This window comes from Rhamphochromis sp. 'chilingali' (assembly GCF_963969265.1).
Source record: "Rhamphochromis sp. 'chilingali' genome assembly, chromosome: 5".
Taxonomy (NCBI): Eukaryota; Metazoa; Chordata; class Actinopteri; order Cichliformes; family Cichlidae; genus Rhamphochromis; species Rhamphochromis sp. 'chilingali'.
The window spans coordinates 3,549,865-3,660,370 of NC_137932.1; the positions used below are offsets into that span (position 1 = coordinate 3,549,865).

A 110,506-nucleotide genomic window follows, 5' to 3' on the forward strand; every position below is an offset into this window, starting at 1 on the left:
CTAAAAGAAAAACAACATCAAGCAGGGATTGTTACAAATCAAAATTACACACCGATCAACGGCGGCACTCAATTTACTAACGAGGTGGCTCGTAGGAGGCTCCAGCAGCTACAACCTATGAATAGCATTAGTTTACCACCGAGCAACATAGTATACACATGCGCCAAATAAACACCTACCAGCCACAATGGAGGCTTCAAAAAGGCGATATCTGTAACATGAGAAACACCACTCAACACACGCACCACCAAGTCAGGCTGAGACAGCAGCGACGCGCACGCAGCTCCTACCTGCAACACCGGGGGAAGTCAGGTGATCGAAAGGAGACGACAACAGGTACGCGGATTCGGGGATGTTCAGATGGCCGCTACTATTTATACTAGCGCCCCTGATGCGCCTGACTCAAAGTGGGATCAACAAGAACATCTTTTTTCCCTACTTCAGTAAAGGCTCAGTCACACTAGATGAGTAAAAACCGTTTGGAAAATTAGAGGAAAACAAATGGTGGTTACCTGTTGATTGTACTAAATTTTGTTTTTTGCATTTGGCAACCAATTGCAAGTACAGGTTGAGCAGGCAATGCCCACTAGGAGACTAGTTCATCCATCCATCCATCCATTCGCTTCCGCTTATCCTTTTCAGGGTCGCAGGGGGTGCTGGAGCCTATCCCAGCTGTTGGAGACTAGTTCAGTCACTAGGAAATTGCACAGGTTTCCTGGTGGGAGGCAATGTGTCTCTAAACAACCACAGTCCAACTCTGAATGACTTCAATCACTGTCAGACAGACAGGCGATGGTTTACAAGTACTTGCTGTCCAATTTATGGAGGCAAACAGATCGCCAACAGGTTGCAATCAATCTGAGTAAGTCTCACAAACAGACTGGACATGATGGACAACTTTACACTATTCAAATGCAAACTGATTTAGTGACTCTTTTTCTATTTTCTTCAAAACCTTCTTGTGGTAACTTTTCTTTTAGGCCTTTGAAAGCAAAGGATACATTTTCAAGTTACAACCATGCAGGCTTTCATCCCTCCAATTTAATAATGGTCTTAAGTTGGTCACATCTATAAAAATAACCAGTTTCAGCCACTAAGGAGTCTTCTGAGGTCTTGCTGTGAAGTCTTCCTTTTAGCGACTACAGAGGAATGAACATCTATATAACAGGAGATTTTTAGTCAAAAATAGTAAAGGAAATCATTTTAAAGGCAGACACGTAGGCTCTTTAAAGCATGAATTGACGGTGAAATGACGCACAGCTTCCAATTTAGTGTCTCAGGGTTTAATTATTTTTTCTACACGACCTCTGTTTGAATGTTTCTCATTTAGTATCCTTTCTTTAAAGCCACACGTGCTGAGGCCCAGAGAAGAAGAAGACAGCATTAATCAAAAGCCCCATTCACCTGTTTGAGGGTTTAGGGTTTCAGTGTTTAAAATAACCTAAAACAGAAAGATGAAGGAAGGCCACCGATGTGCGTATGTGCAAAGAGGCTTTGAGGTTAAGGGAAATTCTCACCATTTTACAGCAAGTGCCAAAAATCTGCATCCTGCCTGATGAATAGAGCTGGAGAATCGCACAAAAACGTCCACACACAGACACCGGTACCCCCTGTCTGGCAGCCTCTTTGTAGCCATGTTGTGATTGTATCAGATGTGGAGCGATAGAGGTTTGAAGTATGGGGGTGTTGGTAGGGGCATGTGTGAATTTGTAATGTGCTTATACTGGAACCGCAAAGACAGGAGATAGGGGCTCCAAAGCGGTGCTATACTCCCACACGCTCACTCAAATACACACACACTAACACACTGTGGGGAGTGGAACTCTAGCTCCCTGAACTCCTTTCATCTGAAGGTGGAAGTGAGTGCCAGGTTTCCTGGAGTCACACCGAGATACAGCACTCTATATCCTCTGCAAATCTACTGCCTGCTGCCTGTGTGTGTGTTTTTGTGCGTTTTGGTTCAAAGACTTAAAGTGTACATTGCTGAGGTGAGCTGCGTCTGATCTCTCGAGCTACAGCATATATATAGCACCTCACAGTTTGAATTGTTGGACTAAACCGTATAGCACCTTTTGTAAGGGGGCTCTGCAGATGTCGGAGTTAACAGAGAGGATGTTTTAAAACTTTGCTTTACTGTACCTGTGTTGCTGTGATGTACAAGGCTCAACATGCATAAGAGATCAGATAGCCTCCATGTGTGGTGGTGACTGAGGTCCTTGAAGGTCACCAGAAGCTAAAGGACAAGTAGCAAATGGTGTCACTTAGCTTAACGGCAGGTTAGGGGTCAAAGGAGAAATGCACGGGACTGTTGAACTGGACAGCAACAAAACACCTACAGCACGCTGCACTGTGACATAAAAGAAAACATCCAGTGTGGTCCATAAGCGACCACAAGGGATCTTAAATCAAACAATCAATGTTTAAGTGCAGACTTTTAACTTTAATTCAAATTACTGCAAAAGGTTTTTTGTTGTTTTTTTTTTTGTTCTCCATTTCCAGAGGCTCAAAAGTAATTGGACAAGAAAAACTATTTTAAATGTAAGGATTGTTTTAATATTTGGATGATATTCTTTGAAGTTAGTGACTGCATATACATATAAATATGAGTGTGATGGGTCCTAACAAAGGGTCGATATCTAACAAGTAAGGTGTGAGAATGTGTTTCAAAAATCTAACTGTGCACAGAGTGTAACATACTGAATTCTTCAGGCAGATACAGACAAGAACAACAAGCTCTCAGTCCCAGGATGTCGAATACTGACGTTTTCTGAATCCTTATGGCCTGAGTTGACTTATGCTACTCAAAGCTGTCAGCAATTATCTTACCTCTGTGCAACTGATCATTTCCTGTCTGCTACCCTTAAAAAATCCCTGAGAAAATCAAGAGGTTGTTATATTAACTGTGGTAGTGTGGTTAGGCTCTTGTTGCTGTGTGTTTTTGCCTTGTCGTTTGGATCAGTGTTAGTAATTGGACTCACCTCCTTCTATGTGCAGGTGCTTCCAGTCTCAGAAGACTCTGAGACAGAGAGAAAGCTGTCTCCCTGTGCCGCATTCCCAAACACTCCAAAACAGCTTCATCAACCTGTTTTCCTTCAGTTTCCACAATAAACATGTTGAACTTTTAATCTGTGGCCAGTGTTTGAGTCCAGCCCTCAGTCTCAGCTCGAACCGGACCACTATGATGTGGCTGCTGTGCACAGGGCTAAAGTCTCAACTCATGTTCAGCCCAATGCTGAAGAAACTGATCACAGTGCAAATGGATGACGCCCCATATTACATCCTTTTTTCAGTTTTTTGATTGGTTCAACAAAACGTTTTAATCACAATTTCATTATCGTCATACTACAGCCAGCCTGTCCTGGGAGAAGGATGGCTGAATGTTCTTATGTTTCAGGTACATGGGCCAGACGTGGCCGTCAAAAAGGCCAGGTGGGTCTGGTACCAGGTAGTTTCTTGTAAATACGAGATGCTGAAAGGCACAAACGCATGCATGCACATAAACGCACAAAAGACTTCCTCTTGCTCACTGTGGTCGTGGTATTGTGAGGGTAGCTGGTCTAGCTCCTGTTTCTGTTTCTTCATATAATATTATCAAAGCATCTCTCTGTGTCTGTGGATCTCGGAAAATCCGCCCTCACTTCCTGAGCTGACGTTCTCTCTTTATCTCTCTCTCAGGCTCTCGCTATCTCACCTTCTCTTTCACTATTACACATATGCACACACCATGCATGGTGATGAAGGATGGTAACCCTCCTTTCCCCGGTCTCCTGCTGATTTACACACACCCTCTTTGACAAAGCACCTGGAATAACACCTCAACACACACTGGCACACATACCAGAAAGACAGAGCCGCTCTACTGTTGCTGTGCCAAGATAACCATGAAGCAAAAATCACACAACAGGACTGTTGCATTAGACATGACTGTGGGATCATTATGCAAACAAAAGGGGGAAAAAACAGTTTCCTTGTTTCTCTGTTAATGACATTTCAACCGAGGTTCTCCTCATTAAGCCATTACCACATAAACTCTCAACATACTGCAGCTGCGGGATTAAACTGCATATCTTTGACCAATACACCACATCAGCAACATTACTGTCATGGAACATTTCATGAGCTTACATGATTCATTTGACCTTTGTTTCACTTGCTCCTTAACATGACTTCTTCCTCTGCCAAATGGCAGACGCAAGGCCCCACTGGGCAAGTCTGAGCTGGAGGACACAGTGGAACAAATGGAGCAAAGAGAGAACGAGAGAGAAGGCGAGAAACGGCGAGAAACGGCGAGATAGTGAGAGTGTTTTATCTTATGTGGAAGAAGGACATTGGCATGATGGAGAAAAGTACTAAATGTGCACTCTCTGGGTGTTTTTGCTATGTGGGCAGGAGAGTGAGTAAAGACACCAATCTATGAAGATAAAGCCCATCCTGGTCAGGAGGAGGAGGAGGAGGAGGAAGGGGAATAAAAAGATAAGAGAAAAAAAAACAGTGAAGCCATTCATAGAGCTTCAGGGAAGTAGCTTTGTACTGGGAGGAACTGAGTGAAAGAGAAGGAATTAAAGTAAATTTTAGGAGCTACAAAAATAATAGGGTAGCTACAAAAATCAAAGATATTAGCAAAGCAACGGGGCTGTTTGATCTATATGGAGATACATATACAGTGTACAGTGTGCCATGCGTGTGGTCTCATGCTCTCATCCTGTTTAGGAAAGAGAGACCCCTGCTTCCTTTGGCTCTGAACCCACTGTTGTGACTACATTACAGCTCCTCCACTGCCTCCCCCAACTCCATATGTCTACCATACTAAAACCCAACAGCAGCCCATGCACACACGGCTACACCCTTTTCAACAGCACCCTTTCTAGCTTTTAATTAAACACAATTAAGGTAACAGTTAAGGTTTAAGAGAACACATGAGAAACGCTTTGCTCTTTGTTGTCATTTTAAAAGCAGATTATACTATAGTGTGTGATAGTAAGTCCACAAATTTGCTAAACACTGCTCGGTAATTTTGATATTTCCCTGTTACCAGATTTAAATATGAATCCATTAAACTTTGGCAGCGTGTAATCAATTAGAGATACATAAGACTGCTTATGGTGTATGAAATAGCTTTGCAAATATTTGGGGGTTAACAGTGATATACCCTGTTTACAGCAGTGATATGCAACTATACTTCACAGTTTAAAGACTGTTTCGGTCATTCCTGGTGTTTCTTTTTGACAGTACAGCAACTCGAAACACAAACAAAGAGTCTATTATTTTCTTTCGCTTACTAGCTTGGATGAGAAGTACAATCTTCCTAAAAAGCGCATTGCTATATTATGAAAGTTGTGTTTCTAATGTTGTTTAGAGCCTAAATTATGGCCAATGGGGACACATGTCTTATAGCAGGTCACTGGAGGAACAAGTTCTGGATGCAGCGAGTCAGAAGAAGCTCTGTCCACAGAAGCAGGAGAAGTGAATGCAGGTAACAAATTTTACTCAATAAGTTCCACCTATCCTACCACCCAGTTAAAACAAAGCAACAAAAGGAGAGGAGGAACCATTGTGCCTTTTTTTGATTGATACTAGGCTTAAGAGCAACTTAACCATGCATCACTGAAAAATGGTGCTAAAGAGTACCCAAGGTTCTTTAGCCTGACATCAAGTGTTCCTCAACAATTGAAATATGTGACAAGTTGACGGTGAAACTCTTCTCACTAGTGTTATGTACAAACAGAAAGACAGCACATCACAGAAAATATGCCAAAAGCCATCTTAGTCATGTCTCTGGGATACTAGCTGCTTTGATTCCCAGGAATGTGAATGGATTGTTTTAGCTGCTACTTAGACATCTAGATGGAAAGAAAAATCCTCTGCTTTACCATGACACTGGCTTCTTTCTACAAATAAACTGTGTTTTTCCCTTTCATTTTATTTTAAACCCATCATTCAGTTTCCCAAAGTAGGTGGATGAATTGTACAAAGGCACCGTCCCAGCTGAAAATGAGCAAGAGATGGGGAAGAGCCATGAAAGAGACTTATAAACGATTCATGGTCACATCCACACCTTCAGCCAATCTGGGATCACTAATTAACCTAAAGACTTACTAATAAACCACTCCAACCATTGTTAAAATGTTGCACCAAACCAATTAACAGAAACTTACACATGTTTTTGTTTATAAAAGCGAAAAACAAGATGCACAGCTGATTAGTAAAATTCCAAAATCTTTGTGGATGCATGACCGAAGAGTAGATGAAGCCAGGGAAACAGTTTTCCTGTGGTTTCAGTCGTTATCCTAAGCTAACAGCATTAACAGAGTGGAGTCGCATTGATCTTTTCATTTTGTGCTCTCTTAGAAAGACAGTGAACTCGGGAATTCCCCCAAAATTTGGAAACATTTTTTTAAAGGGAAAAAAAAAGCTTTTAGATACACAGTAACATCTTTGTCTTAGCAGACTAATAGGAAATATACACTGGCAGTAAGGGAAAAAGAGGAAACCTGGAGCGAATTTCTTCATGTTTACCCAAAATATACAAAGCCCAATTCCCTCCTTCCCAGCTGAGCCCTCACAAATCCGCCAACCGCTTATCAAATTAAACCCCCATTAGCAGCATAAACATACAGGCTCACACACACTCGCACAAACAAGCCATTACCAATACAAACATGCTTGTGCCTCACACATGTTTAACTACCCTTCCTGCTCAGAGTGTGTTGCAGACTCTCCAAATAATCTTTCACAGCAAACTCGACTTGTCTTCACATACAGGTAAACGGCTCTGTGCGTCACACGCTGCCCCGAAACAGCACGGCTTCTTGACCTGCGTCTTAATTGTCAGCACTTGTCGCTCCGTGCGTCCTCAAGCATTTCAGATTTAGCCCCATATTGTCACACCTGATGAGACCCGGCACCCAGCATGGAGTCGGCAGTCTAATTCTTTCCATGTGCACTTGTTAACATGTAGGATTTTCTTTGCAGCCACCATAAAGCAGAGTGCAGGTAACACAATCTCATGAAACTTGGCTCTGTCTGCCAGCTGCTAAAGGGATTTACCTCGTGATGTGGTAATGTAAGCCCCCAAAGTAAGACACCGACGTAAAAAGGACAATTTCATTTGTCCTTCTTCTTCTTCCTGTGTGGCCCCGAGGGGATGGCTGGCTAGCAGTCGAGGGTGAGAGATTGGGGAAAGCAGAGAGTAAATGGAACGCTTATATGCACTCCATCAGCATAAACCAATCAACAGATGATTTTCAGGTGGACACCAGTGTTTGCATGCATTTATGGGGCACGTCCAGGGTACGGATATAGCGGGGGTATTGGAAAACCCGGGGGCAGAGCTTTTGGTAAAAGGTAGCCAAAAATTCAAACTCTGTAAAGATTGTTTATGGATTAACTCAAGCAGCAGAAGCTGAAGCTCCCTCGGTATGTTTCAAACTCTCTTATCTCGTCCATAAAGTTCGGCTCAATAACACCAACTTGAAATGAATCCCTCAAACGTAATAGAAAGTTCATCAGGAGTATCTTCCATTCTTCCCTCTTATTCAACTGATACGAGCAGGAAGGACCATGTCTCAAGGTCTTTGTAAATGTATTAACAGTTTGCCAGAACTTCTTTCACACATCATCAGTAGTATGAGTTATTCTGGAGGCCTGCGGAAACAGAGGGAAGTCATGCTTCGCTCTTTTACTCTGCATTTGGTTTTGTTTGCGAGACGTTTATGGTCATTTGCTGAAACGTGCTGAAGAGCCATTTTGCTGCTGGCAATTTTTTCTTTCTGAAAGCAGACCCACATTTGGATTGCTGTTTTAAGTGAAATTACATTACTGACATTGCTTTATAGTCTGGAAACTTTCCATGATCCTGTAAAAAGCATCCAATCACCTCTACTTAACTATGCACCCTCATAAAAGGTCGATTAGGAAGCCATTTTTGTTGTTTATTTGCATGCTCCATAGAGATACACTCTGTGGCTCTTAAATGTTTAGAAAAGGCTCTAAACAAAAACCCTGAAGTCCTGCCTGCTTTCTTCCTCCTCTTTCCTCTTCTTCGTCTTTCTTCCTCCTCCTCTCTGGAATTCTACTCTTTCTCTATTCTAATAAATCTGAAGGGGCCTCTTCCACTTTTACAGGAACAGCAACTCATTAAATGGTTGATTTCAGATGGCAGAGTGTGAATGTTTTGAGTTAACTTTATTGATCTGCGAGTGGGTCTGTGGGCCAGAGAGTAACGGACGTCCCCTCCAGCACATGGGCAGTAGATTTACACCTCTGCATTTAAAGACACCACTAAACCCAGATGGCTGCAGGCCTGCTCTCGCCTGTGCCGTGCTGGCAGGGACGCTGTGGTTGTCTCTGCTATACACATACATAAACACAGCAAAATGGGAAAAACCTATTTTACTCACTTACCTGTATGAATGCATCCTCCAAGGCCTGTGAGCCCACGCCTGGTTTACTTCTGCCACCTTGGAAGTGTCTGCGGCACACAAAGAGGTCGTGTGGCAGTCATGCAAAACAGATTTAAATTACAGAATAATTTATTTTAGCTGATTTTCATTCACAGTGGGAATGAAGGAGAAGCTGCAGAGCCCGGGGTAAGTGGAAGAAACAGAAAACAGATGACATGAAATCCAACTTACTCAGCCGAATGAATCAAGCCAAATTATTTTACTCTTCTGTGACATGTTTTTGAAATATGGCGGTTGCTCTTTGAGCGTGACCTAACAGTGACACTTAAGGGGGAAAAGGACCTGAAAGACAGTCCAGTTTAATTAAGGAGTGTTTTTTAGATCCTGCAACTTGTATTTGTCCTCCCTTCACTGTATCAGCCAGAGAGAATTTGGTCTGTCTCCTATATATATTACATCACTCGCTGAGCATGAGCCATTTCCCATAAACCTCTGTGGTCCCCAGGGTTTCCCACCCATGAGATCAGGGAAACGGGCAGGGTGATTAGGAAGAACCAAGACTGCCTTTTACCAGTAGTGAGTTCAGTTTTTATCTTGCCTGTTTCTGTTCAGCCATCCAACAGGTTCCTGTGAGAGCCAACCATGCAGCACATCATTTGTTTTGCAACCGTTTCATGCTCATTTAGTCATGGAGTCTCCATCTCTGTGTGCCGGATTAATCTGTTTAGACTGTCTCTTCCCTTTCTCTCTCCGTATCGCTGCCTCTCTCGCTTCCCCTCAGGGTGGAAAGCTGTGAGGCTGTAAGGTCCTTCTCTTCCCACAACTGCTCACAATCACCCCTGTGACTGTTCGCCTGTCAATCACTTCATCACATCAGACCCACACTGAGCAGATCGAGCCTGCTGGCATACAAACACATATAATACCCAAAAAAAAAGAGACGGGGTTTACGGGGGGAGTGGAGAGATGAAGGGGGTCCTGTCAGCACCTGCTGCGCCTCACCGGAAAATGTGCACAGATGCACACACATATACACACACCACAGAGCACAACTCTGTGAAGGTACCTCTTTAATATTGGTCGTATTTACTCAGCCTCCCTCTACGTTGCCTCCAACCATGCTGACCTACAGTGTCAGCAGGGGCTACTCTGCTGAGAACCACGCTGCAAAGCGCATACATGCAGAAATGACACAGAGGCGCACAGAAGCATGTATGTGCAACGAGAAACAGGAAGGTCAAACAGCTTGAAATACACACAAACATCTAAGGCACCCTAAAATCAGGTACTCTCTATGAGCTGCGCAGTCACACCGAAATATAGACTTTACTGTTTCTCAGATTGCTTCTTATGAATGCTCAACCTCCCAATTAATTTCATCTGTTTCTGTCCAAACCACACACACACACACACACACACACTCAGATGAAACGCACACACACAAACATACACACCGAGTCCATTAGGCTCATGTGTTGGGCCCAAACCACGGCCCAGAGTGCTCTTTCATGGCTCCATCATTACATCAATAAGTCTTCACATTAATCTCAGCACAGCACACAGGCTATTACCAGACCAGCCCTGCACCACAGAGGCTCGCTCCGAAGCAGACACAGGCAAAATAGTAGACAAATATATTCTGGATACTTGAAAAACACACTAAGGCGTGCTCGGTTAGTCTCGGTTTGCCGAGGGATGTGTCCACTTCTGAAGCTGCTTAAACAGCAGAGGGTGAATTACGTATGCCTTAAGCAGTTCAAATGCATGAAACCGTATCTAGATATATTCATCTCCGTCTGCTGTGAAAAGACCTCAAAAAGACTTAAAGAGTTGTGTTTTTTTAATGTAAATGCTGATTTAATACACAGCCCAAAATTATTTTTGAGGAGCTGGTTTCAATAGCGGCTAATAAGAAGCTTTCGCCAGAGCCTTTTCGAATCTGCGTAACATAAGATCATGCCCTTTTAATAAAGCTCTTGAGAGTAGTGTGGAAAAAAAAGCATGGTAACTCTTGAGAGATTACCTTACATTGCTTATTATTAAATCAGTCTTTGGTCTGCAGTAAAGAGCACCTGTAAGAAAAAGCGGTTGCTTAATAATCAGTGGGATGAGCTGCTGAGGCAGCTAAGGCGAGGCAGCCGTCACAAACACATCATCAATCGCATTTAAAATGAAAAGAAAATGACTCAAGACATTCAGAGAAAGACAGAATGAACGAAAGGGTAGAAGGAGAAAACATGGAAGAAAGAAGCCGAGTGGGCTTGAGAGGAGGCCACTTCTGTCTGGACAGGAAAGGGGGTTTTTTAACCCCTGACCCAGGTCCACTTTTCGTCTGTGTGTGTGTGTGTGTGTGTGTGTGTGTGTGTGTGTGTGTGTGTGTGTGTGTGTGTGTGTGTGTGTGTGTGTGTGTGTGTTTCTCCCCTTAGAACAGGTTCTTTCTGACACTGGTACAGGGACAGATGGTGCTTGTTGTCATGGCAGTCCACGCAGGTGCGTATGCGTGGGGTTTCCTGTCCCAAGGTTCAGGAAGGCAGTGTGGAGGGGTGTTTATTATTCGCAGTGCCAACGGGTAGCAGATTCCAGTCGTTCCCAAGAGTCAGGAGGAACGATAGAGGATAGAGGGAAAGGAAAAAAGTGTGTGTGTGTTGGGGGGGGGGGGGGGGGGGGGGGGGGGGGGGGATAAAGAAGAAAGTCAAGGAGAGAGTGGTAAGCTGTAAAACTCTGGAAGAGCGTTCACTTTTATCGCTCTGGATCTGTTCTTGGATGAGAAAAGCTGTGAAGTATGTTTTTCACTCGTCTCTCATTCTCTGCCATAATAAAAGAATAAAAGAATATTGCCTCAGAAACCTCCACTGTTCCAGGAATGGCGGCCTCAGCGCCGATGACCTCAGATATTGTTCCGCTGTATTCTTTTATTCTCTTTCAACGTTTTGGGCCGCAAATGCGAGACGGGAGAATGAAGGGGGGGGGGAGGCGTGGCGGGAGCGGAGAAGCTGGGGCCAAGGGTCACTGCTGCAGAGTCTCCCCTGAAGGCAAGTCCGCTACAAACGGGGTAATAATAAACGTTTGTCATTTTGAGTTTCCAAACCCCACCGCCCCATTACTCTGTCACGTTAGTCTGCAGGCTTCGACTCCTTTACCAAACACACTCGCCTAGACCCATCGAATTCACAAACTTACTGTGAACGCAATCTTAAACGCATGTTCTACAAACTGTAAATCAATAGTTAGGGTTCTGGTTAAGTCACTGGACAAATATGTTGTAATCGTTGTCCTCTGAAAAATCTAACATTACTAATGCCGCTTTTTGTTGTTGTTGCAAGGATCAATTCAAAAGTACTAAAAATCTGAAGTTACAAGAGCAAATTTTTTTTTTTAAATGACAATCATATCTACTAAAAACTCCCAAACCTACTAAAAAATAATAAGAAACCTATTTTCTTTTGTAAGAGTTAACCCCAAGCTCAATAAAAATTAAAAATGAAGCATGAAATTAAATAACCCTAACTGATTTGTCCCAACACACGTAGAAACACATCGGCATTTAAGAAATATGTCAGTGCTGTCCGTCTGATCCCAGGCTTTGCTGTTTGACTTGTTTGTTTTAGTGTTTACTCAGGAATGTCAGACATCCGAGGACACAGCAGAGAGGAAGGTCAAAACCGCAAACCTCCAAAGGCTCAACAAACATTATTAAATTCTAATTTGTTATAAAATGTTTGCGGAAAGTGGCGCAGTAAAACTATTAACGATTTCACTGGTTTATGCACTGTGGGAGCGTGTTCCCTTTAAATCCAAACTACACAAGCCTGATGATTAAATCGGGCAGGTTTGTATATCGTGCCAGATCTCGAGCATACAGTGCATCATGTAAAGAAACATCACCGCAAGAACTGAGTGCCATCAAAACATAAAACAAAGTCGTAACCGAGGAAGCAAAAATTTAAAGGTATAAAAGAACCTAGCAAGAAAAGTCACAGGGTGCAAAGTTTGAGCGGACAAAGGCTAAAAACCATCTCCTCAGAGCACATGACCTAAGATGATTTCACTGATCGTAACTTTTTTCTTTGGATTCATTTTTCTCAGTAGAAGCGTATGAGTCAATACCCTGTTTGAACGCAAACATTAATGACACATTCACTGAGCTTTAGAAACAAAAAGTTGATAATTAGAAAAAAGCTCCCGAGGAGCAGAGCTCTGGTTATTTGAGTGCATCATTTAGCAAGAATTCTGAGATCAGGCTTTCCACTTTTATCTGTAAAAAAACCCAAAAAAACCGAGCCTGATCTATAGTGTGGAAGAGAGGGGAGGAACAGGGGATCATAGTGCTGAAAGGGCTGTTAAGTCAGATAGATCTTTTGGAACCCTAACAGACATAATTACTCTAATAATGACGGACTATACAATAGCCAATATCGCTGCAGCCTGCATGAGGGGAACATGTGTTGCTGCTATGTGTCCATTTGTGTGTACGCTGTGTACTCATTAGCGAAAAGCCTCAGTGCAGACTAGCTCCAGTTACAGTAGTAAACGCTGCCTTTGAACTTTTAATGGAGCCCTGAAACCCAACTAGGCCTTAAAAACACACAGATCTGCAGCAGAAGACAAAATGCAGAGAAAAAGGGAGAAATGGTAACAATAAATAAATTCACATAAAATGCAAGCAATGTATGAACTAAGACAGCGAGCTAAAAACCTGCCGTAAGATTTAGATCCACAACACCGTAATAACATCCAGGCACAAATGCTATGGTTTGGTCAATGTTAACAAAGCAGCTGTTAATTAGCCAACTAATGAAGCACAACATGTTAAATAATCGCACAGCTGTTCACCTGCTGATGGACACATATTGTAGCTTCATACTGGTATATCAGGTATCTTAAAATTCTCATTTACGCACATCATTATCATCATTAGGGCCCCTGCTCTGTGCGGCACCTGTACCTGTGCCTGCATGCAGTAATTAAATCGCCAACCGGTGTGTGTGTGTGTGTGTGTGTGTGTGTGTGTGTGTGTGTGTGTGTGTGTGTGTGTGTGTGTGTGTGTGTGTGTGTGTGTGTGTGTGTGTGTGTGTGTGTGTGTGTGTGTAAGTCAGTGGGTATTTATCAGGGTGGGTGTTTGTGCTGCACAATCTCCTGGTATGCATTGCAATAAACAGATGTTGAGTCTTTATGAGGTCTTTACAACAGGTTCAGTGTGTGTGTGTGTGAGAGAGAGAGAAAGCCTACATGGGCCTAACATGGAAACCTCTCATCAGTGAGCCAAAAAAAGACAGACCACAAACGGAAATAAGCAGGAAATGTAAATGTTAAGAGAAATACTGCTCATTAAAACATGAGCAATTTAAACCATTGTGGGAAAACCGTCTACGTTAGCAAACAATAACGACAGCAATGCCACCTCTGCTAATTGTTGTGTAGTGACTGGATGTCACTACAAAATATGAATTTTAACTGCCTCAGTCTTCCCAGTGGGTAAGCATGCAGATTGCGTTATCAGCATTAAACAATAAATTACACGTGTGCTTTCCCTGCTATCGCGTCTCCAAATCTCTACTGAAGGCTCGCTCAGCGATGAGAGTGGGGAAGGCTTGTGAACAGAACTGTTTATTTGACTATGAGCTGTTTACAGAGATGGACGCTGTGGGGCTGAGTGACAGCATGAGAAAATACCTCTGATAATATACTGACATGCAGAGAACTCGGCAGTGAACCTGACTCCTTGCTCAGCTCTCAGGACCTATGGGCATCCCTCCATAGCTAATCGGAAAAAATTTTTTAATCACGTTCCTAATTCTATTAATTCTTAAAATACCACGATCTTGACTTATCCCAGCAGGAAAAGGCCAGGTGTTTAAATAATATTAGCCGAGGCTTTGCAAGTGTAATGGCTATGAATTTGTTTTCTAACACCTCTGCCGGGTCAAAAATATCTGCTGAGAATAGGCCTATCTAACATTATCTAATATTTGCTTTTATTATTAGATACTGCAAATACTGCAACACACAGGCCTAGAGATCGGTCAGTGAACATCTGGCAACCACTGGGGGAAAATGTATATTCCACAACTGGTGGGCAAGTGGTTGCAGGAGTTGCTGGATGTCTGTGAAATCAGCTGCTCAAGTCCAATTCACACAAGCCTAGAGACAAGTCAGTGACCCCCTGGCAACCACTGGTCGCTAGGGAAAAGTGCGTACTCCACATCCGCTTGGCGAGCAGCTGCTGGAGATTCCTGGCAGTCAGTAGCATAAAACCAGTCACAAAGAGCTGAACGGTGCTGCACTAAAAACCTCTTAGTTGACTTCTACAGTTGCCAGTAGTTTCTTCCTTGATCTCTCGGCCTGTGTGACTGAGGCCTTATGCAGATGTTTGGAAAGGTAAAGAACCACCTACTGCTTTTCAGGTTTGACTGAAGGATTTATAGAATATTGTCAGTACTAAATAGTTCCATAAAAGCAACTCGTTTGCATTTTACATTGTTAGATGAGTACTAGAGAAACAAATTCATCTTCTAGATCTTCGTGGTCGTATGTAAGTCTTATAGCATCGTACTAAAAATATCATATTACATGAGACCACTTTGTTTTCTGAGAATGAAAATGTTCCACATGGAAATGTTTACTTACTCACACTCTTGGACAAGCACGTGTAGCTAAGACTTCACCATCCTTTTTGCCGCTTGTTTTTCTCTCTGCCCTTCCTGTCGCACAACAACGTAGAGATGATGATTTAGAAATGTTTCAATCCCAGTTATAATGACAGTGAAACATTGAAACAAGTCCATCTCATTTTAACAGTTGGGCCTGCGGGTACAGAGTACCTCCTGCTGACAAAACAATGATCACCACCTGAACCTATTGTTAAACAGAGCTGAATACTGCTGCTTTTATAACCAATAAAAGTGTTCATCGGAAGAGTCTGGAAACGTAAACATTGAAAAATCTCCATTTATTGTGTTTTCTCATTCTATCAGCATCTGTTTTTAACAGGGAGAGAGATTTGTGCAGGGAAATAAAAAGTGAAACTTTACTTTTTTTTTCTCCCCACTTTCACAATAAAGTTCTAGACAGATGACAGCTGTGGACACACAGAGTGCAAGCTGCATGTTTTATCGCCTTCACCCATAAATAAAAAACGCAGAGTGGAAGAAATACAGTCAAAATATACGATTTATGGCAACGGGCACAGAAGGGAGTCTGGAGATTTCTTGGACAATATGAAAATAAAACTGCAATAAAACTGCACGGGCCTTGATTGTGGTCTATGGAGAGACATGGAGGGACTCCAGCACAGCTAACTTTATTACTTCATCTAAGAGAGAGCAAGAGAAAAGGAGGCACACATCAACAGATTCAGACACTATTACAGTCAAATCCTTTACCCAAAGTGGCCACAGTCTCCATCCAAGGACCCCAGCCCCTTTTTCACCCAGCAAAAAAGGGCACAGTAGAGGACAAAACCTTCCCAATTGAGTTTACCCAGCTCTGTATTTACATAAACCTTTTACAACTTAACTTCATGGCAGGCATCATCAAGTCTTAAACTGATGGTAGTTGTATAAACATTGTGGGGAAAGAAGAATTAATGTTTTAAATAGTAAAACGGACTGCTGTTGTTATGGTGATTGCCAACTTAACAAATAATTTACCACCATTTTCATTTCCCACAACATCACAGCACCCAGCTCTGCTGCTCTAAGCATTTAAATTCACTTTGAGGGAGCCATCTTTCTCATCTGGGAGGCGGAGAGGTGAAAGGGAGACGGGAAAGCGTGCATTTTTTAGGCGATTAGAGCAACAGATAACTGGGCGCTAGGCGAAAACAGCCTGATAGTCTGCAGGCCACTGAAAGAAAATGCTCCAGACTTCCATGGAGATTTAGCAGTAAGAATCTTCTCCTTTTCCCTCTTCTCTGAAAATAGGCTATTATATGGTGTTGCATCTTTCTTGGCTGGAGCTTCGCAAAAGATGTAGGGTTTCAGAGAGCATACTGGGGGACCGGTGAAACTGGAGACAATATCAACAAATATGGCCTTGTATTTTTAGGTTGTGATTATAAAGCTCATTTCACAGTTTAATACTCCGGGGAAGCCAAACAAACATGGTTGTATAAAGAAACCAGCATCCAGTATTGGATCAAATCTCTACTGCTCCCAAATGTCCTGGACATACAAAAAGATATGCACATGCAGTATATATACTTAGCACCGGGCCTATGAAGTTCAGTGACAGATTTAAATACCACACACTGACGTACAACAGGTTCTCTTTTAGCAGAGGAGTGATTCCTGTTATTTACCTAATGCATGCTATTCTGAGGAAAACGAAGACACATAATTAATTACAGATAAACTAGATCAACAGTGAATTTTTTAATGACTAATTTTCTTTTCATATTTATACTTTTATTTGGTTTATTAAAAAGTCCTTTCACATATCATGAAATACTCCTTTGAAAAAATATAAATAAATACGAGAAAAATAAGTGTTGTACATATCCAGTTCCTTATTTAATACTGCCAGAAAACAATTATTAATACTTTTTTTACTCTTTTTATTGGCCTCTTCATTCATCTAATAGAAGCAATTCAGTTTGAAATGATAGTTTTACATCAGCAAAAAAAAAAAAAAAAAAAAAACTAGGATGCTATTTCTTTAACCCTTGTATGGTGTTCGGGTCTGTGAGACCCGTGTTCAGTTTTTTTCAAAAGAAAAATTAAACAATTAATTATTTTTTCACGTGTAAATGTGCTGTGTCTTTCCACTCACTCCACTTGATTATAACTGATTTATTTATAACATTTTATATAAAAGAAAAACGAGAAGCACATTAATTCATAAATGTGATCTAACAAAGGTAAAGGGAAAAAATTAACCATGTTTGCTGTTCATATGTCTTGTAATTGGGATGAAGTAAACATCTGTTGAGTAATTTAACATAAAATTGTTTGATAGTGTTAATTTGGAAAGCCAAAACTCTAGCGGGTCCACCAGACCCATGAACACTGGCTGAGTAACAAAAATACGAACACCACACAAGGGTTCAAACAAAAATTATTTTTTTTTTTAGATCGGAAAACCGTGTATAGTGCGTTAAAAAAGCATGACCATTTGATGCATTTTTTTCTGTCTGATTATCGGTACTCTGCTGGCCCCTGCTGACCAAACAGAACAGAACATTTCCATTACTGATACCCTCAGTTAAAAAAACAAAAATGTGGAAGCGGCATAGCAGATATCATGTAAAATAGGCTGTCAAGTAATAAACTGTACTTTATTAGGCTATGATACACCTAAAGGAAAACTTCGCATGCCCTCTAATTTGTTTAAATTCATCTTGTTGTATATACTCCTCTTGTCTGGCACATCTGGTGTGGAGCATGCACAGTTTTGTTATATATGTACAAGATCAATAAAAGGCTATTTTATTTTATCCCAATCTATTTAACATTTGCACATTTACCTTAGTTGGTTAATATTTTATTGACTAATTATTTAATTTTGCTTTTCAAAACTGTTACAAATAGCTAAAACACACATAAGAACATGAATTTTGTGAGGAAAATGACTGTCAGCCTACCCGCTGCAGTTTTTGTAAAGTTTTTTTGTGCTTTGACCAATGGCAGCTAGTAGCTTAGAATTAAAGTAAAAAAAAAAAAATTAAGTATTAAGACATTGAAATTGATTAAATTAATATTTTTTAAAAAGCCTTAAATTACTTAAGATGTTGTATCCAGAATTGGAGAGCATTTGTTTCACTAATAGCAGTGCTCTTTTCAAACAAGCTAATTGGCTAACTTTTTGTCTTATCAGCTAGCAGTGCTAAACCAAGGTGTAAACACAATAATATTAGAGCAGTGCAATTCAAATGTTTTTATTTAAAAATAAAAATAAGACTGTGCCACAAAGCAAAATTGAGCTATTTATGGTTTGCAGTTTTTTTTTTCCTGCAGATATATCAAGAGGCCTGATTTATCCGCTAGCTTAATTAGAAGAACAAACAAAAGTGTGTTAACAAGAACTGAAAGCATATCATTGCAGGTTTAAATAAATTAGCACTTTATTGTTATTAAAGGAGATAGTGTTTCTTACCATGGCCTGGCCATCTACATATGGAGTGTAAATGTAGGTGTAATTGTAGTGTTGAGTTTGGCCAAAAGTTTCCGTTACCACTGTAAATTACTGCTGCCTTATACATACGGAGCTTGATTGTTGATTTTTATCCATTGTCGACATCAATGCATTCTCAAGCCTTTTATTTATAGGTTTAACAATCCCACCTAGATGCCAAACACCTGAAGCTAATACTAAGTTTAAAACAAAATCCAACTCTTCAGCCTCAAACAGCTCTTTGAAGGGCTAACAACAACAAAAACAATAATAATAATAATTTATTATTATTATTATTATTATTATTATTATTATTATAAAAGTGCAAATGATCGAATGCAATACAGGTAACTATACTTACCTTTAACCTGTGTAGTTTAAGCCACCTAATAACTAAATTAGGTGGCTTAATAACTACATCTGCCCCTGGTAGGGAAGCCTTTTATTTCCCTGACATGTGCATTTGACATCATCTTACATTCTTTTTAATCCGTTGACAACAACCTTCTCTCCACGTACAAATGGGCTGGATTAAGCTCTCGCCGCACTAGAACAGGTAGCCTACAAATCCCAAAGACCATTGCGGCTATTGCGGGAAGCACAACGGCTGTCGTTTGTGCTTAACCCTCCATCATGGAAAGTCAGAGTCGCGTCTTCGCGGCGATAGTACCGGCCGGGCGGGAGCTCTCCGGTAACGAAAAAGAGCAGGGGCTGGAAGTAAGAGCGGTTAGTCGGCAGAGTCCCGGTAAGTGTCTACGGGAGGTCCAGGTGACAGGGACAGCGGAGGTTCGCTGCCAGGCGGACCGAGCATCGGTGCGGGTCAGCGTGGGCAACAGCAAGGAGTCCGTCAGCGAAGCAACCCACAGCGTTTCACGGCGACTTGGATACATTTTACAGGCTCTCAGGTGAGAAAAGAAGTTGGAGCGAAGCAGGAGCAAACTGTAAAGTTAGCTAGCTACTGTTAGCATTATGCTATTACCGGTTAAAGAGGCAGCAGCGAGAGAAGTGCGTCCGCAGATACAGCCAACTCGTTTAGGATTACCAGCAATGGAAGAAGCGATGAAAAGTTTATTACTGGTATATTTAAAAACGAGAATACAACTAGAAGAGTTTCATTTCGAATTTTAAAATAACCCCTTAAGAGGATGAGAAATAACCGTACTTATTTGTGTATTTATTGGTCCTACTGCTGTTACAGCTGCATGCAGGGGCGGAACCTGAGGGTGGCCATCACAGACTAAACCCCTGCTACCCTCCATCCTTGTATATTTGAAGTCCGTGATTTTGGCAAACTAACTTGGATTTCAGTGCTTGTAAAAACGTAAACTGCACAATTACTTCAAATTTGCAGAAGTGGCACATTAAATATGCTTCCAAAGCAATTGGTGTCCAGTAAAGCAGTGTTTTAAGTTGATACAGTTTTGTTTTGTTTATATTTCTTTTAAGGGACAGTAGCTAATTTTTCAAAGTACACAGTAATTTTTGTGACCATGTGTTTATTTTTAATCCATTCTGCTTAGACAACATGACATCAGAGAAGAAGACACTTCAGTAAGGAGGTTTCTCCACCGAGATGCAGACATGTATCGGATGGATGCAGAGGTCGAGTATTTGGACAAACACCGATGAACGTGCAGCACAGACGTGTTGAGCAGCATGTGACCGTGCTGTAATATATCTTATAGGTCATAGTGACTTTCTCAGACTTTGAGAAGATGGAGCGAATATGTAGCATCCTGCTGGAAAAGCTAGACAAGAGCGTTTTTGTGGGGACACCAGAGTTCTACCACAGTGCTGAATGCCTGAGTCAAATGAGGTATGAAAAAAACAAAACAACACAATCGTACCTCTTTATTATTTTCATTAAATGGTGTGACCGTAACTAGCCCGTGTGTGCTGCAGGCTGCGTGCGTGTGTGTCTGCAGTCGAGAATGCTCAGCTGAAGGCCAGCAAAGTCAGTCAGCTCCTGGGACAAAGTCTGGGACCCCCTTTGCTGGTTAGAGAGGACGAAACCAAAGAGTGGAGGAACAACGAGGACAACGGTGGTGGGGGGCAGGGGTCTGCAGCCCCTTCTCACTTTCCCAGCTTACCTGCAGTCACTGCTTCCTCGCAGGTGTCCGTCTCCTTCAGCCTCAGAGACACGAGCAGGAAAATGAGATGAGAGATATAATGCTTAAAAAAAAAGTAGTTTTAATTCAGCCAACACTTTCTTGAAATAAAAAAATAATTTTATTTTGACTTTAAAAGCAATTTAAAGAATCTCAGTCTGTCAACGTTGTTTTTTTACATATTTGGTAGACACTTTAAATTATTTTGTATTTGTAAACTTCAGAGAAATAAATGTAGTAATTCAGAAGCGTAATTACATTTCTTCATCTTTGATCATTTATCTTCAGCTCCGTTAAAGAAAGGGTTCGATGGTCACTCTTAACTCCTATTTTTACTTGAGCGGGTCGATGACTCTTAAAGACGGCATTTTGTGTCCACTCGTTGGACTCCAGTAGACAAACAAAAAGAAGAACCAGGCTGAAGAAAACCACAGAAGCCAAAGGATGAAACTGTCTGTTGGCTAAGGCTTTCATACTCCAGAGTCAAAAGTCCTCGCCCTCATCATCCTCCTCGTCTTCGGGGAAGAGCTCTCTGAGCCAGGGCTGCATAACAAAGCGTTTCCCATTAAAGTGCGTGAAGTAGTTCTCCAGGGTGGGAATGTCCGGCTGGAAACATCCAACAGTAAGCCCAAGACCTATTTTAATATATATGATTGTATGCGCTGTGATTTTCAGGACTTACCCTCATCCCTGTGATGCGCTCCAGCTGTGTCTGGGGCAAGTATGCAACTATGACAGAGGAGGGTCCAGGTCCTCCAAAGATCACCTTGTAATGAGGTGTCTTTTCTGCTCTTGTGTCCTATATGAACACACGCTTCCGTTACTAACACTTAAATGATATATTACCAATAAATGATCAGAGGAAGTGAAGGAGGCTACTGACATCAGAGCCGGAGTACATTCTGTCAACCCATTCTGGAGGAGCTCGCAGTTCTGGGTCCCAGCTCACCACTACTCCAACCATGTGGCCTTTTGTCTCCAACACCACCTCTCCGACCCGCAGAAACACATACGGGGGACGAGGGCTGCGCGCCGTCTTGGATGCTGATGTGACAAAGACAGAAGAGATTACAGAACTGACATGACATGCATGAATAAGATCTGTTTTTAATGAAAAACCACGATCAGATTTCCTTCTGTGTCTTTCTAGAAAGCTCTGCTCTTGCCAGGCAATAAAACTAAAATCCCATGATAATTTCTAATATGACCTCGGTAGGTTTTCTGAGTGCACAGGCTGTGATCAGCTAAACTGCTGCTCTTTGTGGATTTACACAAGTGAATTCATCAAGATGTCAGCAGATGTTTCACAGCTATCCTGGCCGATATACATTCCCTACACTGTTTATAGTATCTTTGCATTAGACAGTTGGTATAAAGTTGGAATTCAGTGAATGAATCTAAGCATCATAGTCTTAAATGCAAATTCTCTGCTACACTTCATTCTTTTTTTCTCTCCTTGCAAATACAGAAGCTGGACCCATAGATAGCAACACATCGTGAGACAAACTGCACACAAACAGTTTGTGTGTTTGCTGATGTTTGTCGAGCTGATAGAAACGTTGAATTTGAAATTGCCTGCCACTTAAAAAAAACATCACTCCCATTCATGCTTCCTCCCATCTGTAGAGCTGTCTAGATGCTGAAGTACCGCAAACACAACATACGGATACAAGCACACTCCGACTTTAAATCCTGAGCATAAATGCTATAAACGATACTGTTGAACCAAATGTAAGGAATAAAAAGTACGGATTTTTGGAAGTAAAAGTTGTCAGAAAAACAAATACTAATAAGGTGATTGCCAAAGTGCTTAGCTAAAAACCTGTTATATCCCAACATGGTGTGGAGTGATTCTTAGGGCAAAAGAAACGACAGGCCTTAAAAAAATACCTACAGCAATCCAAAGTCAAGAAACGGAGGAAAATGCTGCAAAAACCTGACACTGGGCCTGAGAGCTGCATCTTCAGCTGATCCATCGAATTCCATGGTTTGGGGCTGCATTTCATACAGTGATGTTGGGGATCTTGTCTTACTAATGGACTTACAAACAGAGCAATGTACCATCATCATCATTATATTTTGATCCACCATAGAGTAGCATCTGGAAAATGTGTGACTGGCAACAGCTTTAATTCATCAGAATGACCCCAAACACACAGCCAATGCAGTAAAAGCACACCGGGATAGAAAAACCGTGGAACACCATCAGTCATGGATCGGCCTCCCCAGAGCCTGAACCTCAACATTACTGTGGGATCATCTTGACAGAGAATAGAACAAAAGGGCAGCCAACATCCAAAGAAGAGCTTTGAATGTCCTTCAAGAAGCCTGGAGAACTATTCCTGAAGACTACTTAAAGAAATAACAAGAAAGCTTGGCTAAAAGAGTTCAGGCTGTGTGTTGAAGAATAAAATATTGATTTTCAAGCTTTTTAGGATCATACAAACTCTTGTCCTCATATACTGTATTTCCATGTGTGTTTCACTGCATCTATTTCCTATTTTCCTTGCAAAATATAAAGATATCAGGGATGGTTCAAGACTTTTGCACATTACTATAAATGTAGTGCTTTTCAAAGTGCAATAGTTCAGGAGGACATGTAAAATTAGAATTAAACATCCATTAGTTTTTGGTAATTAATTGCACTCGATGGGGAAGGTGAAATTTCACATTAACCTATGAGAATGAGGATATGGACAGACTGTATCACATGTGGCTGGTTAAAAATGCTTCAGTATAGCAGAGCTATAGACACAAACCTCCAAAGAATCCCAGGTCATTGTCAAAAAGCATGGTCTCCACGGGAGGTGGCCCTTGTCCCACTTGATCTTCCTGTCCCAATCCAACCAGAGACCTTCAGGAAACAAACACATCACCAGTCTCTAAATACAACTCATGTGTTTCCATAAAAACACCAGAAATCACTTTTGAGGTGTGTGGGATTTGAATATGAAACAAGATTATGCAAATAACTGTAGCCTCAGATCCCGAGTGAGCGAGCGATGATTCAAGTTAAATTCAGTCCTCATTTGAATGCCATTCATCTCAAACACTCACATGGCTTTGGACATCTGCTGGCTTGTCCAGTCTGACCATGCAGTGACATTCATGTATGATTTTCTCCATTCTCTCCATATTCGAAGCAATCTGAAACCAAAAATGTTCTTTTTATTAGTAAAACAGAAAGAAAACGGCCACAACAGTCCTTAGTCTGGTAAGGCCCACTTTATCTAATAGTTCACATAAAAGGTTATCCTGGGTCATTCACATCCAGCCAACTTAAGGCGTTTTTCCCCTTTTTGCAAACTTCGATGCGGTAAATAAAAGCTGGTTTTTGGCGCACTGATCTCACCGCGTGGTCGCATGGTAGCGCTGCGCCGCCGAGGAGCCGCTCCACCTGGAGATGAAGTACTGCGCGGGCACGGCGGAGAGCAGCAGCGCGATCTGCAGCACCGCAGAGGCCCTGAGCACAGGCATGACCGCACAGCTGGCACCTGCCCGGAAACCAAAAGTACATGCACGAAAGTGAGCGCCAAAATTAACCTAGGCGATAGTTCTATATTTATTTTAGTTAACATATATATATGAGGTTTAAGTTTGTTGAGCGTAGGCAACTATCAGCTCAAACATATGTTTATGGCGGCTGTTAGATTTATATAAAGTTGTGGCAGGTAAAACTTTAAAGGACACGTGACCCCGCAGGTAGCTCAAACCAGGTAACCGCGAAAGCTCTTTACTAATTCTAATTGTGACACTTACCTCTTGTTAAGCTCTAAAGTCTTCCCTCTGATTGCGTGTCGAACATTGCGTTTGAGTGAGTCTGCTGCGCGTGGAAACCAGAACACAGCGGCGCGGTTTCACTTCTGTTTTATTTACATAAACCACACTCCGGCCCATGTCGCCTCCAGCCACCTGTGTATTTACATTTTTGGAAAAATTGCCAAACAGGTATTCTAACCAATAGCCGCAGCCCACGGAGTACCCAAGGACCTTTAGCGGCTCGCCACGTCAGGAAGAGCCGGAGGTGTGGGAAGTGATTTTTGTGCACTTACCGTTTCCAACGCTAGGTGGGAGTGTTGTTCATTCTTCTGCACCTCATTTCCCACCTGCAGCTCGAGCGTCAGTGTTTTTTCATTATCATTATTATTATTTTATCTTTATACAACAAAGAAGCAACAAGCATTAAAAGTGAATATGGAAACACAACTTTTTATTCACTTAAAATATTGGTATGAACTAACAGGACAGCAGTACTCCCCTACACATACATTCTAGCCTTATGCTTATTTTTTTTGCATTAATTCCTTTATATATATATTTATATTTAAAAAAAAAAAAGTATCCAAACTAACAAAGACGACCTCATCAATTCACATGAAAAATACCCCTTCTCCTCCTCTTCTGAAAACATACCCAAAATTCTTCCTGGTGGCTAACATGAAGTCCCTTCTCTCTCTCTCACACACACACACACACACACACACACACAGTGACCATTAACCAAAGACTGTGATGCCAAAACAGCACAGCTCTGCCACACATTAACACAGGCCAGTGTGAATGTTTACATGAGCTCTGAAATGTAGCGTCAAGGCAGAGGTGCTGCTCTGAACCAGTAACACCACCACCTTACATTAGAATCTGAAAACCTAACGGCATATATACCTCCACCGTATAAAGAGCTGGATACAGATGTGTGTGATGTCTGTTTGAATGGCTTAACACCCAAAGTCTTGCTTATACACCAGTGAGTTCTTTTTAAGGCCCCTTTAAAATGATTAGGTTGCACACATTGATCTGCCACGGTTAAGGTAATATGACCAGCTACGCTATATCAGCGCATCTACTTTGACCCGTGATGAGTACAGGTAGTGTGATGATCTGATGAATAGGGTGTCACAGCAGAAATAACCACATCTGATACCCACTGCATTCCCACTTTGACTGTATTTCAGTGAAGAAAAAAAAATAGATGGAAAAAATATACAGTATCCTTACCCATCACCTTATTGCATGGGGATTAAATGGCTATGTAGCACACCAGTAGTTCCTAATTTAATATGGCCGTGTAACCGATATCTCACAGTCCCATGTAGTTCTGGAGGACTGTTTATTTTTCAGCTGGCTCATGTAAACACATTAAAGGGGATCTATTAAACTTCTTATTTTCTGATATATTTATATATTGTTATAATGGTGCCGATTCAATTAATGACATCAGGATATGTTATGGTGGCCCATCTGAGCCAGAAGCTCAGGGTTCGTCTAAACACTTTGTTTCCAAACGTTTTTTTCATTTCTTGGCTCTGTATGATGTCAGCGAAAGCCGACACCTCCTTATACGGTCATTTGAGCACAGAAGCTCCGCCCACAGATTGTTTGTTTGCGGGAGCCACACAATAAAAGGAAAGCTGGCATAACAGCAGAGGGAGAGCTTGTTTAAGACACTGGATCAACTAGAACTACACCAAGGTCCAGTAGAGGGTAAAAAGGATAATTCTGAACTGTGAATTAGGCAGAACTATTGTAATGGAGTCCATTACAACAGAATACATGGACATGGACGTCGGAGTAAAAGGTCCCCTTTAAAAATAAAGTCATACCTCAAATTTGAAAATCCTGGGTCAAAGCAAGCCCATCTCTGCTTTCATCACATGATAAAAAAATCTTTAAATCTTTGTGTTTCTGAAGAGTTTTTAGAGTGTTTTTTTTTTAATTAAAGCCATGAATTATTACAATAAAGTTTCTCCACAACATAAATATTATCATAGGCAAATATAACCTTGAAACCTCAAGAATAAAATTCATTTTCATGTCATTTGTGGAGGATAGTGTCAGTGTTTTTAGGCAATTTTTGAATGAAACTCTTCACAAACACAGCATAAACAAAGCAATTATGAACCACCAGAACATCTGAAATAGGTGTGGCAGAGGATAAAAAACCCATCTTCACATATGCGGCCACTGGTATATCGTCCTTTATGGCAGGGACACAAACAGAAAACAGCCAACGCGTCATATGTAAAACAGCTCAACACACTCACCATGGAGACAATAAAATCTCTTTAGAAAATAAAACACATTCAAAAGCCATGTTCTACAACTTCAGTGCCCAAAGACAGAATTTGGCATTGACAAATCCATAACAACAACAAAAAGACATTGACAATAAAGATGAACAGATGAGATATACGTTTAGTAATATGTGACGAGACCTATGAAAAGAACCAGGTGTATATTGATGCTACCATCCAGTTCCGTCCAGTCAGTCCTGCAACACGAGTGGAAACTCATGGATTCTGGCATTCACTCACTCCGTGCTGTGGGGAAAAAACCCCAAACAAAACAGAAAAACCCCACAAAAAAAACAAAACCCATCTTTATAAACTCTCACCTGTGTGTACAAAGAGTGACATAATATGTTTGTCCCCTGTCAAAATGTTAATGTTTCGGTCTTTTCATTATTTTCCTCACGAGCCTGTCAGGTCTAGTCCGCTCCCCGAAGTCCAGTTTCTCTGAACCCAGTGACGAGCGGGACCGGGAGATCCGAAACGATAACAAACACTAAAAAAATAAAGGCCCCAAAGAGGAGAAACCAAGGATTCAATATGCCAGAGTAGCAAAGGCACACAATCAGAAAGATGAAGGTAAGACTTGTCTCTTTCTCCGGTTTGCTTTCAGTTCAAATTCAGTCCGATCCCAGTTTGATCCGTCTCCTTCCTGTTTGCAGCAGACGTGAGAAAGTGCTAGAACATGCGAGACAGATTTGCGTGTGTCTATGTGTGTGCGTACAAGTTTGGAGTCACCGTGGAAACATATCGACACTTTAAAACTTTATATGTTTAAAGATTTTAAAATACACATGGTTACTCCCTAAGACTGCATTGATAACCGGTCTCTGGTAAGTGCATCTCAAAGCTAGTCACCCGAAGCTCCACCCCTCTGTACCTTAGGTATAAACTGACAATAGGTTGGTTATAGGATAATATATCGACATGAGTAATGGTATGCTTACAACAACAGTAAATTTCTTTTCAGCTGCTATAAATACATTTCTTTGAGAGGTTTTCACAACGATCAAACTGTATGCCACTGTTTGCACGCTGAAATGACACGCTCAGTTGTGTTATTAAAAAAACAAACAAACGAAAAAACATACACACATTCCTTCAATTACCCGCATAGTCACAACTAAGTTCGTACACAAACAGGCACATGTACTTTGCAGGGCAGAAGCCAAGCACGCATACACCTACATGCACGCACGCACCCATACAAAAGACATAAAGGCACAAGGTATTGCTAATGTTGAGGACGCTTTGAAACATGAACTAGAGAGACATAAATGACCCTTTTCACCCATGCATCCTTTTTCTCCTCCTCGCCACAGTAAAAACAGCATCAGGAAAAGGAAAAAAAAGTTGCTTCCTCTTTCTAATAACATGCAAAGAGAAAAGAAAGGAAAAGAAAAAACACCCACACACATCAATAGTAAACAAAACCTACAGATCTACAGTACCTCCGAAAAGGTACACCATTTGGTATTTTAGCGCAGACAGATAGGTCAGCCAACGTGTAAGACTTCCAAAACAGAGAGCAGTGATCACGTACAAATCTTAGAAAAAGCAGAGAGCAGGTTGTATAAAAAAAGACTGGGAACAATGAGGAAGGGAGGGAGAGAGGGGGAAGCGGGAAAAGGACGTTGTTAGGCCAGCGGTCCCGTCGTCCATTACCGCGTTCAGCTCCGTGGGCATCTTCCATCTGTCCGGCGGAGACGCTTGAAAAGTCCTCAAAAATAGTAAAAGTTAGATAAGATACATCTGGCCTCCTCGTGATTTTTTTTTTCAAGTACTAAAAGTCTCCAACTACCAACAACTTTACCCAATCTGACACCAAACTGTGTACAAGGTCAGAAGGAGACAGAGTGGTTCACAAGAGAGGAGTCACAACACCGTCGACATGAGGCTCTGTGATTCGCGCTCCTGCGGGATCCAACATGGATCAATAATGTAGGAGGAGCTGGAACACGCGAACATGCCATCGGATGTCGTACAGATGTGCTTACTGGGCAAGAGAGGAAGGTGGAAGGGGAGGGGCAGCGACAAGGAGTGGGCTGGTAACTCTTTGCTCTCCTCAGCTTCAAATAGCAGCAGCTGAACCAGCGACTCCATGGATGTACGCACACATACGCACACAAATGCATACACCGCTAAGCGTGACTTCCTCCACTCCGCCCTCCCAGTCCTCCAACGCACGAGCGAACATGTCCCAGCCTGCGTGGCTCCTCCGTTACCAGCCAATCAGGTTGGCTTTGGCTTTCTCTGTCAGTTTGCGGACACGCCCTTTTGAGGAGGTGCCAAAGGTTATTGATGAGTCCTCAAACAGCAGCTGCCTTTGCTCCTCCTCGGAGTCCTCCTCCATGTACCAGGCTGACCGTCGACCTTGGTTACGTGTGCGCATGGACCCTCCTGCCTCGTCGCCTGCCTCCTCCTCCTCCTCCTTAGGAGGTTCTTTCCGGCTGGGTCGTTGGGTCTGGAGCGGAGGCGTGCCCTCTTCGTTGGCCCTTCTGCTGCTCCTCCTCAGTGGCGAGGGCTCCGGTGACTCAGGAGGAGGAGCAGGTTCCTCGATTCTCACCACTCGGGGCCGGCCACGCCGTCTCGGCGTCGACGCCATGCCAGAGTCCGACAACACTTCCTGTGCAGAAGACATGCCGCCTTCGTCGCCTGTAGACGGGTCGACCTCGTCGTCAGGGGTGAAGCTCCTGCGGCTGCCGCTCTGTCTTGTGTCCTCCGCCTCCTGCTTGCTCTTCCTGCCTCTCTTCTTGCCAGGTGGGCGACCTCGCGGTCTTGAAGGGCTGGCCGGGGTTGAGACCTCTGGTGGACTCACTGGCGGCTCTGTTCTCGACTTCCTCCCCCTTCTTCCCACACCTAGGGTCACATGACTACCGTGGCCATTCAGGTGGACTGTGCTATGAGATGAAGTGCTGCCAGGAGAGCCTGAGATGGAAAAGAACAGAAACGTAAATGTTTACGTCCTGATCGTAAACCTTTGCTTTACACGGTCACATGATTGTGACGTGATCTCTTACCTGGTGTGTGTCGAACAGGTGTCCTGAGTTTCCGTCGAGTGCTTCCGCTGCTACTCTCTGTGGGTTGGGAAGGTGTCACCTTCTCAGGAGCTGGTGATGACGAAGCTGGCACAGAGTTATGAGCCCGCAACGAGCGAGTCGACTCTGTTAATGAGAAGGAGATAGAAGAAGGAAATAAACAGCCAGGCTAGGCAGCAGGCGAGGAGATGTAGTGTGCTTTCTTGTCCAGCATCAGATAAGAAAATCAACATCACTTTGGTTAGCATAGCTTAGCATAAAGGCTGAAAAACAGGCAGCGTATAGTTAGCCTAGCTTTGTCCAAAGGTAACAAAAGGTGACTGTCAGCGACTCACAAACTTGTGTTGTGTGTGTATAAAAACCAAAATGTAACAGCAACATGCTGTGGCCGACTACTCCTTTGCCTGCTGCAGTGACTTCCTGGAGCGTTATCGTATTTATTGAACACGTCTGTGATGATACCTGTTGTGCTCGGCGTGCTGTTCGTGACGTTATGTGATGAGGATGAGGGTAGTGAGTGTGTAGTATGGCGCGCAGCGCTACGCGTGCGTCCTGGAGCTGGCATTTCTGCTTTGCCGTTGACCATCTGAGGCGGCTGCTGCTTGACGGGGATGCTCTGCCTCAGAGAGGAGGGTCGTGAAGGGACAGGCGAAGGCTCCTTCTTTGCGTTCACTCTGGACGATACGCGTCTCTTCCTCTCTGGGCTAGAAATGAAATCAAAAAGTAACCGAGTGTGACATCAGGTTAAAAAATATATATATTTAAAGCTGCAGAGAAAGTTAAATTTCATCTACCTGGACGCGGTGCTGCTTGCAGGAGATTCGCTTCTCCTCCTCCTCCTCTTCATTACGTGCCGTGTCTGTCTGTCTGTAGTGTGTCGTGTCTGTCTGTCGGTGCCTTGTTTGGTCAGTTTATCAGTCAGGCCGTGGATGGCTTTGTAGTCAGCCAGGATGGGGCTGATATGCTCCTCAAACAGGGCAGAAAGCCTTAGGCTCATACTATAAATCTGAAGAAGTTAAAAAAAATAATAATTTGAGGATTTAATTTTATGGACCCATAAAATCTATATTATAGGCATAATGAGCTGTAAATGTGTGTGTTTGTGACCCTCACCCGAGACTTCTTACTGGGCGTGTAAGCTTTGGAATTACTAAAAATGAGCCTGACATCCTTGCAGAGCTCGATGGGAGACTGGTACTTTCCTTCCGTCAGCGTGTTGAGAACAGTGCCAAAGTCCATCGGTGATTCGACTATTTGCAGGTAGTCCTTGAAGAAGCAGAGGGACAGTTGGGATTTTTCATCTTTCATTGAATTGTTTTCAAAAGATGACAGAAAGGAGAGAGAGAGAGAAATGGGAAAGAAGTGAGAGAATAGAGAGGTTTGAAGTTTTTACTGTCAATGAGCTGAAAAGGAAAAAAAACCAGAAGTGAAAGAACTGCACCCTTCTTCTTTTGAAGAGAACTCAAGGCCACTGAAGCTGTGAGTCTGTTCACATCATGAATGAAGAGGCCTTTGCCTCAAACAGCACTCATCATAATTGAACTGGAGCCACTTGTGCCCCCTGAAAACACAAATCAATGTGATTGTGATGGAAATTTACAAGGAGCTAAAAATTCAGATCAGCTCCAGAGAGTTGAGTTTGATTCTGAGCTCACAGGTATGCACCGCACATAACACAAAAAGCGAGAGGTTTGTTGCATAGTTACCGGGTACTCTTGTAGGTCTACGGGTTCTCTGAAGGGCTCAGAGTCTTCACATTGAAAGATGAGATCCAGCAGCTCTTTGCAGCGTCCCTTCCACGCGTGAGGGTCGTACGAATGAGGTCGAGCTCGCAGCTGGCGCTGCATGGGTCGACGGGCCTGTGGGAATTAGTAAAAAAACAGTAAACGGCCATTTCTGATACCGAACCTGCATCGACACTGACACTGTATCCGCTCGTGTGAATCTGTTACATATGTTACCTTGTGGTTCCGTGTGGATGTTCCAGGAGTATTAGTATCTTCGTCCTCTTCCTCGTCATCCTAAATAGGATAAAAGAAAAATAATCTAACATGTTTCTCTGTCAGCTTAATTAATTATATTTTTTAGCTCAATAATTCAAAAAAGAAGGGAAAAAAGCGAGATTAGTGTCTATTTTCAAAGCTTTACGCTTAACGTGCCCGGATCATCGTGTGAATGAATGCAGTGTAAGCATGCATACGGACAGTCACACACACCTCGTCTTCAGAGTCAGAGAAGGTCGCCTTCTTCATAGTTTTATAGAGGGGCATGATGTCTGTCAGACTTTGGTCCCTGTGGAAGAAATGAGGAGGAATCAGGAGTTATTCCTCTGTGATAGGACAGGGTCAATGATCTAAAAATTATTCATGTCAAATTATTAAACCCAAAAGTCGACTGTTGCAGCTGTTGGGAAAGCTACATGTGGGGAATGAAACATTCATTGATGAGTAAGGAGGACATTTCAGATGATTATTTTCACATCACGTAACTGTGATTTAGTAACGCTCGACATTAAATGTGCTCACTTAATGAACTGCAGCATGAGGTCAGAGACAAACTTGGCGGTGGTGACGATGAATGACCCCGGCTCGTTGAACGTCTGGGCGTTGTGTTCTATGTAGCGAACCTCCCACATCAGAGAGGAGAGCCGCCTGAAAGGAAAACGCAGCTGTTACGGTCGGTCTCTTTCACACGCGCTCTGTATGTGATAACCCGAGAGGACGCACCTGTAGAAGCGGTTCACCAGCCTTTGGCGTATAGTGCTGAGGTCAGTGACGTAGGCCACTACTGTGCAGTACGTGGGGTACGCCTGCAGGTCCACTGGGAAGGCAAACGGTGCTGCAACATCTGTGTTTGTTGAAGCAAGTACGTGATAAGAGAAATACACATGAGTTATATTAGTGGTGCACATGAGCCAATGGGATCCACATTTGGTATTATGAGGAATTAAATCAGTTTAAACATAACAGAAAAACACGAACTGATTTATTTTCTATGGCAGGATGGTGTGCATGTGTTTCTTTAATCCATTTGCTGAAATTGATTTTGATTCCTTTCCAACAAAAGAAGCCCTGCAACAGCAATGCAAACACTTTTATCCTGTTTTTCTTTCTGCAGCTATTCTGAACATCCCTGTCTTAATTTAGATGTTTCCAATGGAGAAAAATATTTGATAAAAATCTTGTTCTGCAAAAAACAGTCTGCTCTTCATTATGATTACTTATTTCTCTTCATTTCCTTTCACCTATCGGACCATCATGGAGGATGTTTCTGTCCCTCAAATGCACTTTGAAGATGGCTGGCTCCAGACCCACATATCATACCTGGAACCTTTTATCATTTATTACATATAAATACCACGTGATAGCTCCATTTAACACTGTTAGGGAACAAAATCTCTCTCTTTTGGCATCTTTGCTTCCTGCACCCTTTCATCTCATCCTCATATCTCTGTTTAACTTTGTCACTGAATGGAGCTTTAGCATAACTGGAAAACATTCCTGATAGTGAACCATGGGCTAGATTTAGGACAAAACCCTTCCTTTACCTTAAAAATAGGAAACTTTAAGGATTTGCTAAATAGGCAGAGTGTCAGTTTTGTGACTGAAAGGTGTGGACTTGGTTCTTTTTGCTTCTAACTTTATTATTCATATATTTGAAAAATTGTTTTCACTCAGAACACAAAATCAGAGTTGGAATTTTAATTTTTTATGTGTCTATGATAGTTTGCAGTAGGAGTGCTGATTTACTTGGAATGCCTGGGGAAGAGGTTATCAGCACAAACACATAATAGGTTTGGGTGTGACGGCTCAAAGCTCCGAGGGCAGTGCCAAAGCTCTTCACTGAATCCTAACACTGAATGCTGATACTGGTATTTTTGATGAAACAGAGCAGAACTTAGGATAACTTAGTGTGGAGCATTGTAGCTAGGAGCAAAGGCAAAATACAACAGACAAACCTTGGACATATCACAGTCAGCACAGTTAGTTTTTACAGTGACTAGAGTGATGTGCAGTGTTTCAGGTTTTTAGTAGGGGTGCAACGATACTCGTATTGATATTGAACCGTTCGATACAGTGCTTTCGGTTCGGTACGCATATGTATCGAACAATACAACATTTGTAATTTATTTTATCAACTTTCCTTCTGACGATGCTGTCTGTGTTGAGCGCTCAGTGAATCTGCGTTCGACTACTCCGCCTAGGCTGCACTGTCGAGCGCAGATCCACTGAGCGTTCAACACAGACAGCATCATCAGAAGGAAGAGCGCAGGGCAAGCTAGCGAGACAGAAGTTAAACTCTCCTTGCAACATGGCAAATTGAACCTCCCCCACCCTCATTCAGATCTGGCATTTGGAATTATTTTGGTTTTCATGTGACGTATGACCCTGACGGTAAGCGCGTCATGGACTAAAGTAAAACAGTATGTTGGATGTGCCACGCAATGCTCAATTACATGGGTGGGAACTAGTGTGTTAGCGCAGTTAGCTCGTCAACGTGTTGGCCGTCTAGCCCCACGCAGGGGTAGCTCGTTAACGGAGATTTGCCGTGTTGTGGCGTTAACGTCATTTCAACGAGATTAACGCTGACAGCACTAGTGGGAACACAACGAATATGACTGCACATTTACCCCGACATCATCCTGGTGCAAAGACAAGTGGAAGCAGACAAAAACAACAAGCATGCATGCTACAAACTTTACCCGAGTCATTTAGACAGCCGTTAGCACATGATTCTCCTTATGGGGACCTGATATGTTCCCGTGAGCTAGCCAGGGAGCACAGCCGTTTATTGACATCTGCAGAAGAACACTGCCGCTAGCTAACTGCTCAGCGCGGCAACCGCACAGCAACAACAACACACAGAGCGCCCTCTGACTCCGGAAGGACACACCGTCGCAGCGAGAAGGCGTCACCCGTCACTATGGCAACATAAACAAAACATAACTGTACAAACCGAACCCCGAACAGCCCTGACCCGCTACATAGCCCCCACCTAAGGGGTCAGTCGTCCCCGACGACCCCATTACCCCACACAAAGTCCTGCAAATGTCCAGGTGCCTTCTTTTGGCGCGCCGGCCGATCACGACCAGCGGGGGAAAAGTTACTCGGGTCAGAACATGGGGTGCCACCATCATCCCACTTCTGACACCAATGTGGCGAGCTCAGACAACGAGGAGACGGAGGTGTCGTTTGGTCTTGCTTCCCGTGAGCTAGCCAGGGAGCACAGCCGTTTATTGACATCTGCAGAAGAACACTGCCGCTAGCTAACTGCTCAGCGCGGCAACAGCACAGCAACAACAACAACAACACCACACAGGGCGCCCTCTGACCCCGGAAGGACACACCGTCGCAGCGAGAGGGCGTCACCCGTCACTATGGCAACATAAACAAAACATAACTGTACAAACAGAACCCCGAACAGCCCTGACCCGCTACATAGCCCCCACCTAAGGGGTCAGTCGTCCCCGACGACCCCATTACCCCACACAAAGTCATGCAAATGTCCAGGTGCCTTCTTTTGGCGCACCGGCCGGTCACGGTCACTCGGGTCAGAACATGGGGTGCCACCATCATCCCACTTCTGACACCAATGTGGCGAGCTCAGACAAGGAGGAGACGGAGGTATCGTTTGGTCTTGCTTCCCGTGAGCTAGCCAGGGAGCACAGCCGTTTATTGACATCTGCAGAAGAACACTGCCGCTAGCTAACTGCTCAGCGCGGCAACCGCACAGCAACAACAACACACAGGGCGCCCTCTGACCCCGGAAGGACACACCGTCGCAGCGAGAAGGCGTCACCCGTCACTATGGCAACATAAACAAAACATAACTGTACAAACCGAACCCCGAACAGCCCTGACCCGCTACAATATGCTGCCGAGAATATAGCCCAGAAGAAGCGTATAGTATAGCTTTTATTTTGGAAAGAGCCATTTCTCTGTAATAAACTCTCTTTTCCAAAGATGAGTGATTCCTCAATCAGATACAGGTGTTACCGCGCCAGATCCGCGGCCCCGAACCGTAGTAAGGAAACCTCTGGCAGTTACTTGAAGGTTCCGTAACTGACTCGTAGCCGGAAACAGCTTACTATACAGGTCAACTCCGCTAGCAAAAAGATCGAAGGAGGCGTAGGAAACTGCTTCACCGAACTTTATTTCTTCTCTAAGGCACGAACACCGCGTACAGTGGGCTGAAACAGTTTACTCACACCGAGCATCGCCGACACAACTCTGGCTGTCGAGGGAGTTATTATATTCCTTTTATTTATTTTCTTTTCGTCTCTTCTGTAGCTAACCGTTACTTTTTCCCCTTCTCCGCTCTCTCTCTTCACACACACCAGGCAGTCCCGCTACACACATCCCGAATACATTTCCCATCAGGCTTCATCCTTAAAGGGCCATGCCTGTAACACAGGGCTTGCAAAATCGCTAGCCCGACGCCCCGGGGCTCGCGAGCTATTGTCGGGCTATTGTAGGAAGGAAAAATATATGTCAATGCTTTTGCATTCTTTCAGAAATGTAGCTGGGTAATTAGGTCATTGGCATCGGTGAGCCACTGTCAATATGTGACATATTGAAATCGCGTTTGAATTTGCGCTTGTTTTTTGCTTTCACTTTGCAATCGCGCGAACTGTGTATAGAGAGCGACAGTACTGATTGGTGAGTGATGATAATTTGCGCACCAATTCCTCTGACATCGTCTTATCAATCGTTAGCTTACTACGCAAACATGACGAGTGAAATCTCCCGCAGCAAGCTTAAACATATGAGAGGTTGATCGCGCAGAGAATCGCTGACCGTTATGTGTGTGTGTGTGTGTGTGTGTGTGTGTGTGTGTGTGTGTGTGTGTGTGTGTGTGTGTGTGTGTGTGTAAAAGCAGCAGGATATATATTTTAGTTCTGCTGAGCCAAATAAGACAGGTCAGGGTGAAGAAGTTATGACAAATCAGACTATAAGGCAAAAAGAAAGTGCAGCTTTATGGTTTCATGGACAAAAGAATTTCTGTGGCTGCAATATGACGAGCTAAATAACCAGGGCTGCACATAAGTGGTCCGCAGGTGGGCATTCGCTGTGAAAAAAAAAAAAAACGCGCACAAGATATGAAGTTGCAACGCGTGTTTGCATGCATAAGATTTTCTGGAGGAGGACAGACATTTGTTTAAAACTCTTAAAGATGTCGAAGAAGCTCCTTTAAGCAATTACTTTGGTGTTCCTCCACCTCCAAAGAAATGTCAGAAGGAGTCCGAACCACAAAAGAAGCGCGTATTCTCGGAAAAGTGGTTGCAGGAGGTGAGCTGGCTTCAGACAAATGATGAACGCACAGAGATGTGGTGCGGAATGTGCCGTGAAAATCCCACTCTAGTGGACAAAAACAGCCTTTTATATGGACGCAAACGCGCGTTGCAACTTCTTATCTGGTGCGCGTCTTTTATTTTGACAGCGAATGCGCACATGCGGACCACTTATGTGCACCCGTGTAAATAACATAATGTTCTGCCGGGTGTATTGTTGGTTTTCTCTCGATTTCTGAGTCGACAAGCGTCTTTGTTACTGGGACCAGTCATTTTAAGAAAGGCCCCCATTAGAACCCATGAGAAATGCAAGAAATGCATTATTGCTCAGTCTGCAATATCTTTCCCAGAACAAACACCAATTGCAAATAACATACTAAAAATAAACCTGAAAAATCTGTTTAGAACAGCGTACTATGTTGCAAAGAGTGAACTAACACTGGCAAAATTTAGCAGTCTTTGCAAACTTCAAAAAGCAAATGGCCTCGATCTTGGTTCCACTTGTCTCTTACCTGTGACTTCAGTGGAAATTTCAAATTCAGGATCTGACACAGACTGATTCATGTCCTACACAGTTCTTACAAGTTCATAGAAATTTCTGTTCAATTAGAATCAAGTATTTGAGTTGATGATTGTAATTTTTATACAATGTTGTAATTTGTTTTTCAACAATTTTTTGATTAATGTTTTGTTTCCTTTACAATATTATACTTTAATGTATAATATTGTAAAGGAAACAAAACAGGAAACAAAACATCAATCAAAAAATTGCTCTTTTTTATTCGGGCTACTTACATTTATTTTGGGCTACCAAAAACTGAAGAGTCCCTGCCCGAAGGGCTACCAGGGATTTTGAAATTTTGAGAGCCCTGAGATATATTTATTTTTTTAATTACTTTTGTTTCAGCAACATTAAATTTAAAAACTGTACTTTTGAGTTAAAATATATATTTATAATTTTAATAAATGACAAATTAAAAAGGCATGAACATTTTTTTGTATCGAAAAAATATCGAACCGTGACACCAAAGTATCGAACCGAACCGTGAATTTTGTGTATCGTTGCACCCCTAGTTTTTAGGTACATTTCTACACAGAGATCGGTTCATAAGGAAAACTGCAGAGAGCACGAGAGCACCTGCATCTTTGCTCATTTTACTCAGCGCGCACATGGAGCTCTGCAACACGATACGTTATTTTTATGCATTTTACTTTTTTTATCGCTCTACAATAGGATCAGTTATAGAAAACTTTGAAATGTCTAGTAGTACAACGATGTTTAGTGTTAGTATGTGTGTAGTAGTGAGTACCGTAAATGTCGGGCTATAAGCCGCTACTTTTTGCACAAGCTTTGAACCCTGCGGCTTTTAGTCAGGTGCGGCTTTTCTATGGATTGTCCGTGATTTTTGTCATATCGTAAGACGATTTGTTTTGTGTGTTCCGCTGTTGTACGGCACTAAGTTGCCTGGCGGAAGGATCGGGGTTCAAGAGTGGTATGTTAGTCACATGTCCGTCCGCCAGGCAACGTAGTGCCGTACGAAGTAGCGCGAAAAACAAACTTCAAAGTAGCGCTACGCGTTCAGCGGGAGTCGTGGATGATGAGCGGCGATAAACTTGCAAGTTATGCCCAAAAAGCAAGTTATGCCCAACTCCACCGGTGGATTCTGACAGCGTGGAAAAGTGTGAAAACATCCACGATCACCAACGGATTTTGAAGGGCTGGACTGCTGCATGATGGAGAGGAGGACACCGCCACGGCCCTTCTGAGGGTGTTCGACTCTGACACTGACAATGAGGATTTCTTTGGTTTTGAAAGTGACAACGAAGGAGAGAAGAAGAGTGGATGACGAAGCCATCCTGAGCCTGTTTGTATCCGACACTGGAGAAGAGGACTTTGGTGGTTTTAGTGCGTAGGAAGAAGAGAAAGATGGTGGTGAATGACTGACTTTTCTTCTTGTTAAAGCTGTGTCACTGCACCTGAGCCTAAAAGGTAGGCCGAATCTATTGTTCTGGTGTGCTGTAGGTTATTGTTATGTACTACATGTGCAAATATGTACCCATAACTTGTTTTTCAAAATATTAATAAAAGTGATGTCTCCAAACAGCCATCTCTTTCCTGACAATTCCCTTTGTGCATATTCTCTTACATATGATAAGTCAACATTGAAACACCTGCGGCTTTTGGTCAGGTGCGGCTAATGTATGTACAAAACAGGATTTTCCCCTGATTTTAGCTTGTGCGGCTAATATTTAGGTGCGCTTTGTAGTCCGGGAAATACGGTAGTAATGTGTGTATTCTTACAGCAAAAAAGAGCAACGTGACCATTTATAGATGTGGTGCAGCTGCAGCAAGTTCATTAACATGATTGGAACCTGATCCCTGCTGATCCCCATGTTAATGATTTGACTGCACAGGTTTATATGGTGGAATCATTCTTTATAAAGCAGCCCTGCTCTGGATGAATCCTGAACACAACCCAAGCTCTTTGATTTACTCTGAGAACGACTCCCTCGACTTCCAAGACCCCTCGGAGCCCGCTCGTTTCTAACACAGTCCATTGCCCTCATATCAAAACCAGTTGACATGCAAATTTGCGCTGCTTTTGGTAGATTGCATTGGTCATTATTTAAAAGTACCAAGTCTTACATACGTACATACGTATATTGAATGTGACACGTGACACAAACACAAATGGAGAATGTAACATTGCATTTCAATAAATGTAATATGAATGAAAATCAAAAGAATTGGGACAGACTTAGATTTTTTTTTAAACATATAGATGTTAATAATCGTTGTTTGTGAAACGATGTTCGTGCAAAGTTTCGTTTAAATTTGCACACCGATTAACTCTTTAAAGCCGGTCGGAGCGGGCTTACCATCAGGGCTTTATGAGCCTATACTGGTGTTTTTAAAAGTTATGTTTGACTTTATGACTTTCTGTGTCGTTTCTGGGATGCTTAGGACTCATATTGCACTGCTGGAAATAGTTTATTTTGATGCACATGCTGTTTTTTTTGCAAATTTGCATTGTAAGATTTATTTTCGTTTTTTCCTGCAGTATATAAAAATTGGTGTATTTCAAAAATAAAACTATGAAGACACTTAAAATAAATTTCCTGTGGTGGTAAACTATTTTGTGCAACTTTTTTGTATTTACAGTTTTGAGGGATAAGCTTCTTAAATTTCTCTAACTAGAAATATATGTTAAAAAAACAAAAACAATTTTCAATTTTTTTGTAGTTTATTGCACGTTTTTGCAATTTATGTAATTACTATGCACTTAATGCAGACATATTATTAAAATTTGGGCTATAATGGTTGTATTGATGTATATCAACTTGAAATGCTCCCAAAAATGGCTCCACAGCATGTAAAAATATAATATAAGCTCTGGCGCACTTGGTTCTATGGTCGGTCTTAAAGGGTTAAGGAAGACATGAATACAGACTTATATAGATATGTTATAATCAATATAGCTGGCTGACTGTGTGTTCATAAATTAGCCATATAACCTGCCACTCCCACATACTTGCAGCTTCAGCATCACACCAATTTGCCCTGCTAAGTAAATCTGAGGCCAAGCGTGCTGTGCAGTGAGAGCTTGTGTGTGAATCTGTGTCTAATCCCCAAACTGTCACTAGAGGGAGCCATCACACCATCTTTCTTCCACTAGCAGGCCTTCAGTCTGTTCCTAATGTGTCATTACATCACTTAACGGGAATTCATGAAAGCACCTTAACATTTAGTTCACTGTGTTAGCAGCTTACTCTTTCGACCATATGATCCTGGCCCCTGGCTGGTTCATCTGACTCATGGGCTAAGAGTGGTGACTCACACTGGGAAGAGTCATCCAGCTGCTACCTTACAAGAAATGCGCCCTCATGGCGGAACTTCATATCACCGCTTACGTGGCTAATGTTAACGGGCGCTTCGTGACATCATACCGAGCGTGCAGAGCTGGTCGATGGCTTTGATGATGCGTTCGCACTCCTCGGCGCGTGTGCGGCAGCCCCATTCACCGTCCAGGGGAACGTACAGCAGCTCCTTCTGCTCCTCCTCGATGAGCGGAACACTCTGGCCCAGCTCATCCGGAAACGTGGCTGCAAAGACATAAGGACAAAACTGTCACAACTGTAAGCTGTTAAAACTGAAGGAATGAGTTCTTTGTTGTTTTTCAGATGAGCACCGCATTTCAGATTCCTACCATCATCGGGGATGGGTTCCATATCCCAAGGACTCATCTTCTCTGTGTCTCCATTATCCCAGCTGGATGGGAAACAGGGTTGGATTATAATCATCATCATCATCATCATCATCATCATCACATTGTAATCTTAGTATTTTGTTAGTTCTTTTGTATTTTACAAAGTCGGCATGTAGTATTGAGCATACCGCTTCATTCTTTAACAAGGTTTCAAATAATGAAGCGCTCAGTAAACATACAATATATGTATCAGTGGTTCAAACTGTAAAGTCACAGCAATGCAAAAGGTATTTTTTCCAAGCCACGAGGTGTTTCGTGCAATAGTGAGGGAGATGCAGCATAATCACAAGCAGCTATCTGTCCGAGTTTGTCCAAGCAAGTAAATTCCTGTTAAGTGTTAATGGGAATATTTTAATGACAAATATTCTGTTGGTGTTTCAGGATGTAAGAACCTGAAATCGTTAAATAATAGTATTCACTATTATCTTTTTGTACCAGGAGACCAACTGGACAGTAGACAAAGTGGGAACTGATTGGAGGGTTTCACACTTTTGTAACAGCCAACATCAAAGAAAACAAAGAAGACCAAAAAAAAAAAATCCTGGTTGAAATTTCTCTGACTCATAGCGTGCCATTTTTGGGGGAAGTTTCATGGTGTCACTAAGAGGTGGCACTAGCTCTATCAAGTATGCCTCGTCTACGTTATCGTATGCCATTGTTGTACATGACTGTAGTGGAGTCTAGTAGAAACTGTCTGGTGGTGATTACATCATCTATACTTTGGCTTTCTAACCTACTGTTTCAGCGTCTCAGAGATATTTCTGGCATTCAGAGGAAAAACACGTCAAGTATGTAGTGACTGTCATCATCACCTTTGAATCTGATGACAGTCAATGTGACACTTTGCTCCTCTTTACTTCCTTTTCCTCACCATCACCAGCGAGTTCTTCTGAATGTGATTCATGTTGGTCTTGTTTGCGTCATCCCTTTGATCTAATTTCTTTGTTTCTGTATGCATCTCTGCCTGTGCACATTTTTGTTCTTATATAGACCGTCTTGCAGTCTTGCCGATGCAAGACGGTCCTACCTAATGCGAATGCAACGGATTTGCTGTCATGCCAAAAAGAAGTGCAACCCTGCTGAGAATAGAGCAAATCCAAGCTGTGGTCATACCAGACATTGTAGCACTGGAACAAGCTGTCAGGATACTGGGACTGGTAGGGCTCCTGGCTCTCAATGGTTCCAAACCACCAGGCATCATCGATCACTGACCGAAACCTGTCACCTATGGAGACATCACATTACTACAGAGAACTCTGCAAAAAAGAAAATGAATGTCATATACGATATCATTTATATTTGAGTGAAGTCGCACTGCAAAGGTAAAACTGACCTATGCGCCACTGCCTTTTTCTGGCGTTGTCAAACTGCTGCCGCAACACCAAGAAGTCGATTACATCAGGCATGTCGTGGTACCTGCAAGTAGTCAAGAGATTTGTAGTAGCGGTTCACTTCTGTATGCATAAAGTATATGCTATCTGCTGTCAGGAAATATTACTGCAGTCAGTGTTTTTATCAATAACCTCTTGTCTTGTGTAAAGATATGAAACCTTGCTGAAATGTGAGTTTTATAACTGCCATGTTGCAAAGTTGAAGAGAGACCATATAACATGATATAAGACAAGAGTCCCGTAGTGTTTTAGAAAGAGTAATGACGTCGGCTCATCTTAAAAGCTGATAAATGTTTGGCATGTATTGCAGTCTGTTTAAACTCTTTTACAACAGCAGTTATTCCACAGATGATTTTAGCCAGAGCCAAAGAAAAACTATCAGTATTTATAAAACAGCACACACATTTTTGTTTCTCAACTCAGAAATGAACTTTTCTACTTCTTAAAAGTATCAACCAAATTAGTACTGCCGAGTACTGATTTGCATGCAATCAGCTGGTGCCAAATTCGGGTATTAGAACACATCTGGACGAAAGGAAGATGAAGAGCGAGTGAGACCATGTGCCGTTAATTCAGTTATGTGTCAACAATCACACAGGCCAATGGCAGCAGCGGTGTGCAAAAAGCAGCCTTGGGTGGGGCTACGCTTTTCAAAACGCAAAGCAGGCGACACAAAGCTGGCCGTGACAACACATCTAATCTGGGGAAGCACCTTGTCAGACTCAAGAATACATCTAAAAGCTGTGGAGTGTTTGACATCTTGAAAGCCAAATACACCAGAGGTCTGTTGCCAACATATGAGCCACTGAACCCACGGATGATGGTCGGGACCCTACATCTTCTTCAGATAATTAGGTAGCTGGATAAAAATGTTTTATGTATTATTTTACAAAAAGCTGTACTGGAAAAAGGTATAACTGGGAAACAGTCCCAAATTCCCCAAACACCGGCTCTGGTACCAGCATTGTTTCAAACGTGAAAGGTACCAAACCCTATTGTTAGGGTAACTAAGTAAGATAACAGAGTTGCATTCTGACTTGTAGTCAGAGGCCAGATATGAGTCAGGAAAAACCCTGTACTCTTATGTGGAGGCAGAGAGAGACACTTACTTCATAGAGAAAGATCCCCCGGTTAATTTTCCAGTGTCTGGGTCCAGAAACGCCAACTTCAGGCAGCACAGCGTGGGCAAACCCACCTCATACTTGATGCCAACTATCTTCATCAACTCCTGCTCCTAAATGCCACAAAAAAGACATAACGAGCATGTTTGAGTTCTCAAGACAAAAAAATTAAGCAAACCATCCTGAAAGTCTCGATTAATGATTCCTCTTTCAGTTATTTCTTGTTCTTTCCTACAGGAAAGCCCCAAGTCAAGGGTTTGGTGGTTTTTTTTGTTTGTGTGTAGGGTGCAGGTTTGTTTCCAGCTGAGAAAAAGTGAAACTTAAAGATAGAAGTCTGGCTGTACAAAATACTAAGAGAAAATAAAAAGACGTCGTAGAAGAAAACGCTGCATTTCATACACTACAAGCAGCACATTCACAAGGAAGCACACTGTGCCCGCAATGCATTATGTTCTGCTGTCTGCACAGGAATTGCTATTTCAGCTTCCTCACGCAGAAGGACAGAAAAAAAATGAAATGTATACCAAATATAAAATGCAATCCTATAAACTGTTGCTCTCAAGTGTTAAAGTGTCTGAAGTTGGTGGCTTTTTTTCATTCTTCCGTAGACAGCTCCATATGCAGTTTCATAACCTTTTTTTTATGCTCGGTAGACATTTGTCTTTCGGTAGAGAGACGTTTTTAGGAAAGAAAAAATAAGATTAAACTAGGAGTGTGAAACCAGACGTGTGGCGGAGATAAAGAAGCCACACCGGTGAAAGGTTTGCAGCAAAAATCCTGTCGAATTTTGCATTGCAACAAAACAGCAGTTAATGATTACACTAACATGTGCGTGAATCCCTGGGTCCTGCTATGTATTCCTAGGAGGACAGTGTCATTTTTTTTTTTTTTTTATTTGCCTTATTTTGTTTTAATCGTGTCCCGTCTGGCAGCTTTTGCAATCACAAATAGGAGCTGAGCGACTGTCGTGCCAAACACATTTTGCTTTTCCAAGATCAGCTCTATAAAGTCTCTATAGGATCTTCTTGTTCAGGGTTTAACTGTTTATTTCTTCATTTCTATTCATGTTATTCCAGTTATTACATTCAATGGGGTATACAGTATGACACGGGTAACAAATCAACACTCTTCTAGTGGTGTGTGTGTGAGAGTGTGAGAGAGAAAGAGAGAGAGTGTCAAGTGTGAGTGTGTTTGTGTGTTTTTGTCACCAAATGTACTTGAAAATGAGGGTGGAAAGCTGCAATGATGGCCCTCAAGAGCTCAGGCAGACAGAGATGGATCCGGGAAAACTGGGTAATCCCCATCCCTGCAGGACAAGAAGGGAGGGCCTAGATGGGGCGCCCAAAGCCAAGGGGCGCGAGTCCCAGATGACCAGAGGCAGCAGGCAGCCGACTCCACTAGAGGCCAGTCATACTAGCGTGAGCCGAGATCAGGGCTCCATGCGCCAAAGAACCACCCGGCAGATCGCGGACCACCAAGGAAGTGGGTCAACGACCACGCCAGAACATCCAGCCACGCGCACCAACAAATATCCACATCCCAGTGGGAGGGGGTAGCAGGGTGAACCCCTCCATACACGACCATGTCCCACACGGACCAAAGCTCAGCAAGCCCACAGCGTCTTTTTTAAAAATTTCTCATGGGCTCGCCTTTTTACCTTTGGATGTCTACATTCTTAAAAGAGAAATGTCACTGAAAATATGACACCTTCAAAATGTCAGTGAAGCCAGGATATAACTGCGGTTCACTGCATATTTAGGAGAGAGGCAGCGCTTTTCAGAGAAACGCTGCTTTGGTTCGGATTTTACTGTCAAACTGTTTCTTACCCGGAGCTCCATCTTGTGCCACGGCTGCTTCTTAGGATTGATGCTGTAAATTTTTTTCTGTTTGGCCATCTCCACGTAAGCTTCATGGCCCTGTCTGAAGTAGTACACCTGCACACACACACATATGCAAAAGAATTAACGGCTTTAACTGCACTTGTAAATTCCTTTGGTGCGCGTTTGCAATGTAATTACAACGACATGGCATAACTGCTCGAGATGTGCCCTTTTGTTTTCATGGGTGTAATGACCGTTAATGCCACATGAGGTCTCTGACTTGTGATGCAGACTTTAGTCCTTGTTGCCATGTAAAACATGACCCTGTGTTTTGGTGTGAGCAGACATGTGGTGAAGATGCGGTCGGCGTGTACCTCGTCGCCCATCTGGGGTATGTAAGGACATCTCCGGGGGACCGTGTCTGTGATCCAGGCAGAGGGAAGCCATTCCTCCAGAGTTAGCCCTTGCTCCTGAAACTGCGTCCTCTGCAAGACGCACAGCAGAATAAATATGACACGTACACTGCTTATAATCCGGCGTGAAGCAAAAGACCTGACTGAATTAAGTTAGTTCATTCGTCAGCTTCAAATAACTTCGGAGAAGGAAAATGCAGTTCATTACTGATAACAAACCTTCCTCTTCTCCTTTGGCTTCTTCTTCTTTGGTAATGCGCCATCTTTATCTGCTTTGTCTTTCTTCCTTTCCTTCTTCCCCTCCCTCTTCTTCTCCCCGTCCTCCTCTGAGCCGCTGCTTTTCTTCTTCACTTTAACGCTCTTCTTGGGCGGTTCAAGGTTGATCCCGGCATCGGCTGTCCAGTCCGAATAATCGCTGGAGTAATCGCTGCAAATACATCACGGGGCCGAGATTAAACACACAGATGTGCGGCGTCTGCTCGTGCCGCGTTCTGATTTGCATTTAGTGTGCGAACGCATCGTCGGGAGATGAGTGACGTGATAAATTGGAGATGCGCTCGGTGTTTCTTACCTCGAACTACTATGCTCATCTGGCCAGGGCTCCTTCTCCTCTTCATCCTTCTCCTCCTCTGAGGAGTGCCCGTTTATTTGCCGTACCTCCACCTCTCCCTGAAAACACATACAAAATTAAATTAGGACACAAAAGCAAATGGACAAAAAAAAGACAAAGAAAGACAAAAATCATTATAATAAAATGTAAAATCCTCAGAACATCAAAACTTAAAACTATTCACTAAATTCGTAACAATGCAGTATGAATATGTACCTCTGAGGTGCTATCATCCTCATCTGCAGCCTCAGCACTCTGCCGACTTGTCTCCTCCATAGCAGCGCGGGTTTGATAGCCATGGTTACCTTGGCTCCTCCTCGCTTCGTCTACCACACACTCTGATGTCGGATGAACCTGGAAAAGCAAAGAACGGAGCTGAGTGTAACTAAAGTCCTGCGTTTGAGACATTTCTGGTTAAGAAATTAAAAAATTAAAAGAAAAAATCATAATAAAACAGCCATAATCTAGTCGAACAGCTATGCTCATGAACTCACCCTGCTCTCCTTGGGGAGAGAGTGGAGAGTACGTCTTCTCCTTTCTGACTGATAAATATTGATCTCTTCCTCTCCTTTAGCTTCACGCCAGTTCACTTGTCTCCTGCACACACACAGATCACGAGGTTCGTCATATTTAGGAGATCCTGTGCCCCAGAGAATGTGAGAACGTGTTTGTGTACATATCTGTTTCAGGAGTTACCTGACAGAGGCTTCTTCGAGCTCAGGGACCAGCACCCTGCGGCTCCAGGCTACCAGATCTCCCTCTGTGGCCATTTGGCTGCGAGGGGCGTTGCTGTGCATCTGGCGGACCCCCTCGATCTGCCCGCTGCGCCGTAGACCCACGTTGGGCGGGGAGTGCACCTCAGTGGGAGATCCCACAGATCCTGAGGGGTGGGGGAGGAGAGATAGGGTTTCACTTAAACTGTTGGGGAACTGTTGCACAGCACTAAATAAATGATGAGCCCACTAGCAAAATCTCAGAATTATTTCCAGTAGACCTTCTGTTAAGGTGTGACATATGGGACACTTCAGTGCATCACAGTAGAAAACTTTGATATAAAATGAGAAAGTAATGAGAAATAAATTGGAAAAATCTGTAACTAGAAATTATTTGAATTATCAATAATAATAATTAAATCTGAGATTCTGAATTTTAAAAAATAAATGAAACTCATTGATTACATAAAACCCACAGAATTATCTGCAGTTTTCTTCCAAAACCAGAAGTTTAAAGCTCAAGTTCATGTTTTTCTTATTTAAATTATTTTTTAAAAAAAGAACAATTTTCCATTTATTTTATCTCCCGTGATTAATCGACTAATCACCAAGGACTCAAACACAATTGGTTTGCATAGGTAAGAAATAGGAGTTTAAAAAATACTTTTTTAAAATGTGACTTCAAATAGTAGAGAGTCGATTATTAAGTATTTTAGGAGCCCATCAGCTAATCTGCTGACTCTGGGGACATAACACAGGGGCTCAGGTGCAGCCAGTAGATATACAGGCTGAGACGACCAGTCACTGCTTAAGAATGCAAATAAATTTAATGCAGCTAGTAAAAAGCTTAATTGTCTTCAGCTGATGGTTTTGAGACTGAACATTTTTTTTGTCTCCACACTGGCCGTTTACCAGCATGTACCCATGATGTCTGATGTCACTGGTCAATAAAACCAACACCACAAATGGAAGCTGGGACAAGCTTTGTCTACAGATGTCTTCATCTTTACATGCAGATATCAGTTATTAAGCCACCGACTGATGGAATCTATAAAGGGAAAAAAAGTGTTCTTTCATAATGCAGTTGGCTCACACTCTATTTTCATGTGCTACCACGGAGCACCAGAGCTGAGGACACAAATAGTTCTGATCTTCTGTACTCATCACTCTGAGAATTAATTGACCAAATAAAAAATCATATCCCACAAACACACATTACCTACTCTCAGTGTGCTCTGTGAAAACAGGTTCCCTGCATTCACTAACTCTTTGAATCAGGGGGGGGTTTATTACATTTCCTGTTTAAAATTCCACTGAGACACTTATTTACATAATTGCAGTTGTTGCAAATTATGCATTATTTCATTGAATAGTAATAAAAAAAACTCTCTTCACGATCCACGAATCATGTTGTCAACCTAAAGGTCTGAGAAAACATAAATAGTGGCTGTAATACATGTGCTGTTAATTCTACGAATTAATCAATCACAGCAAACACGTCTGCTTCAAGTGTAAGATGATGCTCCAACATATTAGTGCTGCTATGGATAGATGTGAATAATGACTGGAATCCAGGAAAATGAGAACAAAAGAAATTTGGGTGGGGAATGAATCAGAATAAACAGTCAGCATCGCTTTAATGTCATGACTCCTACCTCTGCTGGACCTGGTGTTTGAGGCAGCAGCAGAGATGTCATTGGTTCCCAGTCTTTGGTCCTGTTCCTGCTGCAGCCTCTGAATCATGGTGTCCAGAGGACTGGGACCATCCACCGCCTGTTCACTCACCACTTGATTCAGGCCTGCCAGGAATAGCGCAAAAGTGAGAGAGAGAGAATTTTAAAAAATGAGCTTAAATCCAACCATTGTTACAGCCATGACGAATACAACTGCTGCCTAATAACTTAACTATCTCTGCTGTGCCTTACTAACACATTTCATTAACTGCTGATTGCTTCTGTTTATATCCCAGCCAACAGCCTTATGAACTCTAATCTTAATTGCCATTGCTACTGTAGTTTCAATAAAAGCCTCACATTGAGCTCATTTAAAGACAGATAAGATTATTGTCAGGCTATGACAGCACAGACAGATGGTCTCTGATAAGACAGAAGACAGCATCACCTCCAGGCAAATATCTAAAGCGCATAAGCAGAACTCCAAAGAAAGAGGTCTTATTTCAGCCTGAATACCTGAGGAAGTGACCCCCATCTGAGGAATCAGCTGCTCATCCCTGCAGTCCTCCCTTCCGGGCACCAGCCGCTGGTATCTTGGTGGATGTGGATTCCCATCCACATCCACCAGGAAGGGAGGGGGCATTAGGTGTGGAGCTTGCTGAGTTTGTTCGTCCAGCACGTAGTTATTGGCATCCCGGATCAGTGGCCGGTAGTCGGTATGGAAGAACATCTGATCTGCTATCTGAAACAGTTTTGAGGTTGAGAGGGTGCGGCGCTGTTGTTATTACTAATAACATGCGATGAGTTGTCGTGTATGTGCATAAATATTGCAGGTCAGTTTACCTTGTCGTACTTGCTGCTGGAGCCGAAGCCAAAGATGAGCAGGTGACCGTGGGAATCGGTGGCTGCAAAGTGCTGCCCATCTGGACTGCATTTGCAGTCGAACAGCGCTCCGTGCCCTTGGCCCTCAATCTATCAAGGGTGAGACAGAGTGGAGGGGAAATCTTAAAACTGCACTGTAGCTATTTGAACTGCATGGGCACAACCCACTATTAATGTCTTGTCAGCAAGCCAGCAGAATTGTCCAGAAAGAAATATGCACACAAAGAACAAACATCAAACAGTTTGTAGCACAACAGTAGCCTGTTTATGCAAACCGACAGGACACCTGCAGAAAGCAAAACTTCTTCAACAGGAAATCAGCAAGAAACCCCTGACTGCTCTGACCGTCAGCCAGCTGCTGCTTTTGGTTTGATCTGCGGGTTTTCCTTCATTCTCACAAAGGCTCCATTCAACTACAAGATGGAAATATGCCAAACTCAAACAGCACATAGACTACTCAGTTTTATACACCTTGCATGTGTTTTTGCCCAGCTGGATGACAGAGTTGTTGGAAATTAGCACCATAATTTTGCTACAATAGAAATACCGATTCAAAAGAATTCAAGCTTAAAAGTGAAACCAGGGCATCCTGTAAACAGCCTCTGCCGTCCTGCACTAGTGACATCGTTCAGAGAGTCTGTGCAGCAGGTATGGGCCTCAACAGCAACTTTGAAGCCGTGCGGTTTAGAGGGGACCTTGTTTCTGTGGGCTATGAGTGGGCTGTGTCCTCTGTTGGTGCTGGTAGTGGTCAGTGAAATTTGTTTTATCGAGTCCAAAGTCACCACAGATGTGTACCAGGAGATTTTAGACCATTTCATGCTTCCACCCACTCACAAGCTTTATGTAGAGGGAGCTCTCCCTACCCCACAGCGCCCAAACGACTACCAGATGATTCGCTGACCATGTTATCACAATGTTATTACTGTGTGAAGGCCCCTATAACAGCAACCTGGGATTCAACAACACCTCAGCAGTGCCCGATCTGATCACCTCCATCCCAGCCCGCAGTGATGCAGTGATATGCAGGCAGCGAGTTTAAAAATGAACATACTCTCCAGAGGCTGGACCGATCTTCAGGGTTCAGACAGCTTTAAAAGCTACGTTATTTACATCACTGTGTAAAGTCAATGAGAGCTGATCTCTCTAATAGGGTCATCTCAGGCACTCGGCTCTGACAGTAAGCCACACCCACCTGCTGTTCACATTTTCTGCTTAAGAGGGGCAGCCAATTAAGAGCAAGGCATCTTAAAAGCAGAGGGAGGAGGGAGTTAACAGGGCTTGTTGCAGGCAGAGGATGAAGTGAGGGGGTGCACTAAGGCCCGGTGTAAGATAATTAAGGATTATGCAGTTCCCTGCCTGTGTGTCCTTTCTGCTTGTGCTAATCTTACTCTACATTCACCTTTACTCTTCAACCCTCTTTTGTGTTTTTTTCTGTCCACAGGGAGGTTTTCAAAGTTTGATCGGACCCAATGAAAAAACTGCTTCCTCCTTACACTGCTGTAGTAAAATTATTTTTCAAGGCATTGTTTTTTATGTTACTGCTGGGCATTTTTGACTTACTACTTTACTTTCCATGTATCTATCGTCCCTATTGTTGTTCCTCCAACCAAAAGACCCATTCAAAGCTAGGAAAAACCCTGACAAGAGGACGCTTTTCAGGAGAAGTCTCACAGCAGGTTTCAGCCTGAAACTTGGGCCTTTTCACATGCACAAAGACTTTGTGTTGTTAAGCAACACTATTCACTGTCTATGACCAACACCAAGATTTGGCCAAAGGACCAGCTCACTATGTGAGTCACATGTTCTGGGAATGTGGTTAATGCCGTCCTTGGTTACCATAGAAGCAGGAAGCAGGAAATACTACAATAATTAAAGCACTGGATAAATTTGTGGAGTGGCATATGTGATTCATTTTGATGAGAGAGCCACGAAGGCACGAAGGGAAGTGAGAACAGTAAAGAAAGCAGAGCGAGAAAGTGAAAGTATAGAGTTGGGAGAAGGTCAACAGCGGGTGAAAGTGAAATAAAGGGTGAGACGAGGAGGGGAATGGGAAAAGAATGTGTGTAAGAGAAGCAGAAATATACCTGATAAAACCACATATATATGCAGATAAACAGAGAAAATACAGTTAAAAAAAGTGCAGGGAGAGGATTGAGATCTGGACACTTGTGAATGAAACAGAAGCGAGTGAAAGGCGATGACACGCGGGCGAGGAGACGTTCTGTGGACGAGACGCTCACCATGTTGAAATAGGAGCGGATCTTCACTCCTCTGGCTAGATCCCACACAATACAATTCCCATCATGCCCCGCTGAGAAAAGGATTCTCGGATCAAAGGGATGTGGCTCCAGAACAAACACTTCATCCTCGTGACCCTGTCGACCAACAACACGAACATCTAGGATTAGATTAAGAAATAAGAAAAGAGAAGCAACAGCCAAACCTGACTTTTTATGCTTAAGCCCACACACAGCTGAGCATATTTTGCAATCCTCTCACTGTCAGTGTGCAAACCCACATGCTTTTTAAGTTAACAAGTAAAAAATTCATATTCATCTGTTTTTTGTTTGCTTTTTATATACACTGTTTTCAGGCAGCTATCAAATGTTCCAGTTTTATCACTGCGTCACCAAGGAGACTCTGACAGCGTGTTAGCAACTAGATTTCTGATCAAAAGATAAAGTAAAAATGATGAAAACAAGGCCAAGAGCTAAGTAGTGAAACAGCAGCAGCCTAAGATGACCCTAACAGCAACACCGTAATACAGAAGAGTTACTTGAGTACAATGTTTAGTTTGTTAACTGACAGGAAGACAATAACTTAAAGCAGAAGGATGGCATCTCCATAAAACCACATGTCTGGGTGACATTAAAGCTTGGTTGGCTTTAAACATTTTAAATTTTAATGAAAAGAAAACAGAGGTGTTGGTGTTTGGTGCTAGTGGTCCCTGTGAGTCCTCGTCTGTTGATTTGGGATGCCTGGAAGTTTATTTTACATCTGTTATTACTGACCTTTGTCCAGCTGTTATCATTTAAGGCGACTGGCAAGAGTGAAATCTTTTCTGTCTAGGCAGCATTTGGAAACAGTGATCCATGCTTTTATTCCTTCCCGTCTGGACTACTCTAACTCACTTTACGTGGGTCAGTCAGTCGCTGCTCTCACTATGTCCTTTAGAGTTCATCTTAATATTCTTATGTTTGTTTTTAAACAATCACAATCTAGCCCCGCCTTACTTGGCTTTTGACCGTAGTGAGACTTAGTTTCTCTTGGAATTAAATTAGTTATTAACTAACTAATTAATTATTTTACTTTTTTCTTTTATTTGGCTTTTATTTATATCGTATGTAATTTTATTATTTAGTTCTAACGTACAGCATTTTCCATCAGCAAATCAAAAATTCACAACACAACATGGATGACTTATTCCGGAAACAGCCTACACAGCAGCTGCTGAGCCATATCACTCATGTGTAGGGATGGGTACCGGTATCCGGTGACATAAACGGTAGTAACCAGACCGAAAAGCAGCGCACATTTCGGTGCTTTTTTTTCCTGAGATGTCATACACTTTGGATTCTAGCCAATCATTTTACCTTTGCAAGCGGGCCCAGGTACGTACGTTCTTTTAGAGCAGAGCTACAGATTAAAAATGCCCAAGGCGAAGCGGTCAAAAGTCTGGCTGTACTTCACAGCAAAAGATGCAAACTCAGCAGCCTGCAACAAGTGCTTTAAGGTGGTACTGTGCAAAGGAGGTAACACCTCGAATCTGATGAAACACCTGGCGACGCATAGCGTTTCTTTAAAAGCCGAGAAATGCACCGTATTTGATAGCTTGCTGCAAGAGCTCACACCGAGCACATCTACTGCGCGTGTGGTGCCTATTATCGGACCCGGAGTTAGCAACATCCCCCAAGAACCAGAAGAGGAGAGTCCTGGCCCCTAGCCCTGCCAGTGTAGCAGAAATGATGAGGATGATGATGCAGCAGCAGCCGTTCTTCTCTGCGTGAGGAGCTTAATGTTGTTCGTGTGTAATTTACGTTGAGTAGGCTAACCACGTTATTACATTAATGCATGTAAGGTGAACTAGCAAACACCGTCGTAGTTACATGCGACTGTCTTCTTGTTTGATGGCAGATGTTCCCTTCACCCTGGCCAAAAAGGCTAAAATGACCAAAGAAAAAGTGGAAAACAGCTAAACATGAGAGGTTTTTGGATAAAGTTTGTGTTTTTTCCATTGTTTAAGCACTGCTTCCAGCTAAGAGTGATGCCATAAATCCCCTATAGCTGCAGAAAAGGCTAACATTGTTATCTTTTTACAAAAAAACAGCTGAACATGAGAGGTTTTTGGACAATGTGTGTGTTCTACATTCTTTGAGCACCGTTTAAGCACCGGCACCGTTTCAAAAGTACCGGTTTGGCACCGGTATCGGATAAAACCTAAACGATACCCATCCCTACTCATGTGCTAATAGGCTGTATGTCTGCAGGGCTTTTTAACTCACAGCATCCGAAAAAGTGAAAATTTGTAATAACATCAACATGTGGATAAGTGAATAAGAGGGTTTAACCTCTGAGGGCCATGCATGTGTATACAGTGTGAACTGGCAGTGTGTTGTGGTCCAGTCAACAGTGATCTGAGCTGTTACAGAATAACACACAACACTGAACTACGATATTATGATACACATCTTTGTTTGTGTCCGAGTGTCAAGTCACCACATACCATCAGGACATGGACCAGATTTCCAGTGATGGAGTTCCACACTTTCAACGTCAGATTGTTGGCCGCCGTTATCACTGTGCTGTCATGGCGATCCCATGCCACCATGGTAACCTTCAGCTTGGTCACCTTGTCTTCCAGCGGCGGAGGGTTGTACTTCCTGAGGGGGAGAGCAGTGATGCCGTTCAGGACTAACTGAGGTCTTTCTAGTTTAGTTTACACATAAAAATCAGACACAGAGTCGTTGCCAAAGGTATTAGCAGCAGCATCACTCCAAAATTCAAATTTTTATTCATTTCCAATAAAGGTTCATCTTCACCATATCACAGAAACATGGAAGAAATCATCTAAATAAAAACTGAGCAGCATACTGCATGAAAAACAAACTCTGTGCTACTGCCAAATGTTTTGGCCATGACTGTGTATCAAATATGAAAATACTGTAAAAACAAAACAAAAAAAGTAGACGCAACAAAAAATGAAACGCATCTTTTTCTAACTACATTAGTTTTAAGTTTAAAAAACTCCACTGTCCTTTCCTTTTGAGGAATGTATTCTATTTTCCTCAGTCCCTTTTTACACCGTTAATGAGGAGCCAGACCAATCTGACAGTTAAACCTTATCTTTCTGCAGCTTCAGATAATTATTCACAACCCCAGCTGTTCCTGTTTACATAAGAAAGATGTGAAAATCAACACATCCAAAACATCCCAATACTTTTTGCTGCAATTCCCTGACCCAGACTTTCTTTATTTTACAGACCGATTGTAGGAGCAATGGTTATAGATTTAACTCTATTAAATACTTCAAGTAACTTCTTGTATTATCCAAGTTGTGGGCATTTAGGACTTTTTTTAGGTTTTGTTTTAGTTGACCTCGTTGCTGCATTAGGTTTGTTGCGTTTGTTCAGGCAACAAAGACATAAACAGTCTGTCAGTGTACTCTACTCATGCACCGTCTGGGAATAAATCTATACTCTGTCTAGGAGCAGTCAGGTAATCAATCACCATGTCACACTTTATCCCACAGGTGTGAAAGAGATTTTTCTTTAACTTAACAATGCAGCTTCTCTATATTATGCAGTAGGTCATTGTACTTTAAATACATAAAAGCACGTGTAAAACACTTCAAAACTCTGCATTTTTCATGAGAAGAATTCATCACACACTGTAGCGTTCAATGCAGGTGATTGATTATTTTAAAATGTAAACTGACATCATCACCTCCAGGATGATCCCAGCTCACAAGGTCTTTATTCCAAGCACAAAAGCACTAATGGGAAGGCCAGGCCTTGACGGCAGTGCAGAGACACATACCCGGGTAATTTGGTCTGCATGTCCAGCAGAATGCTCTTCCAGCCCTGAGGGTGAAGCTGCCAGATCCGAGCTGTACCGTCCCTGCTGCCGCTCACAAACCTGCAACACAAGCGCGCGCACACATTTATGTGAATGAAAATATAACACTTACTTTGAGATCAGCTTCCTGCAGTAAAATGGTTCCCTCCGTCTCCACACATCAACAGTAAATACATGTACCCCCGGATCTCCACCTCTACCACCCTGGCTCTTTGCATACACCGTCTACACCTTCCTCCCTGCTTAGATTACAGCAACCCAGGGGAATTACAGCTGAGCTTGTTTTTCTGCACTCCGTCTAGTTTAATATGTCGCGCACAAGCACAAGTGTGTGTCTGAATGTGTGTTTGTGAGAGAGAGACACACACAAAGAGTGTGTGTTAGACATTAAGCAAAGCTGCTGACATCATCAAGTTATATCACAGCACCGCGAGGTTCACAACGCAACAGTGGTGCAGAAAAATTAACTGCAATAACTATGTACCACACGCACACACGTATAGAAATGCAATCTGCGTAAACTCACCTGTCACTGCAATGTGAAAACTGGATGCTGTCAACTTTGTCCTAAGTGGGAAAATATGAGAGAGAAACGTCAGCGCAAGCCTATTTCTTATTTAGTTAGGGTTAAACTGTATTTTCAGCAAATTAAAAAATGTCAAATAACTCGTTCATCTCAGACATTTTCAATTACAATTCCACGTTTCATTGACAAGAACAATATTTGTGACAAATCATTTCAAATCCACCTTTAAAATTGACTACTATAAGAGCAGCTTTGTATTTTTCACATTTCCAAATAGATATTCCAATTTTTTATTTATCCTCTCAATTCCTCCTCTTTGGCTCTCTTCACAAACTGAAGGTCTGAACAGCAGCTGGTGCTCATGATCAGAGCAGTATGTCTGGAATAACTATATCCACTCTTGCTGAGATCATACACAGGCAAGAGTGGAAAAAACTGTCTGAAAATGAGCACTGTTTGTGCACATGTCGTATTTGTTATTTGAAGCATCTGTGGTTAGAAGAGTATATACAGGACAGAAAATAAGGAAGACTATTATAGGTCTGCTTCAGATGTTCCTGAGGAGGTTGATATATGGCTGAAAACTTCAGAAGCCAGCATGTTTTTTTGCTTTTATTGTTAAAATAAATCAAATTGAAAAATCAAGAGGAGCTTTCACTGAAAAAAATAAAACTATATCACAAACAGTAAGAAAACTATAGCTATAGATCTACAGCTACAGATTTGATCATTTTTAGTAATATTCTCAGAGAACTAGCTCAAATCGTAAACTTGTTCAATAAGCCAACACAGTGCGCTTGGATTAAAGCTGTTTTTGTAGTAACTAAATAATAAATAAATAAGTACGCTGACTCACCGTATGGGACTCAAGCTCAGAGATCTTTTCTGGTTGGCCTGAGCCAAAGTAGTATACCCTGATGATGTGGTCTGTGCTTCCTGTGGCGAGGAACATACCACCTGGATGCATATATTTTTAATAGAAAGAAAGAAAAAAGATTAGGGTAATATTTGTTTCACATTCACTGGTTTACCTCGGGGACATTGGTATACATTAACTATTTGCAAATGTGCGTGCTTTTGCAAACCAGTAATATTTCTAACCCTTAAAATAGAAATACCCACAAAAAACAGACCACAGTCATTCCACATTTACTGATAAGGAGCAGCAGCCACACAAGTGGTGACGCACAATGTGTGCTGTTCTCCAGTTAGTCTGAGTGAGCATCTTGTTCTGTTTCTCTGTCAGTGCTCTGGAAGCATGCATAAAAAAACCACAGCGAGCTGCGTTCACCTGCGCTGAAGGAGGAGCAGATCATCTGGACGCCGGGTCGAGAGCGCTCTGTGAATTTACTGGGCCTCTGACTGGACGCACACACAAACACACACACGAGAACAAAATCATTTATAACACAATTTAACACAAAGAACCACCACCATGTGTTTTTAATAGAAAATGTCTTGGCTGAGTTTGGCGTGCTTTACATACTGCACCTAAACATTTCTAAAACTGGCCAGTTGGCCATTAAATACAGAGACAATTATAAATTCATGTGTACTTAAGATCAATACAATCAAACTTTTACACAAATAAGCCTCTTTCAGACATGCACTCCTTTCCATTCGTCAAAATTTATCAACTTCATGTCTCTTTTTAAAAAACAAAAAGACCGTGTGCGACCGAGTAATTATTTCAGTGCAACACATGCCTAAACTGCAAGCAGTCGAATTTACGTAATAAGATTACACCGCACTGACTTCCAAGGGCGTGCACAGGTTTCTGGCCAGTATATAGAGACCCATTAATGAAGCACAGGCTCTCTGCATCGAGTAGCAGAGACAATATGGGGACAAGGTTCACAGAGAGGTAATATGAGCGTCAGGAACAAGCCAGTGCAGGTAACAATAAGGAAGAAGATGCAGGAAGCTCAGATCAACTTCTAAAAATAAAAATAAGTCTTTTTACTCCACTGAAAACTACGTGTCATCTCGTGCCAAATATCGCATCCAAACCGTGGCTTTCTACATCGCGGCTGCGCAATTCACTGAATGAGGCCGTGAGGAGCATGAGCTCAAAAAGTGACCTTTATCTGAATGACAGAACGCTGTCACTTACAGATTGATGAGGACAACTGTGTTATGTATGCCGTGTCTGAAAAGGAGCTGCGATGACGTGCTGACAAAATGCTTGATGCACAAAGTGTGAGAAATGTTTGTGCAGGTGAGACCGTGTGTTTTTCTCACCCAAACTTGAGTGTCCGTGCATCCCACTGCCAGAAGCAGATGGTGCCATCAGCTCCAGTGGAGGACAGGTAGCGCTTGGAGCCGCTACAGAGAGGAGAAAACTGCAAACACAACCAATCAGAGGTTAGCGGAATGAACAGAGGACAAAGACACACACAAACACAGTCGCTCTCACTGGGCACTTCATTAAGTATACCTGTTTGTCTGCTTTTTAAAGCAAATATGGAATCAGCCAATCGCATTGACAGGCTACAGCAGCAGAAAGACTACATGAGTGCCACTCCTGTCAGCTACGAACAGCAAACTGAAGCTACAATTCTCATGGGTTCACCAAAACTGGAAGAATATTGCCGGGTCTGATGAGCATCAATTTCTGCTGTAACAACCAGATGCTGGGTCAGAATTTGAAGTCAACACATATTCTGATGGCTGCTTTCAGCAGGACGATGACACAAAGCTCCAATCATCTCAAAGTGGTTTCTTTAACATCTCGGTGAGTTCACTGCCCTCAAGTCAGCCTCCACAGTTACCAGATCTCAATCCAGCAGAGCACCTTTAGGATGTGATTTTTAATACAATGCATGTGCAACAAATCTGCAGCAGCTGTGTGATGGTATCACATCAATATGGACCAAAATCTGTGAGGGATGCTTCCAGCATATTGTTGAATCTCTGCCATGAAGATTAAAAGCAGTTATAAAGGCAAAAGAGCGTCCAGCCAGGAGCAGATAAGGGTGACTAACAAAGCGTCCAGTAAACTGAAAGCAGTTGCACAGATAAAACTTGACACAAGTTAAACTGTGTGCTGTAAACACAAAAACATTTATATAGATATATATTGCCTGTTAAGTAAAAACCTAGCTTTCTACAGTAAAATGCAGTTGCAGTTTGTGGTGGCTTCTCCCAGTCTGTAAAGAATATGAAATAAAAACAGCTTTAAAACAATACCTGCAGTGAGGTGATGGATGCTGCGTGTCCCTCCAGGACAGCCAGAGGAGCGCAGGTTTGTAAGCACCACACTCTAATGGTCTTGTCACAGGAGCCGGCGGCAATCATGGTGTTCTCATAGCTGACGGCCATGTCGGAAATCTCGGCAGCGTGGCCGCGCAGGGTTGCCAGCAGACGCCCGTCATCTGTTCCCCAGATCTTCACGAGACAGTCATCTGAGCCCTGGGACAGAAAGAAAACACCACCGCACATGAGTGAAGATTCACATTTGAGATCAGCGCATCTGCTTCTGGGAAGACAAATTAAAAATGTGAAGTTGAAGAAGATTTCCAAAATCTATCTGGGCACGCTGCAGAGCAGGACTCTCAGCAAATTGGCAAATGTGGAATACAAACAGAGGAGGGAAAGAGACTCTTGAAATGTAAAAATAGATCAATGATTAATTTGCTTTTTGACAAAAAAGCTACAATGAACATCTCAAGGCACTGACGGTGCATTTGCATGCACTGTAATCAGCTTATTATTAACAGGTAAAGAGAAAAAGACCGCAGCTGGCATGTAAACACATTCCCTGGCTAATGTTATCAATGCAAAACAACAGTGAGCACTGCCAAATGAACACGCACACTGTTACTGTGGTCTGAGAATATCTTAGGCTGATTACATTTGACTCAGTAGACTGAGACTGGATGTGATGACACAGAGTTGGTTTTACACACATGAGAACTCGACTGTTAGAACGGAGGGACAGAAAATAGATCAGGCAGGAACCAACTCATCTCCTCTTACTTTGTAACGGTTTTGTAGCAAAGTAGAAGCAAATAATAATTCTATTAATATTTATAAATAGTTACCAAAAAAAAAGCTTTGTTAGTGAAGCATTTACAAGAATTGTTAGCTCAGATTCTCCTTAAACACTCATAAGTCTGCAATCAAAGTGCACGATCGAGTCTTCAATCGTGAAACCGCCTTTGGGGCGAGTGCCTGACTGCGATCCAACTCGCTGACGGTTAAAATGCTCGTGATTCAACACGTTGCCAGATCCATCTGTTTTTTAGTTAAGAGCTCAAAATTATTTAAGTAACAGGTAACCGTGATGAAGACGCGAAAGACACACAAACACAAATCCACTTGTTTTAAAAAGCCAGCGATTTCAGGATGTAACGCTTCATAAAATTAAACTTCTTCGCTTTAAAATAAGAATTTTTGACACGCTGAGGGTCAAACACTGTTAATGACGGTGTTTCATTTTATGTGCTCCAACATGCACCTGAAACCTTTTGAAAAATCATAACGCTTTATAAAATAACTAACACAGTGCTGTATGTTAAGTATCAGCTGACGTGTTGGTTGCCCTGAAAGCCTTGACCTTTTATAACTACAAAGCATTTTGGGAGACCTGCCACGCCGTCTGCACCACCATAGATTTAAGAGCAAAGTGCAATCCTCCCTGTTTCCTCACAACTACAGATAAGATTTTAACCACAGTCACAAGGACAACAAGCACAAACCAACTGCTCTCGATTTGTCTTTTCAAGTGACCACAAGAATTGGCTGTTTTTAAAATTATGTTATGCAAATCGATATAACTGACAGCAAAGCTGTTGTTGGACCAAACTTGCATGCACTTGTTCACCGAACACAACGATCCCCGCGAATCTTTAGGGCGCACAAAATAATCAATTAATATGCCTGAAACAGCATAAGAGCCTGAGCAAAAGGACTGAAGAGATCTAAAAATAAGAACATATATAAATAAAAATGATCTCGTGATAAAAGGAGGGGGAAAAGTAGCAGAGAGAGAGGGGGGGGAGAAAAGGGAGAGAAAGTGAGGGAGAGCAAGAATGAATTTTAATTCTGGCACTTAGCCAGCGCCTCAGAGGAAACATTTTCTCCAGTTATGATGAGAAATAGCAAGATGAAGAGTGGGGGGGAGGGAGGAAGAGAAAGGAACAAAGGAGGGGCAGCATAGCATGAGGACGGGGGGAGAGAAAGAGAGAGAAAGAGAGATAACAGGAAAAAAGACACAGAGACACTCAATCTAACCCCCTCCTCCTCCTCCTCCTCCTCTCAGCAGCCAGCCATTTTTAGAGATTTAAGAAGTGAAAGCTGAAAATGGTGTAGAACAGCAGGCAGTGTTTGACTCAAGATTCCAAACAGAAGGACGGCGACATTAAATCAACATTGTCTCATTGTTCCTTCACCATTTAACACGTTACCAGAAGCTGTACCTCTCTCAAACTAGGTGGAAAAGGCATGCGGCAAATGTATACAACGGGCACCCAGGGGGCAAAGGTCAGCTTACTTCTTTTGAGATAAATGCTTTCACTTCATTACCCGTGATTATTATCATCGCACAGCTGTCTGAGTTTTTCCCGACGTATAACCCAACAGGTTATAGCTGTGAGTCACTGAGTAAAAGCGTCCTACCACAGTTAGGTAAACAGTAATTACCGCCTAGCAGAACCGTTACAGCATGAAACGCAGATGCTTGTGCATCTTGGTGAGCGAGCGGCACCTTGTAACAATCTAACACAGAATGCGAGACGTGACTCTAAACAAACACAGAGCCTCTCGTTCACAAGCTAATGTCAACGCAACGTCGAACAAAAACGCGCGTGGGAAAACTTACGGTGAAGATGCGTCGCCCCGTCCTGTCGAAGGTCACGCAGTACACGGACGACAAGTGTCCCAGGATCCTCTTGTGCATCTTCATGTGTGTGTACACGGCCGTGGGCACCAGCTGACGGAGACGGTAGGCGCCATTCAGTCGACGGCAGAAGCTCGTCTCCACTGGATGTCAAGAAAAACATGCACGTTAGTACGGAAAGACACGACTGTACAGATGTAAACGTCACTAAATATACATTAAATTGACAAAAGTCTCCACTCGTCTGCTTTCCCATGCACACTCCAATCTTAATGCAAAGAGTTTAATATCCTGTCAGTTTGGTACCATAACAGCTTCAGCTCTTCTTTCCACAAGGTTTAGGAGTTTGTTTATGGGAATTTTTGAGCGTTCTTCCAGAAGCACCTTTGTGAGGTTAGGCGCTGATGTTGGATGAGAAGGCCGGGCTCGGATTCTCTGCTCTGATTCATCCCAAAGGTGTTTTATTAGGTTGAGGTCAGGACTCTGTGCAGGCCAGTCAAGTTCTCTTCCACACCACACTCGATCTTCCATGTCTTTATGGACCTTGCTTTGTGCAATGGTGCGCAATCATGTTGGAACAAAAAGAGGCCATCCCAAAAGTTTTCCCCCAAAGTTACGAGCATAAAATTGTCCAAAATGTTTTGATATCCTGAAGCATTAAGAGTTCCTTTCACTGGAACTAAGGGGCTCCCTCAAACCCCTCAAAAACAATAATCCTGCCTCCGCCAAACTTTATACTTTATACTTGGCACAAAGTAAACCCAAACGCCAAACCCAGACTCGTCCATTGGACTCGTCCACAGAACACGACTCTGTTCCTCTAGAGTGCAGTGGCGCCGTGCTTTACACAACTGCATCCGACACTTTGCATTGCGCTTGGCGGTGTAAGACTTGGATGCGGCTACTTTCATGATGCATAACCGTTTCCATCAAGCTCTCTACACACTGTTCTTCTGCTAATCTGAAGGACACAAGTTTTTACAATAGAGCATAAGAATGCTGAAATATTTTAAAGTGAATTATTTTTTAAAAAAAGACCTCCATCTTTTCACTCTTGGACTTATTAAGATTGGCTTTGTATGATTCACCATTCAAAATAATCCTCATTTATCTTATTTATCCTCCGCAGCACAACCCTCTTCTGATTGGCTGTCCCTGACACACAGTAGGTTTGAATGTAGATGAGTAAGGCTCCTCTGCGCTGTATCTGATGCCGGTGGTATAGTTGCTGCATCTGCTAGTTTATAGAGGGTCTTTCGTCCTTCACGTTTCATGAGATGCTCTGTAGAGAAGTGTCCATGTGACCTGCAGTTTTTTGCAACCAGTGTGCCAAAATTCGCATGAATGCTTCAGATGGATTCCAAGAGGACTTGGGGAAAAAAATAGAACAGGAAGGACTACTCATCCATGGTGTCCACAGCTGTCCATGTGCATCTCCACAAGCAAGTATAATCCTGGACTGAGATGGTCGTACTGAGCACATCCACTCTCACTGACACTGACATCAGATCCAGGAGTTTAAAAAAACTGTCCAAACAGCGCTCTTATACACGTCTGGAGCCGGAGCTTTTGGATTATTTGTAGATGCATCCCCCTGATTTTTGGAAACTATGGCCATGTTTATTAAGCGCGAGGTGGAGCACAACAAGTCCACAAGTCTGTGTGCAAACATACAGACTTCTTTAGGCAAATCAATAGTTGGCCCAGTCATTTTGGCCCACTTTACCAAAATGACTGTTTTCCTTACCAATATTCGGCGGACTCCCGTAGATAACAGGTGGCTCCGGTGGACGTCCACAGTGCAGCGCAGCCAGCGCTGAGCCTTTCCACACAACATGTTTGCAACCTGGAATTTACACACAGCACAGATGCATAAGCACATGCACAGCTATAGTTAAGTGTGTGTTGTGCATGTTGATCTGGATGTATGCAGTCATATTTGCATAACCACGCAAATGTATACATTCACTCCATGTCTTGGTAAGTCAGCACTTACACGCAGGAAGACACAGGCATTGAGCGAGTGGGTGTTTTTGCACGTGTGTATATTTAAGTATGCAAATGCACTGCATGTGAACTCACTCTTAGCGGTGCGGAGAAGATTCTGTCTGCCAGCTCCTAGAAGGCTGGTGAGTCCAGGCACACTGGCAGGGACCTCCCTCTCCAGCAGCGGACAAACTCTGGTGCAGACCTGCAGCAGGTGGTCTGGCGTGATGTGCCTGTAGAGCTTTACCTGAACGCAAGCATACACTCAGATTAAATCTGTCTTCAGGCTGGTAAATGACCACAAAAAACAACTACTGCTAGTGGGGGGAGGGTGGTAGAGTTTAAAAAAAGATAAAAAGGAAGCTGAGAGAAATGTGCTCAAAGAGCTTTCCTGCCAAAAGCTGCTGTGTCAAGACATCAAACCCCCACCAGCTGGATGATTTCTGCTGCTCGAACCCGACGACAGTGGTGTGAAAAAGAAAACGTCTCAGTGGAGGTACAAATGGGTTCCACATTACTACGCCAATTTTCACACACAAAAATCTACAAATCTATCGAACACATCAGGGGGTAAAAACATGTCAGAAGGCAAACGGTGGCTGCAAAGTAAAGGGAAATTGAAACTTTAATTTCAAATTCAAGTATTTCCAGCAAACAGAAACACTGAAAAATCCAGGCCACTTCCACAAATGCGGATGCAAGTAAAGGCCCCTCTGCTCTCTGAGTGTGTCAGAGGAAATCACACTAAACCGATAACAGATAAAATAACAGATAAGATCCTCCTTTTTTTAATAAACTGCAGAAATAAAAATACAACCGGACACGTATTTATACACTAAAATGAAAAAGATGAAGGCTTCTAAATGGTGCGGCTCCCAGCAGCATACGCACTACAACAGTGTGGTGGGATGGAGGGGGTGTGGCATGCAACATAAGGATGAAGCACACAGAAACCTACGCTGTTATAAACACACAGCCTCTCTGATTCCACTGACACATGGGGACCCTCCTGCGTGGCCTACTTCTAAAGAAACATGCACGCCTGAATGAGTGGAATGGCACGCACGATACAGCCGGGATGTAAGCGAGACACGGAGGGGAATAAAATAATGCAGCATGCAGCAGTGTGTTTACTTGGAGCAAGCCAGATCGGTTTAAATGTATTCACTCAAATCAGACGTGCAGTCATCGGCTTTGTTTCAGACACGTAAGCCTGAAATTAAACAATTATTCCACTCAGTCACACACACACACACTTTTTCCATTCCTTTATCTGTCTCTGTGACACACACACACACACAATTAATGACCCCTTAATTGCTTTCAACATCCTTGCTGGTTCACAGACGTGATCAGTGTTTCTAAGTACATATCAGCCCCTCTTAGGTACACGCAGACCCACAACTGACACACACACACGATGTGCAATAACAATTTGCTCCATTTTCCTTCCTTCTGAAGGGTAATGGATAACACTCCCCCAGCCACGGCTGCACCATCACAAAGCACATGGCCCCACACCACTACAAGTTACCCTCTATGTAATCATTATTAGTATTGCTATTATTCTTATTATTATTATAAACATCCTGCTTTCCATTCATAGCCCTACAAACATCTTTCACCTCAAGCATCACTGCCTCTGACATAGATTTGCATTCATTAAAGTGTATTATTACTGACAATTAATCCGTTAATAAATGAGTCTAAACACATTTGTGCTGATAACGATGCAGGCTTCCACTTCCACTCAAAAACACGGCCGTATTTCATTGCGCTTCGTCTTCCTGATCAGTTTGAAATGCGACACGAAAGCAATCGAACATCTAATGAATCCGCCTTCGTTAATTAGCCGCAATTAATATCGTTAATTATTACAATATCATTGTTGAGTCCTCAGTGATGCCCAACCCCCTTCTTTAACAGCGTCCCCCCCCCCCCCCCCCCCCCAGACATCTAACTACAAACGCCCACAAAAAAATAATAAATAATCATAAATAAATAAATAAATCCAGCCGATATCCTGCCCTCCTGCCTCTAACCTCCCTGCTTCCGCTTGGTCTAATAATTAAAACCCCTCCGCAGTATTTTTTTAATACGGGAAATTATGCACAATAGACTGGAGGCAGGCTGAAAGACTGGGGACGGGAGGAGGAGGAACGGAGAGCCCAGCGAGCCAAGCAGGAAGAGAGAAGAAAAAAACACACACACACTCATACGAGCGGGCAGAACGACGCTGTCAATAATTTCTTAAACCTATACATTTACATGGCGATCAAGCTGCACTTTACGCCATCTAGTTCCGTGTGTGCTTTGGGACGTGAAGACGGAAATCGTCCCCCACAAACATTATCTCGTAGATTAACCAGGTCGCTGTTTTTTAAAATCAGTATTAAAATAAAACTTTTAAAATAACACAAAAAGGGAAAAAAGAAAAAAAAGATAACGGGGAGTGCGCGCTTTTAGCAGGTCTGACTCGGAAACAAATATGTAAGAGGATGGTGAATTCACTCCACGCCCCCATGCGTAAAAACGCCGCTTTCAGGCGAAAGCCCCGTTTGTTTACATGACAATTAAGCGCTCCAATTAATAGCGCGATTATAATACATCAAGCTGAACGTTACCTCGCATCTTCACACCGACTGATCCTTCCTCTGCTTTTCCGTCCGAGCTCGCACCAAAACAACCCTCTCCCCAAAAAATAAAAAATAACCACTCCACAACAACCTCAAAGAACAGGGGGCGAGCCGTGTCTCCGGCTATACTGACTATACTCTTTATATTCCCCACGAATAAAAAAAAAAGTCCTGTTTTCTAACTCTTGTGCCCCCCTGTGTGTTTTCAACCCATGCACACAAATTATGGTTCTTGCAGGACAAGAGCGCCTCCATCTCTCTCTCTCTCCTAGAGGCTCGTGGCGCAGGGAGTCCCTCCTCCGGATCCTGGCGCTCCTACACCACAACACTCATGACGTATCAACATTTCACACACATTTTTCACCAACAACTCTCGCAACCTTTTGGACATGCATGGACACCAAACTCGCACACCGTGGCGCACACAAGGTTGGGACCCGAGCCCCTTGTAAGTGCTCCAAAAAGAGCAGCTTCCCTCCCCCTAAAGCCTGCAGCCGACTCGCCCTGCAAAGTCCTTCTTCAGTTTGTGCTCCACCACCTGATTTAAAAATTGCGGGAAATTCAATTTTTATTTTGCTCTCTAAAAACTTTTTCCTCAGTTATACAGCACCCTTACCAAATTTTCGTACGTCCCGGGGTGTTCCTGCCCCGTCCAGTCCAGCCTTTTGGGCAGCAGCTGAGGTGGAAAAACAGTGTGGACCGTGATCACCCAGTTTATAGACGTTACAGGTGATGTTTTAAAACAGTAAATGGTAAATCAGAGTCAAAGCAACATTACAAAGTACAGTGCAGAGAGAAGCATCTCTCTCGTGCTGCTGACTGCTTACCTCCTTCTCCTCCACCTCCCTTATCAGGGTCTGAAAATAGCATAAAAATACAGAATTACACCTCGTGACAATTGCCGACATATTATAAATTCTCCTAAAATGCGAAAACACCAACCTCGGCTGCTTTTTGACACGGTCCAGCTTCTAGAAATCGGGCTATTAGGAAGTACAGTTCTGGTATGGTTGGAGGGGGAGAAGAGGACGGGAGCTGCGTTAGAAGAGGGCACCGAGGAAATTGGGGGGATATTACAACGACCGTGACATAGTTTCCGATCTCCTTTACTCACCAGAAGTCAACTGCGCGATGTGTGTACTGTCTGAAGCCATTTTGGTGTTGTTTGCCAGGGCAGCGCCAGAGCCTGTGTGGTGGGTCTAGGTGGCTGCCCTGTAGCTGTCACTGTTTATCCACCAGGAAGAGGCTGCCTCCATTCAGCTTCGCTCGCACGAAGTCCCGGCTGCGGGAGTATACCTCCGCGGAGCGATAATTAGTGCGCGCTGAAGGCTTCACCCCGCCAAACACCGCCTTCCTTTAACAAAGACCGAATGGCTAAATTGTGGCTGTACTGAGCGCCGGCTGGGGCGAATTTCACTTACGACCGGTTTGCCGTGGAGGCATGTTTGTTTTAATCCCCCTCCCCCTCAAAGGAAAAAGCGCAAGCCCTCTGCGGAAGAATACAGGCGCTGTGGCTCACGTACGCCGCCGTCGAGGGGAGGTAGAAATGGCAGCCTGCTAAAGGAGAGGACACATTGCTGCAGAATGGCTGTTATTTTGTAACTAGACGGCATTTATCACATTTTTATTCATTAGAGTCCATTCCTCTGTCATTTAGTGTCTATTGCGGATTACCACAGCCTAATTCTTGCCATATTTATTTTCTGTATATTCGTAGCTGGCGGGTTCAGAACATGGCTCCCGTGTTTGAGAGGGATTTACAGGCGAGCAAACGTTTCAGCTTAGTTTATCATTATTATTTTTTTATTATCAAACACCACAGCTAGCCTGTTCTCTTATCAGCTCTCCGTGTTCTTGCTGCTGGTCTCGCTTGTCGTAACTTTGTCGCTATTGTGTAATAAGATGTCCTAGCTAACACACCCACTCTCTCAGGGAGCCGTTTGGTGGGGAAGTCGTCCATTTCTCTTCCAAATACTACCAGGCAATAAAATGGGGGAAGGGTTGGAGAAGGGGAATGCAGCTTAATGAATGAAACCCCGTGAGTTACAGCAATTTAGTGGCAACTGAGACACTGAGACAAGGCACACACATCAAGGGGGGTTATCAAGGAAATGCATGACAGGATGCCTCGGTGACAGCTGTGAATGAAAAAAAAAGGAACAGCAACTCTTTGGTGTTAATTTTTACTTTTTAAAGTAAACTCACAATAATATGTGTGCAAGGGACGTACATTATAGTTTTATTAAAAGCCACGTCACCAATGACAAACAACCCCTCCTGGTCTAATCTTATTTCCCACATTTAATGTTTACTGCTGCAAGTAAGACACAAATGAAAGTGAAGGTAAATACACACCACACGTGTTTCAGATCATTTTACAACAGTTTGGAGTTTTCTTTTTCGAAATATTTTGCCACATATCTTCTGTTTTTTTTCTCTTTTCACTCATATCTATAGCTTACATGTGTGAAGTTGCCTATGTGGTACAATTGAGCTAAATTGAAATATTCACACCCACTTACAGTTGCATATAATTCAGTCTACCTGCACAAATGATTAACACTAGTACAGAAACATATCACCTCTACATTTTAATTTCTTCTTTATAAACTATTTCAAATCTAACACATCAACAGTGCATCTGGGAAGATGCTATAAGGCTTCGTGCTTCTAAGAGTCAACTTAATTTTTTTGTCTATTTTAAACAGAGTAATGCCATTCTATTTGTAAAACTAACAAGGTGTAACTCAAATAAAATCAAGTGTAACGCACACAAATTAGGTCTGTATCGACACTTTCCACAACTTTGTCATTTATGTTGCATCGTTAGGCAATTATGGGTTCATTTTGTCAACGTTAAACACAAATAATACAACATTTATAGGCTGCCAGATGGACAGGAACTCAACAGAGAGTGTTCTCATCACCAGTGGCTACACCACCTACCATTATTCCATGTCAAAAGCGTTCTGGCAGATAGGTGGGTGGACGATTACTCTGAGAGGAACAAGCAATATTTGAGCTTTTCAAAAATCCACTTTAGTATTCTGACCCTCCCCTGACAGAGTTTTCGATCTTCTCTTCCAAATGTGCGCATCGTATCAGGCCAGATTAAACTGTCCATCCGTGGACTTCACTGATTGGGTGTAATTTGACCAACAAATTCTGTATATATTTTTTAAAGCACAGAAAAAAAGTTAAAATAATACTTAAAATATTTAGATGATCAGTTATGGGTTTTTCAGCCTAATCATTAACTTGTATTTTACCGGTTGACCTGAACTCTTATGACTAAGTTTATTGTGTGGGCTGACACCACCACAAGGAGGCAACCTCACCATGTGTCACTTTACGGGCCTAAGAGGAGTCAAAGGTTATGAAAAGATGCAATCAGTTACAGGTTTTCTTTTACTATAAATAGCTCACTTGTAAATACTAATCACATTAAAAAAGAGATCTGAAATGGTTTGAGGTTATCTTGACAACAGTCCACACAGAGATACTTGTTTATCCACACCCTTGCAAATCCACACCCTTTACTAAACTTTGCCAGATAGCTTAAAAATCCTGTGAGGTGTGGAAAATTACTTGGCTTCAACACTCTTTCCCTGCTAGAGACAATCATCAGACAATCAGGACTCTGATGTCTTCACTAGTTAGAAAATAGAAGTTTCAGCTAAGTACTTTTGCAGCCACGTAACCTTTCTCATATCTTTAGTCTGGATTCAATGGTCTGCTCTGTGGGTTAATACAATGGCTCTTTTTTAAGTGTCATGATCAAGGTTAAGTAAAAGTAGGTGTGATAAAACATTTTAGTTAACCCCAATGAAAATAATTTAAAATAATTTAAAAAAAAAACGTGAAAATAAATATTATAGTGGTCAAATCTTTCACTACTTTTGTTGAGACTTGTCATGTTTACAATACTGTGACTCTGCTACGTTCACAGAGGGTTGTGTTTGCATTGCTACACTTTTTCTGAATTTCTGAAATTGTCTCACTTTCAAATTCCCTGCATATTTGAGTAAATAAAGATGCTACAGCTGACAATGAAACGAATAAAACCACCTGAAACATGAGTAAAAAAAAAGGTAAATAAAAAATTTAAAAGTAATAACAAAATATAAAACTAGATCACTAAGGGTGATTGAGTGGTTTGCACCATAACCTTGCATCTAGGAGCTCCTGGGCTGATGTGCCCTGCTTTTGGCCCCATGACAGCTGGGATACATTGAAAATAAAATTCTGGTCAAAATGCTTTAACTAATTTAATCACATGTAAATTATCCACATAATTTTATATAATGTAAAATGATAAATTAATCAAATCTGCTCAAAAGAGATTTATTTGATTGGTATACATTCAGCTTCTACAGCTCTTTAGTGTTTCGGGTTCTCTGTCCTGTGTTTGTCTTTTATGTTTGCGATTATTTTAGAGCACTTTGGTCAGCCCTGCTGTTTTTTAAAGCACTTTATAAATAAAGTGGTATGGTTAGGTAAGCATTTGAATAAATCAAACCTTTTATTGTATATATTTCAGTTTCATTTTATTCAAAATGATTGTTTCATGTTTACTGAAGGTGAAAAATCATTTTTTGGGAGTTGGCAGCGCAACCCTAAACTGGTTAAGTGGTTAAGAAAATAGATACATTGTTGTTTAACAATGTATTAAATGAACTTGTAAATTAAATGTGACCAAAAAAGGACACTAGAAGGACATATTTGCACAGAGTTGGAACTTTCTGATACATTGCACCCATTGATTCTTTGTGGGCAAGTGCGCTGATCAAACTCCTTTCTGTGTCTTAAGTAATTTTATGTATATTTTTAACCCTGGAAAACCCGTGGGGTCAAATATGACCCCATGGTTTCCCTAGTAAACCAATGGGGTCGGATCTGACCCCATGGGTTCTCCAGGGTTAAATGAACCTTTTGAAAAACCTGGAGGTCCCACTGCAGCACACCAAAGTACCTATAGGGGTAACACTGGGTTAAAAGGTGTTTCCCACTTAAACACATTATAGCAATATTTGTGTTTTACAGCATCCAACAGCTGAATGGTGATAAAAAGGCATCGTGTTGTTGACCGAGGCTCATCTCAGTACAGTTTTGTCTCAGTATGTGGCAGTACCTGCACAGCCATCATTTCACCTCTACATGCTAGAGGGAGGAACAGGCTATAGGCCCACAAGTGTGAGTGACAGGTTGTCCTGCAATGGAGAGACCCAACACTTTCACTGGTCCCACCACTCTGGCAAATGCTGACCTTTCACTTCCTGACGCAGCAGTTGTATTTAACACAGCCACGTGCCCCTGGCGACCTCACACACATGCACACAAAAGTGTACACAGACACAGAGTGGCAGCTTTGTGTTGGTTAAAAAGTACTTGTAAAACCTGAACACAGAGAGGGAAAGCAGCCTGTGTGCAGGCATACAGTTAAAATACAGCCTACTAGTGTCTGGGGAAGAACAAAACATGGCATTGCTGTCCAAATGCAGAACCTATTTCACAACGTTTTTATTTACCAACAAGTGAAGAGACACTAAAAAAAGAGTCCCACGAGACATCAACTTTTTCTTTTATTTCAAAATATTCTCCCAACAGGATGAAACTCAGAGAAGCCCAGAGGGTCCAAAGCCAATAGAGCCGTCTAGAACAGAAGCACCACTCATTATTGCTATGTCACTCTGCTGCAGGACAAGGTGTTCAGGGGAGAGAGAAAAAGAAAGAAAGAAAGGAAAGGAAAGGGGGAGGAAACAAAGTCAAGCACAGAGACTCACAAACACATTCACTCCAGTATACACATACAAAAGGAGCTATGTGAAACACAGTGGTGGTGACTAAAAAGTAAGATTTTTAAAAAGCTGCAGATGTTCTCCATGGTGACTGTGGAACTGGTTTCTTGTGGCTCTGCAACCAAACTGTTGATATGCTCACCTTAGCCGTAAGGGGGTTACATCATGGTGTGACCATCATCCGATTGCAGGCAAAGTGCCAGTAAGTGATGTATTATAGAGAAGCATAACTACGAATGAAGGTAGAGCCGGTTTATAGATTTAAAAAAAGTCTTGTTTACAGATCCTCTTGGGCAAAACAAAGAACATCTGCAGCTGTCTGATAAAACCACTTCATTCTGCCTTTCTGCTTCTAAGAGGCATACAGTATAGCAATACAGAATGCTGGGGGGAGGAGGAGAATGGAGCAAAAACAGGAGGTGGGGGAAGGAGTGTGAAGATACGGGAGGTGGGGCTGCTGGTTGTCCATCTCTACTATCACAAGTCTAAAAAAAATTCAGCATGGTACAAAATCGTCAGTAAAAAAAGATGCTTTGCTGCCATGGAGTCAGAGGGGGCGAGTCGATGGACGCGCCCGTGCCTTTACGCCTTCTCCTCGGTCGCCTCTTCTGCTGCTTCAGTTACCTGGAGGTGAAAAACACACATGCAGGTGTAGCCATTATTTACCCCAGGAGACGTAAGAGGGCCAATGAGGTACACGGAGGGGAAAACCCAACCAGTAAGTTGTGGTAACCAACCCTTCAAACAGTGTAGATCCAAACTTATTTTGCATAAAGATCACTTAATGTTTTGGTTTATTGTCTGTAGAGTAAAAGGCTTTCCAAATGAGTTATCTGGATGGTTTTGCTAACAACTACAGGGAGTTATAGGGATGCTTGTCTGTGTAGAAATTCTAGGCTTATAAATATTTTAAAAGTTGAGCTAATGTGTTTTTTCACATCTTTATTAGATAGTTTTCACTGAAGCAAGTAGGACATGCACCAAAGCGGCTCGGGTCAAAAGCAAACCTATTTCGATGCCGCTTTGGCCTGGCAGCCACCCCAACCACTGAGCTAAATTAGCACCTGATTTATTTCACTTTTGTCGTATTGTTTCCTCGTTTTCTGCTGGGGATGCCAATAACTAGTTTCTATTTTAGTCTTCTTGCATTTTGTCATACTGTCTGTAAACATTGAGTGTAACAAAGGATAAACAGGTCACATCTTGGGTGTGAGACTGCGCTAAGTCTGTAAAATAAAAGCTATATTAATGTCATATTTTTAAACTCTTACCTAGAAGTCTTGTTTGATTCTTTACATTCAGTCTAGCGCATGTCTTTTTTAGGTCTTTACCAGTCTATCAGCATAGACATTTATGACAACCAATAAATGAAAATTTAAAAAGTAAAGAACAGACGGCAGGAACACGGTTTGCCCAGCTATTAGCACTCTGCAACTGCCAAGTTGGCAACAAATGTTTGGAACCCCACAAACACAACAAACGGCAGAGTTGAGCAGAGTGTAAATGAGTAAATAAATAACTACAGATAAGGGGTGGGTGATATTTCCTCAAAATTTCAAGAAAATCTATAATTATGATACTTCTGACGATAGAGAAAAAACAATACTGAACTACATTTTATTGATGCTTGCAGACAGCTGCGTTTCTACATTTTCCATCCTTTGTATCCAATGAGAAGTTGGCACTGATGGCACACTTCCTAGTTTGAAGTATTTAAACAAGGTGCCTAAGTAGTTTCCTCACCGGACATTTTAAGTATAAAATAATTGCGTAACGCTTTACTTTAACAATAACTAAAAATAAATTACATAATAAAAATGTAAAATATTTTCTCTATTGCCTAGCTCCATCCAAAGTTGTCAAGATTCACCTGAACACACCAACAAGATATTTCTATGGGCATTCAGACTTTAAAGGGGTTTAAACACATCCACTTTGCAGCTTTGAACTTTTCATGACATCTCCCAACAAAGGTGCATATGAGTACACAAACTCACAAACTGCTCTATCCAGGCAGAACATCACCTTAAACCACATGGAGTATTTCTGGTAGGGTAGATGCATCTGAAGCTGACTGTTTCCTGCTGTGGTTTACATGTCAGAAAGAAGAGCTGTCAGAAATATCCCAGCCTGATTCTTCCCATTGTTCATGTGTAAAAATGGCTTATGCTAAGCTAAGCCTGGCTTCATTTGTACTGTACAGACACACAGAGAAAGTGCTATATTTTTTTTTTTCATAAGGTAAAAGCAACCTATTTATCCAAATGTCAGGCTCTTTCTTTAATGGCTCAATTCATTTCCCCAACAAAACACCACATTTACTCACTTACTGCCAGCAGTGGCTGATTTCTATTTATGGACCTCTCAAACCTCCAGTAAATAAAAGCAGAACTATCAGTACTGCGATTCGACCGAAGTCAACCTTCAATAAGAAATTTACAAAGTCAGGCAGGTCGGTGTTCATGAGTTTCAAGGTAACATATGACCTCATTTGCCAATGAGGAGCTTCAAGCTGTTAGCTCAACTCATCACTCGTTTTTTTCAAGCTAAAATTTTGCAGCGGCACAATTATTTTATCTTACTTACTTTTTACATTCTCTCCTGACTTAGCAATAATTTTGTTGCGATCTCCTCTGAGAGCTAAGTTCAGCACAGCCAGGTTTTCTTTGTGTTAGTTGGTTTGACCAAACCTAACACCCTCAGAGGCAACAGGTACCACAATAGTGGTTAAGAACTTTTGTTGTTAACCCAGGCACATCAGACAAGTCAGTTGACTGAGCACCAATTATAAAACAGTGCAATGCAACACTGTACCAAACAAGACGACAGTGGTGCTGAGAAAAAGGATAATTTTGGGAATCTGTGATCATCACAAGCGCACAGAGCAGAAACATAATCATACCTGGCACTCTCGCTGTGCTGTTGTTGGTTAGAAACGTAACAACTGCGCATCACAGCTCTGATGTTTTTAAATGAATACTTTTAAACAAAGGTCAGGGTACAGTCTGTTCAGTCTGTGCCATAACCTAATGAAGAAGATATGAAAATCACTTTATATCAAAATCAAATTTACTGTATTCATCTAAAACTGTCAATAAACAACCTGCAAATGTACTGATTTGTTATAGTTTTGTATTTTGTATATTACTTTTTATTTTTATTTCATTATGATTTGTAATTTAGCTGAAGTTTCCAGAGTGCATTCTTTTTTTTTTTGTTTCAGTTGAGTTTTTAATGCTTTGTTTTAGTTTAATTTTTGTTAATTAAGTTGGAGTGTCTTAAATTTCTATTATTATTATTTTATGTTTTGACTCACAGTCTTGTGGACTTCCAGTAAACATGTTCATCAAAGCCTCGTCAGGTGAGTTGTAATAATATTTTTGCTAAAGAAACAAATACTACATTTAAGAATATTTTCTCTATATTTTTTTGTTAGTTTTCCAACTTTACAAAATTTAGTTTTCATTAGTTTTAATTTTTGAATTTTTTTGGTCAACTAAAATGTTTTTTAACGTCTACATTAGTTTTAATTAGTTATAATCATTTTGGAAATGCAGTTGATCGGTTTTCTCACCTGGGTTCTAGTTGCAGCACAAAGAAGAATTAGCAGCAGGTTAGAGCCAAGCATAAAAACATTCATACATTTTATGCATCACCAGCTGAATGCATGCAAACTCCAGTGACACCGTGACGCCCAGTTTGGGCTGCTGAAGCTGAGCTTCATGGTGGTGTTAGTAAGATATTGCTCAACAGGTTGCATACAAAATATATTCGTCAAGCAGATATTTGTACTTAGAAGTGTACCGAAAATCTGAACGTAAAGCTTATGAGTTTAGAAAAAGCAAACACGGTAATGTTGCCGAGTAAAAAGAAAGTCACTAGTGACACAGAAAACTCTGCCTAAAAGCTAAACATAGCTCGGTAACCCGTTAATCTCACCTCCCACTACACCCCTCTGGTCAATAGTGGAGTCAGCTGTTCATGAACCAGAGCACATTTCACATTGCAGCTCTGTGAGCAGCAGCTAACCTTCCTGCTAATGGAAAAAGTTGTGTCAGACCCACTTCACATCCTTACTTCTTCATTGTGTTTCCCAAACACTCTAATAAACACAGCACTGCAAAGCACAGCGAGTAAATGTTTTCCCTGTTAACGCAGACGTGACTATTAGCAGCACGTTAGTGTCCAAGCACACATACCAAAGACCAGTTAGAGACACTCAACCATACCCTTAACTCTGACTGTCTCACTCTGTCCTCTCACTGACATCATGGAGGGAGCCGTGCTTCTGATGGAAGACACACTGACAGACGGACGAGACACATAGATCTGTGTGTGTGTGTTTATGTGTGAGGGTATATCCATGTGAGCAAAAACAGACGTGTGGCGTATTTGTTGTAATTAATGTTCGTTTGTACACAAATTGACAGGATAAGGAAATAAAGATTATTATTTTTAGAACTGAATATAATTTTCCTACATTTTATTTAAAAATTACATCATGTTTTTATTTTCCCCTCCTCATACCTCATTGGCCTTGGTGTCTCCATTCTGGGCAGGACCGTCTTCCTTCTTCCCCTTAGCGCCACCTTTCTTTGCCTTTGCCCCCTTATCATCTACCACCTTCTGCACAGAACAAGTGAGAATAACATAATGTGCATATAATGATAATTATAGTAACATTTTCTAAATCAGCATTGCAAAAGCTTCACAAGGGCAGCAAAGAGTCAATACACAGTGGTTACAGTTAAAAAAATCAAACTTGACTAAAACCAGGAAAGGACTTCTCTATTTTATATTGTATCTTAAAGGAAATAAGTGGTTCAGAAAATGACCTTTCCAGAGCTTTGGGGTGTTAATGCTCTATCCCCTTCCGGCTACAGCCAGGCCCCTGGAGGACACAAAGGATCTGCCCAAGGATCTCAAGGCAAGTACTAAGATGTCAGCTCAGAGCAAGGCCGTGAAGTAACCAATATAATCTTCCAGAATATACTGGGAGTTAATATAAATAAGGCTAAAGCTAGAGTGATGTGATTCTGTAAAAACTCAGTAACAGTACAGTAATGTACACAAGTCTTGAGCTACCCCCCATTTCTTTGTTTTCAAGTAAAAATAGCCTGAGTTATTGCATACATACTCATCACAGTTAAGCCTGCTTTCAGTTTGTGTTTTGTTTTTCCAATCCAGCAGCTTTGGACAGTCATATAAACTAATACTAAAAGGCAGCCAATTTCCTCAGATTTTTGCAAATTATTACAAATAATTTAGTGTGTGTTTGTGTGTGTGTAATCTGTTTCACCTTGACGACAGTTTTCTTGGGCTTGGCCTCAGGCTTGGGTGGAGCAGGTCTCTGAAAATTACAATAAATAAATAAATCCTGTCAGAACTAATTCATGGTTCAGAGTTTATGAAGACATGTTGCTCTTATCTATATTATCTAGAGTTATCTTTTCTCTTTACTCTTTGAAAGCAGTTTCAGCTACTTTGCTGTACAGAGTTATTCACTGAGATTAACCCAAAGCCTGCTGACTGAAATGTCTGCACTTGATCTTCCTGTAGCCCAAATATTGATAATGATTAAGTACTTGCACCATATTTCATAACCCATGGGCTTTCATCATATTCCCATGGGTTTTAAATATCAGATGTGGGCTGACCTAAGACCACTGTGCAATGATTTTATCAGATGGGAGCAAAGATTCTGGCCATTTTTTTAGGCTGCTGCGTGTGGACCATGTTACCCTGAAGCCACAAGCTACAGTAACGCTGCTGTGATGAAATGAAATCATGTGATTTATTCTCACAATATCTCTGTTTTGCTCAAGAAATGTCTGACACAGCACATGTGATCTAAAATAAAAAGGCTTGAATTAAGACAAACTGTGCTGAAGAGGGTCAATCCTGCTAGTAACAAATTGCCTAAAGATACAATTTAAAAAGTAAACCTACAGCTAAGAAATTGCTTGCTAGGGTGACTTAGAGTTGAAAATAAAAGGATAAGAGGCACTTTAACTGTAGCTAAACCTCAGTCTACTTGGCGTTAGTTTGAATGAGGCACGCACCGCTTGTAGTGTAGACAAACCAACCTTGTGGCTACACAGACATGGTATCGCATGCCCTTTAAAAAAAAAAAAAGAAAAAAAAAAGAACTTACACCATACATTTTTTTGGTGCAAGTAGTTAATTTGTACCTTTGGACAAGCCTAGGTAGCATAAAGACTGGCTACCAGTCTTTATGCTAAGCTAAGCCAAGCTAACTGCTAGCATATCTAGCATACAGAAATGAGAGATGAAAGTGATAAAGATTTCCCATGAAACCCTTAGCAAGAATTACATAGGCTCAAAATGTCAAACTAATGTTTAAATCAAGGGTGTCAAACTTACAGAGAAGAACCAGCCCCTCAAAAGCTATTAAATGACTGCGTAAAGTGTGAAAGAGGCAGAGAATGCATTAATAACTCAGGTTTTTTTTCTCTTTTTTCTTGGTGCTGAGAAACTTTTCAAAGCCAAAAAGTATGTCTAGATGTTGACAGGTTGCTTGAATCAGAAAGAATTAAATTGTGGCCTTTAACAATCAACTGCTATCTACAAATTGTGTTGCACATGTAATTAGAGGAGACTGACTACATATGCCAAAAAGAGATTTTGTTCAAATGAAAGAATTAAAGAGAATTCAGGCTGTTCTTCGACAGTTTGATACCCATGATTTCAATAGCACATGCAAATAGACGGGGTAAAAAGACCCAGCACCGGTGGATTTAACATGCAAAGTACGCACACACAAACACAATGACTGCACAGCAGGGCTGCTAGACCACATAAAAATAACACTATATTTCAGATAACATTGTTTTAAAATGCCATTCACAATCAATAGCTTAATACAAATTAGGCATAACGTCATCAAGGAAAATACTTATTTTCATCCACATGATTACAGAATTTATAACACCACTGGTGGCAGTCATGCAGCCCTGAACATCAACATGTTGTGCAACATACAACACTGAGAATGGGCAAAGACAACAGAGAGTAGACATGCATACCAAGCCAGGAGCCAGTCCTCTGGGAGCACATTTATGGAGCTCTTTTAATTGGCGATTGCCTTGATGAAATCCATAAAGGTCGAGAGGACTTTACTCAGAGCCTTGGCAATGTGACATGTTTTAGCCCGGCGGGATGAGGGGTTGACACTGAGAGGAAAGAGTGGACAGTGACAGAGGTGAAGACAGAGAGAGGGGAGAGTGAAACTTACCGCTGACAATCTCTCTGACCTTCTGGTGGGCTACCGGAGCAACAAATGATCAACAAGAGAGAGATAGCGAGGGAGAGACAGTGACAGAGAGAGAGAGAAAGAGATATCAGTTGTACCTTTGCCAACTGCTCTCGAGACGATCTACTTGGTGACTGTTACACGTGTCCTAATCATTAACTCCTCATGTGAGTATTCTTTCACTCATACACACTCCACACAGCACGCGGAAACACTGCCACGCACACACACACAGCACACACACTCACAAAGCGTCTACCTGTTTTGTGACTTTGGGGGCCTCCTTGCCCTCAGGAGCCTCTGGGGACTACAGGAAATAAAATGAACATATAAAAAAAGTTCAAATTTAATTTTTCTCATGCACAAGTGAATTATCTCTGTGAACCAAAACAGATTCCAGGATGTCTTAATGGAAATATCACTTACTACTCATGGTATAACACATCTGTAACAATAGCTGAAACAATTAGCATGTTTTTGATTACTTACAAAAAAATAATCCTCAGATATTATTTACATCATAATATTTGAGGATTTTATGATGGAGGAAGGTTTTTCTCATTCTGGCCGAATCACAAAAAGAATGTAATCACAATTAAATTTAATCCTTCTTAAGAAAAGGATTAAAATAATTTCCCCCAGAAATCAATGGTCTTTAAAAAAAAAATAAAACCACTGTTTAATGTTTCACATAATCAAAGCACAATGTCCATCACACGTGACCAAAATTCTCAACAGATGCAAATCACATTATGTGATGATGATATATGATGATGCCACAATCTCTCTGGTTAATTCCATTTTTTTAATGGAGGCATCTTGCTTACGTGCAAAAAAAAAAGAAAAAAAAAAAGAATAATGGACCATAAACATCGATTCACTCGGGGGAGGGCGCTTATTAACTAACAACACGGGCGTCATTTGTTGCTCCTAATGGACACCGTATTTCCCGGCTCCAGGTAGGCAGGGACGGCGCACGAGAGAAGTGCGCCCACTCCCACCATGAAAAAAAAACCCGAAAAAAAAATATTGGTTTAGCTCGCAGGTTGACATTCACATTATTTGCATCATTTGCATGTGGCCGACCTCCGCCCCTAGAGGCCCCCCATTCTCTGTCCTCAAAGGCGAATCTGCGAGGACAATAGCCGTTTTTTTAGGTGACAGAAAAGCCAATTTCCATGTATGCGCTGATACAATGCACAGGAGCTTGTCGTGCAGTCCTGTTCAGATAAGAGCCACGGCCTCTTTTCACACAGCGGCGATTGTCCCTGATCCTTCCCCCCCTTTATTCCTTTCTCTTCATGGGGCTAAGGGCTCGTTCATTCTGCGTGGCGCCTGCCATATTCATCACCACCCGGAGAACCAAAATTAGACAGGGAGGTGGAGGGCTTTTATTTTATTTGTTTATTAAATATTACATATATCACGCATTATTAGGAATCTACATGAGTAGATGAGAGAATCTATATGAGTGAAATGCGCCCAGAAGAATGATCACAGCGCACGTCTCCAACAGGATTTACGCGTCCATCCATCCAGCGGCTCTAACATTCACCGGTGCGCACTGTGGACAGGGAAGTGGCAGGGGGGGGGAAACGACCACAAGAACGGCCATTGGGATGAACACGGGGATTTATAATGAAAAAAGCCCCAAAATGTCGCATATAAAATATCCGTTATTAATAAGTGGGTGTTTAACGCCTACGCGTGAAAGGCTGCAGTCGAAAAGACGTTTCCTCAAACTTTGGCATCACCTCACCTGCCTCGACGTCGCCACAAAATATTATTCCCATTTTTCCTCGATTGCATGAGCTCGAAAAAACTACAGTGAAGTGTGCTGCACGCAGGGACGACACTCACCTTTCTCTTCGGCATTTTATGCGTCAATAATTCTCCACCGAGCAAAATAAAGGTCAAAGCCAAAGGGCCAAGATAGGTGAATTTGAACTACCTCGAAATACGGGATCAATATCTAAGCACCTTCGATAATATGTTGATTATATGCACTCCCCCAAAACTTACACCGTCCGCAGCCATTGGGCAGAGAAGTCAAAATCCACTCCTGTGCTGACTCCCGATTGGATCGTCTCGTCTCTATGTAAATAAGAGGGTCGCGGACATTGGCCGAAATTTACCAGAGTCTCCCAACGATTGGCTACGCGCTCTTTGTGCGCAGATCCCTCCCGGTGAATCTGGGTAATGTAGGATGGGATAGAGAGAATGTTGTAAATAAAATACAAAGGACCAGAAAAAATGGGCACAATGGCACAATGTCAGCCACAGGCGAGATCCAGAAAAGCTGGAAGGTACTGTGTCTTGTAGGGGTTTCCCTGCTACAGAGAACTAGAGAAATCATACACAACGTTTCTGCAAGAAGGTTGTCACATTCCCTTCAGGAACGTGATGGTCTGTAAAACGATGCAATGGGGGGGGGTGTACTGTGTTAGATTTCAGCGTGTCAGACAGGGTTACGAATATTGTGCACAAGTGCTTTTTTTGCATTTGTATTTGCATCCTAGAAATAAAGTCAGAATTAAATCAAGTTGTAGATCACGAAGCCAAATCTGTCATTCATGTGCACAGTACAATTTTTAACATAACACACCTTTGAATTTAATTACCTCTTGGGAAGTTTTAGGACCCCTGTAGTCAGGCAAGGATTCACTTGTAATCCCAGCTTTCCATCTGGTCAGCCTTGGTTGCCCCAAGTGAACTCAGATGACCCAAAACTGCCCTCCTGATAAGCCAAATTGCGCACTCATCATGACCCGAAGGACAAAATGAACCCAAGGTAGATATCTGTGCTTAGGTATAACAGTGTTACTGACAGTGGAGGCACCATCAAGAATACAACTGTGTTCAGAATTTCAATTTCATTTATATATTTATACATTTCTATAGCACCAAATCACAATGACAGTTTCCTTAAAATGCTTTATATTGTAAGATAAAGACTCTACAATAATACAGATAAATCCCCATAATAAGACGACCAAGCGCCTTGGTGACAGTGGGAAGGAAAAACCCCTTTTTAACAGGAAGAATCTCCTTTGCTTGATGGATGAATGGCCTTTATAAAAACTACACATTTTGTGCAACTACATGCAGATGATTTGAACAGAGAGAAAAACATTTTAAAAATTCTGTAGAAATTATTTATTAATTGTCATTAGACTTTTTTACTAGCGGTGGCTTATAATATATTTATTTATTCTAGGAGCCATGACACTTTGTTCTTTTGCCTGCTTTCTTCTTATGGACAAAATAAACCAGAATGACAAACACCTATCGCCTGGAATGAACGTCTTTTTGATTGCATGCATCACATCCTCTTAGTACATCAGCAAGTACTGGAAAAAAATGCCATTCACATTTTCTAAGAGGCCAAGGTGCTACCTTCAAGCAGCTCAAATAAAGAAGAAAAAACATTTCGTTCAGCCATCCAGTCAAAGAAGTCAACCAAATACTCAGGATAGAAGGTGTCAATTCATTTCTTTTCGCTAACTTTCTGTTTCTACTCCAAATCTGAGCTAAATCTCGTGATGTTCTAAATTACACCGCTACAAGGAGTTTAATTTTCTATTAAAGCTTTAAAACAGGTGTTTAACTGTTTAGTGCTCCCATGAGTAGGTATAGTCAATTTTGAACTTAACTTGAACTAACAATAAACATCCAGAACTTACAAAGCAACTGTTTTCAGCATATTCTACAATATACAAATGCACATATTGCACTGTTTTGACACACAATAGCCATAAAAAAAACTGCACAGAAATCAACAAAAGGCACATTCTTGTTCAACATAACAACAGACAGAGAAACGCACAGAGAAACCAGTTTTACAATAGGCAGAGCTTTCCTGCCCTAAACAAGCCAACAAACAAAACCCCTGATTTCCACACAGGTATGAACGCACAACCGCTGTAGAAGCCAACTAACCCAGAACCAGCTTGATGGGAGCTGCAGTGTTCCCACATAGATTGACACAGTCAGCTCAATGGAAGAAAAGAAAATCACAATGGGGCGCATCTACAAGCTTATATATACAGACAGAGAGTTTTAAAAAAAATCAAGGAAAAACCTGAACCCACAAGGCCACGGGGTGAAAGATGACACAAGTGTGAAAACTGTCTGAATCATCAATATGCTGCACAAGCTTGTACGGGCACCATTTGAACTGTTTCCAATAATCTGCCACTGATGTGAACACAAAAGATGCAAAGCAAATACATTGCCTAAAAGGTTAAATTAATAGAATGGAACCATATTTGTGTAAGTTAACGTAAAGAGAGAGAGTTATGTTCACAGCAGGCCAGTGAGATTTTGCAAATTTTGTGTTTGGTTGACTTCAGCCAATACAAAATAGTTTAGGTTTTAAAGTTTACCGTGTTTAATGAGTTTCACTTCTGCTTAAATATCCAGTCAGTGGGGCAAACATGGTTACTTTGTTTCTCTTTTTTATTCATTGAATCACTGATTTCTTATCGCCTTACTTCCTGGTGAATTCTTTCACCTCTGCTGGTCAAAATGAATCTATGTTCCACACCGAACTTTTGAAAATGCCCTATATACACTAAATCATGCATATCATGGATGTTTTCTCCAGGTACTCCAGCTTCCTCGCAAAGACAGCCTAGAGACCTGTCCATGTTGTATCCTCCCTTTGACACTATGACAGCTGTGATAGGCTCCAGACCCCTGTGCCCCTGAATTGGGTAAATGGAACAAAATGGATAGATAGGCTGTATTAAAAGGAAAGATTAGGCCTTTAGAGCATGCTAACATCTCTATAAGGCTGTTCAAAGAGATGAACAACTTATTAATGAATCAGGCTAAGTGCCTATAGTCTGATAAAATAATGCTCACATGTTTAACAAATATAATGTTTATTCATAGTCTGTATCTAAAAGATGGAAATTGAAAACATGGCGTCACCCGTTGGTCTGAAAGTCTTGCTTTGTAAATCTGAAGCTGAGCATTTTGATATCGCCATCCCACCTTTTTTGAAAACAGACATTGTGAGTGAGGCGTTGATCTAACTGACAAACTGAGGACAGCTCACGTTTATAAGTTAGCGACATGCAATAAAAGCCTAACAGCCCCAGTTTGTCAGCCCTTCTTGTAATGATGGAGAGATAATGTACAAAACCAACATGATTGTTTTATTTCATAAGACTTTAAGCTTGAAACTGGGAACATAAACTTATTGCAAAATGTTTAACCGAGGTCATGGTTTATGGCAGCACAGGGTCATTTGCCATAAGTACAGCGCCTCTGGGTGACATAATGAACACTCAAAAGTTGGTATAGACATTAAACACAAGTGATATTAGTATTGCTCTGATAAATTTAAATCAAGCAGAACCAAGCTCATTCCTTTTAAGCTATATTAAGTCATAATAGAGGACATGTTCAGCCTGATCTTTAGTTTGTTTGATGGGGGTGGAACAGTGGTTAACATTGTTTTCTCATAGCAAGAAGGCTTGAATGGCTTGAAAGGCTTAGTTCCCTGCTGGGGCCTTTCTGTGTGAAGTTTGCGTGTTCTTCCTGTGCCTGCGTGGGCTCCCTCCAGGTACTGTAGCTTCCTCACATAGTCCAAACTGGCCATAGGTGTGAATGTGGGCAGAAAAGATTGTATGTTTCTCCATTAGCCCTGTGATGGCTCCAGGGGTCTAGATATTAAGACTGTTTGTCATTGTGACCGTAACATCTTTGTCTGCGCTCGCTGATAAAATATCTAAGATCTACAGCTGGATGACAAGTTAAAGTATAAATCAGCACAAATATTTAACCTCATATGGAACCATTGTCCTTTCTTTTCCTGCAATTTGTCCCCTTCGTTTCCTCCTGCTTCAGCCCACTTTGAATGAGAACTAGAAAAGAAGGAGAATCCACGCCTGCACAGGGAAAACATGCAAACTCCCCACAGAAAGGCCTCGGCTTTTCCAAGAGCTGTCTTGCTGTGAGCAGCCGTGTAAACAACTTCCCCACTATACCACCCCTGGGAACATTAGACAACAAAAGCTGAACTTTATGTACCCATGAAGCTTTTAATCATCCCACATGATGATAAAAGAAAAAAAAGGAAGTCTTCCACTTTTTCTTAAATTCCAGTTTCTTTGGGCTGTGCTCAGGGCTAAATATCAAATTATGCTTGGTCAGTTAAGAAGGTCAGTGTGTTCCTTTTATACAAATAAAGCACAGTTTATCAAATTAATACAATATGGGTTAACGTTATCCCCCACACTCCTCTGACAGATTAAACACACCGTGTCTGTGTCTGATTAAAATTTGGGTTTCCATATTCATTGTACTACTCCAAATGAGAAGGGAAATCGAATGACTCGCTGAAGCAGTACACATCAGTAAAAGAGCCGAGGCTGCCTCTGCAGACACGGAAGTGCTCGTCAGCAAGTCAGAAATAGTCTCGCTCTCACCACGCAGTGACATTATTGAGATGCCATATTTCGTTGTAGAGAATGTGAAGAAAGCCAGACCCAGGCCCAAATACACCCGCATGTAGGCAGGACGTGACTGACACCTTGTGGACAATCTTTTGCATGATTATTATAGATGAATACTGAATTACAGAGGATTGAAAGTCATTTTAATATGTGCACCGCATACAAGCCCAATTCCATCCACTGAAACCTTTTTCTAATAATCTCTGTAATAATAGCAAATAAAACTCTTCATATTTCTTTTTCCCACTTTCTTCTTCTGCAAGGAAGTTTAATAAGCACATTCTGAAAAAATTCACAATTAATAAGCTATCTGCTTTTTAAAATGATGATCAGGAACCTAAGATCTCATATCTGATATGTGTCACGGACTCTAGTGTAAGTCCAAGGACAGCAACACAGACTCCTTACGCTTAAACTGTAACACATGAAGCCATAAAGAAAACAGAAAACGCAATGAAAGCTGAACATGAAGCACTTTCATTAATTCATACAAAATTTGCAGTAAATAAAAAATAAAACAAAATAAAATAAAAAGGTGTTATATGGCAGTATGGCATGCCAGGGTGCCTGTCAGGTAGAGAGGCTCTAAGATCGATGAAGATTCAGATCTCAGACTCTCAGATGAAAGTAAAACTCACTGCTCCTCACTGCTCACAGATGCTTCATCTCTGTTCATGTTTCACATTTTGCAAAGCCCTCCAGTGGGTCGAATTGGATCCTTTGTTCAGCCAGGTCTGGCTCCCTGGCCTTATGTTTAACATCTCTGCCCTATTTCACGTTTCAGCATTAGTATATTATTCAAGGAAACTGCTGAGGGGTTTAAAGCAGCAATACATTTTAATATAACTATTTCCAACGCAGCGTTTTATTATTTATGTGACACATTTAAACGTTCTCTTTTTTGCTCTTAAAACGAGACAAACTTAACCCCTCTGACACCCAGATGTCTATTTATAAAGCTGGATCACCCTCCCACCCATCACTCTTACCGGTCCGGCATTACGTCATTGGGACACACAGTTTGTGTGCACACTGGGAAATTTGAGGCGAATCATGCGTCTGCAGGAAACACCGGTCAGACTGCCTTTTGTCTGCATATGATCCGCTTTTGGTTTATAGCCTCTAAACACATAAAAGCAGCAGAGGGGCAAAAACACACAGCAGGCTGATAGGCGGGACTTCCTCCTGGCATAACTCAGCTAGTCGGGCTGTTTATCTCGTCGTGCAGCGCAGGGATCGAGCCAGTGCAGGATCTGATAACAAGGTAAGCCCGTTGACAGCAGCGGGGTTTGGCGTGTTTCTCAGTTTGTGCATGTAGTCTGCCTCGTTGTCGCTCCATCCGCTGCACTCGTTGCTGTGCGTGGTTATTGTTGCAATCAGAACTGCGCGTTTTTTTTAGCTGTTAGCAATGCAGCACAAAGGCTAAAACACGGGATCTGTTATAATGTAGCGGACTGTCGGGAGGTTCACTTTAATTCGTCTGGATGTGAGTGTCTCTCTGATGTGTCGCCGTTGTGATATCCTCAGCTCGCCACATTTCCAATGACATCTTTGCTGTCATGAACTGAAATATCTAAATGTCGTTTTTATTATTATTTTATCATTTACGTTGTTATTTAAATCAATTTTCTCAATTAATTTCTGCATTGTTTTCATAACCAGCTTAGTGTAATGTATACATATATTTTTTATAATTTGTTTAATTAAGCCATTAGTTTTATTATTATTAATTAGTGATGCAAGTTCCAAGGAGGCATTTTCAGCTGTTTGTTTGATTCGGCCAAAAGTTCAAAACCCAGAGATCTGTTATTATGTAGAACAGCCCTCACATGTGCAAATGTGTGTTTCTTTTGCGTGATTGATTTCCTAACTTTACTCTACTAATATTTTAATATATAAATCTGGGTAATCAGTAAATGTTGCCTTTGCATTCGTAAACTTTACGGGGCTCAGCCCCTTAAGGGTTAGGGTAATTATCATAATGTCATGCATAGAGTGCGTTGCAGTTAATATTAATGTCACCGTTCAACCCATGTTCATTGACATGAATCCTGTTAAATGCTGATATTTATATCAATTAATATGTTCTATTTAGAATGTGAAATTGTGGACAAAGCAGAAGTTACCTCAGCTTTGTAACTTTTCTTGACTTGCCTTCATGTCCACTCTAACCTGTTTTATTTTGCTCTCTGCTGTCTTCATCCAACGCTTTCTCCTTCTCACCTTCCCCATCCACCTCTCAGTCTTTGTGTTGTCACCAAAAAGTAAATGGAACAGTGAAGCTGAATTTATCATCCAATAAAAAGCTGATTTACGTCACGTTACAACAATATTCTAATTAAATACTTGCTGCCACTGGCTGTTGACAGTCAACACTCTTCTGACGAGCTCTCTGGAGCTCTGCTGTACTGTAAACAAACAATGAGACTCAATTCAACCAGAACAGGAAACTAATAAAGCAGATCAGCTACGTGGTTGGCAAATAGCGGCTTATTGCTTAGAAAGCTGAAATTAGTTAATAAATCAGGTGGTCTAGCCTCCAGTAGCTAATGTTTTTGATGCTGTTTAGAGAAGAAATATGCATAGGCAAACAATTTTCACATCACAGCAGTGACCCTTCATTACTGGAACAATTTGAACTTTCCCTTGTTAATGTTTCATTTGCATATGAAATTACATCTTTGCCTTCTTTCAGCTGCAGCAACGCAAAATCTTAATTGTTAACAAAAAGCGACGCTGCAGCACCTCTGTGTGCGAACACTGGGCATTTAAACTGTTTTTAATGGTCACCTGTACTGTCTCCAATAGACAAGTTGAGAGGAAAAAATAAAATGCATACAGTCATTAAGGAAGGTAAAATGATGCCCTCAATGTTTTTGAACATTTTCACAAACTAGCTCACAGCTTCTTGTAAAAAAACAAATGTCTGTGTAGGCTTGTATCAGAAAACCTATAATGGAATATGGATGTGTCTGTGATTGGTTAGTATCCAATCTAATCTGTCAGGCTTTAGTTGAAACCACACGTAGTTCCTCCAAAACTAGATTAGCAGACGGTACTTTTATATTGATGAGGAAGTGCACTAGATGAATAAAACAGTAAGTGCAGCTGATCAGATAATGTTGGAAGTTGGGTCTGCATTATCATACGATTTTCTAACTTTGTATGGATTAAATAATTTATCTATGATTTCAGTAAAAACCATAGATAATCATAGATTAATAACAGGTTATAGACTTAGAGGGGTTAAATGCTGGCTGTAGTCATTAATGTGTTGTTTTTTCGTAGGCTGTTTCGTCAGACTGCACACTATGCTCTGCTACTTGTTGCGAAGAGGCCACAGTCCTCTGCTCTGCCTCTGGGCCCTGCTTCTGCCTCTGGCATCCCTCGATCGCCCAAGCCACCGTGGAAGTAGGGACTACCTTGTAACGGAGCGGCCCAAGCTGCTGCTCGTGTCCTTTGACGGCTTCCGTTGGGACTACATTGACCGTGTTCCAACGCCTAACTTCCGCAGCATCATGGACACAGGGGTGAAAGTGGAGTTTGTGGAGAATGCTTACATCACCAAAACCTTCACTAATCATTACAGCTTAGTGACGGGGCTTTATGCCGAGACGCATGGCATTGTGGCTAATGAGATGTACGACCCTGTTCTGAACCGGTCCTTCTCCATGGAGACGGACAGTGTTTATGATTCACGGTGGTGGGAGGAGGCTGTGCCCATCTGGGTGACCATCCAGAAAGCTGGAGGACGGAGCGGGGCAGCGATGTGGCCCGGGTCTGATGTCAAAATCCACAACATGTACCCTACTCAGTACCTCCCCTACAACGCCTCAGTCTCCTTTGAAACCAGAGTGGAACGGATTATTGAGTGGTTCTCTGCACCAGAAGCTGAGGCGGTGGACTTTGGAGTTCTGTACTGGGAGGAGCCTGACGAGAGCGGGCACAACCTTGGACCTCAGAGTTCCTTAATGGACGTAGTCATCGCGTGGATTGATGAGAAGCTCGGCTTCCTTATAAACAAGCTAAAGGAGGCAGGGTTGTATGACCGAGTGAACCTCATAGTGACCAGTGACCATGGGATGGCTCAGCTTTCTCCTGAGAAGATCATAGAACTGGATGAGTACGTGAGCAGAGACCTGTACACCTGGGTGGATAAGAGTCCAGTGGTGGGAATCCTGCCCAACGAAGGTATAAACCGTAATGTTTTTGGAAATTCATTCACTTTCCTCTTCACCACCATCATGCTTGTATATTAAATATGAAGCTGCAGCTGTAAATGAACTTTATCTGGCCAAAAAAGGGAAAGTGGATGTGCAGGACTGACCTAAACATTATCAGTTTAGTTAACAGTTCATACCACAGACAATCCTCCATGATGACCAAGGTTTACATCACAAACTTAATTTTTATTAAATTTGATCCAAAACCAGTGACTGAGCCATTTTCCCCCATAGACTTCTACAGGACCGGAAGTGATCGCCATCTGGTGGCCTTCATATAGAATGGAGGCTTAAGGCATTTCTGCACTTGCTCAATTTTTCTGACCTAGAAACTATAGTCATCTTATATTCATCCTGTCTGTAACTGTAGGGTATGTCCATCTTTTATATACAGTTGCTGCTTTTCAGTTAATCTCTAAAGTATTGAACTTTTGTTCCTCATGAGCCGCCGTTCATAAATCAGAATTTGCAGCCTCTATAAAGATTTTCTGCTACCGCTCGTTATGTGTCCTTCAGGGAAACTCGACGAGGTGTATAATCTGCTGGTGGATGCAAACCCGAACATGGTGGTGTACAAGAAGGAGGAGATTCCCCAGCACTACCATTATCAGCACAACACAAGGATCATGCCCATCGTCATAGAGGCCAAAGAAGGCTGGACCATCATGCAGAACAGGACCGGACCCTTCATGCGTACGTTTTCGCACATCACAAAGCTCTGCTGAGTCGTTACTGTGCACATTAAACAGGTTTTGTCAGTTTGTTTTAGCAGCAGCCTTTTTTCTGCTCTAATAATAGCTTCACAGAAGGTTTATTTCAGTCACTGAACCAGCGCTTGGTTTAGAGCAGCTGTAATTAACAAAGAAAGCTGGATATGCTTTCCCTTAGGACCAGCAAGAGTGTGTTTGAGTTAAAAAGTGTGTGTGTGTGTGTGTATGGATGGGTTTGGAGGCTTTTATTGCATTAACTCTAAGTGCAATCATTTTTTCCTAATACAAAACCTACTGAGCATCACCTCCTCAGATTAGAGCGTTCAGACCCATGTGTCATGGAGGCAGAGTGTCTTTTCACCAGCTAATGTCACTGCTTAATTCCTCCTCGCTGCTTGAAGGCTTGTTAATGAGTGAAATGACCAGGTGGAGCCTGCGGCTGGAAAGAAAACTAGCAGACTTTCAGTCTTCAGGGACAAAGCGATGTGAGACTGCTTAGATACACATGTGTGTATTATGATGCTTTCCTGCTATAACAAAGTTTTTGAGAGGGAGCGATATGCATTCATGACTAAAACATGTCTCTTCCCGTGCAGCAGTGGCCCCTTCTGTTTCTCAGTGCATCACAGAGCGCTGCGGAGTAATGCAATACAAATAACACTGCAGCTCCACAAACCCAGTCATTCTTCTTTGTTTACATCAATTGAAAGAAAATGTGCTCTGCGTTTCTTGGTATTCCATTATATGTCTGTCTCTATTTATTTGGCATTTGCCTTTATTAGATACTGCAGCGGGAGACATTTTATACATCCATATTTAGTTGCTAGCAGCATTCCGCCGGCTGATTGCTGCACTTCTGTGCTCATTCCTTGCGACATCGATCAGTGGAATGGGATTACAGCACTGGTAGAATTGCTAATGTTCTTGCATGCGCGCGCACGTGTGTGTAGTTGTGCATGTTTACAAAACAAAAATATAGAGGAAAGAAATGTCGACCAGGCAACGTTGGGGATCGGAAATCTCCGCGGGGTATCTTTAAGGTAAGATTTATGGCAGACCCTGGACCTGCTCGAATGGCCGTTAAACCCTCTGAAGCTGCCGTCGCAGCAGCGCTGATAGAGTGTATTGATTTTTACTCACAGCGCGCTGAGAGAATCACGTCAGATCTTCTGGATGTAATAGCACTGATAAATTTGAGGAGCGGCTGTTAGCCTGTCTAAGCTTTCATGTAAGGTCTTTGTGTTTTGTGATTTCATTTTCAGTTTTTGTTTGGGCTGCGCTGTGATTGATTTAGCCTTATCCCGTCTGCTGAGGCAAGTCGTTTTGGCAGTAAATCATCAGGTAGAGCTGCGGCGCCAGGTCCCATAAATCTGGAAACAAAACGAGCGGTCTGTGATTTATGGGATGTGAAAACCAGATATAGATGTATAAAAGGTCTATTAGCAACAGAATAATAATTTACATCAAAGATTTCCACCTTCTTATGCAAATGTTTTTGTCTTTTTTTTCATCTCCAGTGGGAAACCATGGCTATAACAACAGCTTACGTAGCATGCAGCCTGTGTTCGTGGCTCGTGGGCCGGCCTTTCGTGAGAATTACGTCAAATCCTCCATGCGCTCCGTTGACCTTTACCCTCTCATGTGCCACATCCTGTCCATCCGCCCTATGCCGAACAACGGCTCCCTCTCGAATGTTCAGGACCTCCTGTCCATAGAGCCCACTGTGACCACGCCGGTCCCGCCTCACCCTCCCGTTCCCCCTCCGGGCACCGGGTACTCCTGCGCCCCCATCGTGGGCTCGTTCCTCGGTGTGGTTTTGGTGCTGGGCTTCCTAGTGGTCTACGTCATACTAGTGACACTCAAACAGCGGCCCTCGAGAAAACACAGGAGCTGGGAGATGTCGCAGCCTTTACTGCAAGAGGATTTGCACCTGTAGCTTGAGAGTGGAAAGAGAGGCAGACGTAAAAGAAGAGGAGGTATTCCTCCTCCCAAGGTACTCCCACATCCAGAAGCATCCCCTGAATGCCTCCCTTACATCACTAAATGCCGTTGTGCTGCTCTTGTTATTCACTGAAGATCAAGGAAATGTACCCTCCCACTCGTGCGTAGGGGTACGTCTGGTGTAAGGGAAACGTCCCGGGCGTGCTTCTGGTTTGGGTTTATTCAGAATAATTGGTTTCTTAGTGGCTTTGCTTTGATTGTGAATTCTACCTAATAGCGTCTAACATTTTCATTGTCACTTTATGAGTAAAGATGCAAAAGTATACGTGAAGTTTGAGCCTGTGATTGTAAAAGGGTGAGCTTTTGGTGGCCAAGCCTGTGACACGGATGATATCGAGGTATCAGTATGCTCAAATCCCACTAAAGCTGTTCTTTTCCAAGGTGGGGTGTAAAAATCTTGTAATGGTGCGTACCTTCAGACAATCTTACCTTGTTGGAATTTATAATGTAACACTCATTAGCTTGTTGGGAAGCTGTGCCATGAGCACAGAAGGTCAAACGAGTAACTTTTTGGAAAGCCTACTGACACCTTTCTCATCCTGACAGTGAGAGTCGTCTTCAGTCCGTTTGCTTTGACATTTTCAAATCTATGCAAAACAGATTTGTATGTCATAAAGTGAAAAAGGGATCTGGTGAGATTTTTTTTTTTTTTTTTTTTTTTTTCCGTCACCACCTGTTCTTCTTGTGGTCTGAGCACTGAATAAGATGTTACTTTGAACTACAAATGCTGTGATTAATCTAAAGTATTCCAAACTGTTCGTTTTAAGCACTTGACTGTGGTCAGTGTTACTTCTGAATGTTAACTGGAACCACTAAAGTCTCACTCTTCGTGCCAAGCTACTGCTCATACGTGTAGGTCATTCCATGAGCTAATCACTTCAGTAGTCAGTTACCATTTGCCTTTGAACTTAACCGAGAACATCTCTCGAACGTGTGCAGTTGTTTGTGCGTCTGTCCTTTTTTTGTGTGTGTCAGGAGGGCTTTTTTTTTCTTCCAGTGTAAGATGATTGTGTAGTGCCCTTCCATTCATATGTCTGCTGTCATTACCATGGTCATTTGTTGGTGAAATGTGAAGTGCAATTGCTATTGGTCAGTATTTGTGTTAGGAGTTTTAAGGGTTCTGTTTGGTTGAGAAGACTATTTCGAGCATGACTTGCGAGAGCTGTTCCCATAATTTGCACTACAGGATTGAAATGAAACTGAATGAAGGGGCAGTAGCTGGAAGCTTCTAGGTCATGTATAATTTGCACTTCTAGTTTGTAGTTGCTGTTTGAAATGACGAAAAAAGATAGGTGCCTCTTGCTTAAAAGCTTTTTAAGTAGCATAATCGGAGAGAGAGGTAGAAGACTAGAATTATAATCTGCAGATTAAATACTATCATTTTTTTCCAGCGTCTTTTAAGAAAGAATTGGTTCAATTTCAATTTTCTCCTTTTTGCTTTTCGACGCACTGACTTTACCCGTGCCCGAAAATGACAGACATCACTGTGATATATACTTTTTACAAAATTTAAATTCATAAATTGAGAGCATTTATATGAAATTGTTAATTTTCTGAGAATTGTGTTGTTTTATGACGGAAAAGTGTTGTCTGATAATTTTCCCCTAACTTGTTGACAGAGAAGTGAAATGTATCCTTGCTATATTCCAAAAACGATTTATTTGAAGTTTTTAAGAAAAGAAAGAATATTAGATGAAGCTGATCTCAGTTTGTTACTACCTTGGATTAAAATTGTGGATATTTAATATCATTTACAAATTAACTATCTTTGCCATATTGAAGCAAATAATGAGTCTTCTGGAAATAAAGGGACTAATGTGAAAATAACTGTGTTTGTTGATTATTATTATTATTATTATTATTATTATTATTATTTTTAACCCTTGTGTTCGAGGCCCAGATCTTTACATTTTTTCTCTTAGTCCACAAAAATTTAAATTTTGTAGTAATCTGTCATTCTTCAGAAATGCAGCTAAATATTGTAAAGTGTGATGCATTTAAGGAACAAAAAAATAAATAAGAGCAGCACGGTGGTTAGCACTGTTGCCGCACAGCAAGAGTTCAATTCCACCATCAGGCCGGGGTCTTTCTGTGTGGAGTTTGCATGTTCTCCCCGTGTTTGCGTGGGTTCCTTCCGGGTATTCTGGCTTCCTCCCACCGTCCAAAGACATGCAGCTTGTGGGGACAGGTTAATTGATTAATCCAAATTGCCCATAGGTGTGAATGTGAGCGTGAATGGTTGTCTGTCCCTGCGACAGACTGGCGACCTGTCCAGGGTGTACCCCGCCTCTCACCCTATGACAGCTGGGATCGGCTCCAGCGCCCCCTGCAACCCTGAAAAGGATAAGAGGAAGCGAATGGATTGGAAAATAAATGGAAAAAAAAAAAAATCAGTCACTTAGTTGAACCATAAGATTCCCCTTTTTCAGACTGGAGTATAACTGTGCATGCAATCATGCCTACCTTTTCCATTTCTTTGAAAAAAATAGTGATGAGGACGGTTTTGTAATTTTAATAATTTGGAATTAAAAAAATATTCTCACCCTGCAAAGAACATCCACCAAAGGAAGCTCAGCAGTATCGTGATACCATCTTTTAACCTTTTAAAGTTGGGTTTTATTGTTCATCAATAACACAGATTCACCTCAGTAAGTAACACAGACTCTTTGCCTTAACAAAACTTCCTTCCTGTATTTTCCAATGGGTGAAGATAACATCTAATAGATGTCAAACTCATTTTATATCAAGGGGCACATACAGCACACTTTAATCCTAAGTGGGTAACCGGTGGAACTCCCCTTTCTGTCAGTATAAAGAGGTTTAATTACACATTTAATCCCTGAACGTAATAAAAAGACGACAGTATGTCTCAGTCATTCCACATGACAAAGAAATGCTGGTGCAGTAAATGAAAGACACGTGTCAGCATCACCGTTTGAGCTGAAACTGCAAGAAATAAATACAGAAAAACTGGAAAACTCATTAAAATACATTTGACTGTCTGAAATTTTAAGCCCTCTTTTCTGCACCCATCCAGTGGATGTGTGTTTCTAAGTTACTGGCCACAAACAAAGCTTGCACCTCTGTCATCTTATAATCATTACAGTACCCACTATCCCCCTCTTTTCTATCTTACTGTCAGCCGCAGGGTGGAGGAAACCTGGCAAGGTGCATTTACACAGATTTTACGTAAGCAAGTCTAGAAAATGCACAAGGGCTCTACAGCTTATCAACCTTGCAAAGGTCCCAGAAGATTAAGTCATCGTGTTCTGATTTAAAGTTCTGAAAGGTTTTCGGTGTTTATGTGCTGCTCTCTGTCCTTGCAAGCCATCACATTTAAAACCGGAATATCCGTGAAGGGGCACAGTCCTCCGCTTTTACGCTATCCACTCGTTAACTTGCAGGATCAAAGGTCTTTTATAAGTTATCACTGGAATTTGCTCAGTGCGCTCAGTCAGTGAGTCAGAGGCAGGCACACGGTGTGAAAACACTGACCACTCCAGCACTACTCCTCCACTTTCAACTTCAAGGTCTGCTGCCAGACATGGACAACATCTATGAAACACTAGATCACGAAGATGTGCCCGCAGGACGCGATCGCGTCGAGCCCAAATATGAGAACTCGGGTGAGGCGAGGGAGCAGCTGTACAGCGAGGTGCTGGTCCACAGGCCGTCTCAGGAGGAAGACCGCAGCTCCCCGGATTACATGGAGATCAGGGAAGGGGGCAAACACAGCGACTCCTCTTCTTCATCCAGCGACGACGAGGACGCTAAAGCGAGAAAGGAAAAAGTGGAGCCCCAGCCTGCGGTGGAAGTGGAGGCACAGGTGCAGGAGGTGAGTGGTGAGGCGCACAACGGATCCAGGCGCTCATCCTCCTCCTCAGATTCATCCGCCTCACCCGGAGATCCTTGCGACGACCCGCCGTTTCAGAGGAAGATCCAGGAAGAGGATAACGCCGAGGATGGGATGATGATGGCCTACAGCCACCCTAAAACTGACCCCGAGCCGCAGGAGTCTGTCGACTACACGCTTAAAACTCTGGAAAGTGTCTCTTTGGATGAAAGCAGCTCTGCGCCAGCTGATCCCAACCAGCCTAACATCGCCCTGTACATTAAGGTGAGACATATGTTATACTATATAAAAAGAGCTCTGCAGGGTTGATCCAGGCATCAACAATACACAGCCTCAGGGTTCAGCATGAGCCTTCAGGCGCGTGGAATTTCACTTCCTTGCACAAAAGAAGGCTCTGAGGCCAAGTAGAGCATCCTTTTGAAGAGACTCTCATCATTTGCTCCTGTGCATATTATATTATATTATATTATATTATAGAAATGATAATTCACCTCATTAGACGTCCATGTGGTTACTAGTTAAGTCTAAATAGTTATATTTAAATATAAGTGTTACTAAGCTGTGTATATTTAGAACAATGCATGTTTAAAAGAATAGTGCATAAGCAGTGATTTCTTTGTATCCAAATCTTTGTGTGTGACTTTAATCACTCTGCTGTAATAATTAACTTGTTCGCGTTAAGGTCACAGGAACCAGGGGTGAACTCTACGCTTGAGCAAATCCGTCTGTGTGTTTTGTTGCTTTTTGGTGATACCTGCTCTGGTGAGTGTACTATCAGTTAATGCAGGGGTCACTTTGCTGATTAGGCTGCTGGCATCAAGTCAGTGAAAGTCATGAAATGGGTAATGGCAACAGGCTGTTTTGTTTTTTTCTTTTATTTTAAAATTGCCTTGTCTCCCTGTAGCGTGAAGCATTGTTGGGTGAGACGGTGAATGAGTTTGATTCCAGCTGTGTTACATGTCATAATCTTCCTCGCCCACACGTTTCCTGTTTCCCTGTTTACTCCACCATAAAACCAAAAAGGTGATTATGACAAGGAGAATAGAAAACACCAGACAGCTTTTCAAGAATAATAATGTTTTGTCTTTAAAAAAAAAAACACATTTCAAGAACCCTACAAAAAAAATTGCATCTAGTTCAGAGTGCACAGTTTTTGTCTGAGCTGCTCCTTCTTCCTCGGTGAGCTGGAACGACATTGGCAGGATCTGAAAGCTCATCGCAGTCTACACACTTAACACACTCAGTGTACAAAACTACATTATATCACAATTATGATAAATATGCAGGATAGTTCACCCCCGAAGACCGTAGGAGACGACAGACGTGATAACATCCTCAGCCCCTTCAAGAAAAACACCCCACCCTCTATCCTTTATGTGTCTTTCCGTGGGTGCGTTTCCCAACAGTTTAATCATCAACAATGGCCATAAACTTAACACGAGCTCCATCATAAAAGTAGGAAGGTGAGTTATGAGGTCACGTCTCTGAGGGGAAAATTTAAAATGAAACCTCCACAGTCAGATAAAGTGGGCTGTCCTAGGCTATCAACAGTATCGCTAACATGCACTTTTACTGGCTCTGTCACTGTTTTTGTGCGATAAGACCTTTTCACATAACTGCAACTGTCCAAGACTCTTCAGCAGTTCTGGCTCGTGCGTATACGCTGTTCACACACTCCCTGTCACCTCAGTTCCGGAAAGAGACAATTCTCTGTAGCCGTTTGATGTTTATGGTGAATGATTAGCCCAGCGAGTCACTGATTTGAACTTCCCTTTGTTTCAAAGGGATCGAAACGCCAAGGCCATATCTTAGAAACCACTAATGGTCCCATTATTATTGATTTAAATTACTGATTTAGAAATCCATGACAAGAAAAGAAGACATTCTGGTCGATACTTTTACTCGAGTTAGATTAAAAACTGTACAGTTTCTGTGACTGCACACTAAATGTAAGGCTGGAAAAAAGGGGAAACCGTTAGTGTGATTCAGCACTAACCTCCTTTGTCCATGTTTAAGTCCATTTGTTGAAAGAATTACAAGCTACAGGTGATAAGAGTCTTGGTGGTGGAAATTTGAAAAAATCTTCTCATCTAGACTTTATTATTATTATTCTTTTTTAAAATGAATATAAATCCAGTTGTGACATATTTTTGGTATCCTCAGCTCGTTATTATGGATAGTCCTCCCTCATTTTGGTGCTGTTCACTCAGTAACTTTGCAAATAAACTAACTAAGACCTAAAATAACACATTCAGACACTGTTCAAGATTTTCCATCCTGAACTCTGATAATGAGCACCTTCTTCCTCTGCAGCTCCCTTTTAATTGGTTTGTGCTGCAAGTTGGTACACCAGCCAGGAGAGGGAGCTGCTCTATAAATAGAAACAGTTAAAACGTTTCTCTCCAGCTGAGCCATCTGTCTCCTCTTTGCTGTTTTCATCAAACTTTCTTTCTCGGATCTATCTCTCATAAGCCACACACACACACACACAAACACACACACTACTCAGTTTCCATGTGTCAAATGTACCTGCTTTTTTTAAAATTATTTTTGTGGCCTCTTTCTGCAAACAAATGCAAATTTTTGCCTTAAAACCGCAGCCGTGCATCAATAATTTAGAGAGGAATCTTCTCTAGTCTGCTGCTGGTGATCAAATATAACCTGCCAGAGTCAAACACATGTGAACATGAATTAAATATAAATGCTGCTGCACAACTACTCGGTAAGTGATGGACTGACAGCCTCAGAAACTCAAAGTGACGCAAATAGTGTCCCATTTTTTGGCAATGTTGTCAGATGGGGAGAATATATTATTGATGGTTTGGGTGTTCAGGAAGTGTTTCATCAGTTTGGCAAAAAATAATACAATAAAACATTTAATAGTGGAAAATATTGAAAAATAAGAATGTGTCAGCTGTGGGGCAGAGAGATAAGGGAGTAAGTGCTGCCTGTGATGCGATTTTGATGTCAGGTTTGGTTGCAGTGGTGGGAAGAGAGACACGGGGCTCCACCCCCTCTGCTATAGACTGACACCTGTTTTCCACTTTGTGTCAGTGACATCTAATGCTGCCCTCCATCTGTGTCTAAATCAGAGCACAGGGCTGTGACTATCACCTGGACCGACTTTCAGCCTCACCCAGGAGACACAAACGGAGCAGAAAACTGCCTTTACAGCTGCAAACGGTGGTGAAGGTGAAGGGAACAGAACTTCCTTAGGTGTGAGAGAGGATAACCTCAGAGAAGATAAAAGTTTCTCCTCCTTTTTTTTGTCTTTCCAGAAGATGTAGAGCTCCAAGGATAAAAAAGGACACATAGTTTAAAAAAAGTAAAAGAAAAAGGAATCATGTCTGATGAAGACAGAGACCCTGATATTGAACTTTTTGTAAAGGTAAGATAGACACAAAACTATGGCTGCAGTGAAGGTTTTGATAACATTTGAGGGACCAAGTATTGCCTGAATTTCTCAAATGAGCATCGCTGCGTGTTATGGAGCAGTTGCGTAACCCAATAGCGGAGGTAGAGTTACAGCAGCACCAGCAAGCACCCCGACCCAGGATGGTTGTGACAGTGATACCGAAGCTGCTTGTTGATGGTGAGAAGCTCACATCAGGCCATGCAGTGGTACTGTTACTTCAGTCCACACTTTTTCAGGGAGGACTGTGCTATGCAATCAGTCTCGAGAATCTGTCTAATGTCTCAGATGTAAAACAGACATTGCATTCCTGAGTTGAAATCTGCAGTATTCAGCAGCAGCAAAGATGTTGGTAGAAACATGACTTCCAGGGGATGAACAACTTTTATGATCTTTGTTTTTTGGGGGCAAACTTTTAAAGTACCTTATAATGCTATACCTGAAGTTTCTATGTTCCAGTAACAAATGAAAATGAACGTTAATGCAGACAACTACCCAAATACATCTCTGGAAGAATTTCAAGTGGTGAGGCTTGCTTGTTCAAGGACCTTTCAAAAAGATGTTTTATATAAGATAGCATGTAGGGTGGAAACTTTGAAACAGGTAATAATAAAGTGGAAAAAAAATGACAACAGTTTGAAGGTGGTACCATCAGTGGACACAGCAGTGGTGTTTTGTTCTCTATAAAAAGCTTTACTTCAGGTCCGCTGAGGAATCACACAGGCAGATGGATACACCTGAGGCAGGTGGAAAAGCTAACATGCTGCCTGGATGCACAGTTCTAATTAGCTGGTGAGAAGTCTGACTTTCTGCAGGCACTTCGGAGGTCAACTAATTAACTTTTAGGCCTTTATCTTTGATTTAGTTTCTAAACTGTCATTTTCTTTCAATAAATCCTAATTAAACACAAACTGTATTAATATATATAGAGAGTGACTACAATCCTAATATAATAATTTATTCATCGTGCTACGATCTACATGGATCTGATGGCTGGAGAACTATCATGCTCCACCCCACATACAGGAATTAGCCTATAAACGGTGACTATCGGGGGTTATAGGAGTCTTACGTGCACCAGAGGGATCAATCTTAGCAGTTTTAATCTTCGTATGCCTTTTAGAAATTACAGTATTATTCTGTGAATGACTGTAGTATCAATGTTTTCAGTTAATATGTCAGAACCCCATTTATGAATTCTTTGTTAAAAAGCAGGCTTAGGCAAACTAAGGACGCCAAAACCCAGTTATAGTTATAGCATAACACAGCATGTGATGGATCGTATGACGTGAGAGCCCCCAACAGTCATCATCTGATCACTCAGCAGCTCCATGCTCTCACGTTCCTCGGGCCTAGTGGTCTAGCTGTGTGTGGCAGCTTTTGTGCTCTGTGTTCTAGATGTTGATTGGCGATTATTTGAGGCCAGTGTATTGTGTTACCACCATGCGACTGAGCCTGGCCATAACAATACACAGACAGCACTGAGAGCATCAATGGCTGGCGTCCATACAGTTGGCTCAGCTACTTTGAGCCTGACGGCCCTTTTATTTCTGGTCTTTGCTAGGAGCTGTTTACTGATGATGGACGTCTGTGGTGAATGTCAAAATATTTTTTAACGTCGTTGCAGTAACTTCTTTTTTTGAAGGGATTGTTTGTGTGTCCAATTATTTGTTATACTGGCCATTCAAAGGTTTTAGTGACATAAATAGTGAAATAGCATGCAATGAAGTTCATCTGCCGTTCTAATAACTTTAATGTGGTCAATGGTCACACTTGTCATGTAATGACCGGGACGTCATTGCACTCACATATTTGTTATGTGTTGTGGGCTTGTGTGCGTCTGCAGGTCTGCAGGTCGAACGCTGCTCTCTGTGCCCCAGGGGCCAATGAACCTGCTTATCAGAATCACCATGTATAATTCAGAAGGTTCACTGGATCAGATGTCACCGTTTGTGCTCCTCTGAGTATCCGTGCATGCCGACACATAATATCAGTGCATGTACACAAGCATATGATAGGAAGGAAGTGATTCTGTGTAGCTTTGTCTTCATCAGAAAATAAATAAATAAAAATACAACGTTTAAAGAGAAAAGCAGTGAACAGGTGAATCAAATCAAACCCGTTACCTGATTTAAATGTGGCCTAGCTCATGTTCGACAGCACATTCTCTCCCATATCAGGACAATGTGCCCTGCTACTTTTTAGATCTTTCGGTGGATGTCCTCTTGCATTCGTGTCTCTACTATGCACGTTGTGGTGGTGCGTTAGGACCACATAAACCTCCTGCATTTCTCTGTACGGGTAGATGATGGAACCCTGGCACATTATGCCCATTTTAACTCGTTCATTCAGTATCATCTTCTCATACACATCTGTGCTGCTGCAATCTGCATGGCTGCTATTTCTAGATTACTATGCAGAAGTTTTCGTCAGGCTCCACTTGCACTTGTGCCTCAGCAGTGCACATTGAATCTCCTCTAGTGTGTCGAAACAGTGATTATTCAGCTTGATCTTTATTTACAGGAAGTGAGCAAAGCGGTAGGTATCTCAGTCTAGTGTGTCGTCCAGGTAGTGAAGAAAATTGTGTTGGAGCAGACAGAAAATTTCCTGTGCTGTCTGTGCACTCTGAGCAGGCATGAGACAACTTGCTGACAAGCACCGCAGTTCATCCTCCAAACATGTTTTGCGCCAGTTTGAGACAGAAGTTGATTTGAGGTCTGTGGTGAAACTGCAGAGCACACAGTTTAAGTGGTCAGAAGGGGACTTCCAGGGAGCAAACTAAAAATAGCACACGTGGCTGAGAACATGACCTTGAACGTGAGAATGGCCAAGAGTAAATCAGGCCAGGTTTTTAACTTTTAAGGACCTTCTCTCAGAGCTTTTTGATCAAAGCACAAGCGTACTGTCAAAAATCAACAACCTTGGGCACTGTTGATACACTGCTCACAGGCACTCGTATGGTCAGCATCTGCAAAATAACAGCTACTTTAAATTCATCCAGTTCATTCAATTAATTTGTCATGAATAGTGGCCATCTCAAGACCCTATCATTAAAAATATTAGGGTGTGAAACAGCAATCCCCTGTGAGCAAACACCCACTGACAGTGGGGAGGAAGAAACCTCTGACTTAACCAGACTGAAGGAGGTGCCTGGAGCCACGCGGCACGAGTGGGTGGGTTACGGTTGGGAACAACACAACAGACAATCCAGAGAGAAATACTAAGTGCAAAAGTGCAGCTTCAGAAAACAGAGACGTGTGCAGAAAGGTACAGGGAGACAAAAACATAGACGACAGCACAGAGAAGACACGGTGTTAATGGCCTGTAATAAATGCATATACAGGAAGAGAGGAAAGGAGATCCAGTAAGTGTATACTGCACTGACTGTGTAAATACTGACGTTATCGAACCTACTGTAAAAGTTTAAGTATTGTTACTTAAACTTAAGTGCACTGGTAATAATTAGCCAGTCATGTCTTACATAATTATTGAAATTATCACTGGTTATTTTTCTTCTAAGTGTTCAAAGTGGTTATATCTGATAGCTGTTATGTATTAATATAATAAAAAAGAAACAGGATGTTTCCTTCACCGTGCTCGTCCACTTGGGAAAGTAAATATGTTGGGCATTTTTTTGGCCTTCAGACAATAATTCTGATTGCTACAAGTATGCAGTTCACATCAGATAATAACACGTGCACAGACGGTAGGTTTAGTTTGACTCTGTCCTTATCACGAATCTGTCACAATGACCTATTTATGTGTGCTTATGTAATGTTATATGTTACTTATTGGAACAACTATATCAGGTAAAGAGTGAGTTAACACTTATCGCTTAAGATAACAGGAGACTTATCCCTGTTAGTAGCAAGGTTGTTACATTGTTACCAAAGGGTCATGTACTTGCTTCCCACAGCTGAATTAGAGAAACAAGATGTAAGTCTTTTCATCCTTTGTCTGCTTCCAGGCGGGCAGCGATGGAGAAAGCATCGGCAACTGTCCCTTCTCTCAGCGCCTCTTCATGATCCTCTGGCTCAAAGGAGTCATGTTCAACGTCACGACCGTCGACCTCAAGAGGTGAGGTTACAAAAAGCCAAGTTTGCAAACATGAAAACAAAACGTGCTAACGTCGCCCCTCACGACATTCTGCTTTCTCCGCGTGTGTCTTCTGCAGGAAGCCGGCAGATCTGCACAACCTGGCTCCAGGGACGCACCCTCCTTTCCTGACCTTCGAAGGAGAGGTCAAGACAGACGTCAACAAGATTGAAGAGTTTCTTGAGGAGACACTCTGTCCTCCAAAGTAATTCAACTAGAGGGTTTTTCATAACAGAGTATCAGATTATACCACCAACTACACACATCCTGGTTTGGCTGGATTTATTTCACTTCAGCAGCATTGCTGAAAGAACAGGAAACTCTTTAGTCCAGTAAAAGAGTGCTGGATCTGATGAAGGCTGACGTTAACAGAGATTACTGTTTATAGCTGCTGCAAATCTATTTTGAGTTGATATACAGTATAATGTAAGTGTCCCAGGTATGTGTTTTTGCACTTTTAATTCCTAAATGCAAAATCTTTAACACTCTACATCCAAAGCTTTATTGACAAAATCTGATTGGGGTAATTTTAGTAAAAGAGCCTAAGAGGGTTCTTGTTGTTGTTATTCCAGTAAAAATGACCAGAGTCAGCGTGTGAGCGTTTGCAGAGAAAAATGTCAGATTAACTAAATCTTTATTTTATTGCCTGTAAAGTTTTTTACATTATAAACCGACCTCAGTGTGAGAAGCTCAAGGGGCGAGTAGCCAGCTTGGTGAGAGTGTGTAACATGTTTGGAGTGTGAGCTGAGTTTCAGCCCAGGTGTTAATGCTATCCAGATGGTTTGGTCTGACTGGGTCTCTGACTGCCTCTCCTGCCCCTGTCCCCCCATCCACTCAGGTATCCCAGACTGGCTGCCAAGCACAGAGAGTCCAATACAGCTGGAAACGACATCTTTGCCAAGTTCTCAGCCTACATCAAGAACACCAAACCAGAAGCCAACGCTGGTGGGCTGCTTATTTCATGCCATTTACATTCACACATGTACATGTGCAACGGAACAAGATGAAATCATGCGGGAGTGATTCATCAAATCCTCCACTAGGTGGTAGCAGAGTCCACTTTTTAGGCATGAGCTCATGCCGTTTGCTTTGCTGCCACCTAGTGAGGTTAGCGCCACACGTGTTCCGTCACCTTTTAAAGGTGTTGTATCTGTGCGTTTTAGCTCTAGAGAAAGGTTTAACCAAAGCCCTGAAGAAGCTGGATGACTACCTTAACAACCCATTGCCAGATGAGATCGATGCAAACAGCATGGAGGAGGAGAAGGGCTCCAACCGATGCTTCCTGGATGGGAACGAGTTCACTCTGGCAGACTGCAACCTCCTGCCCAAACTCTACATAGTGAAGGTAAAGAAATATGGCATGAGAGGAAAATTATTGAGGGGCAGTAATTAGTGGTGGTGATTCTACAGCTGCGTTGCCCTTCAACAATCATTCTCTACCGGCCCCTTATTATTCTCAGATGAGATTTTCATATCGGTACTTTGAGCAATCCAGATCCTATTATCTGTTAAAGTTAGACGTGTGTTTTTCCAAGTAACCTTTAAAGCACACACCAGTTTATCCAAGTTCAAACCACCTTATGAGGTCGGTTTCTGCAATATTGGACTTTGTTAAAAAGTTTCATACATTTTCACGGGCTAAACAAGTTTTCCAGTCTACAGTAAGGTTCACAGAAGTTGTCATATCAAGCTGTTCCTCTATTAAAGCCGGTGATAAATAAACACTTTGATATATCAAAACCAGATTTAGTACATGGATTTTGAACTCCATTTTGATAATGAATTCAGTGTTTTGCTGCATTTGAGTAATAAAGGCTGTGGTAATAAACCTAATATGTGCTTGATGATGATGATGATGATGATGATGATGATGATGATGATGTGTTTGCCTTAAATTGGTGTCTGGTAACACCCGGGGAGGTCCCAAGCAGTATTACAGTTAACTAAAACGAAATGTCAACGTACATTATAGTTTAAGTTATAACAGAAACTAGAGACTATAAATAAATGAAAATTAACTGAAACAATGTGTATTTAAAAAGAAAGAAAGAATTGAAGTCAAATAAAACTATGCAGTCAAAAATCGTCAACAATATGGTCAAATCTGTCAACAGCCTGCCTGAGGGTGTCTACATGACTGCGAGCCAACTCCCTCCACAAATGTTGCATTTGTATTCAATTTTGTGCCACAGGAATACATGAATGATTTAAAAAAAAGACTAAAACTAACACTGGAACTAATAAAAACTAAACTAAAACAAGTAAATCTATTCTGGAAACCAGCAGGATCTGAAAAGAAAGTAAAAAGGAAAAAAGGAAAAGACTGAAAATGTCAAGCAACTCTGCCCCCAAGGTGTGTTTAAGTTAGGTTTGCTCTTGACTTTGTCTTCCACAGCCACAATTTTTAAAAATTAGATTTTTAGATTTAAAAAAATAGTTTTCTATTTTCTTAATTAAGGGGAAAAAAACTATCTTGAATTTGTTATTTGGGGCATTTAGTATCCATATGTCAAATTATTAGTAGCTAAAGGTTATACTGCTAAATCCCATTTTTAGTCCAGGAGGACACAACAAAATGTAAGAACACAAATTCCCTTTAAAAGTTTTTTGTTTTAAACTAAAACTACAATTTTTAACAAGAGCAGGTCCTTTCTACGGTGGGTTAATATATCAGGCAGATAAGCATTCACCACTGGAGGAAAGTATCTAATGAATCTAACCGGCATGTCCTGCTCCTGCAGAGCTGACTTACTTAATGCTTCATTGGTTTTGCAGTGGAAGTGGTTCTGACTTACCTTTTGGATGCAGAGCACAGACGATATACAGAGTATTGCTGAAAGGCATTAATTCTTACATTCACGAGCTAAAAAAAAAGCATAAATGTTATTAGTTTTGTTTCAAAATGGCAAACTGGAACACCTCATCCAAAAAACATACCTCCTGGAAGGTGCTGAAGATATCAGCTCGAGTCTGAATGAACGGGGTAGTTTAGTTATCGCCTTGCATTCTCTCCTAGGTTGTTGCTAAGAAATACCGCAACTACGACATCCCAGCGGAAATGTCGGGGGTGTGGCGCTACCTGAACAACGCCTCCACGCGTGACGAGTTCACCAACACCTGTGCTGCTGACACTGAGATCGAGACCGCCTACAAAGACGTGGCGAGGAGACTGGCCAAGTAGCCTGACCTGAGCGCAAGGAAAAATAAACCGGCAACACACATCATAAAGAAAACATCCCCCATGAACGTAACACGCGACTGTCCTTTGTGAGATCCTCGTCTGTCATAATAAACAAGTCCGATGTCTTTGTTTCAGCTCCAGATGTGGATGGACTTTAGCTACTCGGTGCACAGTGTGTATGGTATTTCAATCACCTCGGCAGAGACACGGCAAAGCAGAAGTGGAGCAGAAGATAAATCAAACACATTTAACGTGATTCGCATTTCAAAGCCAGGTTCCAACGTTGCTGCTGTGAGACTTCTGACATAACTCTTTTCGCTCAAATGTGATTGTGTCTGTCTGTATTTATTCCTCATAACACAAAGCTCCCTTTCATACCTACTCTACCGCACGGCCAAACATTTTACTAGCTGCTGATGTCGAGGTCGTTCACTTTATTTATTCCCGAGCCCACATAAGTCTAGTCTGACTCCAGTGTTTATTATCGGGCTCTGGCTCCTGGGGAGACACCTTGATTCATCTATGATTGATGATTGATGCTAATTGTTTGCTGAATATGACTGTTCCACTCTGCAGTTTCATTTTCAGTTCATTACTGTGGGTGTTGCTGTAGTTTCTTTTTCTTTTCTAATGCTTCTGAAAATTTGATGTAAAGGCAAAAAATATATATATTTTATTCAAATATATGCTCGACAAAAAGAACAAATGTACCTAATATGGGCATTAAAAGTTTAGAACGAGGCTTGTTTCTGAACTGCTTGCATGCGTGAATGTCTTTCAAACCAATTCGGAGCCTTCGGAAATATGAAAACTCCACAGATACGTGGCTTTATTTGGAAGTATGAGAAATCCATGCCAATGTCACTGATGGATTCATTCTGAAAAATGTATTGCAGCCAGAGCTGGGACGTTTGTTTTGCCTCAAGCTATTAGTGTTCAGTCTCGAGTATTGATTTTGTCTTAAGTTACGCATGATATTATAAATGGAGAGAGTATTTATTTAGCAGCCCCAATCAGGCCTGATTAGCCAGAGCCATTAGTGCTGCGATGAAAAGCGTCTTCCAGGCCAGGTCCGCGATGGTCAGGAGCCCTGCCCTCCAGCCCTTCATCAGAAAGACATTTCCTCCTCTCTGAGGACTTCATCAACATCCGCAGCCTAAAAGTTAAAGTTCAAAAGTTTCATTGTCTAGCAGAGAACAGAGAAATTTGTCTCGGGGCTTATCGTCTTTGGCTTGCTGTCGGGCTTGCAACTATAGCGCGACTTCCTTGAAGAACCATAAGGCTCTTGTGTGGTTTGGACAAACACATGATATGAAACTGGAGCATGATGACTGAAAGGCTTTCTCATTGCAAAGCTCTACAAATAAAATAATATTTTCACAGATCTGCTTCTGCCTTTTCTTTTCTTTTCCAGCTAAGGTAATCAATCAACATCCACGCTCGCAGGTTGTCAGGAAGGGGAAGGCTGAGCAAGTCTCTCTGGGTGATAGTGAAGGTGCTGGAGGGGAGACTGGATCCCGGTTCTGAAAAAGGGTTAAAGTGTGCAGTACTGAGTTGATCAAATCCAGTGGTGCAGGTCTGTTTCTCTATCCATAACAGAGAAAGAAAGAAGGGGGGAGAGAGAGTGATGACCGTTGACAGGCTTAAATAGAGGCTTCCATGCCAGGGATCAAACGCCATCCCTCTTCTCCACTCTCTCATTAAGACGGAAAACCCGAGCGCCGCCATCCGATCTGTCTCCATTTTTCCTCAAAGGAGTCTAACTTGAAAGATCTGCGCCTGTCGGATTTACAATGGTGGGCGAGTGGTGTTTACTGAGACGCGGCCTTGCCAGAAACAACAGTCAAAGAAAATAAATGGAGCCTGCCTAGTGTTTCCACAGGAGTAAGGAAATATGGAGCGAGACTTGTGCCTTGCTGTTTGGTAATTAGTACCTAAACATCCCTGTCCTTGGATCCCATCGCTCACATCCAACATTTCTGCAAGCTGGATAATATACAGTGGAGCATTAGCGTCAAACACGTCTGGTCATGGGGCCTGGCACGCCACATTAATCTGTTATTACATTCCCAGTGGATCTACCAGTCGCTGGCCTTGGCTTGGCCACCATAGCGCAGGGAGTCCATATAGGCTGACAGGGGACTCACACAGTGCACTTTTATAGCCAGGTTTAGTAAACCTTTTCAGCTCAGGCATAAATTTTGTAAATTGAGTCTTGCTTTGAGACCTGAGCTGATTAAAACAAACGGGTGTGCTTGACGTGTGAGGACCTACCAGAAACAGACCTGTGATCCAATTAAGGGCCAGACCCATAGTTTAAGAAATACTGCCATATAGGCCCCTGTGCAAGAACACGTCAAATTTAGCTGCTGCTAAAGACATTGCACCTGGGAGACAGACATATATGTTTCAGGCTGAGGTTAAGTTTAGTTTTTCCTTCTCCTGTCCTGTTTTTGTTATAATACATTTGTTGCTGCTGTGTTATCTTCAACAATTTTGCTTCTTCTTATTTTTTTTTAAGTTTTA

At 42.0% G+C, this 110,506-nt stretch overlaps 5 protein-coding genes across 11 annotated transcripts; 2 read left to right on the forward strand and 3 right to left on the reverse strand.

Annotated features, from left to right (window-relative positions):
- The first annotated feature begins 19,008 nt into the window (after positions 1-19,008).
- Positions 19,009-20,678, forward strand: irak1bp1 (interleukin-1 receptor-associated kinase 1 binding protein 1). The gene is made up of 4 exons (XM_080883020.1): positions 19,009-19,417; positions 20,033-20,114; positions 20,198-20,328; positions 20,415-20,678. The coding sequence occupies exons 1-4, from the start codon at positions 19,146-19,148 to the stop codon at positions 20,671-20,673; spliced, it is 744 nt and encodes a 247-aa protein (XP_080739146.1). The 5' UTR covers positions 19,009-19,145; the 3' UTR covers positions 20,674-20,678.
- A 409-nt stretch (positions 20,679-21,087) lies between these two features.
- LOC308397220 (uncharacterized protein) lies at positions 21,088-24,611 on the reverse strand. 2 transcript variants are annotated; one of them, XM_080883022.1, is made up of 7 exons: positions 24,379-24,611; positions 23,973-24,117; positions 23,678-23,767; positions 23,380-23,474; positions 21,504-21,664; positions 21,303-21,419; positions 21,088-21,226 (listed from the first exon to the last, which is right to left on the reverse strand). In XM_080883022.1, the coding sequence occupies exons 2-7, from the start codon at positions 24,095-24,097 to the stop codon at positions 21,104-21,106; spliced, it is 711 nt and encodes a 236-aa protein (XP_080739148.1). In that variant the 5' UTR covers positions 24,098-24,117; positions 24,379-24,611; the 3' UTR covers positions 21,088-21,103. The 2 variants fall into 2 exon arrangements, with proteins under 2 accessions (XP_080739148.1, XP_080739147.1); XM_080883021.1 differs by having other exon boundaries at positions 23,973-24,114; positions 24,380-24,610.
- Positions 24,612-25,580: 969 nt separating this feature from the next.
- phip (PHIP subunit of CUL4-Ring ligase complex) lies at positions 25,581-68,399 on the reverse strand. Its single transcript, XM_080883840.1, is given in 42 exon segments — positions 25,581-29,616; positions 29,709-29,852; positions 30,189-30,430; positions 30,521-30,732; positions 30,840-30,992; positions 31,433-31,585; positions 31,688-31,747; positions 31,943-32,018; positions 32,252-32,377; positions 32,453-32,573; positions 40,966-41,121; positions 41,226-41,287; positions 42,399-42,510; positions 42,619-42,701; positions 43,786-43,910; positions 45,624-45,731; positions 45,992-46,102; positions 46,250-46,457; positions 46,602-46,699; positions 46,857-46,994; positions 47,135-47,237; positions 47,337-47,520; positions 49,009-49,152; positions 49,543-49,768; positions 49,870-49,998; positions 52,149-52,283; positions 54,632-54,788; positions 55,945-56,043; positions 56,510-56,550; positions 57,366-57,466; positions 57,801-57,871; positions 58,751-58,851; positions 59,699-59,920; positions 62,331-62,491; positions 64,096-64,194; positions 64,431-64,581; positions 67,587-67,646; positions 67,798-67,827; positions 67,913-67,971; positions 68,085-68,137; positions 68,139-68,172; positions 68,175-68,399. Coding segments are annotated over 42 exon segments (5,607 nt in total). The 5' UTR covers positions 68,227-68,399; the 3' UTR covers positions 25,581-28,909.
- Positions 68,400-72,539: 4,140 nt separating this feature from the next.
- On the reverse strand, positions 72,540-82,067 carry hmgn3 (high mobility group nucleosomal binding domain 3). 6 transcript variants are annotated; one of them, XM_080883133.1, is made up of 7 exons: positions 81,902-82,067; positions 80,301-80,348; positions 80,024-80,053; positions 78,068-78,118; positions 77,296-77,391; positions 76,998-77,097; positions 72,540-73,392 (listed from the first exon to the last, which is right to left on the reverse strand). In XM_080883133.1, the coding sequence occupies exons 1-7, from the start codon at positions 81,914-81,916 to the stop codon at positions 73,385-73,387; spliced, it is 348 nt and encodes a 115-aa protein (XP_080739259.1). In that variant the 5' UTR covers positions 81,917-82,067; the 3' UTR covers positions 72,540-73,384. The 6 variants fall into 6 exon arrangements, with proteins under 6 accessions (XP_080739259.1, XP_080739258.1, XP_080739261.1 ...); XM_080883132.1 differs by having other exon boundaries at positions 77,296-77,394; positions 81,902-82,063; XM_080883135.1 differs by lacking the exon at positions 80,024-80,053.
- Positions 82,068-87,547: 5,480 nt separating this feature from the next.
- LOC308397055 (uncharacterized protein) lies at positions 87,548-109,346 on the forward strand. The gene is made up of 11 exons (XM_080882776.1): positions 87,548-87,769; positions 89,794-90,696; positions 91,245-91,421; positions 92,956-93,370; positions 96,582-96,607; positions 96,844-97,556; positions 104,672-104,781; positions 104,879-105,004; positions 105,638-105,744; positions 105,963-106,144; positions 107,816-109,346. Exons 2-11 carry the CDS (start codon positions 89,817-89,819, stop codon positions 107,978-107,980), a joined length of 2,901 nt encoding a protein of 966 aa, XP_080738902.1. The 5' UTR covers positions 87,548-87,769; positions 89,794-89,816; the 3' UTR covers positions 107,981-109,346.
- The last annotated feature ends 1,160 nt before the right edge of the window (positions 109,347-110,506 follow it).

What these genes read in the sequence shown, in the direction of transcription:
- LOC308397220 (XM_080883022.1), bottom strand. Translation starts at nt 24,097, where the DNA reads ATGCCTGTGCTCAGGGCCTCTGCGGTGCTGCAGATCGCGCTGCTGCTC. An exon ending in CAGCAGATGTCCAAAGCCAT is followed by an intron (nt 23,475 to 23,677) that starts GTGAGTGTTTGA and finishes TGTTTCCTGAAG; the next exon opens with GTCTCTGGTTGGATTGGGAC. An exon ending in TGACCTGGGATTCTTTGGAG is followed by an intron (nt 21,665 to 23,379) that starts GTTTGTGTCTAT and finishes TTGTCACATCAG; the next exon opens with CATCCAAGACGGCGCGCAGC.
- hmgn3 (XM_080883132.1), bottom strand. An exon ending in CCCCCAAAGTCACAAAACAG is followed by an intron (nt 80,054 to 80,300) that starts GTAGACGCTTTG and finishes TTGCTCCGGTAG; the next exon opens with CCCACCAGAAGGTCAGAGAG. An exon ending in CCAAGAAAACTGTCGTCAAG is followed by an intron (nt 77,395 to 78,067) that starts GTGAAACAGATT and finishes TGTTCTGTGCAG; the next exon opens with AAGGTGGTAGATGATAAGGG.
- LOC308397055 (XM_080882776.1), top strand. Translation starts at nt 89,817, where the DNA reads ATGCTCTGCTACTTGTTGCGAAGAGGCCACAGTCCTCTGCTCTGCCTC. An exon ending in GGGAATCCTGCCCAACGAAG is followed by an intron (nt 90,697 to 91,244) that starts GTATAAACCGTA and finishes TGTGTCCTTCAG; the next exon opens with GGAAACTCGACGAGGTGTAT. An exon ending in ACGACCGTCGACCTCAAGAG is followed by an intron (nt 104,782 to 104,878) that starts GTGAGGTTACAA and finishes TGTCTTCTGCAG; the next exon opens with GAAGCCGGCAGATCTGCACA.
- irak1bp1 (XM_080883020.1), top strand. Translation starts at nt 19,146, where the DNA reads ATGGAAAGTCAGAGTCGCGTCTTCGCGGCGATAGTACCGGCCGGGCGG. An exon ending in TACATTTTACAGGCTCTCAG is followed by an intron (nt 19,418 to 20,032) that starts GTGAGAAAAGAA and finishes CATTCTGCTTAG; the next exon opens with ACAACATGACATCAGAGAAG. An exon ending in TGTATCGGATGGATGCAGAG is followed by an intron (nt 20,115 to 20,197) that starts GTCGAGTATTTG and finishes TATATCTTATAG; the next exon opens with GTCATAGTGACTTTCTCAGA.